This window comes from Amphibalanus amphitrite, unplaced genomic scaffold (genome assembly GCF_019059575.1).
Source record: "Amphibalanus amphitrite isolate SeventyFive unplaced genomic scaffold, NRLGWU_Aamphi_draft 000489F_arrow, whole genome shotgun sequence".
Lineage (NCBI taxonomy): Eukaryota > Metazoa > Arthropoda > Thecostraca > Balanomorpha > Balanidae > Amphibalanus > Amphibalanus amphitrite.
Window position 1 is genome coordinate 381,905 of NW_024881983.1, and position 113,996 is coordinate 495,900.

At 50.7% G+C, this 113,996-nt stretch overlaps 2 protein-coding genes across 3 annotated transcripts; one reads left to right on the forward strand and one right to left on the reverse strand.

Moving 5' to 3' along the window:
• Positions 1–1,103: 1,103 nt before the first annotated feature.
• On the reverse strand, positions 1,104–78,742 carry LOC122392516 (octopamine receptor beta-2R-like). Of its 2 annotated transcripts, XM_043387457.1 has the most exons (3): positions 77,703–78,667; positions 35,950–36,075; positions 1,104–2,006 (listed from the first exon to the last, which is right to left on the reverse strand). In XM_043387457.1, exons 1-3 carry the CDS (start codon positions 78,469–78,471, stop codon positions 1,180–1,182), a joined length of 1,722 nt encoding a protein of 573 aa, XP_043243392.1. In that variant the 5' UTR covers positions 78,472–78,667; the 3' UTR covers positions 1,104–1,179. The 2 variants fall into 2 exon arrangements, with proteins under 2 accessions (XP_043243392.1, XP_043243393.1); XM_043387458.1 differs by lacking the exon at positions 35,950–36,075 and having other exon boundaries at positions 77,703–78,742.
• A 30,339-nt stretch (positions 78,743–109,081) lies between these two features.
• Positions 109,082–110,031, forward strand: LOC122392512 (octopamine receptor beta-2R-like). The gene is given in 2 exon segments (XM_043387438.1): positions 109,082–109,721; positions 109,724–110,031. Coding segments are annotated over 2 exon segments (768 nt in total). The 5' UTR covers positions 109,082–109,261.
• Positions 110,032–113,996: the final 3,965 nt, after the last annotated feature.

The window sequence follows — 113,996 nt, forward strand, 5'->3', positions numbered from 1 at the left end:
GTCTTATTACTTTGCCAATAGAAAGAAGCATTCAAAATATTTTGGTAGGTACCCATGAATGCAGACACATTTTTTGCGCCTCAACCTCATTCGAGAGATTTCAAAATTTCCATAATTAACCACTTTTCAATTACGGAGAGATGCCGGTAATGATTGTAACATGAGTGTCTTTAGGAAACATTGTGTTTTCTATCATTTTATTAATTTCCTCTCCCATTTCGCTAAGCACAATGACCAATCTGAAGTGTTTACAGTCACAATGTCTGGTGTAGCGTTTCTCTGGCGTCATTTGTGTTCGATGACGTCAATTAGCCAGCTGATGCAGGCCATCGGTCGTCATTAGCGCCTCCCGATCGGTCCAGGTATCCAAACACCCTCCAGCAGCGGCCTCATGTGATCGACTGGCCCGCCACCCACCGCCCCGAGATGGGCCCGCTCGATACGAGCGATGAGAGGTCTGATGGATGGTCCCGGCCGCCTCGGCTGATGAGTGATCGATTTTTAACGACGACGGGTACCGAGAGGCGATTTTTAACAGCAGAGGGTCGGTCCTCTCGAAGGTAGTTACGGTAAACATCGGTGCTGAGACTTCCGCCTCTAACAAATCACGGTGTGAAATTTCACTTGAATTCGAAACAGCTCGCCCTAGTGCTCTCTCGTGTTCGTTTTGAAAGTGATTGTGTAAAACGCTGGTGCATTCGGTGAAAGCGGGCAAAGGTCAGCTCTAACCATGACTGATTATCGGCCAACTGACTATGAAAACCGTGGCACTGGCATTGAATGTTGCTATATGAATGTTGCTATGGAATGTTGCTGCGTGGGAGTGGAGCGTGGGAGTGGAATAGCTCGTTGAAAACGGATCCTGGCTGATAAATTGTGTGTGTGGTGCAAATCACAGTCGTGCTAGAATGTAGCCAACGATCTATGGGGACGGCCGTTGTTTGCCCAGTCCCATCGTCGCCCCTCGGCTAGCCCCTTTCACCCCTTTCCGAGCTTCACCCGCTGCCTCTCGTCTGTCTGTCTCACCTGCTGACTCACCTACCACCCCATCCCTGTTCCTCCCAGCCCCTTCGTTCGCCCCTTCCATTTCCACCAAACGCCCCTGCCTCAGATCTCAACATTTATTACATATCACATAGAACAGATAAGAACATTGCGGCGGTACATGGCACCTGAGGGTTACGAGCCGGGCGCGGCCGTCTCGTGTGGGGCCGGCGGTGGCGCGGTCGGCGGCGGCGGCGGCCGGCCGTTCAGCTCCTCCAGTCCGATCATACGCTCAACGCCCGACCACTTCTCCTTGTCATGGCGCGGCACACGGTTCAGAAACTGGCCTTTGAGCAGGTTGATGCGCAGCGCTGGCCGGCTGGGACTGCGCGGCGGCTGCTGCGGCGGCTGCTGCTGCTGAGCCGGCGGCGGCGGCGGTGGCTTGGCGGCCGGCAGCGGCGGCACCACTAGGGTCACCTGCTCGGTGGGGCTGCGTGGCTCGAAGGCCGGCTGCTCCAGCTCGGCTCCCAGGTGAGTACCGGCCGGAGGACGCACCAGAGCCGACACCTGCGACAGCTCTGAAGAGAGCGAGCTGCGCCGCCGCTGGTACACCTGACTGACCACGCTCTCCCTACGCAGCTCAGTCGGGTACGAGTGCCGGCGCATGTAGATGTCGTGGTACGGGTCGCGCTGGCAGCAGCGGTGACACAGCACGCTCCCTAGGATCGAGCGGAACGCGTACCGGAAGTCGCGGTTGAAGTAGGCGTATATGACAGGGTTCAGGGTAGAGTTGAAGTAGCCGATCCAGAAGAGTAGAGACTCCACCAGCGGAGGTGTGTAGCATAAGTCGCCGCAGAGACTGACGGTGACGTACCAGAGGAAGAAGGGCAGCCAGCAGAACAGGAACGCGCCCATGAGAATGCCCAGCGTGCGCATGGCTTTGCGCTCTCGGCGCAGCTTGTGCATCTGCCGACGGCTGTTTGAGTGCTCGTCGTCCACAGCGTGAGTCTGCGTACCGCCGCCTGTCGACAGAGGAGAGAGCGACTGTCAGCGCGAGAAAGGAGCGACTGTCAGCGGGAGAAGAGAGCAACTGTCAGCAGGAGCAGCGGCTGTCAGAGGGAGAGCTGTCATCAGGGAGAGAGAGAGGGGGAGAGCGTCTGTCAGCAGAGAATGTGACAGTGCGCACTTAAACACAAAGAGGGTGGGGTGGGAAAAGCAGTAAAGCACGGTAGGGTGAACAAGCACAAATAGTAATTCAGCGGCAGTGTCACGCTGGAAACGGCTCGCTCACACCATTGAGCGGCACACTTTGTCGCACCATCACATTTCACATCACAACAAAATACAATACAGCGCACAATGTGAGCACAATGCACGCACGACGCAACAGTCGCAAAGATGTGTGTCGGACAGGGTTGTTCATACGAAGGTTTTATAGTAGAATAGGGAAGACTTGATTCGCGCTCAGCTGAAATGAAGGTGGCTATTTTTTGTGGTAAGATTGCGTCCTCTGCATTAGACGAGTTATCATCTGGGTCGGATAAGCTGTAAGCAATCTGCTTCTTCCGAAACAGAGCTGTGTTAATGACTTCAAAAGGAAGCGCTGAGTCTCGCATCATCGCCACTAACACCTCGTCCCATCATCTCTTTATCCCTAACCCAATCAAGTTTTTCCACCATTCCATCTGTCCGTTCTCCACCTTCAGGTAATCCGTCTCCACAATAACCGACACACAATCAACAGGTGGTCCGCTTATCCTGGATCGTCTCTCTGCCGCGGAAACTACCGACATGAGCCATCTCCCCGTAACTCGGCCCGACACGCGAGGTAAGCTCCTCCATTTCTCACCCCCACTCCCTGCCCTCCCCTCTGTCCACTCTCTGCCCGCTCCGTCCCTCTGTCCTTCCTCTCCCTCGCAATCACACCGATTGGTCTATTACGTTTCGTCGACCGCGCAGCCTGGCAGGGCGGCCGCGGCGCGGTAAGCCAGGCCAGGCGGACGGACGATACCCAGGCTACATAAGAAACACGCTGAGATGTTGATCACGTCCGTGCCTGGGACCACGTCGCCGCCGCGGCAGTAACTGCCCTGTGCTGGACGCTGTAAATGACCACGAGGGCTGACCCGCACAGTGTGGCACTGAGCTTGCGTAAAAGGTGAATGAAGGACGACGGGTGCAACGATATATTCGGCTCTTATGTCGGTGGTTGAAACCCTACGCGGGAAATTTTGTGGAGCAAAAAATTTTCAGAGACCAATTAGATAACCACACACTGCTTTTCTCCTGGAAGTAGCTATCTTGGCATCGAATCAATATGTTGTAAGGCGCAGAAAGAAGCTTCAGCAATAAGCAGCGTCGGCCTGCTTTCCTTTGTTCGTGTCGCTCGGATTTCCGTCACAAACACTGGCTCCTCCCCACATGACCCGATCTCAGTAATGACCAATCCGGGCCGCGTCTCCCCCAGTCTCTGTGGCGGAGATGGGCCGGAAGCGCGGCCGGCGCAGGGGTGTCTCCTGATGGTTGTCTCCTGCGTGATCGGAGCGTGGCTAGCTGGCACCGCCCGACGGGGTGAGCCGGCCCCTCGAGCGCTGCTCCTCTTGGCAGAACGCACCGGCCTCCCGGAATAATGCGCTGCGCTCCCCTAGGAACCGCGCACAAAGACTGCCACCACACTGCTGAGTAGGCACCCCAGTGACGTCACGGGGCCACAATAATGACCCGGGACGCATATCGGGCGCATAGACAGCAGTAAGGCACACTCCGGACGGCAGGAGTGGTGGCGTTGGTCAGAGCGAATATTGGCAGCGGGAGTTGGTAGCGGGTGGTATAACTCAGCACGGATGAACTATGTGAATATCCTGGAAATTATGGCCCCCGGAGATGAGATGATTTCCTAAAATACTTCCCGGATGACGCGTCAGAAAGTCGGAGCAATACTCATAAATCAAAGAGCGGCAGTATAAACGATGACATATTTTCATAGCGAGGAGTTCGTCATATGAAATCACGATGAAAAATACGACAACGTGTCGGCTTAGGGTCATGTGTCGTCTAAAGCTACGCTGCTCTTCACTACCAGTTTGTTTCCTTCAGGCTAGTCACACTTAACCCGCGCCCTGGTGGGGTCTGTTTATAACGCGACCTGGTGGGGGGGGGGGCTATTTTTTGCCCCCCCCCCTCGTATCTCCGAAACTACTGGACGGATCCGCAAAATTCAAACGGCGTTCGAAAGGCCTGTCAAATTTGTCGAGGGAAACCAAATTTCATTGACCTCGGGGTCACCGATGACGTCTCAGGTCAGGTCAAAGATGAAATGTTTCACCGTTCACGGGTCTTCTAGGGAATGCGCTATAACACAGAGGAAAACGCATTTTGTCGAGAATCAGCGGTAGGGCGTCAGTTGCCTAGTAGATATGTTGCTATTAGAGGTCACTGGCAATACCAGGTCAGGTCACAGGTCAGGTCACCAAGGGTCACAGGTCAGGTCACATGAGCCCAACTTTACTAAGGTTGTGTGATACATGTTTTATGGCCAATTTTTCATTTCCAACTCAATGGTGTTGGTTATAAGACTATCAGGTACGGCTTAGGTCACTTTCTGGTGAAGTTCAAGTCAAGGTCAGGTCAAGGTCAGGCCAAAAAAGGTCAAATTTTAAAGTTGATAGTTTTGAATAAAATGGGTATTGATTCGATGCAGCTCGTCACGGGGAGTCTAATGGTGGTCTTTGTTTTGCGCTACGGGGTCTAGAATTGCTAAAAATTGAGTTTGAAAATTTGACGTCATCAATTTTGAACAGTTTTTTCGCTATAACTTCGCCAAAAAAAAAGAGGTATCAATCTCAAATTTGGTATGTGGATGGAAGGCGGTAAGTACTATCACATATATTCCGGTTTTTGCGAAATTCAAAAAACTTTTTGGATTTTTCGATTATTATATCAAAAAAATCTATTTTTTTTATTTTTGGGGGTCAAAATCCAAAAATTTCAAAAATCCGAGATAGCAGTTTGGTAGCCCTGTCCAATCTACAGCTTTTATGTCTTTATTATTTTTCTGTATTTGCAAAGCTATAGGCCTGACAGCTCTTCCCGCGAAACCCTTTTTTGGGTCGAAAACGGCAGAACATGACGTCACTCTGACGTCATTTTCGGCCAACCTATCATAGCCTTTGGAAAAATTTTTGATCATAATGTGTAAAATTGATGTCCGGGAGGGTACTGAAAGTTTGGTGACGATCGGCGTAGCGGTTCTGGAGATATATCGAAAAGTCTGGAGGGGGGCAAAAAATAGCCCCCCCCCCCCCCACCAGGTCGCGGGTTAATTGTCATGTAGGTAATACCATGTAATACCTTTTTATCAGAGATGTCAATATAATTGTTGATTCATTCAGTCAACAAGTCATATGTTTCCTGAGACCAGGACACCAGAAAAGGACTCATGCATAGAACGTAAGTGCAGGCAGCACATCGCATTTTCTCACTAGTTTCGTCTTCAGCTACATGCGGCAAATTACCCTTAGATGGAACTTTTATGTAAAACTGAACAATTAGCTCCTGTGACTGTCAGCAAGCCAATCTACGAACGGAGGCCAAAGGCCGTTCGCAAACGCATAAAGTAGAATATCACCATTTGTCACTCCCGTTCGTTTTCCTCTGTCAAGGCTCTCCACGTTCTCCCATTCCGTTTGGACGCTGCGCCGCCCGGCATCCCTGCATTGCGGTACAGTCTAGCCAGTAGGTGGCAGGCGGCTGCTGAGACACTGGTCCGCCCGGTGGCGCCGCCACGCGGGATCGAATCGAACTAGTAGCGTGCACTGCTAGTAAAGTGAGTATTTGTATTTGACCACAGCAGCAGGGCTGGAGAAATGATTTCAGAGGTGGGGGGGACTAGGCCTCGAGGGGCCCTCAAGGAAAAGGGCCCCAAGTGTCTCAAAGGGCCCAAAATCATATTACCTTCCAAGGGCGGATCTAGGGAAACGTTTGGGAGGGGGTCACAAGTCGGCCGACATGCCGGATCTGATGGATGAATTCTGACGACCGGGGGGAGGGGGGGGGGGGGTAGGGAGCGAGTATGTCGAGATCAAATGACATTTGATCTTCGTCGTTTCTAAGATGAAGTTTTATCGTTATTAGTTACTCGGCTCAGTAGTTTCAGTTAGTGAAACCCACCTATACAGGGGCGTCGCTGCGGATTTTTTACTGGGGGGGGGGGGGGAGGCGGATCGACGTACTTAAAAAAACCCAGAAGTAGATATAGGTAGTTACCTCACTTTTAGCCAAATGCAATAGTAGCATATAGTCATGATCTCTCTTATTGACCTGTTTATGAATCGGCGGAGCGAAGCGCCGCAAAAATTTGCAAAAAAATTGTAAAAACACAGCTCTAAAACACAAACATTACAACCCTTATAGCATGCTAGTACAAGCCGGAGTTCCTTCACAGTACACATATGAATTCCGATTCAATTTGACACGGTTGATGTTATTACAGTCACGATCTCTCTGATTGATTGGTGTATGAATCGGCGCAAAGCGCCGAGAAAATTTGCAAAAGCATTTGTCAAAACACAGCTCCAAAACACAATTTTTACCACCCTTTGAGCATGGCAGTACAAACCGGAGTTCCTTCACAGTTACACATACCTATGAGTTGTAATTCAATTTGTCACGGTTGATTGGTGTAATTACAGTCACGATCTCGTATTGACCTGTACGTACATGCGTACGTGCAGGCGTACATGAATCGGCGGCGCGAAGCGCCGCGAAAAAATTTGCAAAAAAAAATTGTCAAAACACAGAGGGGGCGGCCTCCTCTCTACAAAGGACCACCTCTCTACTGCGGGCCTCCTCTTTTCGCAAGGCCTCTTAACTACAGAAGGCCTCCTCTCTACAGAGGTCTTCCTCTCTACCGAGGGTCTCTCCCTTTCAGAGGGCCTCCTTTACAGAGGGCCTCCTCTCTTCAAAGAACCTCCTCTCTACAGAGGACTTCATCTCTGCAAAGGGCCTCCTCTCTTCAGAGGGCCTCCTCTCTACTGAGACGCGAGTCCTCCTCTCTACAGAGGGCCTCCTCTCTACTGGGGAAGTCCTCCTCTCTACAGAGGGCCTCCTCTCTACAGCGGGTCTCCTCTCTACAGCGGGTCTCCTCTCTACAGCGGGTCTCCTCTCTACAGCGGGTCTCCTCTCTTCAGAGGGCGTTCTGCTTTCAGGCGGTCTCCTTTCCACAGAGGGCCTCCTCTCTATACAGGGCCTCCTCTCTACATAAGCCTTCTCCTCTCTACGGGGGGCCTCCTCTCTACAGAGGGCCTCCTACCTACAGAGGGCCTCCTCTCTACTGAGGAGTCAGAGGGGCCCTAGCGGTCAGACACAGGCACTAGCGGGCGGTTATTCAGGAAGTAAGAAGGAAGGAGAAGGAGGCCTCAGGAAGTAAGAAGGACCCTAGCTGTCAGGCTGGTCAGAGGGCCCTGAATGTCCTGACGTGATTTTTTGGATTCCCGTGAATTTCTTACGCCTCCGACGTGATTTTGGCCCCCGTGGGCCTTCGGCGCCCCACGGGGGTCTCCTCAAACCCCATGGCGCCCCCGTCCCCCTTGGGTACGTCCCTGGGGCCCACACCAAAATTGCCTCTTGAGTCTCATACTGTCCAGTGGCCCGATGGTCTTATGATGGCCTTTGAGGTTTCTCACCGGCTTCAGAGGGCTCACATCGACCTATGAGGACCCCGCGCTGGCCTCCGAGGGCGCAAAATGTAAGAAGGTAAGCATGCCGCGTAAGTAATGCATAAGTATTCCGGCATCTGAGGGACTCCGACTGCTTTTTGGGTGCCTACCACCTCATATCGGTGAAATGAGGGTCCCTGACACCCTACCTGTCTCTGAAGGTCCCATTTCGACATTCGAGATCCTTATTTTGGGTCACAGCAGAGGCCCATGCAGTTCCCTTAAGGCCCAATGCCGACGGTCATATAGCCGCTTCTGATGGCCCCACGTCCTCTTTTGAAGGCACCTCAGGGGTCACCAGAGGCCTGCCAGGGGCACCACCGGCCTCGCAGGGGCACCTTGGGCTGTCAGGGGAACCACAGTCCTGTCAGGGCCCAGGGGCCCCAGCGACCTAGCAGGGGCACCACAGGCGCGCCAGGGTTACCACAGTCCGGCCAGGGGCACCACAGGCCTACCAGGGCCCAGGGGCACTAAAAATAAAATAAACAATATAAAAAACAAAGATGGAAACACGGCATCACCAAAATTAAGTGGCCGAAATCCGTTGAGTTTTTAATTTTGGGTATAGGTAGGGGCACCACAAATTAAATTCATGGCCATCCTCTTGGAGTTTTCCTGTATCATCCCCTGGTGCTCGCACGGTTGAGACAAAAACGAGTGAGATTCTGGCCTTCAATACGCCTTTTCACGCAACACGATCCAGACAAAAACAAAGGTATTAGCTCAGATGTGTTTGACAGGTGATTTTGAGCATGCAAGACGGCGTCTATAACGCATTTAGGTATTCGGCTTTTGGAGGGGGGTCAACTGACCCTCTCAGACCATTTGGGGGGTCATGACCCCGTGCCCCCCCCCCCCCAGGATCCGCCACTGAATTATTCATGCGTTGCTGTACATAGGAGGTATGTGAAAGGAAAGTATGCCTAGCAAACACCTTTCTGTCAAATTTTCAACAGGTCCACTACTGGACCTGGACCACATGGACTCAATGAGGGCCCATGGCTCTCTGATGGTTCACGGTCATCACGGAACTATTAAGGGCCTACTAGCTTGTGGTGGACTACGACTCATTGAGATCTTATCACTGATATAGGGCTCCGATGCTTGGAATGTGAGATTTAAAACACTAATACATGCCAAAATGGATGATTACTTTTTTAAACATAAGTCAGAAGGGCCCACTTTCGTTATATATTAGGTCCCCCCCCAGGTCCCCCCCAGGAAATGGAATTAATGGGGCCCGGGGGGACGGTCCCCCCCGGTCCCCCCCGGTTTCTCCGGCCCTGCGGACAGCAGACACCCCACAGACAGACGTATATCTATGTGTGAGGGCATACGAAAACCATAGCTTCTAGTCGGTTTGTTGATTCCGGTGCGCCCAACATTCACCAAGGGCCCTCTACTTCGTTATTTTTTAACTCAATATGTACGAAAGCATTCCATGAAATATGCACTTTTTATATATGCCTACCTATTATAACCTATAAGAAGCATGCCCGGGACATACAAAAGATTTACAAGCTCTGCACTTTGTGAATGTGGCTGTCTGTCATCCAGCAATATCTCATACGTTCAGAGAAATTACAGTAGTTTTTTATCCGCAGGGCTCCGGGAAAGTCTACCTTATTCCGTTCCTTCTCTGACATAGGTGTAGGAACAGGAGGGGGCAGGGGCCAGGGGGCCATGCCCCCACTTTTCAGACATTTTTAAATATGTTTTTTTCTTTTTTATTTAAACACAAAACTAAGAGCAGGAAGTGGCTCAGCAAGGTGAGATGAGCACAAAACTGCAAAGAATTTCTTCATAGGGGTATTGGGGTTCCCACAAAGTGACATTGAAGTTTCGCTGCCCCCAGCCGAAACTTCCCCCCCCCCCCCCACCTCACACACACACACACACACACTTTTCGTGAGGTTCCTACGCCCATGTTCTCTAGCATATTTTTTCACATCGTTGTCAAATGATTCATTATCATTCATTCATTCCAAATCAGTTGTCATTTGTCTGTATTTGTGTCTCACTTTGGAATTATAGCGGTGACCTGGTTTTCGCGTCCTTCGAATATCCACATTGGGCTTGACAAGTGGGGCAATCGAATTTTTCCAACAACAATCAAGCGAAGCGAAGGAACGAAACATCCAATTACGACTTACATCAACAGGCATTACGGACTAAGTCTACGATTGAGTCAATTTCAACTCACCCAATCGGAGCCTTAGCCGCTTGTTAGACACCAGTATTCATGTTTTCGTAAATGAATGAAAAACAAACCGTCCCAACAGTCGTGCGCCGAGGAAAGGCATTAACGGCTCTAAAACAAAGCACAATAAATTACTGGCCTCCCATCAGATAATTGAACCTGGCACTTGCGATGGCGCCACTATAAACCACACAATCAATGGGCTTTACAGCCACTTTACAGCGGGCCCACTTTGTAAAACACACCACTGTGCTGAGTTTGGGATCCGTGGCATTTACTATCCACACTTCCCGCTAAAGTGTTTCAGTGGTTCGGCAGACGTCCTGTGGCGGACCCCCCCCCCCCCCTCCCTGCTTCCCCAGCACTCCACCAGACTGGATGTGTCGCGCCTAACACCGCAGCCTCGAAAACAGCACCCTTCACTATCTCCGTATCGAAACATCGCAGAACGCTGGCAGTTCCATTCGCACACACACAGAAATATTGAGCAATGTCAAGTTCAATACCTATACTCGTAAATAGTTCAATTAGCTTCAAAGTTCTGCTTCACTTAGTAAAATATCTTTAGTTTAAGTATTTTCGTGATAAATAAGCAAGGTATCCGTCGCACAACGCCATAATAAGTAAAGGCATCAAGAATAAGTTTGTTTTTATACGACGTTTATTGGTTATCTAACAAACATCGGCAGTTTTATTACACCGCACAAGCATCTTTACGCAAAACAGGATAATGTAACAGCATAACAGATGTTCAAATACCTAACTGATATGTTTCCATGCAAAGCAAGTGTATCCATACGCGAATGAGTGTTGTGTCGCACTGGTAATTGCGGTACACATCCAGAGCACCGTTCGTTTACGTCAACCAGTGTAAATTTAGCAAAATTTTGAGCTATATGCTGACGGCGGCGGCGCCATTTTCGCAATCTGTCAGTTGTGCGCCGGGGACCGCGGGGGCCGGCGGGGGAGTGTTGTGGCTGCAGTGCGGCAGAGTGGGTTTGCCCATTCTTGTGCGATCAGTGAGATAAAACAGTGCTGTGGTGTTTGTCTAGTTCGATAATAAGCTGAGCAATGAGTGACTAAGTGAATAATAAGTGAAATACTGCATGCGGTCATCGCCCGATAACTGCAATCAAGACCGAGTCTGAAATCTGAAGCGGAGCGACATTGGAGGAGCTGCTGGAAATTATCCAGCTTTGTCGGAGTGCTAAGGTGGGCTTGTAATTTTTCAACTGAGCTGCTGTCGTGTTATGAAAATAATGGATGCACTTTCATGCTTTTCTAGGGTTAATTAGGTATAGGTATGCTAATATTTTGCCAGATAGGCAACAGAGAGCCGATGGCTAATTAAATGAAGGATAATTTTGGCACAGTGAAGTTATAGTGCGTACAGATGATATATTTTTTATTTATTAATTAATTACGGGCAGTTGACGGGAGACGGGCGGTGGCTGCGACCTGTAGCGGCGCCCATGCGTTGTGAAATATCAGCTTATATACATGATAAGGTATATACGCTAATCTAACTTTTATTTCCGTCAGATGTGATGTCGATTCTTAACAATAAAAGACAAACAAACAAACGTGTTTGCAGCATGGGGTAGGCACTGAGCATCACAATGTTTCGCTGCATTTAGCTAGGCTCGCGGCTGGCGACAACGTCCCGCCGCGTTTCGCTTGCGTTACAAATTTTGCGGGCCCAACATTAGCATAACCAGACAAAATCGTTATAATAACCGTCATATTTGTGTAAATTTACCGTCATGAATTTGTGTACGATTACCACGCGAGTGTTCCTTTTGGTACTTTTTACCAAAAACACCTATTTGTGCGTAAATGTAACGCGAGATCCGTGGTAAAGTTACACTGAAAGCGGTTCTCCTACACAATAGTGAAGCACTCCGAAGCTAGCAAAACACACATATAAGTGTTCTTTTACCCAGAAAACAGAGTAATTTTACACCAAAAAAATGTTCCTTTTGGTACTTTCAATTACACCGTTTTTCCGCTCAATATTTCTGTGTGTGCAGCAAGACCAAGAAATATCAGAAAGGAGCTTCGGTGGAACAACGAGCGCGGGCCGCCAGACAGAGGGGCGAGCGTGGGGATATTGCAAAACTGTTGTACTAATTTTGAGATATGCTTTGTCATCTAGCCTTGAAGTAAAGATGTAAATTTTGCCATATATTTTCTATAATTCTGATAAGTCGTACCACCAAGCCGTTCCCACAAAAAGATACCTGACCTCGAGGCAATAGCCTTTTTTCCCTTTCTTGCAGGTTTATCGATGTGCGATTCCCACACAATTATAGTGTGTGAAATTTGCTGGGATACGTCATCGAGACAAATACAAAAGTTGTTGCTTTTTGTGAGATAGAGTACATTGTCGCACACGGTATGAAACATTTTGTGACTCGAATTTCATTGTGATATTAAAATGAGTTATTGTAGGATTAAGGCATTGCGATGCAGCTAAGCCGGCTGGTTTACCGTTACATGCATAGTTTCGTTGAATACGTATCTGTATCACGGCATCAGTTGTCACTGGCCGACTGTTTTCCTACCATAAACCACGCTAATCTGCTGTCACACAATGCCTTGTGGAACACCAACCAAACATCGGCGGCCGATGCCGCACTGAAAACAATTTCACCCGAAGCTGGCGAATTAAGCGTTGCTCTGCGGGTGGTATATGTGTATTAACTCGCCATGTCCAGATTATAGCTAGAGGGTAAGCAGACTTGCCTGCCTTATTACTCGTAAATATGCACTGTACCCACAGTCTGCAGTAAGGTAGCTACCCAGCACCGGATATTGTCCTCGCGGGTGTCGAGTCATTGGTACAGCCCTCACTGAAAGAGTTGGAACTACTCGAGGTATCGTAAGCGCGTATCCGTGGATGGCGAACCTTTACATAACCTGCCCTGAAGGAGTTGGATCTACTGTTACAACTAGATGGCGTTGTCTCATACAGTTTTGAATTACAACAATTTTTTAACTTTTTTTGAACCAATGATATGTTGGCACATCGTTTGGCGGTTTTCAAGTGGGGGCGAAAGTACAATTGTTAGGGTGCATCTTTAAAACCTCAGCAATATTCATCACGGGACGATTGGCAACGCTTTTTCTTCCGAAACTTCCAAGTGAGACCATTTTGATTCTTATATAGGTCACGAAAGCAGCGGCGACACATCACCGCTCCGTGCTTCTATCCTCAGGATACTGAAACCCTTCTCCTCCACGCCACAACCCCCCTCCGGGCTGGACAGGCAACTTTATCTCATGCGGGCTGCTCCCTTGGAGCGGCACCGCTGCTCCCGAGGGAGCGCACCCCGTAGCCGGGTGCAGTGAGTGCCTTGGGGCTGGGTGGCCTGTCCTCTGGACGGGCTCAGCCCCGGCGACTCACTAGGGTGCCTGCCCAGACCAATGTCTCCCCCTAATACCTATCATCCTTCCGGCTCTGCAATGGTCTTGTCGACCGAAAGGGCCTAACCCAACAAAACAAACAAACAAAGGCGACACATCTGTTTGATTTCGGGCGGTCTGCATGCCTGCCGGTGACTGAGTCATGTCGAAATTTCTATGGGAATTCGATTTGACCTTTCCCATCGATGTGAAACTTTCACACCGATGTTTTCTAGATGTGAGATTGCTATATTATAGATATTTTCCCGCAAATATGGTCAAGCGTGGGAGTTTTTTTGGCCCTCGTGACTTGGTCGGCGAAGGGTAGGCGTGGAGGGTATCCCCATCTCCTAGGGGTTTGTGGGGCGCCGCTGCCAGATAGGCGTCGATGAATACCTTTCGATGGAGGGGTCGCGAGCCACTGGTGCGCGAATAGTCGTGGAGGGTTACTACTCTCCAGAGTGAATTGCGAAAGTGTTATGTCCTAAATTGACTCCTGGGAGGGTGGTTAAAAATGGTTGCGGATAGGGGTACCCGCGAGGCACCGGTTTACTCGCCAGTTTTGGGTGAAATTGTTTTCAGTGCGTGCGACTGTGAAAACCCCGATCAAGCATTACTCATTCAGGCCGGCGGCGATGAAATGGTGTGTTTTCCAATCACACCAGCTCAAGGTCGCGACTCATCACGTGTGAACAGCTGCTAATCGGTCTGGCACGTGGCACTGAACCCAAACAAACGCCGCGCACTTTTGGCTACACTGCACCCGTGCTAGCTGGCTACGCAATAGGGGACCCGAGAGTTTTCAGCGCTTCTACCGCGAACGGCAGCGAAGGTCACACCGTGCTGCCGCGCTGCCAAGAAGCATTTCTTGACGTAACTTGGCGGCGGGCGACCCAGAACATTGTGCTGGTACCTCCTCTCCCGCCTCTCTCCTCACCCTCCCCCGCTCTCAGCCCACACTCTCCCCGTCCGTTGTTCTCTACAACTCGGCTGCAGCAATGCTGCGGGGCCGCTGTTGCCAGCTAAGATGTGCCAAAAGACGCGCTGCTGCCGCCGAGGGAGCGTGCGGGGACATAGCTCTGGCCCGCGCGGCCAAAACACACCGCGACTGTTTTCAGGGGTCAGTGCAAATGTCCTCCGTGAGGGCAGAGCCGAGTATTGTTTCTGGACGGAGCGGTGTGCATTGCGTCGCCTTCCGGTTTGGCAGCCCTCGAGGTCATTTGGCAGCCCCGTCTGTGTCTGTCAACTGTGACGCGATGACGGAGGACGCGGTGGTATCGAGATTCGCCGAGACGTATCACCATAGACTGCTTTCGTCAGCTTCGCTAGTCATCTGGTGTCAGTATTGTGTCCTTTGTGTTTGTTTGTACAAACAGTTCATTTTGTTGAAATGTGGTAACACGAACCATGCACCGAACACCATGGTAACAATTCTGTTTTTGTACGTCCTGTTGAGTTGGAGATAGCTGAGAAATTCGAGTCAGGAATAACTGAACAATTCGGTGAATTGATGTAAGGTAGAGCATAATACTGGCAGCCCGGGATGAGAAAAGGTGGCTACCGCACTCTGCATGGTGAGAAAAATAGTTATTGCGTGAAATGCTGGGTAGAATGGTACCGACCGTGCGGACGAAAGAGACGTAGAGAGATAACGGGTACGGTCGCCGTGTGTTACTGTTGGGCGACATCACCGACTCTGTATTATCTCTGCCGCGGACGGCGCCGCGCTGGAGCGCCGCCAGAGAGCGGGTTGATGGAGCCGCGGCTCGGCCACCGCCGCCTCTGCGGCCCTCCGCGCGCCTCGCTACGTCTGGCCCGCGGCCAGGTCACCCCGTCCGCCGCCGACAGCGGGGGCGGGCCGCCGACATGTCGGGTCACGGCAATAACTATTTATCGACACCGCCGCCGAGCCTGCCAACTAGGGAAAACGGTCCCACGGCTACCGGTACCGTAGCGTGCCGAAAACTGGTTCAGCAGCGCCGTGGATGCATTTCACACGATAGCAGAACAGGTTTACTACCTGCGGTCGATGGGGCGCCAGCCAGTGAATTACTTTCACTCACAATTAGAAGTCGGTCCCGTGTCCTCGCGGAGCGTTTGAGTAATCCTCCATTTCTGTTTCACCGACGTAGAACACGAACAAAACGATGGTGCTGTTGTTGCTGGCATTGCTCAAACTCAAAGCCAGTGCGGAGAGATGCACGCCAAGGCTGTGCGATTACGTGTTTTGGACTGCTTTCATAAATTGTCACATTCCACCAGTGAACTAACGGGATTACCACATGCCGAGATATCCCTTTAACATTAGCACGTGCATTTGGGAAATGGCTTCGGCCCGCCTCGGCTAATGTTGAAGGTATTTGGGGCATTCCACGATAGATCGACCAAGGCCTAACACCCGACCATTTTTGATTTTGATGAAATCTTGTCTATAGGGTTCTCTTATGCCCTGAAGTCAATGGTGACAACGCCAGGCCCCTACGGTCAGCGGTTTAGGAGATATAGCCCCGGGCATTTTGACGAGGTCACTCTGCAGAGTGATTTTTGAGGTGCTATATCTCCTAAAGTAATGAAGGAAATGCATTAAACCTGTACATCGTTGTGATGGCGGTGAAATGAGCAATTTATTGGCTATCTCGGATTTTCAAAAAAATGATTTTGATTTTTAGCTGTGACGTCATCAATTTTTAAACTTTCTGGCTACCCCCCTAGTACATTAAAATTTGCCATTATTTTTGCTCAGAAATAAAGTTCCGTCAATTTACTTTCTACTGGGAAAAAACAAAAATGGTAATCTTTCTACAAATATTTTATTTTATTTTTTGAAAATCGCACTACAAACTCTGATTTACAGAATCGGGTTATTAAGCAATATAAGACACATCTGCGAGGACCAGTTACTTCCAAAAAGAGGTTATCTGGGTTTCGGCATATAATATTCTTCTCTTTAACTTCACTTTTGATAACAAAAAAAGAACTTTAATATTACTTGCACAGGAGTCAATATAATGGCAAAATTATACATACTTTTGAGCTGCCACAGCTGCCTTGTTTATCAACGTAGCTCAAATGACCAACCGACAGTCGATTTGCAAAGCATATTTACGAACCGACTAATTATAAACGAACAAAATAATTGGTAGTTTCAGGAATTCAGGAATTGTTTATGACTTTTATTGCATCCAGCGTTGAAAATGATGATTCGCTGATGAAATACCTAGTCACATTACACCACCTTTTGCCTTCCTGAAACTACCAATTATTTTGTTCGTTTATAATTAGTCGGTTCGTAAATATGCTTTGCAAATCGACTGTCGGTTGGTCATTTGAGCTACGTTGATAAACAAGGCACCTGTGGCAGCTCAAAAGTATGTATAATTTTGCCATTATATTGACTCCTGTGCAAGTAATATTAAAGTTCTTTTTTTTTGTTATCAAAAGTGAAGTTAAAGAGAATAATATTATATGCCGAAACCCAGATAACCTCTTTTTGGAAGTAACTGGTCCTCGCAGATGTGTCTTATATTGCTTAATAACCCGATTCTGTAAATCAGAGTTTGTAGTGCGATTTTCAAAAAATAAAATAAAATATTTGTAGAAAGATTACCATTTTTGTTTTTTCCCAGTAGAAAGGAAATTGACGGAACTTTATTTCTGAGCAAAAATAATGGCAAATTTTAATGTACTAGGGGGGTAGCCAGAAAGTTTAAAAATTGATGACGTCACAGCTAAAAATCAAAATCATTTTTTTGAAAATCCGAGATGGCCAATTAATTGCCCATTTCACCACGATCACAACGATGCAAAGGTTTAATGCATTTCCTTCATTCCTTTAGGAGATATAGCACTTCAAAAATCACTCTGCAGAGTGACCTCGTCAAAATGCCCGGGGCTATATCTCCTAAACCGCTGACCGTAGGGGTCTGGCGTTGTCACCATTGACTTCAGGGCATAAGAGAACCCTGTAGACAAGATTTCATCAAAATCAAAAATGGTCGGGTGTAAATCTGATAAAATTTTGGTCGATCTATCGTGGAATGCCCAATTTGGGAAACGATTCGGCCCTAGGGCTTTTTGATTTTCCCAGACAAAGTTTTACTGAATATTCTGAGCGGAAGAACCAAATCCAAAGAAGATAATTTCGGATTGTGTGTTCACTAACAGCAACAGCAGAAGTGAGCAAAATTAAGTGACGGCGTTTTCACTTACTTTTGCTGTCAACGTAATTCAACTAAACAAGGGTAGGTATCGTTCCAATGCCAATGTATTTATTGCTGCAGAACAAGGTCAGAGTACCTACTCATTATTACAACATAATGCACGCAAAAAAACGAACACTTTAAATGCGCGAAGCATCTTAACGAGCCACAATGAAACATTTGGATATTGTTCCAGCTGGGATCTAAGACGCGTTTGATTCAGCGTTTCACCCAATTTTCAGTTTTCCTCACGGTTTCCTCACTCCTGCTGTACTCCATGTCTTTATAGTTTATTCTAACTTCTGGCGCTTCACCATCTTCATCCTCAGCTTTTTCAATCCCTAAATAAGGGAAAAGAAAGGAATTTCATCTTTCATACTCAACGGCCAGCGCCACCCAATAATGAAAAACACAAAAAATAATCGCGGTGACTATAAATATGAACATAGTATTAATATGTAGAATATTAACACCATATTAAAAATATAATATATAATACCAAATGAATAAGATATTAACTGTTGCGCCGGTACGGCATGTGGTAAATCTCTTCCCAACCTTGGGCTGTGAAAATGCAGTTTTATTCACCTCGGTTTTTGGCTACGGACCTCGTGCCTATACCGGCACTCGGTCCTCCGCACAAAAACCTCGGTGAATAAAACGCATTTTCCCAGCCCCGGTCGGGAATATATAATCTCACCAGGGAGTCTCGAGATTGCCTGCACTGCCACACAGTCCAAAGTGTGGCCCGCGAATGGTAGACGGCGACCAACGGATGGGACCGCCCCGCTAGCGAGGCCAGCTCCAAGGCCCTAAAACAGCCAGTCCTTCATGAATAGCTGAGCGCCATCCGTCCACGAAGACGAATCAAGCAGCAGACTGCCTGCGGTCAACCACCGACGGAGAAGGTGACTAGTGATGAGGTAGGTCTATACCCTTCACATCGACAATTGGGGCTTACACCGCCGCTTTCTTGCTGCAAGACAAGGAAGACAAGGGCCTGGACGGTCCACTGGAGTCGGCGTTGGTCCAAGGATATCGCTTGCCTCTTGTTTAACACACAGAAGCGCGAAATATTATTTGCCTTCCATTTCCCTTGCCATCGTTTTTGCTTACAGCTATCGGCATCCATACCAAGTTGTTCGATCGCTGTTATAAAAATGCCAAAGAAATTTAGCGGTGGCGTGATGTTGACCAAAGCATCGAAGAAACGTGTTTCAAGGACGTTTTATACAATGTTGCATCAGTGTGCATAATTATGACTTAAAGGCAGGGGTTGAATTTTTATTAAAATGTCTAAGGCAAAAAAGAAAATGATTCAGTTGCATGTTGAATGTTCCTGCTAAATTCACCACATTACACGAGACACATCCTCGACAAAATACCAAAATGAACGCAGCTTTTTGCAATACTGACAGGTGGTGAGGAAAGAAGCTCGATTCTAAGCAACGTCCGCTTTGTCAATAAGGCAGACGCTATCAAACTGTATCGAATGTCATTAAATGAGGTGCAAATCCATTAGCTCACTAGCCAGCAATGCGTCACACAGCAGAAAGTGTCAATCAATCACCACTCAACTTAGCAGACCTGTCAATGAACAATGTGGCCAACTTGCACCAGCCCCATGAGAAACGAGTCAACCGTTGTTGACGATTCCCGAGAAAACTATTGACTGCAGTTGACTAGTCAGACATTAGCCCAAACCATTGCGGTAGGTCCGCAGTCGAGTCGGACATCCCAGCTGAGCCGGCTCTCGAATCTGTCCGACAGGAGGCTTAGAGCGGAGACAGCAGACCCTGGAGACAGTTCAGTTTCCAATTCGGAGCTGTCTCGCCACGTCAGCTCAGGATGGCAGCGCTCGGAGAGACGAGTCGCCGCCGCACGGAAACCTTTGAAGGCGGCAATAAAAGATCAAACGCAGGGGCGGGGGTGGGTTTCGGGATGCAGATCAGCCTCCAATTTAGCAAGACCCTCTCTATTTAGTATTAACCCGCGCCCTGCTGGGGGGTGTTTGAACACCCCCCCTTGTGGTTTTTCGCGAATATCTCAAAAACGGCGGCGCGGAGCGCCGCCGTTTTTGGTACACCTTATCATACATCGATTCTACACATGTTGTGAAAATTTCAGGCCAAGGTCATTCAAGGTCAGGTCACCAGGTCACTCGAAGTGACCTCACCTCATAAAAAGTTTCAATGTCTGTCATAGCTACACCGAGTGACCGATCGCTTTGAAACTTTCAGCGATTGCTAAGAGCAATAGCATGTACAAAATGTATATCTCAGAATTTTGATATCGATGACCTAAGGTCAGGTCAATTTCGCGACCTCCCCATTATAAGTCAATGGGAGAAAATTGAAATGCGCTTCTTTTGGACGAAAGACATTATTAACATTCCCAAACGCCGAATTACAAGTGGTTTAGACACACTGAACATGAAAATGGTGTCCGTGACCCTTGTTTGTGCCCTGAGGTCATCTTAGGTCACGAATGGTATCTAACAGTTTTTCGCAAATAACTTTTGATAGAGGCATGCTAGAGCGATGAAAACGCCTTATATGTGTTCAGCTCGACGATACGGATCGACTGATATGCAACATGACCCTTTCCGGTCAGGTCATGACCTTGACCTGAGGTCAAATTTTCAAGTTGACCTTTCGAGGTCAAGTTATAGTTCATTCGATGCGTCTTGACGAGAGGAACACGATGCCGGTGAAAGTAAGCTCGTACAAGGCTTGGGTCAAAAGTTATTGCAGAAAAACTGTTTCCGAAAAAAAATCGGCTATTTTTGCAGTTTTTGCCCCCTGCAGGCAAAACCGTTGACGTTAGGTCAAATCTTAGGGAATTACTCAGAAAGGGCGTTAATAGGGCCATCGAATGCACTTTTCCGCGGCGCTGTAGCTCTATTAGTTCCCGAGTTATGCGTTGGCTTCTGGGAAATTGTCGACATTCGACCTGGAAATCGGCGAAATTTTGCCTTCAATGACCTCTGGTGACCTGACCTTTGACCTGACCAAAAAATTGACCGAAGTGATTTCGTCATTATTTTTTACGCTCTTTCGAACGCCGCCTTCCGCGTATCGCTACGTGGCCCAGGAGCCGAGTTACAAGGGGGGGGGTGTTCAAACACCACCCCCCCAGCAGGGCGTGGAAATCCAGGACCCCCAGCCGGGCGCGGGTTAACACTCTTCTTACTGACAGCGCTCGTACTCACATGCCAACGTTATATCGTTTCATTTGCTGTTTTTTTTTATGTTTTTGCATCGACTCCCAAAAATCGTTCACCTCATTAGATCCTTGCATTAGATCTATCAAATCTATGATACTGTAATTATCATGACTCATGCTTCACCGTATTTGCAAACGAGAGTTCCAGATTTCTAGAATCGATTTTACCAAAATTACTATTTACTGCGACATTTTGATGGCCTTGTCCTACTTCTCCATGCGGAAATAAAACAAACCTGGCTTCATTCCGTGCAAGTACAGACATAGTGCGCACTCCGGTTTGGAATTTGAGTCAGTGACCTTTCAGTGCGCACATACAGGGAGTTTGCGTGCGCGGCTGGCAGGAGCTGTACCGGAAAGCGCACTATCCTCGGCTGATGCGCGGGCCGCACGCAGCCTGTCGTGCCGTCGGCTCATAGCGGGGCGATAGGGAGTCTGCCATCGGCCGGCCGGCCTCCTATCACGGCATCTACTGCTGTCAGTTGGCCACCGAGGCGCAGGACTCGCCGAGTTTAGAGGTCCTGCGCCAAACCAGGAGCGGAGACACCCAGCATGCGGTCAGAGTCATTGACTATGTAGGCGCTGCGTAGTAGTCAGGAGGCACCGCTGGCCGGCGGACGCAGGGGGCTGGATGCAGGGGATGGCCTGCCCCAGGTCCAGGTTCAAGAGAATCTAACGGTACAGACGCGACGCAACAACCCATCTCTGTTCAGTGTCCAGTGTCCACTGACACTGAGCTTCATGTGGCAGCGGTTTTGCATCAAACAATGACACTGCAACTCCCCACAGCTGCGTTCTCGTATGTACTAAATACTTTACAACAGAGCACCCATTGCAGGCAAAAGTAGTGCAAGCGAAAGGTAAACCAGTATAACCCGGCAGTTGCTGGGGTATTTCGCCACCCACCGTTTGCTGGGGGGGGGGGGCGTTAAACGCCCCCAGCCGAGAACTCCAGAACCAATAGGCGCAGCGAAACGCACGAGGCGGCAAACGAAAGAACGCGACGAGAAGCTTCAGATGAGTACTTTTAAGTTGAATTTTGAGGTCACAGGTCGGGTCAAGGTCAGGTCAAACACCTGAAATCGGGCTTTCAGTAGCATGGACTTCAGGACTTCGCATTGGGCGCCTCTCGTCATAAACTTTGTCAAAACGGTGCACAATCCATCATATAAGGCCTACAAGAGTGTCAGCTCCATGTAGGGGTCAGTCAAGCATAGGTCAGGGTCAAGGTCAGGTCAACCGGGGAGGCACATATCCCCGAAAATCAAAACTGATATTCGCAGCCGGTGACACATGTTTTATGGGTAATTTGGGGCGTAGAACACGGAGGTGACATTCATTTTATCATATGTGTACGTGCTTGACTCAAAAAGTTCAATTTAAGAAATGCATGTATCATGGCCGTGAAGTAGTCACGAGAAATTGCCAAGATTCAGTTCAAGATTTTGGAAAATGCGGAACGATAATCAATAATCGAAGATAGCCATTTGATTGTTCATGGAATTGGCAGTCTAATGGCGTTTACGGCATGTCTGTATGTCTATTCTGTGATTTTATATGATTGTTTGAACATATGCCGTTCTTGGTCGAAAACTCAGAAATCATGACGTCACTAAAACCTCGATACCCCGCGCGGGGCTGGGGTCTCCAGCCGAACGCGCGGGGCTGGGGGGGGGGGGGTATATTTTACCCCCCCCCCTGTTATCTCCCGAACTAACGGTCCGATTTGGAAAATTCAAACGCCAATCGAAAGCTCTCATCACGAACTACTAAAAACATGTACTTAATTTAAAGTTTGAGGTCAAGGTCAAGGTCAGGTCAAGGGTACAAATTGCAAGTTTCTACAGTATCGGCCTTGCACCGTAGTTGCCGAAGAATGGAATCATGGACTGAGACTGATCGCCCAAAACGTGTTCTTAGGCTACCAAGACAATATTCGTTGCATACAATATCATTCAGAGGTCAAGGTCAAGGTCAGGTCAGGTCAGGTCAGGTCACCAAAAAACAAAATATAGAAAAGGGCATGTGCGACACATGTTTTATGAGTCATTTTACTCATAGAATTCAATAGGCACACTCAATAAGTGATATGGACCACCTCTGGATGAATTTCAGGTCGAGGTCAGGTCAAGGTCAGGTCAAGTGAGGTCAAATTTTGAAGTTGGTTGTTAAGGCCTAAAAAGGTGTCTATCTGATGCAGTTTTTCACGGCGAATCGAATGGTGCTATTTTTGTTTCCGTACGAGGTCTAGAACTTCCAAAAAAGTCATTTTTCAAAAATTTTGTCGTGACGTCATAAAATTTTGAATAACTCCCACATTTTTGAACCGATTCTTCTAAAATTTGGTATGTAGGTGCACATATACCACTTCTCTGACATATATTCCGGTTTTTTCGATAGACTCAAAATTTTGGATTTTATAATGATTTTCCCAAAAAAGTCAGTTTTTTGAAAAAAAAATTTTGGCCAAAATCCAAAATTTTCAAAAAACCGAGATAGCCATTTGATAGACAAAGTAAAATTACGTATAACCTTTTTTTGTTACGTCTTGATTCCTTTAAAAATAAAGATGTTAGCGGCGTTTGAACTTTTGCCGTTTTTGAGGCGAAAATGACGAACATGACGTCACTAAAACGTCAATTTCTCAAAAATTTTCCGACGGATTTCGCTCAAATTTTCAGGGAACGTGTCAAATTGATGTAAGAAAAGGTACTGAAAGTTTGGCGGCGCTGCGCGCCGCCGTTTTTGAGATATCGCAAAAATTCGCGAGGGGGGGTAAAATTTACCCCCCCAGCCCCGCGCGGGATATCTCAAAAAATTTCCGACATATTTTTTGAAACTTTGTCACAATACACTTTAATGAATTCCCTACAGGTACCCAAAATTTGGCGCGCCTGTGGCGCGCCGTTTTTATGCTATGGCCCGGCGAAAAAAAGTGGAGGCGTTTAACGCCCCCCCCCCCCCCAGCAACTCGCGGGATAACTCCTTTTGGGGCGACTAACGGAGCGAGCGAGAGGGTGGGCCTTGCACGTGCGAAATTGCGAGGGGGTACCTCCAACTGACTTGTGCACGGCACCCTACCAACCGGTCTCTAGCGATGTGCCAAATTTGGGCACAATCGGCCCAGCCGTTCTCGAGATCTGGAAGCGGCACCCTGCACGTGCGCACGTGCAAAATGGGTCCCAACTGACTTGTGCACGGCACCCTACTAACCGGTCCCTAACTGTGTACCAAATTTGAGCGCAATCGGTCCAGCCGTTCTCGAGATCTGGAAACGACCCCTGCACGTGCGCACGTGCAGCAGCACCCCAACTCTGGCACATGGATAGGCAGTGCCTAGTGGGTGCCTACCTACATGCCAACTTTCAGCGCAATCGGCCAAGTAGTTACCGAGATATTGCAACAATTACAAAACTGACACCTCTTTGTTTTGCACGTGGCACGTGCATAAGGGGTCACCCACATGCATCGGGAATAGTCCAATACTTGGTAGAAGGAATGAAGCTACCCTACAAAAATTACCGCATGTAAATCGCTCAAGTGGTTGCTGAGATATAAGCCTCGCAAAAGCGTCCGCACGGCCGGCCGGCCGCTCATACTCAGAAATTTCCGTTAATCATAAGGAAAGACTCCGCTCGCTTCGCTCGCTCCGTAATAAGTTGCAAGTGCAACAGATGTGCTGAGGGCTGCGCTTTCTAGCCCATTCGGTATGAACCATGCGAGTTGGGACCGTTTCCGTTCCTCAGTAGCCGTTATGGCTTTGACGCGACATGAGGCGGTGCCTGTCGCCTGAGACATAGCATATCAATGGGCTGCGCGCCGGCGGTGCCGTGGGCGTTCCAGTGATGTGCCAACCAACTGTCCACCCGCTGGCTAACGTGACCAGAAGAACGACGACGTCTTACAGCCGCGGGCCCATTACAGGGCGCTGGTGATGACAGCCAATGGGCCCTCCCCCGCTGCCCTCAGGCACAGCCCCTCCCCTTCACCCCCGCCGCCCTCGGGCAGAGTTTCGTCTGCAGGTGGGGGCCGCGGCCAAGTCTGGTGACGAGGGAGGTCAAACGGTCAAGGACGACTGAGAGACTTGAAGGGAGGGTGGGAGACTGGAGAGGTGTAATACAGCATCTTGGGGTGCTGCGATGCTGTTTGTGGAAGGAGAGAGGAGGATGGAATCCCATAAACATTGTAACTCGTCCCAATTCTTGCTCGATTAACGATGCGTGTTTTCGAGAACATAAATAACGCTGAAGATTGCAAACAATTCAAAAACTGCATTTCCACAAGACCAAAAAAGTATATATGCCAAGATATATGTATACAATACATTGGCCCTAGATAATATTCAAACTCCTAATCGACTCATATGTTATCAACCGTCATTCCGTCATATTCTAAGACAGCATTGTGCGTTTAACTCCAAAACGCCAAAAGGCCGATCGAATTATGCGTCGATCGTCAAAAGCAGGCCACCGAAACTGTCGTTGGACAGTTTCAATCAAGCGCTATGCTTTATAGAAAGGTCCCGTATAGGGCTATTATTCTCCAAGTTCCTCCATGCTGGTGGAGCAGTGTTATCAGAAAGCAGCCCATTCTGGGCATGGATGGGTCATTGGCTGGGCCTCTGACGTCACCAGGGTCAGCGTCAGGGATATTTTCCGATTTTTCGGCCCACTGAGCGGAGTGACCCTGCCTGGACCTGCTGGTTCGCCATCTTCGTCTAGCCAAGCAGGCAATATTCTGCTTACAGGCCAAATAATAAACGACCGCGCTGCTCTCCCCTTGAGTGACATGCATGGTAAGCCCAAAGCTCTGTTAACGTTCGAATTCGTCATTGCAACAATTGTGTGTTGTGTTACGTATGCTTCAATCTGATACCTGCAAAACATGAGGATTGCGGGCAAATGCCTGTTATTGAGCATTGCAGCCTGAATGACCTCGATGCGAAATAAAGGACTGTGCAATTTCAGCAGTCGATGAGTTGTTGGCAGTCATGGCAGAGCTGCTGCCGAATGAAATACCGTTAGCTGATTCAGACTGCACTGCTGTCAGAAATGGCCTCATATCAGAGACATTTTGCGATCGCCAATTCCGTCCCCCGACTGCAATCCGCGCCGAAGCCGTCATTTCTCTCCGGAATCCCTCTCTAAGCTAAGTAAAAGCCATCAGCCTTCCGAGCGCCATGACACCGAAAGCTGAATAAAGCACCACCGACCGTGAGCTGATTTCCTTAGCGACAGGAGATTGGGGAACAGTGTGGGTATTTCTATGTCCCCTTGGACACAGGAAAAGTGGGCGCTGCACACGCGATGTGAAATATGGAGTCAGTCAGTCGCACGGTTTCGGTATATGGCCACTGCCTTCAAACACAGTAGCCTCTCTCTCTCTCTCTCTCTCTCTCTCTCTCTCTCTCTCTCTCTCTCTCTCTCTCTCTCTCTCTCTCTCTCTCTCTCTCTCTCTCTCTCTCTCTCTCTCTCTCTCTCTCTCTCTCTCTCTCTCTCTCTCTCTCTCTCTCTCTCTCTTTCTCTTTCTCTCTCTCTCTCTCTCTCACTCGATGTGTACGTTATAATGATATATCTAGGCCATGTTAAAAGTTTGAATAGATTGTTGAATAGTTATCAACCGTCCAATTTTACCTTATTTTTGATGCATGGTTATGCCTAAAGACAGGCAAGCATGTCTACCTATAACTCACAAAGAAAAGAAAATTTCAACTCAGTGACTTATGAAAAATACGCCATTGTAGCAGTTGGTGCGAGGCAAACTTGGCTGGCGTTCTGTCATAGCCGCCACATTGTTTACGGTAGATGCATATCGTGCTATAAAGCGATGCGTCGGCCCGGACAAATGTCCTGTTTTTGTCGCGCCGGCAACGCTCGGTTGCCTGTATTCTCAAGAGAGACACCTACATACAGACATGTCCACGCACGCAGCCCGCCTGCCAGTGCATCACACTGAAGTTCCTCATCTCCGTTCTGTCAGCTGTGCATCGACACGAAAGTAGCACAGAAGAGAGCAGAGGAGCTTTATGTTCCTTCAACCCGCGATGGTTTGGAAACGGCTGGAAATGATTCACGTCTGCTGTCTTATGCCGGTGCGGTACGTTACTCAGAGGCAGTGACACGATCGTCGCACGCTGCGTTTGGCCCGTAAATGTGTGAGACACGGAATCAGAGGTAGCCCGTGACTGTCAATGACATTTGTGAGGGGCCGTGAGGATCCATGCTAGTGTGTTATGGACGGTTGGTTATACGGAGTAGAAAACATGCGCTCGAAGCTGGGGCAGATTGCGATAAAAGTGCCGCACGGGAAATGGAGGATTGCGTGAGTGCAGCAATTTGGCCATTTAAAGTTCTTGAGAACTTCCTTTTGAGCTTACCGAACCACACGATCACAAATTGCCGACAATTTGAACGAACAGTGGAACAAAAAGACGGCTGGTCCTACTCAACGTCGAGCTTTGAACGATGATTGATCCGCGGTCGTTGACTACCCGAGAAAGGACCACGTGAGACTCCCGTGGCACGGTTGCGAGACGTGTTTACGCACAGGACTTGATCGATGACTTCATTGTTTCGGTGGTTGAAGACACGCAATCGGTTGAGCTGTATGCTCGCTAGAACGATTCCAAACAATCAGATCGGTACAGTGCAGTACCGCGCTGCATTGTTGGGTCGTTTGAGGAGTCGAAACAAATGAGCAGTCAAGGAAAGGTCAGCAATACACATTTGTATTGATCGTTGTTTGCTGAGCTCTTTCAGCTGCATTCCTGCCCGGTAACTAACAGAAATGCTTCCTGTGATTGCAGCGATCATAATGTTGGTAAGTGGAATCAGTACCGCTCTCCCTCTCTACCCTTCTCTCTCTCTCTCTCTCTCTCTCTCTCTCTCTCTCTCTCTCTCTCTCTCTCTCTCTCTCTCTCTCTCTCTCTCTCTCTCTCTCTCTCTCTCTCTCTCTCTCTCCTCCCCCCCAGACATGCGACATACAACGTTCGCCCCCGCTTCGGTCCTTTCAGAGTAACTGATGACAAGCATCAAGGCACGTTCGACATCCAATCGACAGGCCATGGCAACGCCTCGCGCTGGCATATGGAGAGGTTCGCAGAAGACAACACCATTGAGTGGTTTATTTGTGAAAACCATTCGGAGAATCCATCAGCACTGTGGTACGTGAAGAGAATTAGCTGACTTTCAGGGTGGATTAATTAGCGAGATGTTTGAGCTGTTTTAGTCGGATGGAACAGCAATTTCCAGTGGTTGTTGCGGATTTCAGTCAAACAACTGTGACTTTTAAGTGAAGTGATTAGCTCAAGGTTCCGCGCAATGCGCATTCATTTAGAAAAGAAATGGCTGGAATTAGACAATACTTGGGGCCATTTGTTTGGAACGCATGTCTTGTTGGCAGTCAATAGCTGTCATGATTATGTTTCTCCTTGACATTTACATCTCCGCCATTTTTCGATTTTCCGGAGTCTGCATAATTGCTCTTACTTTTGACTTCCATTGTCTTTCAACTCGTAGGTTGTACCACTGCTTTGAACCTCTTTTCAGTTCTCTTCACTTGCACATTAGCTCTCACCATCTTTTTCTCCTTCCCTCCTTCAGCACACTTTGATCCGCTCCTTCCATCCTCGCCGTTACCTTTCCCACCACGTTTGTCTGCCGGCCCGCACCTCTCACATTCCTGGGCCCGCCGGAGTGCGCGGTGGCTCGGCGGTCGGCTTTAAACAGGCCCGATTGGCAGCCACTGGCAATCGTCATCGATCGTCGTTGGCGACGAGGGGTCGCCGGCAAACGACGCTGACGGCGCCGGGCCGACGGCACCGGCCGGCAGGCGCATACCGGACCTCGCGCTGGAGCACTCTGAGGGAGCCGCGGGCTGGAGAGGGGCGGGGCGGCGGGGGGCGGAGGACGCAGCTCTGACGGTGGTCTGGCCGTGAGACAGCCGTCACCGCGGCCTTTCTGGCGCTCTGAGCCGCTCAGATAGCCGGCGGCGCGGCCTGTTTGTTGACGCTTCTACCGATGACGCGCCGGTGATGACGTGCTGGTGATGACGCCGCCCCGACAGCTGGTCGGATAGCCGCGCGGGGGGTGGCTGCCAAACCGCAAGGGATCGGGCTCGAGGCAGCCTGATGAATGAGCGCCCATAGCGAGAACTATGCTGATGTCACACATCAAAGCTGTTAATGACGCGCAATTCTTTTACGGCCTGATTCAAAATTTGTCCGTATAGTTTGTCAAACAATCTTCTCATAAGAAAATACTAACGTTATGTAAAAGTGCACTCAAGAAACGAGTGGTGTATTTCAACACAAATATTACTGATCACATTGAAGTTTAATCCACTGGCGGTCCCAGGGGGGGGGGGCACGGGGGCCATGGCCCCCCCTTTGGTGCTGAAAGGTGGGGCCATACTATCTTTTGGCCCCACCTTTCAGATCGAACAAAAGTCCTAAAAAAGCTTTTCGTAGGTTTCATTTTCTTTCTAGCGCCATCAAAGGACGTAAAGTTCACTCATGAGTGGGCTCAGTTTCGCATTCTGTCAATTTGGCGGTCAGCGTCGCTGGCACCGGTTCACGAGTATGGCCGGATCTTATATGGAATATCAGCGTGGGTTTACTTGAGGCTCTCGTAGGCCCAGCAATGGCTGGCATGAGACCCTCTTCGCCAGTGGTGGGTGGGCCCTGCTAAAGGAGATTGGCTCTAAAGACACTAAAGTAAGACCTGATGGGTTGGTGCTGTGCACCTCAGAAGCCCGATGGTGACGCCGTATGCCGGCTTGGTTTCTTAAGGATTAGCGTGGGAACTCCGGGGCCTGCATAGAGTTTGCATGCGCTAATATGTCATCTCAGAGGCATGTGTGTAATGTGTACACAATGGCGGTCGCGGGGGGGGGCATCAGGGCCATGCCCCCCAAAGGTCAATAAAGGGGGCCATCATATCATTTGCCCCTCCCCCCAAACAACCAATGGGCCCCCATATAGGTGTATGGGGCCCTGGCAATTATTCGATCGTCACGAGGCTCAAAAAACCCACGCCCAGCTATTAATATAGCTCCCACACCGGTCTTTGAGCGTCCTACACTGACCTCTGAGGGAACTTCAGTGGCGGTCAAGCGCCCACGTTGACCGCTAAGAGCCTATATCAACCTCTGAGACCCCACATCTGGCCTATGAGGGCCCCTAACCGGCCTCAGGGGTCCCAACCGGCGTCTGAGGGTCTCACACCGGTCTCTGGTGGCCTTATTTCTGTCTGTGGTGTCCCAAGACGAACCTTTAGGTGCCAATGAGGGACCCGCACTGGCTGCTGAAGACCCGATGCTGGCCTCTAAGGGCCTGCATTGGCCTCTGAGGAGGGCCCATCTTGGCCTTTGAGGGCCCTCTGCTGGCCTCTGGGGTCCAACGACGGCTCATGCCGGTCTTTTTTTTTATAAATTTAGTCCGAACCTTTTGATGGGAAGGATTCACAAGGACGGAGCCACCGCTAAGCGAAGCTTGTTGCGATGACCCTGCCCTCTACCCTCCGATCGCGCAATTCCGATTCTATGGCAGAATTTAGAGTCCAAAGTTTAACGTGCGCACAAAGCCGCGCACGGCCGGTCCCCTCGCTGACTTCGCCTGGCTACGGCCTGCCACCAACCGCAACCATACCTGTCAGGAGGCACATAAATGTCGAGCGCCCGTCGCGCTTCGATCCCGGACTGTCATAACCGGGAACGCGTGCTCTCACCACGCGGAGTCCAACGCTCTAACCAACTGAGCTACGGGACCGGCACGCTTTTAGGGCCCCACGCTGACCTCTGAGGGCCCATGTTGGCCTGTAATGACCCACATTAGCCTCTGAGAGCCCAACTCGGTCACTGATTGTCTCCAACTACTGGCCTTTGTAGTTTGCAGGCCCTGTACTGGTCTCTGAGGGCCCTAAACTGGCCTCTACGTGAAAACATACATGGGTGGGTTTCTGAAGATCAGAGGGCTCACGCAGTCTCCGGCACAGCCTTACGTTGGTCCTGATCGAGATTACTTTACGTCCTGATGGTCCCGCGCAGATACCCTCATATTTCGACGCCGGGACCCCATGAGCCGGTGTGGGTCCTGGGGCTGGCAGAGACTGATGAAGTCCTTAGGGCTCAGGGCCAGTCTTTTTAGCAGTAAGACTAGGCAGGTTGAGTGAGCCCCATTAGAGCCGTTGCGAAGCCCCGCAGGAGTCGCGCGCGGCCCTCAGATGCCAATTTTGAAAGCTTGGAACCTGTGGTGGGTCTCCAGAGGTCGGTGTACCTACTCTCTCCCGCCGCCACACAACTAGGCATGTTACCTATATGGGTAAATGTCATAGTCTGAAAATGCTCTCTGGGTTTCACATGCTTATTCAAAGCAAGAGGTATCTGTACTTTTCCGAATTGTTTTATAGTGGTAAGGTCATGAATCCGCGTGCCTGACATTCCAGTATACCTATGCTACACCGATCCGTCGTCATGGTGCAGTGGGCCGACCGGTGGAAGCACCGTGGGACGGGAAATGGAACTGGTGATTTTGCCTTAAATTGAGCTTAAAGATTTCACGCAAGAATCAGATGGATGAAGCATAAGTAATGCCAAATGCGCGGCACCTCGTGGACGTAACAAAATTAGCCGATCACCCCCCCCCCCCCTCCCGGTGACGGAAAAATGTTATGTCCCGCGAGTGTGACTTTGGCCCCCCCTTTTGCTAGCGGCTGCGACCGCCAGTGGTTTAATCATATGCTGATACTTAACCCGCGCGGGGCTGGGGGGGGGTAAATTTTACCCCCCCTCGCGAATTTTTGCGATATCTCAAAAACGGCGGCGCGCAGCGCCGCCAAACTTTCAGTACCTTTTCTTACATCAATTTGACACGTTCCCTGAAAATTTGAGCGAAATCCGTCGGAAAATTTTTGAGAAATTGACGTTTTGGTGACGTCATGTTCGCCATTTTCGCCTCAAAAACGGCAAAAGTTCAAACGCCGCTAACATCTTCATTTTTAAAGGAATCAAGACGTAACAAAAAAGGTTATACGTAATTTTACTTTGTCTATCAAATGGCTATCTCGGTTTTTTGAAAATTTTGGATTTTGGCCTAAATTTTTTTCAAAAAACTGATTTTTTTGGAAAATCATTATAAAATCCAAAATTTTGAGTCTATCGAAAAAACCGGAATATATGTCAGAGAAGTGGTCTATGTGCACCTACATACCAAATTTTAGAAGAATCGGTTCAAAAATGTGGGAGTTATTTAAAATTTTATGACGTCACGACACACAAAATTTTTGAAAAATGACTTTTTTGGAAGTTCTAGACCTCGTACGGAAACAAAAATAGCACCATTCGATTCGCCGTGAAAAACTGCATCAGATAGACACCTTTTTAGGCCTTAACAACCAACTTCCAAATTTGACCTCACTTGACCTGACCTTGACCTGACCTCGACCTGAAATTCATCCAGAGGTGGTCCATATCACTTATTGAGTGTGCCTATTGAATTCTATGAGTAAAATGACCCATAAAACATGTGTCGCACATGCCCTTTTCTATATTTTGTTTTTTGGTGACCTGACCTGACCTGACTTGACCTTGACCTTGACCTCTGAATGATATTGTATGCAACAAATATTGTCTTGGTAGCCTAAGAACACGTTATGGACGATCAGTCTCAGTCCATGACTCCATTCTTCGGCAACTACGGTGCAAGACCGATACTGTAGAAACTTGCAATTTGTACCCTTGACCTGACCTTGACCTTGACCTCAAACTTTAAATTAAGTACATGTTTTTAGTAGTTCGTGATGAGAGCTTTCGATTGGCGTTTGAATTTTCCAAATCGGACCATTAGTTCGGGAGATAACAGGGGGGGTAAAATTTACCCCCCCCCCCCCAGCCCCGCGCGTTCGGCTGGAGACCCCAGCCCCGCGCGGGTTAAGTTACGCCCTAATCTTTATTAGTCACTGGTGCAAAAAAAAACTCAAAACGGCTCGACTCTGCAAATTTCCAATGGCGCTGGAGCCGAGGGACTATTTCCCATCCGACCGCAGCTGGCTGAAGCCGACCTCTACCAATGGTATTCTCCACCACGGCATTGAAGGAGAGCGTGTACGGAAGGGGCTGGCAGACACCATGAAAGTTGAAACAGTACCGATGTGTGACGCCCACAGATGTCTCAGATTTGGCCACCGCCGGTCAGATTGAGTTCAAGGCTGCATCCGGGCCGAACAAAATCAATTGTGACCGCGTTTTAAGTTCGACCTGACCCGATTCGGAGCCTTCAGAGTTTTTGACTGAAACGCGAGCGGTGATTTAGTGAGGGTTTGGTCCCGATTTGAAGCCAACTTGGCCTATATCTGTCGGGATCTGGAATTAAGTCTGACCTTGCGACATGTAATCAATTTAGAGTGCATGTCTATGCCGATAACTTTTTTTAAGACAAGATCAGTTAACTAGAAATAAAGGCCGTTTCGAGAAGCTTCCATTAGCTTAAACGGCTGTTACACTAAAAAAGGCATGTAGGCACAGCAAGGTTTTATGTGCGAATCAATAGCAGCGCAGTAACAGAATAGAGGTCAAGGGTCAAAGAGCTTCGGGCGGGGAATTTGTCACGCTACTCGGCGGTCACGGAGCCAACCATTTCCATTGGATTCCATTCTTGAGGGCAATTGCGAGAAGTATTTTGGGCATTGATTGACCTCAAGAGTGAGGAAGGTTATGGATATCTTTATTTCAGCATAACTGAGTTCAAGAAATGCGAAAATGGATAGTAATTTAGGCATGGCGCAGCTATACTGGCTTTTTAGATGAAATAAGACCATGGACAAAGACTTGAAAGGAGTTTGAAGCGACCATCAGGTCAAAGCAGCATACATATGTATAATTTATAGGTAGCACTGGAAAACAATATTAGCTAAAAGATAGACTTGCAATCATTTCGAATATTTACGTCAGCCCCCCTTAGCGACCGCTGCTGACCGTGACATTGCAGGATATCAGCTCAATGAGCACTTAGAGCACAGTTTGGCCACTGACCGACATGATATCTCTGTAACGGTAAGGACAAAGGTCAAGTGGCTTGACCAGTACTCAGCCAAGATGTAATAACTTGCCGACTTCATCAGAACCGTGGCTACCTTAGGAACTCGACGACCAAGTAGCCAAACTTCAGCACTGACAACCCCCATTGGGCAATGGCCATTGGGGAGCTCGCTAAGCGATTCCCAGAAAACCAGTGGTTGGAAAGTTGGTAACTGCTCAGCAAAGAGGTCAAAAGAGTATATATTGTTTTGTAAAATGTGCATTGTGCACGGGGAACTTTTAGGTGATATTTGAAAATAAAAGAAAAAGCTCAAGCGATGGACAGAAAATATTTCGATTTCAAATAGATGGTAGAGTGATCATTACGCCAGGAGCTATCTGATTCCGTGACAAGCCTGTGTCTTTTCTCATCCCATGACCCTATCGTGACGGTCGTATGTCTCTGTTACAGCGCTCTCACGCTGTCGAGACAGTGACAGATGAGTCCTACAGCAGACTTTGGCGCGGCATTCAGCATCACCAGCCTTCTGGATATCAGAACTCTCTTCAATACAGATCCTACTCAGAGTAGAAGGCGCTTAGCAGTTAGCAGTCAATGAGCAGCACCGGCGAGTGCGTGCGCAGACGACCAGACCATTAGTCAGACCAATTGAATGAGCTTATCCGAGGTCATCAGCTCCATTCGTAATGCACTGCAATCTATCAAGGGATATAGATTCAAGCCATTGTGTGATTTAGTGCGTAACGAGAAAGAAAAGTGTGACTAAGGCCAAGTAATGGCTGGCACAATCACAGAGCTATCAGGGCATTTATCGCTCATTTGGGCCGATCATACGTCTGGCGGCTAACGCTTTCAACTGAATCGACCGCCGGTTATCGAAGGATGATGGGATCGTGATATCCCTATTTTTAGGCTTTCTGTCCTTTTCCTTGGTGAATATTTTCGCATGTTAGGAGGCTAGGCAAAAAAGGCGTATGGGACAATACTCCTGGAACACTATACATATTCGGATCATGAATGTCACGACTTTATACTTCATTTCTTCAATATTCACCGGAGAGGGGGCCGGAGGGGAGCAAAACCACAATTTAGGAAGTGTTCACGACCTGTAATGAAAAATACATGCAGTCTTTTGTCGTCTAAGGCAGGTCGACATGGTAAGAAGATGGGATTGCGCCCGAAAAAAAAACATCGAAATAACTAGGCATGCTACAACATGCAGAATGCAGGTCTACTATTTACAACAAAACTAGCAAAATATTTGTTCGGCAATGTGCTTGCAAAGCAATGCAGTGCGAACAGAATAACCATACAGCTATCAAAGTTGAAATAGTTACACCGATTAGGTATGCACTGTGCAATGTGCAGTGTGTATTGTGCAATACGCGTAGTGCTGGAAGCGTGCACTGTTGATAGCACTCCGGAAGGCAGCACGGCGACGCTTATTGGCAACAGCGGCAGTGCGGTGCAAAACTTACCGGGCGCACACTGGCGTTATGCCTTGACGTGTTATGAGCACTTACTCTGTCTACTGTGAGTTGTTCCGTCATTTTATTATGTTTAGCCTTTCATCATCGTACAAATGGTGCATTTAGGTTATATAATTCATTTCAGTGCAGGACATTAGACAGCTTTGCTGTATTTCAACTATCAGGCCGCGTGGATTGGTTATATTGATTTACTGTTAACGGTTAACTGCATAAGAAAAAATACTTAAAACTTATTTGTCATTGTTTTGTATGATATCAAGCTTAGCTAGAGTAAAAATAGCACGCATAGTTGGCGCACAGCTTCAGGTGGAAATGTAATTTTTATTTTGGTGAGTCAGCAAATTTGTTAACTTTTAAGAGCACTAATGAACACAAATTAACAGGCTGGTTGTCCATTAAGTAGAAAAAACGTGCGTTATTCTTTTTTGGAAGATAATCTGAAGCTTGCAACTGGCCATACAGCTGATCTAAAATCTTGCCAGCAGCAATTTATATATAAACGTATATCTTATGCAGAGGTCGAACATCTCGCCACTTTACATGGAGCTAACCAACTGGCGAGTTGAAGCGGCTCACAGCCGCACGCATTAGCAGCCAGCGACAAGCGTATTTAGCAGCCGCATCTCTCTGACTGCCGGCTCAGCGTTCTGGCGGCTGGCTCATCCGAAGATATATACATATGGCTCAGGTTCCTTACGTTTATTACGAAGTAAGCTGATTCGAATTCTCTTTGATTTCGCCGTAGCCAAAACGGAATTTCCAATGGCTCGAACCGGATCCGGCTTCTTGACGGGAGAGACAGGTACGATGCGAATGAAAGGTCCTGAAACGAACGGTCACACATGCATTGAAAATCGAACAGGCACGACATGCAAATAGTGGTCGCAAAACGGTGTCAGCAGACAGATGTGAACAGGAGATTGGTGGGTAAAACACAGCAAACGTGTTCGACACTCGGAGCACACGATTGCATGTGTTCTGAATGGCGCATGCCGCCCACACAAGCGACTAAATACGGCATTGGCAGTGACACGTGAGACGCACAAGGCATACCTGGCAATCGTATGCACGTTCTAGAGCACCGCGGTTAAAGAACATGACTTAGCTAAAGTTAGTAGTAGCATTGCATTCCCCAGTGCATGCCGCGTGCCGTTTAACCCAGTCTACAGGGAAGTGGTGCACCGGGAATACGAGCTAGCAGTTTCCCTCCAAGTGATTTCCAGCGCGAGACATTTGAACTTTTGAAGAGATCAAACTGATCATCATGGACGATGCTCAACGGGGGCTTTTCACAAGAGAGCAGAGCTCTCCGATACGGACCAGACACGGGTTAGCTCAGACTCTTTGCGGTAGCTCACAGCCCTCCCCTTGCCTAACGCCTCTGGGAAGGGCTGCCAAGTCGGCGAAACGCGAGCAAAACTGGCGCACTGCGGTGCCATCTGAATTGGCGCCAGTCTCACCAGGATGGCGCATTGCGGGCCAAAGTGGCGGGCCGCTTTATCAGGCGTTGACCCCTCGCCACACGTCTGGTGAGCCTGGCATAAAGAATGTCCTGTCGTTGCAATTCAGGCAAGGCAGTGATCATATGCTAGAGGTCAGCAGTGAGTCCAGCTTTGTGTGCGATTTGGGAGCAATTGTCATCGATCGCTCCGCTCGGCGACTCGGCGGCTGCCAGCGCGTCTGCCGGCTCTGGCACCGGTTTGCCATTGTTTATTTTGCTGCGATGCAGCCTGGATCAGATGGATCCGGTGTTATCCTTGAGCCCCGCGGGCCGAAGTCGGTAGGGGTCGCCGAGGCTGTGCCAGAAAATCGACTCCCTCGGCAGGGGAAATGATGTCAGAAGAAGTTTAGGCAGGCAAGAGTAATTATCCTTGAATGAGGTAGGAGGAAAGGATGTCTGGGGCGTCCGCAAATAGCCTTACATCGCACTTCCTTCTGCTTGCTAGACAGGAATCGTTAGATGCGAGTCACCGAAGCCAGAAATCATTCCTCTTGAGTGGCAAACATCACTCCAATTAGGTGAGCGAGATAAGAGCAGGATGATTCACCACAGACTACCGATCCGCCATCTCAACGTAAGCAGCAACGTGGTACGTGAACGGCCTTCTGATTCACTTTCTGTCCTCAGTCCACCGCGACCCGCAGAGGGCAGACGTATGTATGTACCACTCCCAACTCACAGCCTCGACAAGGTCTACAATGCCATCAGCAGTACCGCCTCCCAACTTGCCCCTCCCGTCCATCCCTTCCATTCCTCCCATCCCTTTCATTCCGTCCATTCCGTCCATTCCGTCCATTTCGTCCGTTCCGTCCATTCCACCCGTTCCGCCCAGTTCCAGGAGCTGTAACTCGGAAGCCGGTGCGCCGTCAGTGGCCAATTTGTGATTGCCGACCGCCTGCCGTTTGACCATGCGCCACATCCCGGTCGTAACAGAGGCTTACGTGGCGCGGCACTGTGACAGACGTGGCGCGATACTGTGACGAAGGTGGCGCGCTGCAGAAAATATTGCTTTTCGTCGAACAGAGTAATAAGCACTGGAAGTTTAACAGTTGAAAGGACTGATAAGAGGAAATAGCTATGTAGTTAAGTTTCATTTCCACGAACAGTTGTCTGATGAATGATAATGGTACACTTATTACTTTGTGTTAATCTGACGAGTTTTGGGCGACTGAAATTAAAACATTGTTTTTTTTTTAAGGACTGTAACCTTTCTGATAACATCTCCAGATAGTATGGCATTGCACATAACTGCTTATGATAGCTTTGGAAGCGTTTCAATCGAAGTTCAAGTTGCATTTTGTCTGAATTTACTTGATGAACTTTGTAGTGCATTGCTCTGCTGCAATTTCATCTGGCTTTCACACACTGTGATCTATGTATGTGCAAAACCCACCGGTAATCCTACGAGATCTGTCGTATCTATGAACCCCAAACGTGACCTAGGCGGCGGCGACCCTGACCGGGTGACCCAGTGCGGTCTTATCAGATATCCACATCCACCGCGTGCACCTCGTGCAGAGCGCGCCTGTACTGTGCACCAGAGCTGTGCACGACGTACGCTAAGCATGGCTACACTACAGACTGTTGTGTAACGACCCCCCACTGCGGTGGCCGGTGTGTATCCTGGAATCCATCCAGTTGCTCTCCAAGCCGTCAGTGCAGCACACTGTCTGTGCGTCTGTTCAGAGCAGGCGCTCCGGGCGGCTACTCCAGGCGAGCTGCGGGCAGCGGCGGGGGTCCGCGCTGCAGGCTCCAGGCGACTGCTGCAGAGCCGGCGGCGACCGACACCCATTAATGTGTCGTTTGGCTGATTTACTGCCGCCTCTGTCAGCCGCCGCGCTGATAGGGCGCCCATGCGGCGGAAGGCGCCCACAAATCGCCGCTGCTGCGGACACTTTCCTGGTCATCCCGCATGTCCGGGCGGAGCGGGACAGAGAGCCGCAAGGCGCGGGAGCCGGCAGAACGGGTCCCGGCTGCCAGACTGAGCCAGTGAGTGATCGGACAACGGAACACTATCGGCAGCATTCTTCGGTAGGCAATGCGATTAGCGGGAGGATTATATGGTAAACATTCTCCGTTTGACTAAGCCAGCTACGGGCCGATACGATACCAAACGGAACAGAAGTCAGAACAGAGTTGAACGGAACCAGTTGGAAATGTCATTCTGGCAAAACGCCCCAACTGACTGCGAAGGATGAAGTAAGCAAGAAGAAGCTTAGAGAGCTTGCGCCTTGCAGCCACAACTGATCAGCAGGATGTGAAGGGCTGCTCATATTGTCACTAGTAACTATTTACGAGGCAATTAAGGGGAGCCAGCGCGGGGGATTAGCATAAGCAATGGGCTAGTACAGTATCAGCATGTCCACTGGTAGTGCAACCAATACGGCAATAATCATTTGTTGACATGGCTCTGGGCCTGTAAAGCTCGCCAGTCTCGGCCAGGCTCTTTGTGGACCGGATGGGGGTTGGCACGCCGCGACGTTTGCCAAGTCACTGATAAGTTGGCTATGTTGACACGCGATATCCTTATCCCGATGGACGCGAGAAGGTGACGTGGATTGTCTGAGCTGAGCCGGGCTGAGCTGGTCGGCCCGGATATACACACCATGCAATAGCGGGGGATGGAAGTGGTTAACCGATAACCGTGGAGCCGCAATACTCGGCGCTAAGAAATGATTGGTCGTAACCATTCGCAAAACATTCAAGGATTTTATTTTGAACATGACATCACTACCTTTTCTCGTAATCGGCATCACCTTTTTAAATCTTTAAATTGTTTATTTACATCTGCGAGTGTTGGTCGTCGGTTCTTGTGTGACGAAGGCCTTTTGTGCCGAGCGGCGGGGACCGATGTGTCGAAGCTCGCCGTCTACCAAGGGATGGCGGTGTCCCTTTGCCTTTAACCTTGGTTAGATCATATAGGGACGTTTGCTGGGATCATCTTGCTCTGTGACAAAGTACATCACTTAAACTCTCCCATGTTTTGACCACCACATATCCTATAGAAGCCTGATCCATTGAGAGATAGTTGTAAAACCTTTGAGGTTCTCCCATATGCCCGGACGGTCAGAACGAGTTTTGCAGCATCGAGCACATGGTTCATTGAGTAAAAGTTCATATAGGTACATAATATCAATATTTTTTACCAGTCAACCTTCGTAATCGTGACAACAAAGCAGCTTTGCTTATCTAAACATATAACGAAAAATGTGCTCCCGAGTTGTAAATCACTGCTTTTTCTTCTCGTATTTAGCAATGTGAAATTTCATATAGCTTTTGTTCGGTGTCGGTGTCACCAAGAAGTCTAATTGCATTCCGAGTAGATGAAAGATTGCATAAAAGTTTACTTTTCTACTGTGATAAGCATAAGGTACCTATACAATAAAAAAGAGCTAAAATTACAAAAAGAGCTAGAATTACAAAGGCGTGCAGTATATCAAAGGTAAAAACATGTTTTTCTGTTGCTGTCACTATGTGAATTTATGCAAATGCTCCGAATGAAAGTTGCACACAACTCACAAGTAACCAACAAGCTGCAAAACAGGGAAAGATTTAAAATAGGTAAATTGCCTATGTCAGTGCATATTTATTCAATCACGCCAAGTATACGAAAAGGGCATTCCACACAGCCGTTGTAAACCAAATAAAAATAGCGAAGTTTGCATTACGTTCGGACAGATTGCATTATAATGTGATAATTTGCGTGACATATTTGTCCTGCGATATTGTACATACCAGAGCCAAGTAGGCACTGATTATAGGCAAACCCCTAAAAACTTTTCCCCTGTCAAGCTGCAACGTCACAAGTTGCTAGGCTAGCAGTTAATACCGCACCAATCAGCAATGCATGGAATTATGCAGCACCTTATTTGTGCGAGATACTAGGTACTGTTGGGATTCAAGACGCAAATAACTATGCATCGTCACATGTTCGAATCGTTCGATTTTTTTTCAAAACCGACGACGGTTTTAAGCGCTGTCGCTATGAAGCCGCATTGGTTGCAGGTCTTGTTTGTTGCTGGCGTGGGCCACGTTGGCAGCGCTCAGTACTGCTCAACCACATATTGCAAATCAACTTTATTTCGAGCCCTATACCTGGCACGCAGGTAACTGCAGCTCCCCGCCCCAGCCCATCCCCGCCCTGTCCTGCCCGTGATCCACCCGACACGTGGAGCGCAGGTAACCTAACGGTGCCGACCAGCCGGTCAGGTCTGCCGCCGGTGCTGTCCGACCGCCGGGCTATTCAGCGGTCCTCCAAACACGACAGGTCACACACGAGGCGGCGTGGTGTCGCTGCAGCTCAGCTACGTGTTTGGTGGTCGGAGTTCCCCTGACCTCAGCCGAATGATGGTAGATAAGTGACCTAACCTCGACCTGACCTAGCGGCGGACGGGCAGCTGCCTCAGCCAGCTTCAGCGGTAGTCGTTTTATTTGAGAAGATATTTTCTCTCATTACCTATCGTACGGCTTCGTTATGAATTGGACGAAGTGCGCTCGCGATGTCGACAAGAAACTATGCGATCCTGTTTGCCACGCCGATCATAGATTTAGTCACAGGCATTCAGTCGCATGAAGCCTGAAAAGAAGCAGCTGCAAAACTTCTGAGCTCTCGGGCCAAACACCATCCGGGTATGGAAGCCTGTCAACATGCGGGCTGCGCCTGAAGCGCTCTTGAATACACCTCAGGATGTTGTCGCGAAGTGACGGTCACCATTCAGCATACGGCTGAATTTAACGAGGTATGAAGATAAAAATCCCCAGAGCTAACAAGTTGCACATCACGTCGCGGATTTGTTTGAATGAGGTTCCAGCGGCTGTTTGCACAGCCAGACCTTTGGGAGACCCCTCTAAAAGCGCAGCGGCTCTCTGCAAAGTCGGGTCCCTTGCGAGGTCCTGCCATCGCCAGTGTGACCGCACGCGCCGGGCGAGCACGTGCAGCCGAGGGCACGTGCAGCACGTAGCGCCAGGTTCCGGTCAAGGGCGTCCGTCCCATGACTGGAAAACACCCCGATGATAGTGTGCGACGGCTCTGGGGCCCTCCGGCAGCGCGCATTTGTCGATGTCATGCAGTGGGCGCGGTGACCTCCACGGTAACCGGAACACGCAGCGCACGTGTGCCGAGCTCCGAGCGCGTGCCACGCCGGTGTCAGGGCGGCGTGATGCAGCTCTATCCGGTATAGATTCGGAGATCACATTACTGACACGGCTCGTTACATGTCCCGCTACCTAATGAAGCTAACTAGCTTGCGACACAGCGCCGCGTTTCACACTCTGAGAATGGGTGATTTCGGAGATACGGAGGCCGTTTTCCGAGATGTCGGCGCCTGAGAAGCACCAACAGCGATGCTTATTACACTCTGAGGCGATACAAACTGCCGTTAGAACAACACTGAAATTGCCTCCCTCGGTCTGCGTACAGGCGGTCGCCCCAGCCGGCGCGCCGGGCGCGGAAAACACGCCGATAAATTTACAAATACGCGTTTCGACGGCAGTTTGGCGGGGGAGGACGGCGTTATGTCCGATCGATACCGCACTGATGTCAATATTTCGCCCCGAGACCCGCTGGAAACTGGTGAGCGCAGCAGATGGGCGGCCCTCACAGCTGTTCGTTGCACAATGTGGCGATGACTGGCACGTTAGCCGTCGTCACATGCCTAGAGACTGGCGCAGTACGTTGGGCATGTTTTAGCCTTGTGACGGGGATATGGCGATGCGCAGTGGATCACTCCCGGAGTGGTTGAAGACTAACAATGTAGCTACGATCTTCCTGCAGAAGAGAGAATGAGGCGATGACAGGGACTAGTTAAAAAGGAGGGGAACATGAAGTGAAATGCCTGACAGTTAATCGATGATTATCAGGTATGAGGACAATAAACAGGTGCTAGTGAAGCCGTGGAATGTGAATGGGACCGATAAAAAGAATGGAATAAGCACACGTCTCGCAGACGGAAACTAATGACCATGAGCTGCATTTTGGTCATAGCAAAATGCCGAATGAGGGAGTTAGGAGGGCTCTGTGAAGAATTACAATGAACTTCCCATTGGAGACTCCTGAGACGGCACATCACTTCCGGGTGAAGACAGCCAGCGGACCTTGGGAGTTGTACGGATACAAAGCCAGCGATAGATAGTAAATTGTTTCGACGTTTCTTCTCCAGATAGTCACCACCCCCAATCCCTTCAAAACCGTATACGTGACTCACTGCTGTCCGTCTCCTCAGGCTACCCGAGCACAGCACCCTACCAGCCGGCTCTGACCAGCGCAGCCCAGCGCGCCGACCCAAATGTAAACGGCCGGTGCTCTCGGACCGACTGCTGTTGAAAGTTTACTGGAGCGAGCCACCTATGACGCCCATAGTCGGCCCGCCGGGACCGCAGTCATGGGGGCCAGACGGCAGCGGCACTGGCGGCAGAGGGGGCGGATCTGACCTCTGACCCCGCCCACTGCCGCAGGACAATCAGCCGGTCAGTGACCCGGCCGCCGATGGACGACGGGCCCAAACGACGCGGCGACGTCAGCTCTGCTGAGTTGCAGTCCGCGGAGGCTGCGCACTGCGCGCTGACAGGGTTGAGGGGTGGATAGAAGTGCGCACTGACAACACTAGAAGAGTGTTAACAGGACAGTAGCTGTGACGCATCGTTGGACAAGTGAGGAGATAGCGTATGAGTCACGTCTCGTGAGTACGTCACAGTGAAACATTGCGCACTATGTCCGACCAAACGGGCTATTACAAGGCGTCTATTTTCATCGCTGATAATCCGCAAATGGCCAAACTAAATGCATCGACACAACAAGTCAATCACGGAGGTATTATTTTGGAAAACTAATATAATTGAGGCTTTGTGCCAGCTTAGACGTGTCCATTACCGTTGGGCTGAGCTGGCACGCTATGCGGACATTAAAAGCTGACAGTATTTAATGCTGGTGTCATTGAGTCATAGAGTTGTTGACGTTCTGCTGGTAGCCATGACGGCCAGAGGAAACGGAGCATCGTCACAGTCATTGAGGAGTCTGCATGATCAATGCATCCAATTAAGAGTTAATGAAGGCTGCGGGATGCCTAAAGAAGCAGAGACCCTTAAAACTGATTTGATAGATTGATTTATATGTATGTCGGCTTTGGACAATGGGTATCCAAATCCAGCCGTGGTTGACTTCGAGGAGTTCCCAGCTATGGTAACTGGGCAAAAAAAGATGGGCACCACAAGACTTGCTCAATGCTTATGCAAGTTCGTGACGTTACAAGAAAAATAAAATATCGTATATCAAATTGAAGTGCTATATAAGATGCAATTTTACATCGAAGCAGCTAGAAATACGATTGTGAATGAAAAAAACATCGTTAGATGAATGGCAGTCTGTTGTATATCACAGTGAGCTTCCGCAAAACGTTGGCATCTCAGAAACGGACGGCAAAAGTGGTCACAGAGCGGCGAAGGCAGCTGTCGTCGTTCATAATCCAGACCCGCAAATGTATGAGGGAATATCTCTAACATCGGTTACGCCAGCCGGCGAGGTGTTTCGCTGTTTCCAACGGCAATCAACAGCGGTACTTGGTACTAATCAGTTCGTCATTAGCGTATTCTAGTCGGGAAAGCCTTTAGAGCTTAATCTCCCGCTGCATTGTATAATTTGCTCTATGGTCGCCGCAGTAAATTGGCTCATATTAGGCTCGGAAGTTGGCTATGATAATGCCGCGTGGTAAACGAAGTTGACCCTGCTCATTACGTGATAAATAATATAAAGGGTAGCTCGTAAACGGTCGGAAAACAGAGCGTGGTCTTACACCAGCCAAGTACAGGCGTTTTCCGGGACATTGGCAATGTTACAAATGGTCCACACGCTCCGCGAAATCAGGTGGTCGATGTAACACGACTCTCAAACTCAAAAGAGTGCCGACCCTCAATCTCCAGTTCATCGTCCGCCGATGGTGGCCGTAACTTTTTACGGCTCGTTTTACGGAGTCGGACGGCTAGCCAATGTGGGGTTACCTCCTCTCTGGTCGGCTGGCTGACGTGGGAGACGCGAGAGCGGCGTCTACCGGGCGCCCCGGAAGCCAGAGAGGTCAGGGTCACGGCCCGCCAGGCTGGCCCATCCCAAGATTCTTCACTCCGCGGCTCTGAGAGTTGCATCTACCGCACCAGGCCATGGCGATATAATAGGAAGTGTTCAGTGCTCACTGTTAAGTGTTTTCTGTTCACTGTTCTGAGGTGGACCCGAGATTATGTGATAGACAGCTAGTCCGTGATTCCATGCACCTCCATGGGCTGCACAGATCTTTGAGGTCAGATTCGCTTAGATTGCGCTCAGGCATTGACTCTGAGTAGACTAGCCAGCCGATGATTGGTCAATGTATCCGATCGTGAACACCATCCTCCATCGGATCAGAACAGAGCCCACTCATGGATCAGTGAGCAGCTGCCGTGTGATCAGCCGTCGGCATGCCGTCTGGTTACTGCCGAGTTATGGTTACCCGCCGGCACCTGCCGGAGCCCATTAGCCGTTCAGCGTTCACAGAAGGAGGAACCTATCCGCCCGGCTCCCCGACCACACTACACGGGGCTACCGCCACACCACCGCCCTGCAGGACCTCATCAGGGCCAAACCCCAGTTAATAGGCCGCAGGATACTGATCAGCGACCCTGTTTCATTTATAATAAATGGCTTCAGTGGAACACTTGAAAAGGTTGACTAGCCTGAAGCTGAAATACAAATGGCTGTGATGCTTTGATATAGAAATGATGAAAGCATGGAGGCGGTACAGGCAATATTCAAAATGTATGCGGGCTACACGATAGTTGTTTTCGCTGCCAACGAGCAATGACACTGAACCTAGGTTCTAAAATAAGAACTGTGAATAAAGCATATAGGTAACACCAAACACTATTATTCAACGAAAGAAAAGCTGTTTCACTCGGCGAAGGACAATATGGTTCTCGCAAGCTTGTTGTTTACCACGATGACTGATTTAATCAAAACTGTGCTTGTTTTGAAAGTTCAACAACTTTAAAAGTGGTAGGGTAGCATGCAGCAACCGAATGAGTCATATATTGTACTTGCTATTGTGCAGTTTCCGCATTAACGTGCAACGAAAAAAATGGCAACGGCTTCATAGCATATAAAAACCTCGACCAGCCCATATAAAGCGGTTTACATGCATGCTACAACTGAATAGTAGAGCACAATTCCTTCAGTTTAAGTAGTCCATGACCAAGAGGGTAAAGTTGAAGCTTGAAAACCTCTGTCATAAGCCCCACAGCGTAAACTTAGTTACTTCGGAAGCCAAACTTGCACCGAAGTTAGAAACTGGCGTGGTATTTCGGTAGGTATTTCGGTCGGTAGGTACCAAAACTCCAGCAGTGGTATGAGAACCATGATGGGAATATTGATGGGATAGATAGCTCCAGTCAAAATTAGCGCTCTGTCACGTCCCTTGGCGTGCACAAATATTCCGTCAACATGTTCCCTCAGTCGCACAGTTGTGTACTCATACAATCGAGATCAAAGCTATATCTACGGGGGACGACTCCGAACCAATCGGATTCTGGAAATGAAATGCGGACGAAGGAGTCGGAACAAAACCGAAACAGAACAGAAATGTAATTGAAATAGAACAGAAACAGAACAAATAATGTTCGCACGGGATGAAATGAGCTCGAAAAACGACTAAGACAAGGCAGAGATGCAAAATCGAATCAGAATGAGACATAAATCATCATGCAAATATTTGATGTTCTGATAAACCTAATTAGTGATAATTTTTTAGAATAACAAGGAGCTCAGCACGACGCTATCTTCCCTTTGATACTGTTAGCCATGTACGTACCACCGTCTATCGGTTTTCTATCAGTACTGATCCGCTACCGACCTACCCCCTCGCCGACTCACTATCTGCATGAGCTTCCGATGCGGCCACTGTTGGCCTATCCTCTCCGCTATCAAACCACGGTCGAGTGACGTAACCTCAGCGCCATGCAGATTGGGCCCCACTTCAGCACGGCGTTCTGCACGCTGCACTCGTACAATTCCGGCCCTCCTCCGGCCGTCTGCAGCTCAGATCAACAAATGATACTCCCGGGGCCACGGGAACCGGCGGGACGACCGGCCGACCGCGCCGCTGAGACCCGCGACCGCAGCCGCCACCGATGACGCTGGCTCACGTCATCGCCACCCACAAATTTAGCCGCCGAAACCACCGCCGCCACCGCCGCCACCAGCGCCGCAGCTGCCGCCCCGTCGGCGCCGCCCCGGCGCTGCTGGACTCGAGATGTCCGCACGGCGGCGGGACTCTCACTGCTGTATATGGTTCCATCAATCGGTAAGGGATTGGGGCGACAGGCAGCAATCCCGCCTCACCTAGACTGCACTCATGAAGCCTGGGTCAGCTAGAGGAAGGTGGTGGGGTACGAGCTGCTCGGAGGAGAGGGGAGGGGAGGTGACGGATAGCCAAAGAGCGCGGCGCTCCCCTCTGCTGCAGAGACGGGGCGGGGCGTTTTGACAGCCCGTAACGGCGACCGGCAGCTGTGACGGTCCGTGACGGACGGACCACGGGCGTGACGGACGGACGGAGACGCGCCGCGGCCAGAGTGACGTGCGGGGCGGCGCGAAAGGCGGACACGTCTCCCGTCACTCTGTCTCCGCCTCCGACCGGCCGAGGATATTCGGCGGCGCCGCCATGACACCACTCTGACCTCTGGCTGTGTCCGAGCCGCTGACATTGACTGATGTTCTGGGACTTAGGTCACGATACATTGCGACTGGACGGCCCGGGCCAGCCCCACCGGCCACTCAGACGCAGTATGACCCCCGCGCCAGAGAGAGACCACAGGTATCTCACCCGCAGTCAAACCCGCCAATGCGTCCCAAGGCTCATCCGGCCCGGGCTTACCCCGATCCGACATGATCGGACAGTTTATGACTGGCGTAGATGAACCGACGCGACGGCCAGTGGGCGTTCAACGATGGATTTACTCCGCCGTCACCGACGCCATTGACAGAGACTGAAGGATCATCGTGCGGAGTCGCACGTGCCCGGCCGCCAGCCGTGGGAAAGAGCGTGGGAGGCGTGGGAAGTTCCCAGGTGTTTTTCACATCGCTTCATCAGCTGTGCGGCTGTGCGGTAACGGAAGTCGAGTCAAAGGGAGCGCTGAAGGTTATGCGTCTTTTGAATGCATAATCAGGCACTTCAACCGAAAAACGCAGAAAGCTGGGGATTTTCGCATTCCACAGGATACCACATCCTATGAACCTGAAATCATTTGAAAAATCTACGAATAAGGCTACTTTTACATGCAGTAAACTCTCACGTCTTTTTATTCAGTTTGGCAGTGTGAATGTATGCTAAGAATAGTGTTGCCTTTTCCTTTGTGGTTAATCTTGACAGCTAAGATTGATAGCCAATCGTGAATATTATTCAGAAGTGATCAAGTGATCAGCATAAGCCAGTCACAACAGCTTCGGTGCTCGGAGCTGCAGACCTGTCAGGCAGCGGCTGATTTCAGGTGTTTATTTAATGACTTAAAGCAATCCAACCACCTCTTTTTCCTCCTATTTTCATTTCAATCTAACTGGCAGTTCAAAAACCTGATGATAGCTTGACACTCTGAGAGTGTTTACACAGTGTGATCAAATTGTGTGCATTGCCTCATTGCTGTGATTCAGCTTATCACGTGTTTCAAACTCGTAACTCACTCGTAAATCACATGCTCAGCACGAGATAAGGCAAGTGACATCTGCTACATGAATGGCGCTCAGAAATAAGACAACACATGATCTTCTGAGAGAGTATAGACATGAGACATAGACCCCTTTAAACATGAGATGGGTCTATGCATGAGAATTATGAGAATTATAGCCAGAGACGAGAGAACTATACTTTACACGGCGCATGACGCGCTAAAAATGGCCAATTTCTGATCGACGCATGTCTCAGTCATGCGCATCAAGACTACGCGATGGAAATCAGTTCATCTGGAACACAGTGTGTTTATACTTTACAGACAGCTGGCAGGGGATGCTGCAATAGTCTAGTCATACGGCTGCGCTATTGCACCAGCAATGGTCACCATAACGGTGACACGTCACCAACCCACCGCTGCGGTGGTGTTTACGCAGTTTATTTGCAAGCAGCACTGAGAAAACAAGCCAAGCGGTAAGTGATGACAATTAGGGTGCTGGGATTTGGCAGCGTTTCATCTCACTGGAATACTTTTTCTGTTGCAATGTCGCACAAACATGCGTCAGCTCTTATAATGAGCAGTTTAGCATGAATGCAGTTTCATTTCGTGCAGGAGAGCATCTGACTGATTATTCAGAAGATATCATTCGCTTACAGTTCAAGCAAGACAGTAAATAACATCCCGAAAAATTTGTGCATTTTCATTTTTTACTACTGGCGGAAGGCTGGACGAGCTCGCAGCACATAAAATCCGTGTGGTGACTGGTGAGCACACTTTATCATTTATTACGCCACAAAAGATCTCATAATAAGGAGACTGCGTTAAGTAGCCAGATTTTGGCAGCAGAAAATCATCAGCCGCCCACCGCGATAGGCATGTTTCCTGTTGGCTGTCTGACTGAAACGCCCCACCTGTCAAAATACGGCCGAGGCACGAACTAACATTCGAGCCTAAATGGTAAATATTGGTGCAATGTACCGTAACCTTTCCCAAAGCAAGAGGGAGCTAAACAGACTCAAGCGCCAATGCTCACATTAGCAACGAGCAATCAGTGCCGACAAACCAGTCAGCTGTCCTTCAGACCAGACAGACATTTTTATGCAATTCACTAGCCAGGTAAGCAGTGTCGTTGATGTCAGATCTGAAGCAGTTTAACTACATGTTTTGATCACGCTATCGTGGGTTGATGACCAACCGCAGACCACGATACACATCCTGGATCACACATCTGTCTTTCTGGGACTCTCCACACACTTACGCAAACAAGTGACAGAAGGAGAAAAGAACTGGCCCTGTGACCGCAGACAGACGATGCCATCAGACGGTCACACACCTTGTCAACCCATTTATCCGGTTAGCGGTAAGTCTGAGCGGCACCAAGGCCAGGGATGAACCCAATGCGTTACGTAACTTCCAGCGGACGTCTGACTGATGGGCCACCGTTAGGGCACGCTTACACCAAAAACAGCCGACTGCTGATCGACGCCCGCAGAGGTGACGGACAAAAAGGCTACAGGCGCGGCAGGCCACTTCCGTCACCGACACATCAATCACTTCTACCACATTCGGATGGATTATGTATTAGGCAGAGAGCTCAAGAGCAAATAAGATGAATGGAAATGAGCGTCGAATCAAATTAAAAAGAAGATGGGAAATATGTCGTTTGTTTTCTTTTTTATTTGTTTAATTGAGAGAAGTTATTATCCACAACAAATCATTAATGTCTTCGCTGCATTGCAGTGCCACATTGTATCAATGTTTCCTTTCTTGCAGGAGATAATGTGATACATATTTGGATACTGCTGCTCTGAAAGTAAATGGGAATAGCAAAGTAATGTGTCCAAGAATGCCAATGACCATGACTAATGCATGGTCGCTTCGACATCGAGAAATTGTTGTTTTAATGAGCAGTCACCGATGAGGTGCACAGTCAGCTTGCATTAATTGCAAATTCTGTTCGAAGCCACAGTGACAGCACGAAGAAAACCGTATTGCAGTTTTGCAAGAACGGTGACACTGCCTTTGGTAGAGTAGGACTTCTATCAAAACTTTAAATAACATTCATCGCGAAATTATGCAGCCCTTGCAGCCACTGCATTGCGAATTCTTCAGTCACTTCAGCATCCATTTCGTATCGGTTTATCCCGTCTCTCTGCGCCGTCCGCTGCGTTCTCCGCCGGTGAGTAGGAGCCTCACGTGGAGAAGCGGCTCCCCAATCGGCCATCTCCCAGAGCTCCGTGCCGTTCCCCGCTGCCACAACCACCCGGTTGCCTTTCCGGACACGTCCTCAGTAATCATTTCTAAAATCTCGACCGTCCGCTTAATCTTAACTGCGCGACTCTTGGGAAAATGGCCATACCAATCACGGGCAGGGCGGACGTGGGCCTTGGGTTATGGGCTGCCGGCTGCGGTTATGGATTATGCTCTGTGGAGGTTGGGTTATAGGCTTTGGGTTGTGAGCTGTGGACTGTGGGCTGTGAGCTTTGGGATATGGTCCGTGGGCTATGGGCTTAGAGTTTTACGCCGTTTATTCATCTTTTGCACGACTCAACATCTGCAGTTCAAGGTTATGAGATACTCGTCTGTCTCCGCGGTATGCCATTAAATCAAAACTGTCATCGCTTCCATGAACTAAACCTGAAGTATTTGGTTCATTTATTTATCAAATAATACTGCAACCGGTCGACAATATGAGAGACGTTCTCTTTGTAAAAGAAAATACTCCGTGACTGATGGTTGGGCGGAGCTGACTGAGCGCGGTGCGGGGCCGGGTGGTCGCGCGGCGCGGAACTTCAGTCGCCGACGCGGACCGTTGACGGTACCACAGCCGGTCAGATGGGTCGCGGATGGGTGGTGTCTGTCCAACTGTGCGCTGCGGGCTCACGTGGCATGTCGGCTATGTTGGAGCCGGATTAAACGCCTCTGTTTATGCTCCCAGTTGGGTGGAGTTGGGTTGCTGAGCGCGAGGTCATTCAGGAGTCCAAAGGTGGTTTTGGGTCAATGTCATATTCCGTGGTGCGTCATAAAAAGGGAAGGTTAACAAAACCAAGTGACAAATCCGCAGAAATTCCGAAGAGATTTGCGTGCAGAAATCACCAAAGTTTTTCTACCATACGATATCGCATAATTTCCTTGCAAATAGCCACTTGTCTGAAACATCAGACTGCGCAATCTACGGCTGATGCAGTGCCTTACGTAAACAAATATACAAATATAGCAAATAAAGCAAATATAGCAAGTAAAGTGCCTCATTTTCGCCCATACGTTTTCCAGAATCAAACAACTTGCTGCATAATTATGCATCACAGTATGTCTGCAAAATGTTTTAAAGTTCATCACTGAACCAAAACATCGGAAAATCGATAGCAATCAGTGAAACATCTTAACAATATTGCTTGGATTAAACTGAGATTCTTTTTCATTGCAGGTACTTCAATTTCATAGCTCAACATTTCGCCTCCATCAGCGCATCAATCAAGTTATCAATGCAACGCTCAGTGTCTTTAAAGATATGAGTAACAAATGTCAACGCCTTTTCAGTCATTTATGGGGCTTTTCACCAGATATTTGTTGGTTATATAATCCTCATTCCGAAAATGTGATGGTCTCTATCATGCCCCTGTCACATCATGTCCAACTTGGCCTTTACAGGGCCGATGTATAGGGATTTCTAATCATGTTCCACCGTGAAAGTCAGATCGCTTGAACAAGCTTCAAACATCATTGTCAAGATCTAACCCAAGAAATTCCTAATTTTCCCGGCGATGTAAGAGTTGTGTCACATTTATACTGGATATATTAAGAACAGCTTGGTAACACAAAGATACATTTTTCATTCAAAACATGACAAGATGTATCTGTTTTCTGTCACCAACTTATCGGCTTCCACACGCCGGATAAGGATGACAGCCGATAAGCACGTTGCCAAACACACTCTTAATCATTCCAACGGCCACTGGTAGCTGTCAGTGTGAACCATTTTCACGTCCTTCGTCCCGCCTCTTAGCTAGTGCGTGGCATGAGCGTTCAGATAGCGGGTACAACGCTAATTGGCGTCTCCCCGAACCAACGGAACGCAGCCCGGAACGTCTCCGGAACGCAGCCCAGAACGTCTCCGGAACGCAGCCCAGAACGTCCCCGGAACGTCGCCCGGAACGTCGCCCGGAACGTCGTCCCTGAATCTGTCCGGGAACGGGTCCGGCGGCGAGTCGCGTGACAGTGCCGTTTTCCGCCACCTTAGCGCCAATCCGCACGCTACCCACTTATGGTGTGGCCGAGAAAGTTGGCACCTTACCGTGAGTGACCGCACGTCTAGTGGCGGTGAATGGCAGGCGATCGGGCTTTGGTGGCGTCGCATAGTGCCGGGACGCCACTGCTGGCTCAAAGGGCGGGTTTTGTTCGAATCGCGAGGAAATATCCGGAATCTGTGGGCTGTGGATAAAAATAGATACACCGCTTACGGTTTACGCTCATATTTGTATATCCGTCGACATTGTGTGTATTGTACTCGCGTGGGTAATTTAACCCTCGCACGACCAGGCCATTTCTCATAACACGAACGACCAGGGGGGGGGGGGTTGTTACGACCCCCCCCCTGGCGTTTCGAAACGGAAGGTCGTAGAGCTTAGCGGAAAAAACCAACGGATTGCTCTCAACGAGATCTCGCGATTGGTGGTATATTTTTTTGGTCCTAGGTCAACATTTGACCTACTTTTGACCGGTCAAAGGTCAAATTTTCGGAAAAATAGACTTTTTTCAACTTTCGGGGGCGATTGCGGCAAAACGGTGGGAGATATCGACTTGAAACCTTCACTATCGTGTTCCTTGATCAATTCTCTATCGTTTGGTATGTATTTCGTTTCCCTAGCTCTAAAAATGGCGCGTTGGGAGCGCCAGAAGTCGGCAAGGTCACAGTCGGCGGCAGAAATTCGAAAAATCAAAATTTAAATTTTTGAAATCTGATTGTATTTTTGGATTTGGGAGGTCAATTTGCTCCCTATAGAAGCTAATATTGCTGCATATTCCCATTGAGGTGACAAGAATTAGCAAAATAGTGGTTCGGGCGCTTTTCAAAAATAGTACCGGACGCTGTTCCTCTTGTGACGTCATAGCTCCGTGATCTAACCTGACCCGGTCAAATTTCTTATACCATATGATAGCCAATACTTGCTCCAACATGCATGGGAAGTTTCATCACGATCCATCAACCGATGTCCGTACCACCGGCAGGAAACCTCGGGCGTTGGCACTCAGTTTGTGAAAATCCGGCCGGAGGCTGTACCTCTTATGACGTCATAACTCTGTGACCTGACATGACCCGATCAATTTTTTTTCGGCAAAAGATGCGCAAAGGTTGCCCCAGAGGGTATTGAAAATTTCAGCCCGCTACAACAAGCCGTTTAGCGTGCACTTCGAAAAAACCTCAGGCGTTCTAGGGTTAATTAATGTTGTTTCCCACCGCTTGCCGCTCAATGGCAATGAACTTCACGAACTTTCCAACATACTTACAAGGTGTTTTTATGTGCGGCAAAGCTGAGATTGTTTTGCTGTACTGGGTCGCCGGTATTTCGGCTGCATTTCAACTCTGTTTTCCCGTAGTTCTGCCCAAGTTTTACAGCCAGCTTTTCTAGACACGACGTGGGCGGTACTCGGGTAATCCCGGCACAGAACTCTGCACCAAGCTTTACCCCACGCACCCGGTAAGTCTCGCGCAATCCACCTGTGGCTCCACTTCGTCCGTAAACGGTAAGCTGGGCTTCACAAGTTTATCAGCAGAGACAGAGCTGGGGCCATCAACGGCGACATCCTTCGGAAAATCCGCAGATCCAGCAGCGTGGTGTGCCAGCACGGAGGAGGTCACACTCTGCGAAACTAAATACTAAGCGATCAACCTACCAACCAGTGAGGGCAGCTCCTATAGAATTGTGTCTCTTTGGATGATCGTTTGAACGATCGGGTGACCTGCGCCAACAGAGGCATGCCTTACCAATGACCGTTAACCAACGTTGGGACAACTTCAGTCATGGCAGTGCACTAACCATCATCCAACGCCTAAAATCACTCTTATCCTCATCCAATTGGCCTGTACTGGTCTAAACAAACCGTCAGGGCTTAGGACAGTAAAACATAGCCAACTATATTGTTCGTCCGTGACTCCAAACAGCCGATACACAACATTCAAATTGATGCTGTGTAATATGTTTATATTCGTTTGTTGGTTTGTTTGTTTGTTTGTTTGTTTGCACTAGCTAGGCTTGATTGCTTGTTAGCATGTTTGTTTACGAGTACCCTCGACGGCGTCATTTGGACATCCGGCTGAGACGAGCACTCCAGCTCGGGATCACCAGTCTAATCCACTCGTCCAGAGACGCTAATCCTCTCCCCCAGCCGAGCACGCACACTGTACAGGTCAGACGGGGATCTGACCGCGAGACACAAATAACAGACCGAGGAACAGACCAGGAGGCCGGCGGGACCGGTGCACAGTGGGTCACTCTGGACCGGGTGGAGCTCCAGGGTCAAATCGATACCGACTACCCCAACCGATTGTTGTGTCACGCTAGCTGTCACTTAACTGATAGGGGACAGGGGACCGTTTACAGGGTGAAACGGGCATAGATGTCGACGGCGTTAGCTGGACTAGTCCCTTTGTGATGTCGTAAGCGTGAAATCTTTACCTTTAATAGGTGAAGACTAGGGTTACCCGCGTGCTCCGCAACGCGAAGAAGGGTTATTTTTGACCCGTGGGTATTGGGTTGGTCTGTGTCGATTTGGTTGGTAGATATCCATTTCGTTCGATTGCTTTTTGACGGCCAAGCATTTTGTAAGAAAACAAAAAGATACATCGCATCGAGGTGCCCGTGTCGTATTATCATGCGTTCTACTTTAGAATGATTCGAAAACTGGCGTGAAGTCTTTTGAGGGCCATCGATGAATTTCGCTAAAAATGACAATGTAATGGTTTGGAACATTTACATTTTTAAGGATACTGTTGCTAATCATGCAAAAATGAAGAGTGAATATTGGACAGAATTGAATGCTCTATCCAATGATACCATATTCAATTGCCAAAGGTATGAGGTTATGCAGCAAACCCCGTGTGATTAATAAAGTGGCACAAAATTGACAAACACCATTTTCTCCTGTGATTTGCACCACCTTGATTTGGATCAATCAGCTTTTCACAATTTTTATATGAGAGGCGGTACCTTTCTCTTGCAAATAGGCGTTGATTTAACTCGCTCCATTTAACGGTCACCTAAAAATAAAATCAATTCCAAAATCCCTCAAAAACCCCAATTTTTCAAATAAAAGTGCCCTCTCCGGTGCACGTGGCGCGTGCTATCCTCTGCATTGCACACCATTCAATAGCCCGCTCAATTCTGTACACGATGCTGTTTTCCCCGTGCCGGTCGGACCCCTGGTCACCAAGATATTGCACGGGAACTGGACCCGTGTCGGCCAAAATTAGCCGTTTTCGCCCGATTTCGCACGCCGATTTATACATGTAAAGTCTATGACGCGAATTTGCACTTTTTGAGCACGCGCCACGCGCTCCCTATCAATCCGATCGAGCCCAGACCCCTCAAAGGCACGTCGCGCATCCTTGATCTATAAGTTGTGCAAGTTTCACCGCGCTAGGTGCAACGCTCTGGCCTGTAGTCCACGCAAAGCACCACCAAGTCGGGACCTCGGTAACGGACAGACGCACCCTCCTCAAATAGTAATATAGACAAGCGGCTGCGCCACTTGCTTTGCTGCGTGGTAGGAAAAATTGCGGCACCAGCCAATTTGCTTTCGAATGGTGCTTGATTCATGTCGATGTGTCGTCTAGAAGCATAGATATGGACGGAAATGTGAAGAGAATTTAAAAAAGAACTGTTCTGAGGGCGTTGTTGGATGCAATTTGGGTGATACGGGGTCAAAGGGGTCAGCCCCGGTCACTTTGGGTCAGGCCAGGTCACATAGGTCACCTCTCGTCCGCTGGGATCAGCCCGGGCCACTATTCTGCTTTTGTCTCCACCACTACCCCTACCCCTACCACTACCCCTACCCTACCACTACCCCTACCACTACCCCTACCACTACCACTACTACTACCCATACTCCTACCCCTACCACTACCCCTACCACTACTACTACCCCTACCACTACCCCTACTACTACTCCTACCACTACCCCTACCACTACCCTACCCCTACCACTACCCCTACTACTACCCCTACCCCTACCAACACCGCCGGGTCATGTCAGGCCACAGAATAATTGGATCCAATCAGTACTAAAATATCAGACATAAAGTGTTCCCAGCCCTGCCCCTATTCGTGCCATTCCATTACGCTTAACCGTATTTGTCGGAAATGGCGCTTTGTGGCATATGTGGCGCATTGCGACAAACGCGGCGCATTTTCGCCCGGCGATTGAGCATGCATCTTGACACCAAATTACACCCATATCGGACTATATTTGACAAAACTGTGCGATTTGCGGCAAAAATGACGCCCTCAGATAATTGTGACGCATTGCGGCAAGCGCGGTGCATTTGTATACTCATATCACAAACTGTTCCCATTGAACGAAAAATCTACACATTCTCTCGCCACTTTTTATTCAAATTAAAACTTGCCGATCCGCCAATGCGAGGCACTCGCCGCCGATCGGCATGCATTTAGCTCACAAAGTTTGTCGACCCCGGCTCTCAGTGAAGATCTACGAACCGATCAAAATATCATTGGCGTTCTTCCGGCGCGCCCCACGCGCGAACCGTGCACCCCAGCGAGCCGAAACCTAGAAAAGGCGCTGACCCGTTCTGTCACCTAGAAGGTGTGCAAATTTCAACCCCCTACGATATACCGTCTGCCCTGTAGGCCGGCTAAATTGAACCCACTACACGGCGTGGCGGACAAACAGACAGACAGATGGATCCTGTTCAAATAGTAAGATAGATTTATCGAAAGAATATGACGCCAAGATTTGTATAAAACGTTTGCTTACCTGCCACTTACAAGGCACATTAACTCTATTGCCAAGCACAATAGCCTATTATTACATTTCTACCGGGCCATACAGCCGATCGGGGGCCCGTGTGCACACCACAGGCCCGAATTCGGTGTCCACGGATCACGGATCATAGCCGCCGAGCGGCGCCGTCAGCTGTGTGAGGAGTGATCCATCTCGTATGTGTCTGGCGTCCGAGGTCCCTCGTCTCGACCTCCCTCCCTCAGCCGTGCCAAGGGTGAAGGCCTGCCGTGCAGTGGTCCTGTGACGTCATCTGTGACGCAACTGGGCGGCGCGGGTGGAGTCAGACGGTCCGAGTGGGCACCACTAGCACAGCCAGTCGTGCATTAAAAGCAGATCACAGATCGCGATCGATCGAATTAGTGCCTCCAGGTGTGCGGCAGACGGTGAAAGTGGCTGAGCTGCCTGGGAGCCCGGACAGCTTATCAGATGTGCGTAGATTTCCCACATCTGATAATCACTGAATGAAACGGAAATCAACCTGCCGAGCTCCTTATCGCCTGCGAACAATTAAACGTTATCAATTAGCGATCGGCGGCGGTCTTACCGGTACTTTCCAATCGGTGAGATTTACATCAGTTTCCCGTCTTCTCTCAGGCTTTTAGAGGAACATGTCTGTCAGGAAACTCCCGTCAAGAGCACATACCGTGTGACTGTCCATTAGAAACTTGATAGGTGCCGCAAGCCGGCACCGTCTCCGTTACACCGTTCCCCACGCACTGTTCCTGAGCAGCCACCCACCGCCAGCCCACCGTCCCGCTACGCACTTTCGCACTTCCCGTCGGTCAGCTAAAGCCGACATTACAGCCGCCATCAATGTACCTGTCGCCAGCGCAAGGTCGTGCAGAACACGGTCGCCACTCGCGGCTGGGCATTGCGTCTCCTCTGCAACTGTCGTGCAACCGCATAGTATCGACTCGTGCAGCGCCATACAGTGAAACTGCACTGCGACGGTCGGTGAATGGCATGGTGCGTGCCTGAGTGGGCAGGAAAGAAGAGATACTGCTGCGAAGACGTTTTGACTTTGTAACAGCAATGACAGGGCGAAACTTTAGTACGTAATAAAAAGCGTGAATTAAAAGTAAAAAAGCGTTAAAGTATGTAAAGGTACGCGATACAGGAAGTTCTTAAATTCAGTATAGAAATCGTCATGGGGATACAGCGTCAATCGGTACTTTTTGCCAGCTAGGCCAGAGTCAATTTGATGGCTGTTATCCTCAGGACAGACACTTGCTCAAAGACCAGCGGCGTCGGTAAACTTTGCCGTCTCTGTAGTTAAAGTTTTGTGAAGAAAACAAAATTAATCAAAGGAAGTTCAAATATTCTGCACTCGGGGATAAAAGAAAGTTTCGCTAAAGATGAGTACCTAATAAGGCTGTGTATCTTCCTGAAGGGAAAAGTGAAAATAAGTGAAGATTTTCCCCTAATGCTATTGACTCGAAGTTATCAAGTGGCACTTTTGTCGGTGACCAGCTATGAGTGTGTACTTGAAATGGAAAGCCCCGCGTGCAGGAGCGGCCGAACAGTCATGTTTTGGGCTTAGTTTGCTTGCATGAGGGCCACGGATACATAGTTGCATGAAATATTGGTTATCGCCTGGCGGTGACCGTAGGGTAGACAGGTGCTTACGCCATGCTCACAGGCCCCAGGAATGTGCTCGACACGCAACTGCCACCGCACCGGCTACCTATAAACCGCATCAGCAGCATATTTTGGCACTGAAGGTCGTTATACACTTCGACTAGTTTTCCAAGGACACACTGAAGGCCATTCACCCCAGGACCCCACACTCTCACATTTTTATAATGGAATAGAGTGTTCTAAATAAATACCAAGTAACTAACTAAATACCAAGTAACCCGCTTGTCCAAAGTTGGCTAATATCAAACAAACTTGGTATCACTACATGACATTTTGTGTTTCTAGTTGGGTAAGGCCTGAACTGCACCACTCATGCTAATAAAACATTCGGTTTGCGTGCTCCTAGACCGTCGTTTGGCTGTGTGTCGGCTGATGGGGTGGGATTTGACACGCCACGAGTCGCGGCCCCAGTGACAGGTACAGCCCTAACTGCCTCTCCGTGCCAACTGGGACGCCCTATCACTAAGAGACGTCAGTCGGGCGCTCTACCGACACCGTCCTCCCCGCGCGACACTGACCTGGGGAGAGACAGAGACCACAGAGACCGGCCCCTCGCTACCAGCATGGGGTCGAACAGCGGCCAGCAGCGCGTGTGCTGCGCTCTTTAAGACCTCATGTTTAGATTCCTCTAAATGGTGAAGGAATGTGATATTGCGCTCGCCGGAAACATGCCTTTAGCATTTTCCAGAAATTATCAGCCATTTTAAGTGATCCAGAGCGCGATAGTTTCGGGGGCTGCGTGTCGAGGATTTATTGACGACAAGACCCAGGATAAGCTGACGAAGTCGTAGGGGCGCAGGACTTTCGCCACGTCGTCGATAACCAAATGCGCTTCACCTCAAAGTGAGGCAAAGTTTGGAGCCAAATCAATAGATATCACATCAATCCGAGGCTGCCGAGAACCTGTCGCTTCTTGTTTAATTTTGCTTGATTTTCTTTTTAACCATCCATAATGACAGTCGTTGATAATCAAGTTTCTCCCACTTGCTCTCAAAATACGCATTGGCAGAAAAAGGTCCAGGAATGGCCACCAGCCGCTGATATCCGTACCATTATCGGCTCCACACCGTGCGCAGAACCGTGTGAAACAATCTCCGAGCTCGCTCGGGGATCGGTGATTGTTTGCCGTCCGGTGATTGGCTGCTGACTCGGGGATGACCCGGCGGACAGACAGACTGGCAGAAAGGACGCTGGATGACCCGACGGACCGATAGACTGGCAGACAGGACGCTGGATGACCGACAGACTGGCAGACAGGACGCTGGATGACCTGGCGGACTGGGAAAGGACGCTGGATGACCGACAGACTGGCAGACAGGACGCTGGATGACCGACAGACTGGGAGATGGACGCTGGATGACCGACAGACCGACAGACTGGGGAAGGGCGCTGGATGACCGACAGACTGGGGAAGGGACGCTGGATGACCGACAGACTGGCAGACAGGACGCTGGTCGCTGGATGACCGACAGACTGGGAAAGGACGCTAGATGACCGACAGACTGGGAGATGGACGCTGGATGACCGACAGACCATGAGGAAAGAACGCTAGATGACCCAGCAGGTTACCAAGGTAAGGGAAGAACGCTAGATGATGACTAATAGGATGGCCTGAGAGGACTCTGAATGACCTGACATGACCCCACCCGACGGACTAACTGACCTGAGGACACTAAAGAACCAACAGTCATAATGTGACTGGACACTGGATGACCAATAGACCGATAGGCCAACAATAGTGGCTAAATGATCCGAAAGGCTAATAAGAGAACGGTGGATGACGCGGCATAACCTGACGAGCCGACCGGACAAATCACATTCAAGTGCCGGTCACCAGACCGACACGTCAAGACCACACAGTCCATCACCTGAACACTAGGAGGAGCCGGCCACATCTCTGCTCAATGTGCGCACCAGCGTCACTCAAGGGTAACGACGTCATAGATGGTCGCTAATGGCATCCGTCTCATGATGTGACGTCACTGTGACGTGAAACAAATCAAAGAGCGCCCCATGTCCGCCGGCCGTGACGACGCTGTGCAACGCTGTGCAATAATCTATGGTAGGCCGGGTGCCAGCATGCTTATTAGCGTCTGCTAAAGGCTAATCGAAGAGCGTCACTTCAAGGAAATGCCATTTGGCGTTAAACGTCGCTAAAAAGGTAAGTATTGTGCCCGCTCAAATATGGCATGTGCATGAGTTCATGCACGTAGGGGCCAGTCAGCTGGTATGTGTCCCGCTCCATTTATTTGGACTGGTCAAATGAATTGTTTTGCTTTCAGCGGATGACCTCGGTCTCAAGGATGGTATTGCGCGGTTGCAGTGGACGGCACGGAACACCGGCCCGCGGTCACCGCACATAACGGGCCACTCGTCCATGGGCCGGCGAGGAAAACGTGGCGGCCGAGCTGCCCGCCCGCGCCGGCCTGCACCGCGCACCTGGCACCGGCGAAATGATCGAACCGACAGCCGCCGGCCCGTCCACGTTCCGGGTAGCAGCGACACTGCCGATGAATAAAACATACACGGCGACTAAACGTCCCCGGTTCGACTCCAAGCTGAGGTGGTTCGCCCGCCACCCCGGGCGTGCGATACTCCCCCACAGACGCGCGGTGATGGGCCGTGATGAGGACACATCCATCGCGCGCAGAGAGACGAGCCGCGGGGTGCCCGCTCCAACCGGTTTCCGGTCACATGACGCGCATGTCAGGTTTCATGGGCGTGATAAGCAAATATGGCACCCAGTCTGGCCGCCCGCTCGCGGTCTCAAAGTGCAGCATAAACACCGCGCCTAGAGATAGAGGGGCGGAGCGTCACCGCGCGTCTCCCGTCCTCTGTCCTCCGGCCTCTGACCGTGTCCCCTCTCTCTTAGACAGAGTGGTGTCCGCAGAGCTCCGCTCCCTGCTCCGTGTGCTGTAGTGACCCTGACCGGCAGCGGGTGAGCCGTAAAACCTTCCGGTCGCCATGACGGGACGTCATGTCACCGATCCCATCAATGCGCGCGGACACGTCACAGAGGGTCTCACGTATGCAACTTCCGGCCGCGTCACCTGATGTCACGATACGTGACCTAACGTTACGTGACGGGAAGTGATGGCCGACGTCAGGGGAGGAGCGCAGTAGCGTCCGCCGCCAGTCCAGAGGTCCGGAGCTGTTTGGCAGGCTCGCTACCGCGCCGTCTGGCCGCGCCGCCGCGCCTTGAGGAGGCGGCTTACAGGACTAATCCGCGCTGAGGCGTGCTGCCGCGGCTGATAGGGCGGCTTGGGGTGTTGGAGGCTGGTCCAGACGATAGCGAGTGGGCGGTGAAAAGTTGACGAGATGCCACGGCAGCTCTGAGTCAGGGGGTGCTCCGTAAATTGTCAGACTTTTTGGAGAGTTTCGAGCTAGCCCGAAGACGGAAAGGTTCATCATGACTCTACAACAGGAAATAATGGTGTGTGGAAGACGTGATGCTGTGTTGTTTGAAGCTCATGAGAGTAGCAAATAACACGAGTAAACGATGAAATGGATGGGGACAACACCTTCAACGCTTGATTTGCTGGCAGCCGGCTGAATGACGGACGGGGGACGGTGGGTGTAAACGATACCTTACGCCACATCAATGTGCTGATGGAACGGCTGGAAAGAAAATAAACCACGAATATTTAGGCCAGCTATGCCCAGAGGCGTCAATTGGTTCGACGTAAATTTTCCAATACGTTCACATGACTTTAAAGATTGCGGTGCGCGGATAGCTTGCTCAGATGCGAACATCCGTCAAACGATTTTATTCGTGAACTTAGAGATAAACTCTGAATATCTTTCTAGCTCGGATAGTATCACTCCAGTGGCACCATGGACTCGCGTTTACCCAGTGGCGGATCCAAGGGGGGGGGGTCACATGGGTCATGACCCCCTCCTTGGGGCTCGGGGGCACCACAGACCCGCCAGGGGCACCACAGGCCCGCCAGGGGCACCACAGGCCTAGCAGGGGCACCACGGACCTGTCAGGGGCACCACAGACCTGTCAGGAGCACCATCGGCCTAGCAAAAGCACCACAGGTCTGCCAGGGCCACCACAGACCTGCCAGGGGCACCAGAGGCCTGCCAGGGGCACCGCCGGCCTCGCAGGGGCACCACGGGCCTGTCGGAGGCACTTCAGGCTTGTCAAGGGCACCGCAGTCCTGTCAGAGCCCAGGGGCACCAGCGGCCTAGCAGAGGCACCACAGGCCCGCCAGGGGCACCGCAGGCCTTCCAGGGGCACCGCAGGCCTGCCAGGGGCACCACCGATCTCGCAGGGCACCTTGAGCCTGTCAGGGGCACCACAGGCCTGCCAGGGGCACCACAGGCCTAGCAAGGGCACCACGAGCCTGTCAGGGGCACCTCAGGCTTATCAGAGCCCAGGGGCACCACAGTCCTTCCAGAGGCACCACAAACCTGTCAGGGGCACCAAAGAACTAACAGGGGCACCACAGGCCTGTCAGGGGCACCAACGGCCTCGCAGGGGCACCTTTGGCCCGTCAGGGGCACCACGTGCCTGTCGGGGACATTTCAGGCTTATCAGTGGCACCACAGTCCTGTCAGAGCCCAAGGGCACCGGCGGCCTAGCACGGGTACCGGCCTGCCAGGGGCACCATCGGCCTCTTAGGGGCACCATGGGCCTGTCAGATGCACCACTGGCCTGTCGTTGCCACTTCAGGATTGTCAGGGGGGCACCACAGTCCTTCCAGGGGCACCACAAACCTGTCAGGGGCTCACAGGCCCGCCAGGGGCAACACACACAAAATAAAATATATAAAAAAAACGAAAATAGGGCACCACCAAAATGAAGTGGCCGAAATCCGATGAGTTTTTAATTTTTGGTATAGGTAGGGGCACCACTTCGATTCATGACCATCCCCTTGGAGTTTTCCTGGATCCGCCCCTGCGTTTACCACTCGCAGCAGTCACGCGTATATATTGCAACTAGAGTCTAGAGACGGATGTTTGCTAAGATAAATCGTTCCCGGCGGACGTATTTCAAGTTTTTGCAATCTACTCTAGCTTGGGATCAAGCAAATCCTGTACCAGCTTCGTACGGAGAACGCAAGGAATGGTCTGTGATTTAATTTATATAGATTCACTTCACTGTACCATCCATCGGAATCGGCCATCGGAAAGTTCAGTGTAATAGTAGGTACGATTTGAGGACGTTGACCTAAATATCTTTGACAAAGCTCTGTTGTCTGGTTAGGACCCTACCAGCTGCCTTTTTATTTGAGGGTGGCTATTGACCACGCTGTCGGATACGTTTCAAATCGATCCTCAAACCTATGATGTAGGTAGAAACCACTAAACAGCCGGACGTTCATCCCAGTCTCGGGCGTACTTTCAGCAGCAAGGCTGAAACAGCAGTCTGCGGTTTTCTGGACACTGATGCTGAATGACGTAGCCACAAGATCCGTGTGCGTACTTACAGCGCAGATGTGAAACCAGCCCCCACTTTCTGAAGACAGTTTTTGAAGCGCTGGAAATTCAGCCGCCTATAAAAATCCCCTAATGAGTGTGTTATTCTCGGAGCCTCGGGGGCTGAGATACCGTTGAAATTCAATGGGCTGCGTTGGTTAAATCTCGGCTCACATCATCAGTCAGAAAATCACAGGCTGGTTGAACTGCGTAGGAGGCTCCAAGCCACCACAGACCACAGACATGTGTCTGCCATTTGACAGCTATGGCTGCCAGTTAGCTGTCACAAAGACAAAACAACTTCTGTTGAGAAAATGACTTGTTGGCGAGTGACTCCGGTGCTTATGTAATGCCTCGTTGCCTATATCGCCTGCCTGTGGTCAGACTGGTGTGACAAATAAAATGTGTGGTTATCTCCAAAACGATAACCCGAAAAGCCGCAGCTTCAGCAGGTGATGAAATCGGCTTGAATTTCCCCGCATTAGATGAATCGTTTTCACCGGCCTGTTGAAACCTGAAACAATATGTTTGGCGTGCTGTTCAGCGACAAGAGTGCGAGATACGCCAGCAGCTTTGATATATAACAAAATTTGCAGACCGCTGATAAATCAGGTACTGAACGGCGGCTTTCCTGCATGTTGCATAAAAGCACCATGTATTGAGACTGCCCTACAAAGTCCGGCAATTATTTCGTTAATCTTATCCAATCCACCTACCACCCTATCTTTCCCTTTCCCAGTCAAGCCAAGACAGACGGAGCGCAGATACACGAAGCCCAAGTGTGACAGACTGACACCCTGCCCCGTGCGCGGGTCACGGACCCATGCGGACGCAGAGCAGTGGGCGGTGCATCCTGCAGCGCCGACCGGGAACAGTTCCATTTTCAGCGGCACTTTCCGACCGACTGACACAAACGGGCTCTGGCTCATAAAGCCAGCGTTTGGGCCGGTTCGCCACGGACGAAAGCCGCTCGTTTGTAAGACAGATAGGCGCTACAAACTCGGAAAGTTTTAATTACAATGGTTTCAAATGGGCAGCCATGCAGCATTAATCAAAATATGCATTCATGGGAGACCGTTTCATCAGGGGCGCCCTGTAATAGCAGCATGCTAGGAAGGCTGCTTTTCAGACGAAGGGAAAGTCGCGGGTAAAACATGTATGATGAATCATACTCGATCAGCTATTTGTATGCCGTGTAAATTGTGCCTAAGTACGCGTTTCCTTAACGGTATTTTGTAGCGCCTGCACTTGAATTGGTTGCGATCACACTTTAGACCAAATCTATGAGGTAGGACAATGCCCTGAGTTGAATTCCAAGTGACTATTATTCGATTCCTCTCATGATGGCCAACAACTTCGCTGCTTTCTCGAAATCGAGTTGAGACGGCATGACGATGCAGAGACACCGTCGTCCGTCTCGGCTGCTGCTACGGTGTGGATACTTGCATACGGTAAACGTTTTGTCCGACGACTCTGCAGGGATATAGTTCACTTTTTAAGCCGTAACTAAACCTCAGTCTCCTGGTAAACACATGACTGAGAGTCAGCTCATTAGGTCAAGAGACCCCTTTGTCGAATCCGAGCCTCGTTTTGTTTTTGCTCTGTCTGACATCAGCTCGCATCAGTCACTGTCACTTAGAAGTGGGACAGGCGGGCGGGCTGTGAGCGTCGTTTGTAACGCGCTCTGTCGCTCTGGCCCGCCCAGAGGCGGTACAGGAGCGCAAAACTCCCGAAAACACCGTCAGCACACAGACTGAGCAGCACGTTCACCTGGCACCGGGTAGCTCGCCGGTTCAGACCGGCTGACTAAGGGTCGAACATCTCCTAGCCGGAGATACGCTGAGTGCACGGAACACACTTGGCTCAGCGTGCCAGACGCATAGCTGCACCTATTTTTGTAACATCGTGGGGGGTCTGAGTCAACCTGCAGAAAATGAGACAGGGCTTGATGAAGCCGGAGGGAAATGGGTCAGGTTCACCTATGTAATCAATGGACACCATCCACTGCTCTGCGTTGACTAAAATAAAACATAGCGATTGTATAAACAGATAGAAATATTTTCTTGAAGCACAGATCGAGTTTCTTATTGAAGTCTTATTTTTATAACTCATTAGAATAGAAACAATCAGCTGTTTCTTCAAGCTCCGTAATTGTATCGTCACCGGTGATATAAATTATAAACATAACTATTTGATATCACATTTTCAAACCACAAATACTAAGGTAGATACTCCCTTATTTCCACGCTAGTATTTTTCCTTGGCACATTTCTTTATAGCCCATTTTGTGAAAATTTTAATAATTCGGCGGACACTGAAACCGTAGTGTTTACAACGACTGTCAGCGCTCACAACATTCAGCGCCTGGTGTTTCCTCTAAGCAAATAAGAGGCAAAGCCATTTACGATCATTCCCACGAGCCCCGGACAAGACGGTTCATCTTCGCCTGTTCCGGGAACCAATTGGAATTTCCGATCGCCTTAGCTCTGCGGCGGCACCAGTCATCTCCGGGTCAAAACAGCCCGGCTGGGGTCGTCGGGTCACGCGGGGTCACGCGGTTCAGGCGGGTCACGCGGGTCAAGTGGGCCACACAGATCATGTGTCGAACAAGGCGGGCTCGGCCGCCGGAAGGCCTTGCAGACGACCTTGCAACAACTGCAGTGTCGTTCCGGCCGGCCGGGGGCTGGTCCCGCCGCGCCGCGCGGCCGACTTGGAGCGGCTGCAGACGTCCCCGTACCTCCTGATAGTGTCAGATATGGCCTATAAGAGCGGATGTGAGGCTGGAGAACGCCCTCCAAGGACGCCCAGGGACCTTCAGAATGGGAGAGAGTGAGGACCAGCTGGGACGAGTCGCGACCAGATAAGGTCGAGCGGACGGCTACGAACTGAGCTATCAGACAATACTATATGTAGTAGGTGTTAACGTGAAACGGTTCTCAAATTCAGCAGCGGACAGGCAAGGTCAGATATGAGGTTCAGTGCGTTTTTATGGAAAAATGATCAGAGTTGTCATAAATGCTGATGAACAACTGCGAATGATATATGGATGACTGCCACTAATCGATGATATTTGACAAGTTGATTGAACAGATTTCCCTGTCTTCCAAAACGGGCTCGGCAAATTATTTCTGACGTGCGGCTGTCCGTCGTAGAGTTACGTCTTCCCATATAAGACTCGCTTTCATTCAAGAGGCCAGAATTAGCAGTTTCGTTCCGACACCCAAAACGGTTTGGCTTGTCATTCTCCTGTAGGGCACAGTGTCCATCCTACGAGAGGATGCCGATTACGATTCCCATCGCTGCTCCGCCGCCCGTAGACCACAAAGGGAAGAGCCGGGCTGACATGACACCTGTCCCCCGCCCTCTCCCCCACCACCGGGTCTCCCCACTGTACTGGGTACTGCGCCGGCGAAGACCGGTCCACAACGGGTGTCAGATCCGCCGACCACCGCAGTGCATCAAAGGCTCGGAGCTGTCGTCACCGCACTGGCCGCGGCGGCGGCGGGGGCGGCGGCGGCGGCGGCGGCGGGGGCGGCTGAAGATCCCGACCCTGAACAGGCGAAGAACGGAAGGTCGCGACAGGTGGCTGATGGGAGCCTTCTGACCACCAGACTAAACACAAACAGGCCAGCAAGCGGCGCTCCTGTGGCGCAGAACTCATCTATTGAGCTTGATTTGCAGCCATAGTATGCGTTTCCAGCATTAACAATTAATCAGCTTTGCAGCGAACCGAAGTAAAGGTCATCAGGATTTGCTGAGCTCGCTAGCTGTGATGCATAAGTAAGCATGGCTGGATTCGTCGCGTAGTAAATTCGTCCTACTGGATGATATATTACACAAGAATACAGACACTTCAAAAGAGTTCCAGTGCAGAGGAAGGTACCTCATGAAGAACAAGCAGCGTAGAACGGTTCTTATGCGCACTTTAAAGTCATTGAATAGCTTCAGGGACCAAATCTAAGATACCTGTATTTCCATATTGCAACAAAGAGCGAATGGCGAAAACATTCTCCAAGAACACATGTTGACCAAGTTTCTCGGCGAGTTGCGCTTCTGCTGGGTTCGGCTGCAGCAGCTGCCTGGGCGAGTTGACTTATTCAATCAACCAGTCTGAAAAACTCAAAGGAGACCACCATTCGGTAGCGCAACAAGTAATCAGGAGCAGAAGTGGCCCAATCGCATCTGATTCTGGTATTCAGAGCTTGTTGTGAGCGGCTCCCAGAGCAGTGAGCCACAACTGGCGTGCGCTCAATAAATATTATACGGAATGAGAATCGTGGACCACTGGACATAAGGGAAGTCTTTCACCGAATTGACTTCACCTATCATCGGGGTAATTCCCGTTGTTGATGTGTGAATAAATTAAATGAAATGTGTACACAAAATGCCTCACGGTTTTTATATCCGTGTTCTATAGTTATCCACCTCTTTCACGTCCTGGACTCTATCTAGCGACCCACAACCGATCACGCACTCCCCTCATTAACCAATGCACAGTCGGGCAGTCGATAGCGGAAAGGAAGTGGCCCATATAAGGCGGCATCACGTACCGCTGACCCGACCTGTCCCGGCGCCCCTCCTCGCCACTGAGCCTGAACCTGCTTTGGGTACCGCCCGACGCGCGACGGCGCCGGGTCCGCGACGTCGCGAGTCAAGATTGATGTCCGGTCTTTTCGTGTCCAGCCAGCGTGGTATGACACGCAGAAGCTGGCGGGGCGAGGACCAGGGGGAGATAGGGAGGGACCCGGAGGTCGATTGGAAGAGATAGCGAGAGGACAAATTCACGGAGCGACGTGAGAGGCATCGGGCGCTTAGTTAGTAGCGATAAGATTGTCAGCTGTTCAGGATATGGCATGTGATATACTTGACCACTGGGATTCGGTCGGAGCCAGGGACAGTATGGACAGTGACATGCATTTTCTGGGCTTCTTGTAAGATGTTTTGTAGGGTTAGTGGTATCCTCCATAAGGGTTCTCGAGTCTCAACCAAGGCCGTCGAAGGAAAGCTGAAATCGATTATCGACTCATCGTGAACTTCGCTGTTAGTATAGGTTTAACCCTTACATGGCGATGCTGTTTCCTGGAATCATAAGGTCCAATAGTCCAGTGACTCGTCAGACAGCGTAGTCTGGCCGGTGAAATTGTGCTGTTCAGAATTCACTAACGAGTCTGCACGTCAGCTAATCGATTCAGCTACCTGGCCTTCCAGCGACCTGGTATCAGCTATTGAACGGGCGGGGCAGATGCAACTGACCCCGACCAACTGTCGTCCACCTGCCTCTCTACCTGCGGTCATGAATCCACAATGGGACCGCCGCCGCCTCCGCCTCCGCCACAGCCGCCCACCGCCACCGGCGGGGTAGCAGTGCAGGGCGGTGACAGGGCGGCGACAATTGGCCTCGTCTGATACCGTGTCACCATGCTGTTACACCGACGGAACATCCCGTGTCTGTCGCTGCGCCGCTGAGAGCGATGCCATTCTGTCTGTCTAACAGCGTAACTGAGCGTCACAGGCGGCGCATCACGACGGCACAGCTGCACGGCGAGCGTCACACCGTGACTGCAGTCGCGTCACACTCAGCTGCAGGGTAACGAACGATCGCCAGTCTTTGTGTCTGCCGAAAACGTCACCGTGTTCAACGGGGCGCTTTATTTCCCGACGGCAGTTAAAGTAGAGAACTGTGTCGCAGGACTTTGGCCGTCACTAAAACCATATCAGATAAAGTGCGACGAGACACGCTTAATATTTGGGTTGAAATGTTTTGTCAAGATGGAGTCAGTTGTCCATTGACTGCCAGTGGTGACGTACGTTTGTGACGAGGTCTGCCGTTCCTGATAAAGAGTACCCTAACTAGATAACCGGACAGATGACACAGTATCCTCATCAGATAGTTGTATACCGGCGGGTCCATTCCACCGAGCGGCGGCCGTGAGAGCGCTGTCCGTCGGCTCACCAGCGATCGACACTAAATGGGCGACCAGCCGAGTGACTGGTGGTGTGTCAGCGGCCAGCGGGACACCGCCGCCCACCCATCGGCCAGTATTGGTGCCGTCAATGGCCGGTCGACATGGATCGCTGGTCGACCACACTCATCCGAATTAATCACACCGACTTTGTGCCAGTTCCGCTAACACATTACCGGCTATTGCACCGTGCGCGCAGGGCAGGAAATGATGAAATATTCACCAGTCATTTTAATCAAATTTTTGATGCATTGGAAATGCCTACGCTCGCTTATACTGTACGCTACCCGATCTGGCATACGTATAAAAAAAAAAAAACAGGAATGTAAAGTGTCCAAAGCCGAAAACAGAATGGGAAGTTTTGACATGAGCTGACATTTATACGGAATAGCCAATCTCTTGAACGATGCTGGTACTTCAAACGAGAAAGCATTTGCAAAATGATTGGTATTTATCATGGTCTTTAATGTATTTATGAGCCATGTTTGTGACTTTATCTTCATCGCGTATGCACCATGTAGCCATGGTCTGCAGTGACTTTTCGTAGACAGGCTATAAGCCGACACAATAATGTGCCTCGTTCAACAACATAGCTGACCATATGTCATTGCTTGTTCCAGACGGCTTGAATAAAAACGAATAACTCATGTGACTTATACTACACCTCAGCAAAATGTATATTATCTCACCAAAAATGCACACATGCATGGAATATCTTGAATCTTCAACAATTCACTTTTTCTCTACGTTAGAACATTATCCTTCCTATAAGAAGTGGACCCAACCGTCTCTGAAGCATCTGAAGGCGGTGTGCCGTTCAGAAAGGTCGGGTATCCACCGTTCAGCTCCCGTGGCTACCGGCGACTCCCGTCTCCACTCTGGAAAATGAGCCCGCCGTACATACGTACGGCGCAGATGGCCCTGACGAAACCGCACCCAGTCTGGTCAAGGCAGACCCGCGGCCAGAGAGTAAGTGCGAAGAAACATTGCAGCTTGGGGGCCCGTCCCCAGTGAGTCTAAATAAATAGGGTGCCTTTTGCGCTGCTTCTGAAATGTTTGTCTCGAGTTCTTTGCATATGTAAACAGGGATAAGTCGCAGGGATTTTGGCCGGATGCGATAGCTGTCACGAAGAAAGATCTCCTAGAAAGACTGCGCTTGTGACCACTCCCAAGACATATCTAGTAAAGGGCAACAACATCACTCTAATACCAGAGCTGGAAGCTTCATCCCAGCATCTACCGAACAACGAACTCGAGCTCACCATACCCCATGCATGAAGCGCACCCTGAACCCACTTATTGGACCTGGGTACGGCTTTGTGGGTCACAACCGTCACACCTTCCATCCTGCAGTCGGTGCTGGGGAGTGGTTGTCCTCGCCCTGGCTCCTCCCTCCCTCTGACCGTGACACTGCGTGAGAAACTGTCCCAGTTAACGTGCACGGGTGCACCGGTGCACGTTGGGGTATAGGGAGGGAGGGGAGGGTGCAATCAGCTCATGCCGGCCATGGCGCCCTGCCGGCTGATCGCTGAGGGTGATAGTGGATTGATTGCAAGTTTAGGAAGAAGGAAGAGAAAACAAAACAAAGCGAATAAAAGAGAGCCGGTAGGGTGAAGGAGAGCAGAAGGGGAAGTTCTCGGAGAAAAGGAGGATCCGAGAATGGAAGGAGTATTTTTCAGTCTACGTCGAGAAGAAAGAAATACGTCAAATCGCTGAGTGTGATGTTTGGATGAATCACTAAGTATCCCGTTTCGACTGATCGGTAGGTATTTCTTTATTGATTTAGAATCCAACCAACAAGCGGCTCTCCCATCTTTTAAAATATCAGACTGTCATTGGGGTGCTCGGTGGAAGGTTCTGTGAACATTGCCTTGCCACACCTTCCGTAAAACACGAGAAGTCGAGAACTGCGCCATCCCTATTCCTTCTTCCCCAGTGGCAAACATTTCGCCATGGGTCTGTCATCTGACTTCATACCGCGACGAGCCGGCGCCATCTACAATACACCGGCCACAATTTGTTTGGACGGCCAGCCACGTACCGACCATTCTCCGAAGCCCTAACGCCCCAGGCTAACGCAATTTACCCCGGCTACGTGAGAGCTCACTTCCGCGGCACACTGTGGTCGCAGGGATCGGGCCGCTGATAGAACCGCAAGCCGCGCTCCTCGTGGACTGCCATATGAGCTCACAGTGTGTTTGAAGTCTGTGACAAAGCACCATGTGCTCCTGAGAAGTCTCGTCCAGTGTTCTGGAAGTCGATTCCAGCGGGCAGAAACGTCGGGTCATTCCATGTCATTCTGGGTAACGGGAGCTATCATAACACCTCATTCCTGGTGAAGGGGTCATGCCACCCCATTTTGCGCATCTGGAGGTCATGTAAACCGAGGGTCTGGGGACCATAGCACTTCTCTCGCCCCACCGAGGGTCGAGATCGGTCAAGCTCCGTGTGCTTCGTCGTAGAACCGAGTCGCGTTCAACTGTGACGTCATTACTGATAGTCGACACAGTGCTGTTATCTGTCCGTCGGAGACGTCACAGTGCAGACGCCCCCTCCCCTCCCGTCCCTCCCCCCGTCTCTGTCTGACTGCGCTGCAGCAGTGCCCGCGAGACATCCGTCTGTTGTCAGCAGGCGGTTAGCCGATTGGCATTCGCCACTTGCATCCATTCAAAGGACGGGAAAAAACGATGATGATATATAGGAAATGTGTCGAGGGCAGGGGAAGTTGACGGGACTTAACAACTCAGCTCAAGTTATATAAGCATTGTATAAGTTTGCCGGTCATTCAATCATATACAGGGAATAGCACACCGGAAACAATTAAATTGTTCGTTTCAACGGGGTTAATTTGTGTTCTTATAAATTTACCGCTTATTACAATAATGAAACGTACAAATTAAAGTGTTGTTCACTTGAACATGCTTAGGGTAAATGAGCGGAAAACGGGGGCTGGTTACGTAAAACCAACGCAAAACGACTGATGCAAATAAAATGAATCAATATTAACGATACGTCACGCATGTTTTTTTTTTTTTAACTTTTGAGCATCTATTCAGAAGGATGAATGTGATGGTCAAATGCGCAGCACCTAGCGAAGACCTACACACATTTATAAAAATGAGTCATTCGCACTTTTATTCACGTGTTTGATCGCAACATATCACTCTCGATTTGTCCTAAGTGAGTTATGTGCACTTTCCTTTTCCGTCCCTGACCTTTTGTTGCGGCGCCAGTGACGCAGAGGGCGATCGCGGAAACCATCTCACATCCCCACACAGACCGGCACTAGGGGGGAACGTCCCGGTCCCTGCCTGCCAGACACTTTACTGACAGCTTACGGGACTCGCCCGCGAATTCATAAGCAGCTCCCAGATGGTTTGTTTTGGTGGTCGAGCCATTGGGTGTGCTCAGCGAGTGAACCGAATCAGAAGCGAGCGAGACGCGAGAATATTTCTTTCCGCCAGGGTGGTGTGGCACACCGGGATGGTCCTCTGGGCTGTAAGCAGAGCTCTGTGCACACTGCACATATCACCGGCGCCAGACTCCGTCAGACTGCACTGACACATCGCCGTAAACCGTTCACCAGTCGCCGATCGCACAGGGAGATGAGGTCGACCAGGACTGGATATGGTGCCCGACCAGTCCGTCCGACCGACCGCGGCGCCGGCGGCCGGCCACCAAATCGGAGCGCCCCGATCGGGTTAGTATGATAATCGTACCGTGCAAGCACATATAGGGAAGGCGCCGAATTGGTGATGCCCCCGCCGGTGGGCTGGGAAGAGCGGCAGCCTTAGGATGCATTCGGGGTTTTGCAGGGAAGGTCCATGTGCCCAGTCATGTTTGATGCTGGCTGCATCGGTGAAAACCTGGAAGCCAGACATCGGACAAACGTCGTAGCCGCCCTACCGCTAGTCTGGAGAGGGGCTGTGGGATTGAACCTATACGGCGCGGCATCATTTGTTTTTGTCGCTTGAGAATTCTGGTCATCAATGACTCTGAAACATGGGAGAAAAAAAGCTTTAGTGCAATATCGTAAAGAGAACGGACGCATTGGCCTGAGCTAGCTGATTGAACCGATACCGATAGCAGAGGGATGCATCGAGATATGTAAATAAGAAGGCTTTTAGTCTCATGCTTACAAACAACTACCTAAATCGTAAATAACAATAACAACAGTGACAACATGGAAAAGTCAGATCCTGCCAATTCTTACCACCTATACTAGCAGCCTGTAAGGTGGTGACTTCTGGAAATGTTATCCAGCCCGCAGTCATCTCGTATCCGGTTTTACGCAATAATCCGGCATGTATGTACGCACCTGTGATGATTGGGAAACAACTCGTGGGATTTATATTCGTCTTATCATACTTCTCGCGTGGCAGTCATTCATAAAACCGTGCTTTTATCAACACCCGCATGGATGCGGGTTCGATTCTCTTCGCCTGCTGGCAGTTTCCGTTAGCGGACCGCTGCTCTCTCAAACGATGAACGATCCGTCATGTAACCGATGACGGCACGTCACTCACAATGTGATTAGGAGAGTGTTAAATCGCCTCAGTACAACTGATGCAAGGCCGGGGCTCACTGTGATCTCAGCAGGGCCGGGCCCCCAGCGACGGTGCGTTGTTTCGTCAGCGGCCGCTCCGCAAAGGGGATGCGACATGTAAATGTTTACTGGCGACCGGAGAGGATATGGGGAACGACGTGATGAGAAAGGTTTGTCACTCGGATCAGGGGTGGAACAAGCGGAACATGGTGCTCTCCGTGCCGCGGCAGACAGGAGCAGTGGTAAAAGGATGGTTTAGGAGTCCACAGCTGTCACAGCGAGTTCTGGCACATCCACTGAGTGGCCGAGACGGTGCCGTGGATGCCAGCCAGCCTCTCCCCCGCTGCGCCAGCCACGTCACCGACACCGACCCCCTCCGAGGGCCCATCCCCTCCCCCACCCACCCCCATCAACCCACGCCGCCAAATATGTTCATACGAACACGCGAGGCCACCGACATTCGTCGTGTGGAGAGCGGTTGTAAGAGTGGACAAGGACTGACTACTGACCACCGGCCGCTATACTAACGGAACATGATGATGTCTGTTTGTTGCCATCGCTCATCCTGCCGTCTGTTCAACACATGTCCGTCAATCGACTGATCAGACCCGTCATCCGTCCGTCATCCGTCAGTCGTCCCTCCGTCATCGCGCCGTCGTCTGCGCATTCGTCGCCGCCCGTCCGAAACCCGTCATCACCTAGGATGACGTCAAGAATCGTGGTGTGAGAGTGACCACTGGTTTCCACTGGTTTACTCGCCGTTGCCGCGTGCAGGCCGTGATTCTGTGGGAAGTATCACGCCTGCTGAGCAGCTCTCTGAGTCTGCGGAGGCGCTGCACACCCGGCACGGCCTATCTGCTGTTTACCCTGGCGTATCACTCCGCCAATGATCAGCTGTCGTCGTAAACGTGGCAAACGACCGTCGTATGGTGTTGTTATGGCCTCCCGCTCCGCCGCCGCAGCGACAAAGGATTGGAGGAGCCAGGCAATCAGAGAAGGCGAGTGGAGGAAATGAGAATAGAAACAGGGGGTTTGAAATCGCAAACGCACATCAGTGCTAACCGCGACCGCTCCCATCGAACACGGAACGCAGTAGCTAAATAGGAGGCGGTGGGAACGGGAAGCGGAGCCCGACCTCAGACCAGACCGCAACCTCTGCAGCCGAGCCGCAGAGCCGATCGGTAGCGGACAGGCGGGCTGTTTGGACGAAACCCGACAACAGCAGCGCGCACGACCAGCCGCGGAAAACAGATGCGCCGGATGCGTGCCGCGCGCCACTGTTGTGACGGTGCCGGCGCTGGCTCCCGCTAATCACGGCACTTACACGAGTCGCTAATTACGACGGCGGCAGTAAAACGTTCCCCAGTCGTGCCGGCACGCGGCGGAGACAGCTGAAATGCCCGGCGAGTCTATCGAGCTATGCTGTGGACAATGTCATGTGTAGGAGGATGGCTGTCCACGAGATGAGGTCACGGCCCCGTTGAGGTGGGTCTTGGCAGGTGGATCTGACCGTGGAATGGAGCCAAGGTGAACCATGTAGCCGCAGTAATTGTTTTCCGATAAAAAGAATGGTGCAGAACTGTAGCATGGATCAATAAAGTATTGGGAAGGTGCAAAGTATATGGCGGCAAATTACTCCGACAAAATACGTAAAAGAACTTTTTTTTTTGAAAATTATTGTAAGGAAGATCGTCTGATTAGAAACCGATCCATACCATATTCTGAGGATTGCAACAAAAAATTAAAATGCAGGAACTTATAAAAACAAAATAATTGGGAATTGTTTTTCTTGTTGTGTAACGGGTCATTGTCCACATTGCTCCCAATTACCAGCGATATTTATGCAGACTTCTGCTAGACATGGACATATGGTCGGAGCTATCGTTATTTCAATAAAAGCTCACAGATATGGCAATAATAAATAATAAAACGATCTTTCAGCAAGAGCTTTGCTACTTTTAAAATATGATAGCTAATCTGTCATGTCAAACACATTGCAGTTTGTTGCATAGTTCCATCATATGATCCATCAAATGAGTCTTATCTACGTAAAAGGGCGTGAGTAACGAATGTCATTGTAAGTTTCCAAAAACTAAGCCTATAGACAATCGTCCTGCCATCTTTTTACCAATAATTCTATCAACCACCCACGAAGAAAGCGAATGCATCAAAAGATTTACCAGCACATCTATGCAACACGAGGGCACGAGGCCAGCATCGAGCCATTTTCAATCTTCTCGAGCCAGCCATCTAGTTGAAGAGCGTACTTGACTGGATGTTTACCTGACTTGCCAAAGGTATAGTGATCAGAACTTTGGAATATTGTCGAGTCCCTAACTACCTTGTTGCGACAAACTTGGACGACAGCCACACACATCACCCAACAGACACAACATGGGATGAAAATAACTCAAACACGTAAATCAGACAGGCAGCACGAAAGCAACAGCCACAGTAACACAGTTTGCAGTTCACAGTCCAAGTCGCCACGCTTATCCCTCCCTCGTAATCCGACACCTCAGACATTTTTTCACCCTATTTCTTGCACCCCCGTGTGCCGAAGCTTTACTTCCCAATCACCTTGCCCGTAAGACAAGCCCAGTCTTATACCTTTAGCCCCCTACGCCTTGCCCAAGACCTTAGTCCCTAATCTTACCCACCACACTTCCAACACCTACCTCCATCCGCTCCGCCGTTCTGTGTGACCAGCATCTGGGCCTTGCCGCGTGCCTTGTGCAGCATCTGCTCCTGGCGGTCCGCCTCTCTGAACACGCGCAGATATAGGCAGACCATGATGACGCCCGGGATCCAGAAGGATATGGAAGAGGAGACGACCGCGAACCACATGTTGACCTCCCAGGAGCACTCGTCTGGGGAGCGGGAGCTGAGGTACTCGTCGGTGGCGTACCAACCGAGGAAGATTGGGATGAACGAGATGAGGATGGGCGCCAGCCACGCGGCCAGGATCATCAGCAGCACCCGTGTGCGCGTCATCTTCATCGGGTACTCGAGTGGCAGCACGATGGCCACGTAGCGGTCCACACTGATACAGCAAAGGTGCAGGATCGAAATGGTGCTAAAGTACACGTCCAGCGAGTTCCAGAGGTCGCACACGACTAGGCCGAACATCCAGCGCTCCGACAGCTGCACGCTGGCGTTGAACGTCATGGCGCCGAGCGCGACCAGCATGTCGGCCAGCGCCAGCGACACTATGAAGTAGTTAGTGATGACCCGCAGTCGGCGGTAGCGGATCACGCTGCAGATCACCAGCAGGTTTCCCAGCACCGACGACACGATGATCAGCACCATGGCCAGCGCCTTGAGCACCGTCAGCAGCACCTCATGCCACGGCATGTCCGCGTCGGCTCGCGACGCCACGTCCGGCACCACCGACACGGCCTCGTTGAACGCCGTCGGCGGCACCGTCAGAGTCACGAACTCACCCATCTTCAGGCGCTACTGGGCCCCGGCGGTGGCCATCGCGAACGGGCACGAGCAGCCGCCGAGCGGGCCGCGCTGCGCGCGCGGCGACATTGTACTCGCAGTTATGGAGAGCGGGCGGAGGGAGCAGCGCTGACGGCGCGGCGCCGCGGCGGCAGCGGCGGCCCGACGTGCTATTCGGCCGGACTCCGGCGCTGCACTGACGGCCGGCCGGGCGCGCGCTGGCAATAGCGGCCCCGGCAGCGGGCGGCCGGCCCGGCGCCGCCTGCCGTACTGTGCGCGCGCGCCGTCGTCGTCGCCGGCGGCACGCCCCCGCCCAGGACCCGCCCCGCCCAGATCAATGGGTGACCCCTCCGAAAATTCGCGAGGACGTCCCAGGGGCTGGCTGGGCAGGACGGTCCCGCGGTCGGCGGCAGTCTCGGGGGAGAAGGCCAGCGGCAGGTCCCGGCGGCCCGGCGCCGAGTGCGAACGGGTGACTGACTCGGCTGCGGGCCGAATGGGGCGCGTGTCGGACGTGACACGCGCTGCACCGTGTGACCGACCCCAGGTGTCAGCAGGCCGATCGCACCTGTTGCCGAGCTATTGTACTGGTTTCGCCAGCCTCGCGTCGGCCGGAAGTCCTGTTCTGACAGCACTATGACGCACATGTGATACTTTGATAGGCGCTCTCAACACCCATCAACGGATCATGGTGCCGCTGACTCGACCTGTTCACTGAATCCTCAATGAGTTGTTGACACGCTTCGATAAAATAAGTCACGGCATCATCAGGTGATAGACACTGTGTCTACACCAGCGCTGGTGCCTTTGATGTGGTTCATTTTCACAAGTTGTGGCAGCACCGCAAACATCAGCGGCTGGAGCATCTGCTGGGGATGTGTACCGCCCGCCGGCGCTGATCCTTCAACTTGGTGCGCTGAGCTGCATCCATTACTGCCGTGCGTGACCGGGAACCCTCATTTACGGCAACGATCCCCACTGCAGACTGCAGAGAATGTGCAGACATAACTGCATAGAGACGGGCGGGTCGATGCCTGTCCCTCACAGGACGCTGCTTCTTCATCATATTCCACAACTTCAGCAACATAATCCACGACTATCGGTTTCGACCCCGCTAGCTAAATCTCTTATGAAACCCCTAGTAATCGTCGTAAGCTCTCCACTTTTCAGCCATCTCCCCCCCCCCCATCTCTTTTCACCTTATCAGAATCCGTTATTCCTCTCTCAGTTCTTATTTTTCTTTACAGCCCAACGACCTTCATTAGATTAGCCCACACTTCTGAATCTGAGCACTTCGTCGCACCATCCTCTCACCTACCAATACTTCTCCATCAGAGCATAAAAGGGTCCTCTTTAAGTCATTGTTCTTCAGCTCTCATTGTTTCCACCTAACAACTTTCTGGGTAGCCATCATTAGTAAGTACCACTGTCTGGTTTTTGGAATAAAATGAATCATGTGAAGTTATGGAGTAGACTACAAACCCACCATCACTCCTTCAACATAACCAACCGTATGAAGTTTTCCCTTCAAACACCCTGCGCCGCTGCTGCCACACTGACGGTGACGGCACCGCCGAGGTCGCCATCGACACCAGCACGTGATCACCACTCGTCTGCCGTGACTGGTCCGGTGGAGGGGGGGGGGGGGGCGGCGGGATGGCCGTCATGCAACATTGCCACTCGGTCCGGCCGTCACGGTCACCTCGCAGTGACGCGGCACTCGGCGACAGCGGCCAACACAGGCTCTGAAGGAGGCTTGGGTCAGTCCAGAGAGTGACCGCAGGCCGTCCCGGCAGCGGACTTTGGACTCCATCCCCCGGGGCCGCCTGGTGCCTACGCCCGGCCGGCGAGCCCGGTGACTGACGCGCATCGGGAGAGTGATCATATTTAGATGGACGGCAATAAATTTCACCGTGCTCGTTATGATAATCGCACGCCATTCATGGAGGCGATTTGGGAATAGGTTCTCTTACTAATGCCAACTTCACATGCATCGGTGGCTATCTATTTATGCCGCATTGGTGATCTAAAGTTCGCCGGCATCTCCCGGCTTCTGAGTTAGTGATGCAAAGTTCAGCCCCAGGGAGTCGTCTGCGGACGCAACTTCGGTGGCAGAGCCCTCACTGTGTAACATCAGAACAGAAGTTTGTCTGGCTTATAACGACCTGAGCAACGGGGGCTTTACACCAGAGAGGCGAGATGTTGACCAGCCTTGGTGCGTTACAGTTACGCCGGGAGCACAGCGCGAGTGAACCCTCGCCTGAATTAGTTTTTTTTAGACGTTACGTTTAAACGTTGTGCCAATAGCTATGGCTCATGGCTTTCCACTTTTTTTCCTTTTTAGCTATGCATATTTAAGCAGGTAACGATAAAATGCTGTTTGGAATGTTTTACTTCAATGACCTTGATCAAGTGAAAACTGCTTTTTGTCATTTTTAGATTTATTCATTACGAGTATTTATTTTCTGTGAAGACCTACGAACATCTATATTACTATTTGAGGAGAGTGCGTCTGTCCGTTACCGAGGTCCCAACTTGGTGGTGCTTTGCGTGGACTACAGGCCAGACCGTTGCACCTAGCGCCCTGAAATTTGCACAACTTATAGATCAAGGATGCGCGACGTGCCTTTGAGGGGTCTCAGCTCGATCGGATTGATAGGGAGCGCGTGGCGCGTGCTCAAAAAGTGCAAATTCGCGTCATAGACTTTACATGTATAAATCGGCCTGCGAAATCGGGCGAAAACGACTAATTTTGGCCGACACGGGTCCAGTTCCCGTGCAATATCTTGGTGACCAGGGGTCCGACCGGCACGGGGAAAACAGCATCGTGTACAGAATTGAACGGGCTATTGAGTGGTGTGCAATGCAGAGGATAGCACGCGCCACGTGCACCGGAGAGGGCACTTTAATTTGAAAAATTGCAGTTTTTGAGGGATTTTGGAATTAATTTTATTTTTAGGTGACCGTTAAAAGGAGCGAGTTGAATCAACGCCTATTTGCAAGAGAAAGGTACCGCCTCTCATATAAAAATTGTGAAAAGCTGATTGATCCAAATCAAGGTGGTGCAAATCACAGGAGAAAATGGTGTTTGTCAATTTTGTGCCACTTTATTAATCACACGGGGTTTGCTGCATAACCTGATACCTTTGGCAATTGAATATGGTACCATTGGATAGAGCATTCAATTCTGTCCAATATTCACTCTTCATTTTTGCATGATTAGCAACAGTATCCTTAAAAATGTAAATGTTCCAAACCATTACATTGTCATTTTTAGCGAAATTCATCGATGGCCCTCAAAAGACTTCACGCCAGTTTTCGAATCATTCTAAAGGACAATCGAACGAAATGGATATTTACCAACCAAATCGACAGAGACCAACCCACGGGTCAAAAAATCCCCCCTTAGCGTTGCGGAGCACGCGGGTAACCCTAGTGATTCGACCGTTTGAGGATACAAGACTATTATGACTTATGAGTAACGTCGGTAGCCGTGCATTGGTGGCTGGAACTGACAGTTCTCTAGTTATATATAACATCATTATTTGAACAACTCGTCAGCCATACCCTCGTACCTTAGCTTCTCCTGGGAAATTAGCCGCAGATGAACCGTGGTCTTTTGAGTTATATTGTACCACTGCACAGAACGAAGTGACGTTGGTCGCAGCATTGAGAGATATGGGCGAGCAAATTTCCCGGTGTGCATCCACATTGCGCAGTGCGCACCTCACTTCTCTGCAACGAGTGGTAACTAGGATGCCTAAATTACACAGTAGGGGAGAGTGGGGCAAAGCGGCCACCCTAACGCTTCTCACGATGCCAACGCTTGATTTTTAAACTTGGAAAGATTCTTTCTATACCAATGTGATCCCTATTAAGTTGCCTTTTATTTCAACTGCGTTTTATTTCCAAAGGCGTTCACATATGAAAGATATTGACAAAGCTTTCAACCTATGCATATTGGCCACTTTGCCCCATACCCTGGGACAAAGCGGCCACCGGCGTCTTCTCAAGTCCCGATATGAGAAACAAAATAGCTGCCTCGTGTACGACTAGTGTACTTGATGGTGACAAGGTTAAGCGAGGATGGATGTTTACTTTATCATCTTCCACCTGTAGGTAAACAAAGAAAGGATTTTCATGAAAAAACATTTAATTGCATTATTTGGTAACTCATGCAACTGAAAAGTGGCCAAGATGAATGCATGATGACACATTTGAATATAAATAATGTTTTTTATCCAGATGGAAACAACTTATGGCCAATTGGGGGTGGCCACTTTGCCCCGGCCACTTTGCCCCGCGCATACCGTCCGAGACAAAAATATTCCAGCTGAGTTATTAGTGGGGTAGAAAACAATAAAATTGGTAGAATACATGAACGATAACCATGCAATGCATGGACAAGAACGCTTATAAAAATTCCAAACGGTTATGGAATAACATAGCATTTAACAATTGTAAACATAATTGGTAACCTGGCAAGAAATGCTTTTCCGTGTTTCACAGAACAATGGTGATGGGCCTGAAACCCCGGTCCGGCTCATTCGAACGACCGTGAAGAGAAGTATAATTGGAAACCATAAATTGGAACTGACGCTAGCTATGAAGGGCTAAAACGATGGGTGGCCGTTTTGCTCCAAGTGGCCGCTTTGCCCCACTCTCCCCTACCGATGATAGCAGTAGAGGGCTCTGGACAGGTCATCGGTCACTCGAAAATTATACCCTATGCTCCAGATCGAAGCTTTTTTTACTTGTACTTAATGCAAACGGCGAAAATTATCATTATTACAATTTTGTTGTCAACTAGAAAAGACACAGGTCAACTTTCCTCGTTCTAAAGATCCATCTAGGAAGGTAAAACGGTATATCATAGTGTTGATTGTTGACTGTTGACTGTTGAGGGATCCATTTCCAGAGCTTTGTGAATCGAAACGAAGCTGCAGTACCTCCTGGATTAAGGTTTATCACTTACGAGTCGCACCTAGGGCTCACGTGGACCCCCATTTTGTACTGCGCCTATCTGGCGGTGCAGAAGTTTTCTTAGTTTGTTTTTAATAACGGTTATTCTTCTGAGCTGGCTGTGGGGTGTGTTTTCAGCCACCAGTGGGCCCAGCTCTGCAGTTGGAAGTGGATCTGTGCGTGGCAGATGTTTGCCTAGCTGAAGTTGGCTAGTCAGTTGTGGCCAACGGAGGACGTCGGAAGTTTAAAGCCGGTTGGAAGAAAAGAAGTTCGCTAGAAAATTGTAATGATACGCTAGGCTCGCCGAGAATCAGGAAAAGCTTTATTGGATACTAGGTCTCGCTAAAACAAACTCATCTTTTTTCATCATCAGTGCTAAAAGATTGAAACTCTCTTGCCTTCTTATTTAAAGACCTGAAAAAAACAGCAAATGTGCAATACGCATGCGATCCGAACGGCACATGAAACACTGCCTGGGTAATGTTAGGCATGACAATCAAAAGATAACCATCCAAAGAAAGACTTTATGATATCATAGTACTGCTTGGGTAATAGCAGGATGCATAATAAAAGCTTCTTCACATATAAGCATGGCTTCTAACGTAGGCGGCGGAACGAGGGGGCACCGGGGCACCGGGCCCCCTTTTGATTTTGGCATTTTAACATTAGCCCTATGGGCGTTGCATGGAAAGAATGGGACCAAAAGTCGGGAGTGCCCCCCCCCCCTTAACCCGCGCCCCGCTGGGCTATTCAGCCATACGCGCCCTGCTGGAGGGGGGCAGATTCTGCCCCCCCCTGTCTAACTTCCGAACCGATGGTCGTAGAAAGACGGGGAAAACGGCAATCGAAAGCTCTCAACAAGGCGGATCTTAAGAGCCCAAAATTTTTGCTTAAGTAGGTCAGAGGTCAGGTCAAGGTCAGGTCAAGGGTACAAAATGCAAGTTTCCACAGTATCGGCCTTACACCGTAGTTGCCGAAGAATGGACGAAGACTGATTGCCCAAAACGTGTTCTTAGACTACCAAGACAATATTCGTTGCATACAATGTCATTCAAAGGTCAAGGTCAAGGTCAGGTCAGGTCAGGTCAGGTCACCAAAAACAAAATATAGAAAAGGGCATGTGCGACACATGTTTTATGGGTCATTTTACTCATAGAATTCAATCGGCACACTCAATAAGTGATATGGACCACCTCTGGATGAATTTCAGGTCGAGTTCAGGTCAAGGTCAGGTAAAGTGAGGTCAAATTTTGAAGTTGGTTGTTCAGGCCTAAAATGGTGTCTATCTGATGCAATTTTTCACGGCGAATCGAATGGTGCTATTCTTATTTCCGTACGAGGTCTAGAACTTCCAAACAAATCATTTTTTACAAAAATTTTGTGTGTCGTGACGTAATAAAATTTTGAATAACTCCCACATTTTTGAACCGATTCTTCTAAAAATTGGTATGTAGGTGCACATAGACCACTTCTCTGACATATATTCCGGATTTTTCGATACACTCAAAATTTTGGATTTTATAATTATTTTCCCAAAAAAGTCAGTTTTTTGAAAAAAAAAATTGGGCCAAAATCCAAACTTTTCAAAAAACCGAGATAGCCATTTGATAGACAAAGTAGAATCACGTAAAACCTTTTTGATACGTCTTGATTCCCTTAAAAATGAAGATGTTAGCGTCGTTTGAAATTTTGCCGTTTTTGAGGCGAAAATGGCGAACATGACGTCACTAAAACGTCAATTTCTCAAAAAGTTTCCGACCGATTTCGCTCAAATTTTCAGGGAACGTGTCAAATTGATGTATGATAAGGTACTGGAGGTTTGACGTCGCTGGCGTAACGCGTTTAGAAGTTATTGGCGAAAAACGGGAGGGGGGGCAGATTCTGCCCCCCCCCCCCAGCGGGGCGCGGGTTAATTTAAGGTGTTTCGCCGCCACTGGCTCCTAAGACACGTGTGAAGCAGCGAGTCTGTCGACCAGGCAGCGTGAGAGAAGTTATATAAGGTCAGTCATCCCGGTGCGTCGGTAGTTTCTGGCTGTCGGCAGCTACTTAACACGTCACTTCAGCCGAGAGTTTGGCTGGAAACTTGGCGCTATATGCATGCTCTGGGAGTTTGCCCACAGGCGTCAAGGTACTCCCTCCTGAGAGTTAGAAAGCATCAACTCGTCACAGTTGAGAAGTTTCCTAACAATAACAACTATGTCAAACTCCTTACTGAGACTAAGATCACTGCGTTGCTCAAACGCTGACCTGAAAACTCAGTCAGCAGCTGATGCTTATCCGTCATCCCTTGAGGAATCAGCCAGAATATATTCTGGCGAACTCGCAGAACGCATGGCTATAGCCATGCGTTCTGCGAGCCATGCGTTCTGCGAGTTCGCCCAGTAGCATACAAGTCTGCGTCTGCCAAAGTTGGCCCGGAAGTGTCCTCACGTTCCGTTCTGAGAGTTTGTCCCTTCTAACTTCATCGCCTCTCATTCTGAGAGTCCGGCTAGCTCGCTCCCACCGCCGTTGTGTGCGCAGTGTATTACCACTCGAGGTATGATGAGTCTGACGCACGGAATACACGCGATGCATGCGTCAGACACGCGGCGTCTCTGATACTTGGCATGCAGCCGGGTGCTTCGCCAGTCTCAGACGCCCACCGATGACGTCACGATCAGCTGACGGCGGGCGCAGACTGATTCTGCGTAGAGTCTGTATACGCTGTAGTGCCAGATTGACCGGGCAAATCATCAGCTGGGCCGGCCGGAAGCGGCGCGGGCCAACCCTGCGGAGGAGATGACGTCCCCTGTGGAGGAGCTGACGTCCCGCGCCTCGACCGGCCGGCCGACCAAGCGGCTGGCGGTCGCCCAGCCGCGCCGGCCCGTTTATTATCAGTCAGGTGGCGTCGCAGCCGACTCCGAAATATCCCCTCCCAGCCCCTCACTGCCGACGTGGGCCCATCCTACGGTCGTAGAGGGCCTCGAAAGAGGATAAATGCCTACATGATCATTCACAGTAAGATCATTTACGAAGACAAATATATCACCATTGGGCGTGCAAGGACAAAATAGAATGTTTTAAATAGGTATCTGAACTACCTACATATTAATTTCAAAGTAAATCTTCTTTTGTCCTGAAAGCACAGTTTTGGTTCTACGATATACATTTTGAGTAATCACGTCTTTCGATTGCATGCGCACAAATGGGGAGAGATATTCGATATTTCACACCCTGCAAACTCAGCAACGGTCAGTATTTTTTTTTAATAATCTGGGTGCGACATTGACCTGATGCCTGACGTGATATGTGCAGCACTATAACTTATGTAACTACCTTCAGCTTTGAAAATTTACTTACTTAAATGATTTTAAGACTTTTTGCAGCTTCAACCATTTAGTTGATTCCATCACGGTCATATTCCGTAGACCGTAATCCTGTTGTTACCACAGTAACTATTACCAACATAGGTACGCATCGTGCGGATAGATCTTTGTATCCAACCCATACAAACGATATTTTGGTACACCGGCATTAGTGAGGGAAAGGCGGCTAAACTTTGTTACTCACTCATCGCTACCGCAATAGGTTTTTGCAATGCCATGATAAAGAAAAGACGACCGAAAATGCCAATGAACATGCCACAATATACAATACACATTAGGCATCTACGTACAAATAGCAGAGTCAACTATCAGTTCCCATTTCTACGAAGACTGGAATATCAAAAGGTTTTCTATTTGTCCTGCTTTAATTTCGTGGCCTTTGAACTGACTGTCGACAATATTGTGGCTGAGAGATTATTCATACTCGGATGCATCTGACAGACAGGATGTTAATTAAATGCCTGCGGGATGACGCTCTCTTTGAACTAGAGTTTGGCTCCCGTCTATTTGCAGATACCGCGTGTTTCCCATTAAACTCGCATCAGATGTGTTTTGGAGCTTTTTTTTGACATCCTTCCTTAGCTACAAGGTCAACATGAGTAGATGATACCTAGGAAATATAAATAGTTTTTTTTTTTTTGTTTATCGAGGATTGTGAAACAATGTGATATGTAAACAAATGTGATATGTGTGTTCATGTAAAACTCAATGAACAAAAGTTAATGCCAGACTTAGCATTTAAAGGGACCCTCCCACCTTAACATTAGATTTGAGTTGAGATAGCCAAAATGGGTCCCTGGCTCACAATTACCGGTTTCGGAACTCACAACATCGAGAAATGCCTTAAATCGGAAATATTGAATTTCAAAATTGCGCATTTTGATTCAGAGGGGATAATGCTTAGGAATACCCCTCTGAATGTGTGACGTCAGCGCAAATATCTAACGATTTTTAAATGTTTGACTAAAACGTTTTGTAGCACGCGGTGGTATATGCTATTTGCGCGCAACATCTGCCGCAAACGCCGCACTTCTAAAATAAAGTCGCTAGAAACAGCGGAGATCCCAAAAAAGTAAACAAAAGTAAAAGTCTAATATCTTGAAAACCGCGGTGAATATTTTTCGGTGAAATTTGGTAGATATTCGTTTTCGCTCTTTTTGAACCGAGCGACATCACTTTCATGCCAATTCATAAACTTTTTTACTTAAAGGGACCCTCCCACCTTCAAAAAAGTTTATGAATTGGCATGAAAGTGATGTCGCTCGGTTCAGAAAGAGCGAAAACGAATATCTACCAAATTTCACCGAAAATATTCACCGGTTTTCAAGATATTTGACTTTTACTTTTGTTTACTTTTTTGGGATCTCCGCTGTTTCTAGCGACTTTATTTTAGAAGTGCGGCGTTTGCGGCAGATGTTGCGCGCAAATAGCATATACCACCGCGTGCTACAAAACGTTTTAGTCAAACATTTAAAAATCGTTAGATATTTGCGCTGACGTCACACATTCAGAGGGGTATTCCTAAGCATTAGCCCCTCTGAATCAAAATGCTGCAATTTTGAAATTCAATATTTCCGATTTAAGGCATTTCTCGATGTTGTGAGTGCCGAAACCGGTAATTGTGAGCCAGGGACCCCATTTTGGCTATCTCAACTCAAATTTAGCGTGTCCTCCGATCAACTCCTCTCCCTGTTTGGCTGTGAAAGGCCGTCAACACCCGGGTTTATCTTCGCCTCCAGCTCTGTGCGAGCCACCGCTTCGTCAAACCCGGGTGGACGACGAGGGTCGTTTGGGAACAAAGGACAGGACGGTGATGATGGGGATGGTGGGTGGGCAAACACTCCGCGCACCCCTTGTACACCGCGGCTCGGCTCACACTGCGCGTGTTATCGGCCGACCACGGCGGGGCCGCCGCGGTTCTGTTTGTTCTTCTCCACCCTTCTCGTTATCGCCCCCCCCCCTCCCCTCCCCCTTCCCTGGACCCCACTGGCTCGGTGTCGCGTCGTGTCACGTCGGCCCGCTAATCACGATTCAACGTCCCGTTAATGCTTGATTAGCGTGTCCTCCGATCAACTCCTCTCCCTGTTTGGCTGTGAAAGGCCGTCAACACCCGGGTTTATCTTCGCCTCCAGCTCTGTGCGAGCCACCGCCAAACACCCCAAAGGAACCAAGGGTATGTGTATTCATACTAGATTATGCGCGCGTGTCCCGTTCACAGGGTTCACAGGCGGTACCTGTCAGCACGTGGGTTCCACGGCTCGGGTCCTGTAGGTACTCCGCCACACACGATGGGGGCCGGACCGGACACTGGGCCGCCTGTGGCCGCAGCCGCCGGAAACCGCGCCAAGTCGTGCCGACTGAGCGCGTCGGCCGCGCCGTTCTCTTTCGTTGCCACGTACTCGACGGATACAGCGAACTCATGGAACGCCGTCCAGAACAGGGGCTGACGCAGCAGCGCTATAATCAGTGGCGACCCCGACCATCCCCTCCCCCAGACCCCCACCACCCCCATGTTATCGGACCGGATCAGCACGCGGTGCCCGCCCCATCTCTCTCCCCACACCAAACATGCCACCATGACGGGGATGAGCTCCAGCCACGTCATGGATGGCGCGGCGTCACACTGCCGCTCGCGGGGCCACTCCATCATCCACCATTCGTCTCCGTGCCACGCCCCCATCCCCCGACGTGAGCTGTCCGTGTTCATCACAATACAGTGGTCGTACTCGCCCGGTGGCGGGGGGGGGGGGGAATGCCGTACCACATCGGCAAAAAGTGGCCCACCACCGTAAAACCGCCCGTACATCGGCCGTGATCCGCACCCGGCGGTTCGGTCCGCTAACAGAGTGCGCCGCATCTAGCAGGCGTCTAGTGAACGCCCTCCCCGGCGGGACGTACTTGCTGGCGTGCACGAGCGTCCCACCACCGACAGCAGTTCCCGCTGTGTGCATTTCTGTCGCCCGAGCAGTGTCTTTAGTAACTCCTGGGTGCCCACTAGCTTGGCGTCTGGCAACGCTAGGGGTCTAGGGTGTTTCTGTGTCTATCACAACCCGAGAAGCTCCATCCGTGTTGATGGCGGGGCGCGTTTCCGCTCGGCCAGCGGCACGCCCACTTCCGCACAAATGTCTCGCAGTCTCATACGCTACGTCGGCACTGTCCGATACTCCGCGCCCTACCCCGAAGAAGTCATCTAAATAATTGCGTATATACACGTCCGATGTCTGATCCTGGAACACATAGGCGCAAGCATGTGGCAAAATCATTGAAAACCCATGGACTGCTTCTAGCCTCAATGGCAGACAAACCTGGTAGTATAGTAAACCGTCCCAACAGAACCCCAGTAGCGCCCACTGGCCGGGCCGGACAGGTATAAGTTTGAATGCATTTTTAACATCGGTCTTGAACAGCAAGGTCCCGGCGCCTCCAGCTAGGAGAATCGACCGCACGGCCTCGTCGAATGATGTGTACGTCACACGAAACTCGTCTGGGTCTAACCCGGCGTTGACCCCGACATCTCTCGACTGTGATAGATCTAAAATGAGCCGCACTTCGCCATTAGGTTTATCGCGCGCACTCAACGGGTTCACTATCATGTTCGGCAGCGGTGGAGCATGGAACGGTCCCCGTGTCGTACCGTCCGCGACCTCTCGCCGAATGGCTGCCGTCACCCCGGCACGGCGCCGTTCGGCGGACTGATTGTTTTTCGCGAAACGGCCCCGCGCCGCACCGCGGTATCCAATGTCAGCCCCGTGCCGGAACCGCCCAACGACAGTTTCTCTGGCATCGACCATTGTCCACAGCCTGTCGCTTGGCTTCCACCCTTCTGCACTGTCGACGGCGTAGGATCATGCACGAGTCTAATTATGAATACGCCCCCGAAGTCACGCCTAGGATCGCAGTACCACAGCCTGCCGTGCCGGGCTATCTGCTGTTTGCACTTGCCTGACCGGCCCCGCGCCGGCGCCGCGGTGTGCGTTATGAGTCACTCGAGGTCGTCTTTCCGCGCGTCCGCCCGCTCGGCCGCACGTTCCCTTATCCATGTCGCCGCACCCCCCCCCCTTCTCTCTCTCTCTCTCTCTCTCTCTCTCTCTCTCTCTCTCTCTCTCTCTCTCTCTCTCTCTCTCTCTCTCTCTCTCTCTCTCTCTCTCTCTCTCTCCTCTCTCTCTCTCTCTCTCTTCTCCCTCCTCTCTCTCTCTCTTCCGCCTCCTCCTCTCTCTCTCTCTCCTCTCTCTCTCTCTCTCCTCTCCCTCCTCTCCTTCTCTTTCCTCCCTCCCCTCCTCTCCGTCCGTCCCAGGCCATGTCCCTCCCTTGTTCGTCGGTTTGTCGGCGGTGTAGCTTTTATCACCGCTACGGCCGCCCAGGCCGTAAGCAAATAGCACCACTGGGTCCACAGATTCCCTCATGTCCGGCTTTCGCGTTTGACGCGAGCACTAGTCAGCGAGTTTGCCGCGCTGCGTTTCTGCTGGGCTATACGCGTTGAACTTGGCATGTCTGGCAGGCGCCGCTATTGCGCCAGGTATATATCGATACCATACCGAGGCCGCGATGACATGCACACGCACCGACCAGTTGGCGACATGTTGACCCTGTTAATGTCATCTAGACCGCCTTGCCGACGCCGGGTCTAAGCCAACAGAAATGTGACGCCCACACCACGTGGTCAGAGTATAACCGGATCCAGTCATTCCAGCCGGTGGTCCAACCTACATACACTAACCGTCGCGTTCACTGCCTTGCTGGGGGAGAGCCGGCGCCGGCCGAGACGAGACGACGAGTCGGCCGTTTGGGGTGACGTCCTTGAGGCTCGCTTTGGCGGAGCTTAATGACGTCCCATTGGCGACCGAACTGGTCTGATGACCTGGGCATTCCAGCCCAATCAGGAGCCGGACGGCAGGGGAGGGGGGGGGGGTCCAACTGACCCCTTCCCCACACGCTAGACGCAACAGAACGCCGCACACGGACGAGGGATATGATAGGTGTACGGATCAGGCTCATTCGAAAGCCCGACCCATCAGTATCACAAGCGGCGGCCGCCGCCGCGACGGGACAGTGACGACCTGCAGTTGTGCAGTTACATTCCGACTTAGCGTTGGAAACGGTCTAACATGAGCCTTCTTGCTGATACGTGCCCTGTGGAAAGACCGCAGTCGACACAGCCAGCCGGGAACCACCGCGGCACGTCAGCGTGACACTCACCATATCAATCCGCCTAGCGCTCAAAGCCAGCCGAAATCGGGGCGCCCGGGGCACCCGGCTAGCCGACATACAATGCATCTCTGCACGGCTGCGTGACACTGACTGGGACGGTCTATTCTGCGCACACACCCAGTCTGGAATCCATCACTGCACCGCAGAGTGACACTGACTATTTCGATCTACCCGATGCACATGTCCAGCCAAGTGTATCTCCCTCCCCCCCCCCCACCCCACCCTCCGTTATGACCGGCCCCTCCCCAGAACCCAGCCGCCGCTGGAGACCGCTCCCAACGCCCCATCTCCCCTCCCTGGGCCTCGGCACGGCCGACCTGTTTGTCTTAGCGCGCAGCTGCGTGCCCTCAAACTCTCCCTCTCTGCTCTCCCACCCTCCGCTATCGTCCCGACCGGTCGTAAGCTCCAATATTTGCTCAGCCGCGACAACACCTCGCTGACGGCGCCTCGTCTTTATCACCTCGGCGTATGCCGTCTAGTGGTGTTAGTTGCAGAAAATGTATGTCCAATGTCCGTCCAATTCCAATGCTTACGCCGATTTCCGTCCAAAATGTTTAAGCTAGCCATTTGTCCAAAGATGTCCGAAACCTACGCAATAGTTTACACTTAACACTGTTATCTTTTTTTATGTTTTTAGCAGCTTTAATGTGTTAATCATCTCAAAGGCTGATTTTCTATTCGCCAATCAGTGTTAACCACGATTGCTTTATAGAAATGCTGAGGTGTAGCAATGATTGTCCAAAGTTGTCCAAACCTGCGTCATTGTCCAACCGAATTCCGGATTGGACATTGGACAAAATCGGAAATCCACAGATTCAAGCTACGATTGACACCACTAAATTGCCGTCTCACCCAATGCCGCCGCGCCCCGATGGAGGCCATTAGATACCCGCCCCTCTCCTATACGTGCCCGCCTGTTCTGGATCAGTTCGCACCATTACCTGCCGGGTAGAACTCGCGAGTTACGTCACGTGTCAGGTCATACCCGTCGTCGGGCCAGATATGGCTCGACGGGGACCACAGTTGCCAGGTCCTCCTGTGCACACGGCATGTACTGATCAGGTCTCACGTCGGCCGTGGCCATGACACGACGGGGACCACAGTTGCCAGGCTCCTGTCACACGGCATACGGATCAGGTCACACCCGTCGGCCGTGGCCATGGCACGACGGGGACCACAGTTGCCAGGTCTCCTGTGCACACGGCATATACGGATCAGGTCACACCCGTCGGCCGTGGCCATGACACGACGGGGACCACAGTGCCAGGTCTCCTGTGCACACGGCATATACGGATCAGGTCACACCCGTCGGCCGTGGCCATGACACGACGGGGACCACAGTTGCCAGGTCATCCTGTTCACACGGCATGTACGGATCAGGTCACACCCGTCGGCCGTGGCCATGACCGACGGGGACCACAGTTGCCAGGTCATCCTGTTCACACGGCATGTACGGATCAGGTCACACCCGTCGGCCGTGGCCATGACACGACGGGGACCACAGTTGCCAGGTCCTCCTGTGCACACGGCATATACGGATCAGGTCACACCCGTCGGCCGTGGCCATGCACGACGGGGACCACAGTTGCCAGGTCATCCTGTTCACACGGCATGTACGGATCAGGTCACACCCGTCGGCCGTGGCCATGACACGACGGGGACCACAGTTGCCAGGTCATCCTGTTCACACGGCATGTACGGATCAGGTCACACCCGTCGGCCGTGGCCATGACACGACGGGGACCACAGTTGCCAGGTCATCCTGTTCACACGGCATGTACGGATCAGGTCACACCCGTCGGCCGTGGCCATGACACGACGGGGGACCTGATCCCATGCCGTGTGAACAGGATGACCTGGCAACTGTGGTCCCCGTCGTGTCATGGCCACGGCCGACGGGTGTGACTGATCCGTACATGCCGTGTGAACAGGATGACCTGGCAACTGTGGTCCCCGTCGTGTCATGGCCACGGCCGACGGGTGTGACCTGATCCGTACATGCCGTGTGAACAGGATGACCTGGCCACTGTGGTCCCCGTCGTGCCGTGGCCACGGCCGACGGGTGTGACCTGATCCGTATATGCCGTGTGCACAGGAGGACCTGGCAACTGTGGTCCCCGTCGTGTCATGGCCACGGCCGACGGGTGTGACCTGATCCGTACATGCCGTGTGAACAGGATGACCTGGCAACTGTGGTCCCCGTCGGGTCATGGCCACGGCCGACGGGTGTGACCTGATCCGTACATGCCGTGTGAACAGGATGACTGGCAACTGTGGTCCCCGTCGTGTCATGGCCACGGCCGACGGGTGTGACCTGATCCGTATATGCCGTGTGCACAGGAGGACCTGGCACTCTGTGGTCCCGTCGTGTCATGGCCACGGCCGACGGGTGTGACCTGATCCGTATATGCCGTGTGCACAGGAGGACCTGGCAACTGTGGTCCCCGTCGGGCCATGGCCACGGCCGACGGGTGTGACCTGATCCGTACATGCCGTGTGAACAGGATGACTGGCAACTGTGGTCCCCGTCGTGTCATGGCCACGGCCGACGGGTGAGACCTGATCAGTACATGCCGTGTGCACAGGAGGACCTGGCAACTGTGGTCCCCGTCGAGCCATATCTGGCCCGACGACGGGTATGACCTGACACGTGACGTAACTCGCGAGTTCTACCCGGCAGGTAATGGTGCGAACTGATCCAGAACAGGCGGGCACGTATAGGAGAGGGGCGGGTATCTAATGGCCTCCATCGGGGCGCGGCGGCATTGGGTGAGACGGCAATTTAGTGGTGTCAATCGTAGCTTGAATCTGTGGATTTCCGATTTTGTCCAATGTCCAATCCGGAATTCGGTTGGACAATGACGCAGGTTTGGGCAACTTTGGACAATCATTGCTACACCTCAGCATTTCTATAAAGCAATCGTGGTTAACACTGATTGGCGAATAGAAAGATCAGCCTTTGAGATGATTAACACATTAAAGCTGCTAAAAATACATAAAAAAAGATAACAGTGTTAAGTGTAAACTATTGCGTAGGTTTCGGACATCTTTGGACAAATGGCTAGCTTAAACATTTTGGACGGAAATCGGCGTAAGCATTGGAATTGGACGGACATTGGACATACATTTCTGCAACTAACACCACTAGACGGCATACGCCGAGGTGATAAAGACGAGGCGCCGTCAGCGAGGTGTGTCGCGGCTGAGCAAATATTGGAGCTTACGACCGGTCGGGACGATAGCGGAGGGTGGGGGAGAGCAGAGAGGGAGAGTTTGAGGGCACGCAGCTGCGCGCTAAGACAAACAGGTCGGCCGTGCCGAGGCCCAGGGAGGGGAGATGGGGCGTTGGGAGCGGTCTCCAGCGGCGGCTGGGTTCTGGGGAGGGGCCGGTCATAACGGAGGGTGGGGGTGGGGGGGGGGAGGGAGATACACTTGGTGGACATGTGCATCGGGTAGATCGAAATAGTCAGTGTCACTCTGCGGTGCAGTGATGGATTCCAGACTGGGTGTGTGCGCAGAATAGACCGTCCCAGTCAGTGTCACGCAGCCGTGCAGAGATGCATTGTATGTCGGCTAGCCGGGTGCCCCGGGCGCCCCGATTCGGCTGGCTTTGAGCGCTAGGCGGATTGATATGGTGAGTGTCACGCTGACGTGCCGCGGTGGTTCCGGCTGGCTGTGTCGACTGCGGTCTTTCCACAGGGCACGTATCAGCAAGAAGGCTCATGTTAGACCGTTTCCAACGCTAAGTCGGAATGTAACTGCAAACTGCAGGTCGTCACTGTCCCGTCGCGGCGGCGGCCGCCGCTTGTGATACTGATGGGTCGGGCTTTCGAATGAGCCTGATCCGTACACCTATCATATCCTCGTCCGTGTGCGGCGTTCTGTTGCGTCTAGCGTGTGGGGAAGGGGTCAGTTGGACCCCCCCCCCTCCCCCTGCCGTCCGGCTCCTGATTGGGCTGGAATGCCCAGGTCATCAGACCAGTTCGGTCGCCAATGGGACGTCATTAAGCTCCGCCAAAGCGAGCCTCAAGGACGTCACCCCAAACGGCCGACTCGTCTCGTCTCGTCTCGGCCGGCGCCGGCTCTCCCCAGCAAGGCAGTGAACACGCGACGGTTAGTGTATGTAGGTTGGACCACCGGCTGGAATGACTGGATCCGGTTATACTCTGACCACGTGGTGTGGGCGTCACATTTCTGTTGGCTTAGACCCGGCGTCGGCAAGGCGGTCTAGATGACATTAACAGGGTCAACATGTCGCCAACTGGTCGGTGCGTGTGCATGTCATCGCGGCCTCGGTATGGTATCGATATATACCTGGCGCAATAGCGGCGCCTGCCAGACATGCCAAGTTCAACGCGTATAGCCCAGCAGAAACGCAGCGCGGCAAACTCGCTGACTAGTGCTCGCGTCAAACGCGAAAGCCGGACATGAGGGGAATCTGTGGACCCAGTGGTGCTATTTGCTTACGGCCTGGGCGGCCGTCGCGGTGATAAAAGCTACACCGCCGACAAACCGACGAACAAGGAGGGACAATGGCCTGGGACGGACGGAGAGGAGGGGAGGGGAGGAAAGAGGAGAGGAGAGGAGAGGAGAGGAGAGAGAGAGAGAGGAGAGAGAGAGAGGAGAGAGGAGGGCGGAGGAGAGAGGGAGGAGAGAGAGGGAGAGAGAGGGAGAGGGAGAGGAGAGAGAGGAGGAGAGAGAGAGAGAGAGAGAGAGGAGAGAGAGGGAGAGCGGAGGAGGAGAGAGGAGAGAGAGAGAGGAGGAGAGGAGAGAAGAGAGAGAGAGGAGGGATAGAGAGAGGAGAGAGAGAGAGAGAAGAGAGAGAGAGAGAGAGAGAGAGAGAGAGAGAGAGAGAGAGAGAGAGAGAAGGGGGGGGGGGGGTGCGGCGACATGGATAAGGGAACGTGCGGCCGAGCGGGCGGACGCGCGGAAAGACGACCTCGAGTGACTAAACGCACACCGCGGCGCCGGCGCGACGGGCCGGTCAGGCAAGTGCAAACAGCAGATAGCCCGGCACGGCAGGCTGTGGTACTGCGATCCTAGGCGTGACTTCGGGGGCGTATTCATAATTAGACTCGTGCATGATCCTACGCCGTCGACAGTGCAGAAGGGTGGAAGCCAAGCGACAGGCTGTGGACAATGGTCGATGCCAGAGAAACTGTCGTTGGGCGGTTCCGGCACGGGGCTGACATTGGATACCGCGGTGCGGCGCGGGGCCGTTTCGCGAAAAACAATCAGTCCGCCGAACGGCGCCGTGCTGGGGTGACGGCAGCCATTCGGCGAGAGGTCGCGGACGGTACGACACGGGGACCGTTCCATGCTCTGCACCGCTGCCGAACATGATAGTGAACCCGTTGAGTGCGCGCGATAAACCTAATGGCGAAGTGCGGCTCATTTTAGATCTATCACAGTCGAGAGATGTCGGGGTCAACGCCGGGTTAGACCCAGACGAGTTTCGTGTGACGTACACATCATTCGACGAGGCCGTGCGGTCGATTCTCCTAGCTGGAGGCGCCGGGACCTTGCTGTTCAAGACCGATGTTAAAAATGCATTCAAACTTATACCTGTCCGGCCCGGCCAGTGGGCGCTACTGGGGTTCTGTTGGGACGGTTTACTATACTACCAGGTTTGTCTGCCATTGAGGCTAGAAGCAGTCCATGGGTTTTCAATGATTTTGCCACATGCTTGCGCCTATGTGTTCCAGGATCAGACATCGGACGTGTATATACGCAATTATTTAGATGACTTCTTCGGGGTAGGGCGCGGAGTATCGGACAGTGCCGACGTAGCGTATGTGAGACTGCGAGACATTTGTGCGGAAGTGGGCGTGCCGCTGGCCGAGCGGAAACGCGCCCCGCCATCAACACGGATGGAGCTTCTCGGGTTGTGATAGACACAGAAACACCCTAGACACCCTAGCGTTGCCAGACGCCAAGCTAGTGGGCACCCAGGAGTTACTAAAGACACTGCTCGGGCGACAGAAATGCACACAGCGGGAACTGCTGTCGGTGGTGGGACGCCTCGTGCACGCCAGCAAGTACGTCCCGCCGGGGAGGGCGTTCACTAGGACGCCTGCTAGATGCGGCGCACTCTGTTAGCGGACCGAACCGCCGGGTGCGGATCACGGCCGATGTACGGGCGGTTTTACGGTGGTGGGCCACTTTTTGCCGATGTGGTACGGCATTCCCCCCCCCCCGCCACCGGGCGAGTACGACCACTGTATTGTGATGAACACGGACAGCTCACGTCGGGGGATGGGGGCGTGGCACGGAGACGAATGGTGGATGATGGAGTGGCCCCGCGAGCGGCAGTGTGACGCCGCGCCATCCATGACGTGGCTGGAGCTCATCCCCGTCATGGTGGCATGTTTGGTGTGGGGAGAGAGATGGGGCGGGCACCGCGTGCTGATCCGGTCCGATAACATGGGGGTGGTGGGGGTCTGGGGGAGGGGATGGTCGGGGTCGCCACTGATTATAGCGCTGCTGCGTCAGCCCCTGTTCTGGACGGCGTTCCATGAGTTCGCTGTATCCGTCGAGTACGTGGCAACGAAAGAGAACGGCGCGGCCGACGCGCTCAGTCGGCACGACTTGGCGCGGTTTCCGGCGGCTGCGGCCACAGGCGGCCCAGTGTCCGGTCCGGCCCCCATCGTGTGTGGCGGAGTACCTACAGGACCCGAGCCGTGGAACCCACGTGCTGACAGGTACCGCCTGTGAACCCTGTGAACGGGACACGCGCGCATAATCTAGTATGAATACACATACCCTTGGTTCCTTTGGGGTGTTTGGCGGTGGCTCGCACAGAGCTGGAGGCGAAGATAAACCCGGGTGTTGACGGCCTTTCACAGCCAAACAGGGAGAGGAGTTGATCGGAGGACACGCTAATCAAGCATTAACGGGACGTTGAATCGTGATTAGCGGGCCGACGTGACACGACGCGACACCGAGCCAGTGGGGTCCAGGGAAGGGGGAGGGGGAGGGGGGGGGGCGATAACGAGAAGGGTGGAGAAGAACAAACAGAACCGCGGCGGCCCCGCCGTGGTCGGCCGATAACACGCGCAGTGTGAGCCGAGCCGCGGTGTACAAGGGGTGCGCGGAGTGTTTGCCCACCCACCATCCCCATCATCACCGTCCTGTCCTTTGTTCCCAAACGACCCTCGTCGTCCACCCGGGTTTGACGAAGCGGTGGCTCGCACAGAGCTGGAGGCGAAGATAAACCCGGGTGTTGACGGCCTTTCACAGCCAAACAGGGAGAGGAGTTGATCGGAGGACACGCTAAATTTGAGTTGAGATAGCCAAAATGGGGTCCCTGGCTCACAATTACCGGTTTCGGCACTCACAACATCGAGAAATGCCTTAAATCGGAAATATTGAATTTCAAAATTGCAGCATTTTGATTCAGAGGGGCTAATGCTTAGGAATACCCCTCTGAATGTGTGACGTCAGCGCAAATATCTAACGATTTTTAAATGTTTGACTAAAACGTTTTGTAGCACGCGGTGGTATATGCTATTTGCGCGCAACATCTGCCGCAAACGCCGCACTTCTAAAATAAAGTCGCTAGAAACAGCGGAGATCCCAAAAAAGTAAACAAAAGTAAAAGTCAAATATCTTGAAAACCGGTGAATATTTTTCGGTGAAATTTGGTAGATATTCGTTTTCGCTCTTTCTGAACCGAGCGACATCACTTTCATGCCAATTCATAAACTTTTTTGAAGGTGGGAGGGTCCCTTTAAGTAAAAAAGTTTATGAATTGGCATGAAAGTGATGTCGCTCGGTTCAAAAAGAGCGAAAACGAATATCTACCAAATTTCACCGAAAAATATTCACCGCGGTTTTCAAGATATTAGACTTTTACTTTTGTTTACTTTTTTGGGATCTCCGCTGTTTCTAGCGACTTTATTTTAGAAGTGCGGCGTTTGCGGCAGATGTTGCGCGCAAATAGCATATACCACCGCGTGCTACAAAACGTTTTAGTCAAACATTTAAAAATCGTTAGATATTTGCGCTGACGTCACACATTCAGAGGGGTATTCCTAAGCATTAGCCCCTCTGAATCAAAATGCTGCAATTTTGAAATTCAATATTTCCGATTTAAGGCATTTCTCGATGTTGTGAGTTCCGAAACGGTAATTGTGAGCCAGGGACCCCATTTTGGCTATCTCAACTCAAATCTAATGTTAAGGTGGGAGGGTCCCTTTAAATGCTAAGTCTGGCATTAACTTTTGTTCATTGAGTTTTACATGAACACACATATCACATTTGTTTACATATCACATTGTTTCACAATCCTCGATAAACAAAAAAAAAAAAACTATATTTATATTTCCTAGGTATCATCTACTCATGTTGACCTTGTAGCTAAGGAAGGATGTCAAAAAAAAGCTCCAAAACACATCTGATGCGAGTTTAATGGGAAACACGCGGTATCTGCAAATAGACGGGAGCCAAACTCTAGTTCAAAGAGAGCGTCATCCCGCAGGCATTTAATTAACATCCTGTCTGTCAGATGCATCCGAGTATGAATAATCTCTCAGCCACAATATTGTCGACAGTCAGTTCAAAGGCCACGAAATTAAAGCAGGACAAATAGAAAACCTTTTGATATTCCAGTCTTCGTAGAAATGGGAACTGATAGTTGACTCTGCTATTTGTACGTAGATGCCTAATGTGTATTGTATATTGTGGCATGTTCATTGGCATTTTCGGTCGTCTTTTCTTTATCATGGCATTGCAAAGAACCTATTGCGGTAGCGATGAGTGAGTAACAAAGTTTAGCCGCCTTTCCCTCACTAATGCCGGTGTACCAAAATATCGTTTGTATGGGTTGGATACAAAGATCTATCCGCACGATGCGTACCTATGTTGGTAATAGTTACTGTGGTAACAACAGGATTACGGTCTACGGAATATGACCGTGATGGAATCAACTAAATGGTTGAAGCTGCAAAAAGTCTTAAAATCATTTAAGTAAGTAAATTTTCAAAGCTGAAGGTAGTTACATAAGTTATAGTGCTGCACATATCACGTCAGGCATCAGGTCAATGTCGCACCCAGATTATTAAAAAAAAATACTGACCGTTGCTGAGTTTGCAGGGTGTGAAATATCGAATATCTCTCCCCATTTTGTGCGCATGCAATCGAAAGACGTGATTACTCAAAATGTATATCGTAGAACCAAAACTGTGCTTTCAGGACAAAAGAAGATTTACTTTGAAATTAATATGTAGGTAGTTCAGATACCTATTTAAAACATTCTATTTTGTCCTTGCACGCCCAATGGTGATATATTTGTCTTCGTAAATGATCTTACTGTGAATGATCATGTAGGCATTTATCCTCTTTCGAGGCCCTCTACGACCGTAGGATGGGCCCACGTCGGCAGTGAGGGGCTGGGAGGGGATATTTCGGAGTCGGCTGCGACGCCACCTGACTGATAATAAACGGGCCGGCGCGGCTGGGCGACCGCCAGCCGCTTGGTCGGCCGGCCGGTCGAGGCGCGGGACGTCAGCTCCTCCACAGGGGACGTCATCTCCTCCGCAGGGTTGGCCCGCGCCGCTTCCGGCCGGCCCAGCTGATGATTTGCCCGGTCAATCTGGCACTACAGCGTATACAGACTCTACGCAGAATCAGTCTGCGCCCGCCGTCAGCTGATCGTGACGTCATCGGTGGGCGTCTGAGACTGGCGAAGCACCCGGCTGCATGCCAAGTATCAGAGACGCCGCGTGTCTGACGCATGCATCGCGTGTATTCCGTGCGTCAGACTCATCATACCTCGAGTGGTAATACACTGCGCACACAACGGCGGTGGGAGCGAGCTAGCCGGACTCTCAGAATGAGAGGCGATGAAGTTAGAAGGGACAAACTCTCAGAACGGAACGTGAGGACACTTCCGGGCCAACTTTGGCAGACGCAGACTTGTATGCTACTGGGCGAACTCGCAGAACGCATGGCTCGCAGAACGCATGGCTATAGCCATGCGTTCTGCGAGTTCGCCAGAATATATTCTGGCTGATTCCTCAAGGGATGACGGATAAGCATCAGCTGCTGACTGAGTTTTCAGGTCAGCGTTTGAGCAACGCAGTGATCTTAGTCTCAGTAAGGAGTTTGACATAGTTGTTATTGTTAGGAAACTTCTCAACTGTGACGAGTTGATGCTTTCTAACTCTCAGGAGGGAGTACCTTGACGCCTGTGGGCAAACTCCCAGAGCATGCATATAGCGCCAAGTTTCCAGCCAAACTCTCGGCTGAAGTGACGTGTTAAGTAGCTGCCGACAGCCAGAAACTACCGACGCACCGGGATGACTGACCTTATATAACTTCTCTCACGCTGCCTGGTCGACAGACTCGCTGCTTCACACGTGTCTTAGGAGCCAGTGGCGGCGAAACACCTTAAATTAACCCGCGCCCCGCTGGGGGGGGGGGGCAGAATCTGCCCCCCCTCCCGTTTTTCGCCAATAACTTCTAAACGCGTTACGCCAGCGACGTCAAACCTCCAGTACCTTATCATACATCAATTTGACACGTTCCCTGAAAATTTGAGCGAAATCGGTCGGAAACTTTTTGAGAAATTGACGTTTTAGTGACGTCATGTTCGCCATTTTCGCCTCAAAAACGGCAAAATTTCAAACGACGCTAACATCTTCATTTTTAAGGGAATCAAGACGTATCAAAAAGGTTTTACGTGATTCTACTTTGTCTATCAAATGGCTATCTCGGTTTTTTGAAAAGTTTGGATTTTGGCCCAATTTTTTTTTTTCAAAAAACTGACTTTTTTGGGAAAATAATTATAAAATCCAAAATTTTGAGTGTATCGAAAAATCCGGAATATATGTCAGAGAAGTGGTCTATGTGCACCTACATACCAATTTTTAGAAGAATCGGTTCAAAAATGTGGGAGTTATTCAAAATTTTATTACGTCACGACACACAAAATTTTTTGTAAAAAATGATTTGTTTGGAAGTTCTAGACCTCGTACGGAAATAAGAATAGCACCATTCGATTCGCCGTGAAAAATTGCATCAGATAGACACCATTTTAGGCCTGAACAACCAACTTCAAAATTTGACCTCACTTTACCTGACCTTGACCTGAACTCGACCTGAAATTCATCCAGAGGTGGTCCATATCACTTATTGAGTGTGCCGATTGAATTCTATGAGTAAAATGACCCATAAAACATGTGTCGCACATGCCCTTTTCTATATTTTGTTTTTGGTGACCTGACCTGACCTGACCTGACCTTGACCTTGACCTTTGAATGACATTGTATGCAACGAATATTGTCTTGGTAGTCTAAGAACACGTTTTGGGCAATCAGTCTTCGTCCATTCTTCGGCAACTACGGTGTAAGGCCGATACTGTGGAAACTTGCATTTTGTACCCTTGACCTGACCTTGACCTGACCTCTGACCTACTTAAGCAAAAATTTTGGGCTCTTAAGATCCGCCTTGTTGAGAGCTTTCGATTGCCGTTTTCCCCGTCTTTCTACGACCATCGGTTCGGAAGTTAGACAGGGGGGGGCAGAATCTGCCCCCCTCCAGCAGGGCGCGTATGGCTGAATAGCCCAGCGGGGCGCGGGTTAAGGGGGGGGGGGCACTCCCGACTTTTGGTCCCATTCTTTCCATGCAACGCCCATAGGGCTAATGTTAAAATGCCAAAATCAAAAGGGGGCCCGGTGCCCCGGTGCCCCCTCGTTCCGCCGCCTACGTTAGAAGCCATGCTTATATGTGAAGAAGCTTTTATATGCATCCTGCTATTACCCAAGCAGTACTATGATATCATAAAGTCTTTCTTTGGATGGTTATCTTTTGATTGTCATGCCTAACATTACCCAGGCAGTGTTTCATGTGCCGTTCGGATCGCATGCGTATTGCACATTTGCTGTTTTTTCAGGTCTTTAAATAAGAAGGCAAGAGAGTTTCAATCTTTTAGCACTGATGATGAAAAAAGATGAGTTTGTTTTAGCGAGACCTAGTATCCAATAAAGCTTTTCCTGATTCTCGGCGAGCCTAGCGTATCATTACAATTTTCTAGCGAACTTCTTTTCTTCCAACCGGCTTTAAACTTCCGACGTCCTCCGTTGGCCACAACTGACTAGCCAACTTCAGCTAGGCAAACATCTGCCACGCACAGATCCACTTCCAACTGCAGAGCTGGGCCCACTGGTGGCTGAAAACACACCCCACAGCCAGCTCAGAAGAATAACCGTTATTAAAAACAAACTAAGAAAACTTCTGCACCGCCAGATAGGCGCAGTACAAAATGGGGGTCCACGTGAGCCCTAGGTGCGACTCGTAAGTGATAAACCTTAATCCAGGAGGTACTGCAGCTTCGTTTCGATTCACAAAGCTCTGGAAATGGATCCCTCAACAGTCAACAGTCAACAATCAACACTATGATATACCGTTTTACCTTCCTAGATGGATCTTTAGAACGAGGAAAGTTGACCTGTGTCTTTTCTAGTTGACAACAAAATTGTAATAATGATAATTTTCGCCGTTTGCATTAAGTACAAGTAAAAAAAGCTTCGATCTGGAGCATAGGGTATAATTTTCGAGTGACCGATGACCTGTCCAGAGCCCTCTACTGCTATCATCGGTAGGGGAGAGTGGGGCAAAGCGGCCACTTGGAGCAAAACGGCCACCCATCGTTTTAGCCCTTCATAGCTAGCGTCAGTTCCAATTTATGGTTTCCAATTATACTTCTCTTCACGGTCGTTCGAATGAGCCGGACCGGGGTTTCAGGCCCATCACCATTGTTCTGTGAAACACGGAAAAGCATTTCTTGCCAGGTTACCAATTATGTTTACAATTGTTAAATGCTATGTTATTCCATAACCGTTTGGAATTTTTATAAGCGTTCTTGTCCATGCATTGCATGGTTATCGTTCATGTATTCTACCAATTTTATTGTTTTCTACCCCACTAATAACTCAGCTGGAATATTTTTGTCTCGGACGGTATGCGCGGGGCAAAGTGGCCGGGGCAAAGTGGCCACCCCCAATTGGCCATAAGTTGTTTCCATCTGGATAAAAAACATTATTTATATTCAAATGTGTCATCATGCATTCATCTTGGCCACTTTTCAGTTGCATGAGTTACCAAATAATGCAATTAAATGTTTTTTCATGAAAATCCTTTCTTTGTTTACCTACAGGTGGAAGATGATAAAGTAAACATCCATCCTCGCTTAACCTTGTCACCATCAAGTACACTAGTCGTACACGAGGCAGCTATTTTGTTTCTCATATCGGGACTTGAGAAGACGCCGGTGGCCGCTTTGTCCCAGGGTATGGGGCAAAGTGGCCAATATGCATAGGTTGAAAGCTTTGTCAATATCTTTCATATGTGAACGCCTTTGGAAATAAAACGCAGTTGAAATAAAGGCAACTTAATAGGGATCACATTGGTATAGAAAGAATCTTTCCAAGTTTAAAAATCAAGCGTTGGCATCGTGAGAAGCGTTAGGGTGGCCGCTTTGCCCCACTCTCCCCTACTGTGTAATTTAGGCATCCTAGTTACCACTCGTTGCAGAGAAGTGAGGTGCGCACTGCGCAATGTGGATGCACACCGGGAAATTTGCTCGCCCATATCTCTCAATGCTGCGACCAACGTCACTTCGTTCTGTGCAGTGGTACAATATAACTCAAAAGACCACGGTTCATCTGCGGCTAATTTCCCAGGAGAAGCTAAGGTACGAGGGTATGGCTGACGAGTTGTTCAAATAATGATGTTATATATAACTAGAGAACTGTCAGTTCCAGCCACCAATGCACGGCTACCGACGTTACTCATAAGTCATAATAGTCTTGTATCCTCAAACGGTCGAATCACTAGGGTTACCCGCGTGCTCCGCAACGCTAAGGGGGGATTTTTTGACCCGTGGGTTGGTCTCTGTCGATTTGGTTGGTAAATATCCATTTCGTTCGATTGTCCTTTAGAATGATTCGAAAACTGGCGTGAAGTCTTTTGAGGGCCATCGATGAATTTCGCTAAAAATGACAATGTAATGGTTTGGAACATTTACATTTTTAAGGATACTGTTGCTAATCATGCAAAAATGAAGAGTGAATATTGGACAGAATTGAATGCTCTATCCAATGGTACCATATTCAATTGCCAAAGGTATCAGGTTATGCAGCAAACCCCGTGTGATTAATAAAGTGGCACAAAATTGACAAACACCATTTTCTCCTGTGATTTGCACCACCTTGATTTGGATCAATCAGCTTTTCACAATTTTTATATGAGAGGCGGTACCTTTCTCTTGCAAATAGGCGTTGATTCAACTCGCTCCTTTTAACGGTCACCTAAAAATAAAATTAATTCCAAAATCCCTCAAAAACTGCAATTTTTCAAATTAAAGTGCCCTCTCCGGTGCACGTGGCGCGTGCTATCCTCTGCATTGCACACCACTCAATAGCCCGTTCAATTCTGTACACGATGCTGTTTTCCCCGTGCCGGTCGGACCCCTGGTCACCAAGATATTGCACGGGAACTGGACCCGTGTCGGCCAAAATTAGTCGTTTTCGCCCGATTTCGCAGGCCGATTTATACATGTAAAGTCTATGACGCGAATTTGCACTTTTTGAGCACGCGCCACGCGCTCCCTATCAATCCGATCGAGCTGAGACCCCTCAAAGGCACGTCGCGCATCCTTGATCTATAAGTTGTGCAAATTTCAGGGCGCTAGGTGCAACGGTCTGGCCTGTAGTCCACGCAAAGCACCACCAAGTTGGGACCTCGGTAACGGACAGACGCACTCTCCTCAAATAGTAATATAGATGTTCGTAGGTCTTCACAGAAAATAAATACTCGTAATGAATAAATCTAAAAATGACAAAAGCAGTTTTCACTTGATCAAGGTCATTGAAGTAAAACATTCCAAACAGCATTTTATCGTTACCTGCTTAAATATGCATAGCTAAAAGGAAAAAAAGTGGAAAGCCATGAGCCATAGCTATTGGCACAACGTTTAAACGTAACGTCTAAAAAAAACTAATTCAGGCGAGGGTTCACTCGCGCTGTGCTCCCGGCGTAACTGTAACGCACCAAGGCTGGTCAACATCTCGCCTCTCTGGTGTAAAGCCCCCGTTGCTCAGGTCGTTATAAGCCAGACAAACTTCTGTTCTGATGTTACACAGTGAGGGCTCTGCCACCGAAGTTGCGTCCGCAGACGACTCCCTGGGGCTGAACTTTGCATCACTAACTCAGAAGCCGGGAGATGCCGGCGAACTTTAGATCACCAATGCGGCATAAATAGATAGCCACCGATGCATGTGAAGTTGGCATTAGTAAGAGAACCTATTCCCAAATCGCCTCCATGAATGGCGTGCGATTATCATAACGAGCACGGTGAAATTTATTGCCGTCCATCTAAATATGATCACTCTCCCGATGCGCGTCAGTCACCGGGCTCGCCGGCCGGGCGTAGGCACCAGGCGGCCCCGGGGGATGGAGTCCAAAGTCCGCTGCCGGGACGGCCTGCGGTCACTCTCTGGACTGACCCAAGCCTCCTTCAGAGCCTGTGTTGGCCGCTGTCGCCGAGTGCCGCGTCACTGCGAGGTGACCGTGACGGCCGGACCGAGTGGCAATGTTGCATGACGGCCATCCCGCCGCCCCCCCCCCCCCCCCCTCCACCGGACCAGTCACGGCAGACGAGTGGTGATCACGTGCTGGTGTCGATGGCGACCTCGGCGGTGCCGTCACCGTCAGTGTGGCAGCAGCGGCGCAGGGTGTTTGAAGGGAAAACTTCATACGGTTGGTTATGTTGAAGGAGTGATGGTGGGTTTGTAGTCTACTCCATAACTTCACATGATTCATTTTATTCCAAAAACCAGACAGTGGTACTTACTAATGATGGCTACCCAGAAAGTTGTTAGGTGGAAACAATGAGAGCTGAAGAACAATGACTTAAAGAGGACCCTTTTATGCTCTGATGGAGAAGTATTGGTAGGTGAGAGGATGGTGCGACGAAGTGCTCAGATTCAGAAGTGTGGGCTAATCTAATGAAGGTCGTTGGGCTGTAAAGAAAATAAGAACTGAGAGAGGAATAACGGATTCTGATAAGGTGAAAAGAGATGGGGGGGGGGGGAGATGGCTGAAAAGTGGAGAGCTTACGACGATTACTAGGGGTTTCATAAGAGATTTAGCTAGCGGGGTCGAAACCGATAGTCGTGGATTATGTTGCTGAAGTTGTGGAATATGATGAAGAAGCAGCGTCCTGTGAGGGACAGGCATCGACCCGCCCGTCTCTATGCAGTTATGTCTGCACATTCTCTGCAGTCTGCAGTGGGGATCGTTGCCGTAAATGAGGGTTCCCGGTCACGCACGGCAGTAATGGATGCAGCTCAGCGCACCAAGTTGAAGGATCAGCGCCGGCGGGCGGTACACATCCCCAGCAGATGCTCCAGCCGCTGATGTTTGCGGTGCTGCCACAACTTGTGAAAATGAACCACATCAAAGGCACCAGCGCTGGTGTAGACACAGTGTCTATCACCTGATGATGCCGTGACTTATTTTATCGAAGCGTGTCAACAACTCATTGAGGATTCAGTGAACAGGTCGAGTCAGCGGCACCATGATCCGTTGATGGGTGTTGAGAGCGCCTATCAAAGTATCACATGTGCGTCATAGTGCTGTCAGAACAGGACTTCCGGCCGACGCGAGGCTGGCGAAACCAGTACAATAGCTCGGCAACAGGTGCGATCGGCCTGCTGACACCTGGGGTCGGTCACACGGTGCAGCGCGTGTCACGTCCGACACGCGCCCCATCGGCCCGCAGCCGAGTCAGTCACCCGTTCGCACTCGGCGCCGGGCCGCCGGGACCTGCCGCTGGCCTTCTCCCCGAGACTGCCGCCGACCGCGGGACCGTCCTGCCCAGCCAGCCCCTGGGACGTCCTCGCGAATTTTCGGAGGGGTCACCCATTGATCTGGGCGGGGCGGGTCCTGGGCGGGGGCGTGCCGCCGGCGACGACGACGGCGCGCGCGCACAGTACGGCAGGCGGCGCCGGGCCGGCCGCCCGCTGCCGGGGCCGCTATTGCCAGCGCGCGCCCGGCCGGCCGTCAGTGCAGCGCCGGAGTCCGGCCGAATAGCACGTCGGGCCGCCGCTGCCGCCGCGGCGCCGCGCCGTCAGCGCTGCTCCCTCCGCCCGCTCTCCATAACTGCGAGTACAATGTCGCCGCGCGCGCAGCGCGGCCCGCTCGGCGGCTGCTCGTGCCCGTTCGCGATGGCCACCGCCGGGGCCCAGTAGCGCCTGAAGATGGGTGAGTTCGTGACTCTGACGGTGCCGCCGACGGCGTTCAACGAGGCCGTGTCGGTGGTGCCGGACGTGGCGTCGCGAGCCGACGCGGACATGCCGTGGCATGAGGTGCTGCTGACGGTGCTCAAGGCGCTGGCCATGGTGCTGATCATCGTGTCGTCGGTGCTGGGAAACCTGCTGGTGATCTGCAGCGTGATCCGCTACCGCCGACTGCGGGTCATCACTAACTACTTCATAGTGTCGCTGGCGCTGGCCGACATGCTGGTCGCGCTCGGCGCCATGACGTTCAACGCCAGCGTGCAGCTGTCGGAGCGCTGGATGTTCGGCCTAGTCGTGTGCGACCTCTGGAACTCGCTGGACGTGTACTTTAGCACCATTTCGATCCTGCACCTTTGCTGTATCAGTGTGGACCGCTACGTGGCCATCGTGCTGCCACTCGAGTACCCGATGAAGATGACGCGCACAGGGTGCTGCTGATGATCCTGGCCGCGTGGCTGGCGCCCATCCTCATCTCGTTCATCCCAATCTTCCTCGGTTGGTACGCCACCGACGAGTACCTCAGCTCCCGCTCCCCAGACGAGTGCTCCTGGGAGGTCAACATGTGGTTCGCGGTCGTCTCCTCTTCCATATCCTTCTGGATCCCGGGCGTCATCATGGTCTGCCTATATCTGCGCGTGTTCAGAGAGGCGGACCGCCAGGAGCAGATGCTGCACAAGGCACGCGGCAAGGCCCAGATGGGTCACACAGAACGGCGGAGCGGATGGAGGTAGGTGTTGGAAGTGTGGTGGGTAAGATTAGGGACTAAGGTCTTGGGCAAGGCGTAGGGGCTAAAGGTATAAGACTGGGCTTGTCTTACGGGCAAGGTGATTGGGAAGTAAAGCTTCGGCACACGGGGGTGCAAGAAATAGGGTGAAAAAATGTCTGAGGTGTCGGATTACGAGGGAGGGATAAGCGTGGCGACTTGGACTGTGAACTGCAAACTGTGTTACTGTGGCTGTTGCTTTCGTGCTGCCTGTCTGATTTACGTGTTTGAGTTATTTTCATCCCATGTTGTGTCTGTTGGGTGATGTGTGGCTGTCGTCCAAGTTTGTCGCAACAAGGTAGTTAGGGACTCGACAATATTCCAAAGTTCTGATCACTATACCTTTGGCAAGTCAGGTAAACATCCAGTCAAGTACGCTCTTCAACTAGATGGCTGGCTCGAGAAGATTGAAAATGGCTCGATGCTGGCCTCGTGCCCTCGTGTTGCATAGATGTGCTGGTAAATCTTTTGATGCATTCGCTTTCTTCGTGGGTGGTTGATAGAATTATTGGTAAAAAGATGGCAGGACGATTGTCTATAGGCTTAGTTTTTGGAAACTTACAATGACATTCGTTACTCACGCCCTTTTACGTAGATAAGACTCATTTGATGGATCATATGATGGAACTATGCAACAAACTGCAATGTGTTTGACATGACAGATTAGCTATCATATTTAAAAGTAGCAAAGCTCTTGCTGAAAGATCGTTTTATTATTTATTATTGCCATATCTGTGAGCTTTTATTGAAATAACGATAGCTCCGACCATATGTCCATGTCTAGCAGAAGTCTGCATAAATATCGCTGGTAATTGGGAGCAATGTGGACAATGACCCGTTACAACAAGAAAAAACAATTCCCAATTATTTTGTTTTTATAAGTTCCTGCATTTTAATTTTTTGTTGCAATCCTCAGAATATGGTATGGATCGGTTTCTAATCAGACGATTCCTTACAATAATTTTCAAAAAAAAAGTTCTTTTACGTATTTTGTCGGAGTAATTTGCCGCCATATACTTTGCACCTTCCCAATACTTTATTGATCCATGCTACAGTTCTGCACCATTCTTTTTATCGGAAAACAATTACTGCGGCTACATGGTTCACCTTGGCTCCATTCACGGTCAGATCCACCTGCCAAGACCCACCTCAACGGGGCCGTGACCTCATCGTGGACAGCCATCCTCCTACACATGACATTGTCCACAGCATAGCTCGATAGACTCGCCGGGCATTTCAGCTGTCTCCGCCGCGTGCCGGCACGACTGGGGAACGTTTTACTGCCGCCGTCGTAATTAGCGACTCGTGTAAGTGCCGTGATTAGCGGGAGCCAGCGCCGGCACCGTCACAACAGTGGCGCGCGGCACGCATCCGGCGCATCTGTTTTCCGCGGCTGGTCGTGCGCGCTGCTGTTGTCGGGTTTCGTCCAAACAGCCCGCCTGTCCGCTACCGATCGGCTCTGCGGCTCGGCTGCAGAGGTTGCGGTCTGGTCTGAGGTCGGGCTCCGCTTCCCGTTCCCACCGCCTCCTATTTAGCTACTGCGTTCCGTGTTCGATGGGAGCGGTCGCGGTTAGCACTGATGTGCGTTTGCGATTTCAAACCCCTGTTTCTATTCTCATTTCCTCCACTCGCCTTCTCTGATTGCCTGGCTCCTCCAATCCTTTGTCGCTGCGGCGGCGGAGCGGGAGGCCATAACAACACCATACGACGGTCGTTGCCACGTTTACGACGACAGCTGATCATTGGCGGAGTGATACGCCAGGGTAAAACAGCAGATAGGCCGTGCCGGGTGTGCAGCGCCTCCGCAGACTCAGAGAGCTGCTCAGCAGGCGTGATACTTCCCACAGAATCACGGCCTGCACGCGGCAACGGCGAGTAAACCAGTGGAAACCAGTGGTCACTCTCACACCACGATTCTTGACGTCATCCTAGGTGATGACGGGTTTCGGACGGGCGGCGACGAATGCGCAGACGACGGCGCGATGACGGAGGGACGACTGACGGATGACGGACGGATGACGGGTCTGATCAGTCGATTGACGGACATGTGTTGAACAGACGGCAGGATGAGCGATGGCAACAAACAGACATCATCATGTTCCGTTAGTATAGCGGCGGTGGTCAGTAGTCAGTCCTTGTCCACTCTTACAACCGCTTCCACACGACGAATGTCGGTGGCCTCGCGTGTTCGTATGAACATATTTGGCGGCGTGGGTTGATGGGGGTGGGTGGGGGAGGGGATGGGCCCTCGGAGGGGGTCGGTGTCGGTGACGTGGCTGGCGCAGCGGGGGAGAGGCTGGCTGGCATCCACGGCACCGTCTCGGCCACTCAGTGGATGTGCCAGAACTCGCTGTGACAGCTGTGGACTCCTAAACCATCCTTTTACCACTGCTCCTGTCTGCCGCGGCACGGAGAGCACCATGTTCCGCTTGTTCCACCCCTGATCCGAGTGACAAACCTTTCTCATCACGTCGTTCCCCATATCCTCTCGGTCGCCAGTAAACATTACATGTCGCATCCCCTTTGCGGAGCGGCCGCTGACGAAACAACGCACCGTCGCTGGGGGCCCGGCCCTGCTGAGATCACAGTGAGCCCCGGCCTTGCATCAGTTGTACTGAGGCGATTTAACACTCTCCTAATCACATTGTGAGTGACGTGTGCCGTCATCGGTTACATGACGGATCGTTCATCGTTTGAGAGCAGCGGTCCGCTAACGGAAACTGCCAGCAGGCGAAGAGAATCGAACCCGCATCCATGCGGGTGTTGATAAAAGCACGGTTTATGAATGACTGCCACGCGAGAAGTATGATAAGACGAATATAAATCCCACGAGTTGTTTCCCAATCATCACAGTGGTACATACATGCCGGATTATTGCGTAAAACCGGATACGAGATGACTGCGGGCTGGATAACATTTCCAGAAGTCACCACCTTACAGGCTGCTAGTATAGTGGTAAGAATTGGCAGGATCTGACTTTCCATGTTGTCACTGTTGTTATTGTTATTTACGATTTAGGTAGTTGTTTGTAAGCATGAGACTAAAAGCCTTCTTATTACATATCTCGATGCATCCCTCTGCTATCGGTATCGGTTCAATCAGCTAGCTCAGGCCAATGCGTCCGTTCTCTTTACGATATTGCACTAAAGCTTTTTTCTCCATGTTTCAGAGTCATTGATGACCAGAATTCTCAAGCGACAAAACAAATGATGCCGCGCCGTATAGGTTCAATCCCACAGCCCCTCTCCAGACTAGACACGGCGTAGGGGCTACGACGTTTGTCCGATGTCTGGCTTCCAGGTTTTCACCGATGCAAGCCAGCATCAAACATGACTGGGCACATGGACCTTCCCTGCAAAACCCCGAATGCATCCTAAGGCTGCCGCTTTCCCAGCCCACCGGCGGGGGCATCACCAATTCGGCGCCTTCCCTATATGTGCTTGCACGGTACGATCATACTAACCCGATCGGGGCGCTCGATTTGGCTGGCCGGCCGGCGCCGCGGTCGGTCGGACGGACTGTCGGGCACCATATCCAGTCCGGTCGACTCATCTCCCGTGCGATCGGCGACTGGTGAACGGTTTACGGCGATGTGTCAGTGCAGTCTGACGGAGCTGGCGCCGGTGATATGTGCAGTGTGCACAGCTCTGCTTACAGCCCAGAGGACCATCCCGGTGTGCCACACCACCTGGCGGAAAGAAATATTCTCGCGTCTCGCTCGCTTCTGATCGTCACTCGCGCTGAGCACCACCCAATGGCTCGCCACCAAAACCAAACCATCTGGGAGCTGCTTATGAATTCGCGGGAGAGTCCCGTAAGCTGTGTCAGTAAAGTGTCTGGCAGGCAGGGACCGGACGTTCCCCTAGTGCCGGTCTGTGTGGGGAGTGAGATGGTTTCCGCGATCCCTCTGCGTCACTGGCGCCGCAAACAAAA

Bases quoted from the DNA above. Each gene is read 5' to 3' on its own strand.
- LOC122392516 (XM_043387457.1), bottom strand. From the start codon at position 78,471: ATGGGTGAGTTCGTGACTCTGACGGTGCCGCCGACGGCGTTCAACGAG. The intron at 36,076-77,702 runs GTAGGTGTTGGA...CGTTCGTTTCAG, and splicing joins GAACGGCGGAGCGGATGGAG to GACCTTTCATTCGCATCGTA. The intron at 2,007-35,949 runs GTAAGGAACCTG...CTCTGTCGACAG, and splicing joins CAGCTTACTTCGTAATAAAC to GCGGCGGTACGCAGACTCAC.